Source organism: Nesoenas mayeri, assembly GCF_963082525.1.
Source record: "Nesoenas mayeri genome assembly, chromosome: 9".
Taxonomy (NCBI): Eukaryota; Metazoa; Chordata; class Aves; order Columbiformes; family Columbidae; genus Nesoenas; species Nesoenas mayeri.
Window position 1 is genome coordinate 5,842,742 of NC_137557.1, and position 140,732 is coordinate 5,983,473.

General features: G+C 50.7%; 6 protein-coding genes across 8 annotated transcripts; 3 read left to right on the forward strand and 3 right to left on the reverse strand.

Moving 5' to 3' along the window:
* Positions 1 to 2,781: 2,781 nt before the first annotated feature.
* On the forward strand, positions 2,782 to 5,527 carry SLC51A (solute carrier family 51 member A; the record flags this gene model as incomplete). Its single annotated transcript, XM_080349475.1, has 9 exons — positions 2,782 to 2,949; positions 3,141 to 3,235; positions 3,620 to 3,774; positions 3,883 to 3,956; positions 4,044 to 4,202; positions 4,335 to 4,446; positions 4,565 to 4,711; positions 4,912 to 5,017; positions 5,391 to 5,527. The coding sequence occupies exons 1-9, from the start codon at positions 2,915 to 2,917 to the stop codon at positions 5,525 to 5,527; spliced, it is 1,020 nt and encodes a 339-aa protein (XP_080205601.1). The 5' UTR covers positions 2,782 to 2,914.
* Positions 5,528 to 9,025: 3,498 nt separating this feature from the next.
* PCYT1A (phosphate cytidylyltransferase 1A, choline) lies at positions 9,026 to 28,049 on the reverse strand (the record flags this gene model as incomplete). Of its 3 annotated transcripts, none has more annotated exons than XM_080349740.1 (9): positions 9,026 to 9,871; positions 10,435 to 10,623; positions 11,670 to 11,812; positions 12,548 to 12,626; positions 13,448 to 13,599; positions 15,033 to 15,149; positions 17,312 to 17,411; positions 20,185 to 20,325; positions 27,997 to 28,049. In XM_080349740.1, the coding sequence occupies 8 exons, from the start codon at positions 20,299 to 20,301 to the stop codon at positions 9,665 to 9,667; spliced, it is 1,104 nt and encodes a 367-aa protein (XP_080205866.1). In that variant the 3' UTR covers positions 9,026 to 9,664. The 3 variants fall into 3 exon arrangements, with proteins under 3 accessions (XP_080205866.1, XP_080205867.1, XP_080205865.1); XM_080349741.1 differs by lacking the exon at positions 27,997 to 28,049 and adding an exon at positions 23,853 to 23,972; XM_080349739.1 differs by lacking the exons at positions 17,312 to 17,411; positions 20,185 to 20,325; positions 27,997 to 28,049 and having other exon boundaries at positions 15,033 to 15,372.
* Positions 28,050 to 29,743: 1,694 nt separating this feature from the next.
* DYNLT2B (dynein light chain Tctex-type 2B) lies at positions 29,744 to 34,988 on the reverse strand. The gene is made up of 5 exons (XM_080349742.1): positions 34,873 to 34,988; positions 34,250 to 34,383; positions 32,584 to 32,653; positions 30,747 to 30,810; positions 29,744 to 30,113 (listed from the first exon to the last, which is right to left on the reverse strand). Exons 1-5 carry the CDS (start codon positions 34,938 to 34,940, stop codon positions 30,066 to 30,068), a joined length of 384 nt encoding a protein of 127 aa, XP_080205868.1. The 5' UTR covers positions 34,941 to 34,988; the 3' UTR covers positions 29,744 to 30,065.
* Positions 34,989 to 39,142: 4,154 nt separating this feature from the next.
* PDCD1 (programmed cell death 1) lies at positions 39,143 to 44,557 on the forward strand (the record flags this gene model as incomplete). The annotated part of the gene is made up of 5 exons (XM_080349771.1): positions 39,143 to 39,251; positions 41,515 to 41,847; positions 42,837 to 42,992; positions 43,504 to 43,538; positions 44,339 to 44,557. The coding sequence occupies 5 exons, from the start codon at positions 39,143 to 39,145 to the stop codon at positions 44,555 to 44,557; spliced, it is 852 nt and encodes a 283-aa protein (XP_080205897.1).
* A 9,116-nt stretch (positions 44,558 to 53,673) lies between these two features.
* Positions 53,674 to 55,834, forward strand: LOC308043539 (receptor-transporting protein 3-like; the record flags this gene model as incomplete). The annotated part of the gene is made up of 3 exons (XM_080349696.1): positions 53,674 to 53,819; positions 54,918 to 55,291; positions 55,815 to 55,834. 3 exons carry the CDS (start codon positions 53,674 to 53,676, stop codon positions 55,832 to 55,834), a joined length of 540 nt encoding a protein of 179 aa, XP_080205822.1.
* A 4,840-nt stretch (positions 55,835 to 60,674) lies between these two features.
* MASP1 (MBL associated serine protease 1) lies at positions 60,675 to 83,426 on the reverse strand (the record flags this gene model as incomplete). Its single annotated transcript, XM_080349848.1, has 11 exons — positions 82,926 to 83,426; positions 80,725 to 80,950; positions 73,350 to 73,527; positions 72,963 to 73,094; positions 72,274 to 72,470; positions 71,838 to 71,985; positions 71,211 to 71,329; positions 70,283 to 70,361; positions 65,622 to 65,759; positions 64,540 to 64,614; positions 60,675 to 61,570 (listed from the first exon to the last, which is right to left on the reverse strand). Exons 1-11 carry the CDS (start codon positions 83,270 to 83,272, stop codon positions 60,675 to 60,677), a joined length of 2,535 nt encoding a protein of 844 aa, XP_080205974.1. The 5' UTR covers positions 83,273 to 83,426.
* Positions 83,427 to 140,732: the final 57,306 nt, after the last annotated feature.

Sequence of the window (140,732 nt, forward strand, 5' to 3'; positions counted from 1 at the left end):
TGTGTGTGTTTGTGTGGCAGGACCAACTCATGCAGAGCATTGATATGTGGGGCTGGTCTCCTGCTTTGCGCTTGGGGACCAGCCATGTCCTGCATCCCCCTCCCGGGTGGTGGGATGCTCCATGCCCCACAGACGTACCTGGCATCTCAGGGTGTGCTGTGCTTGAAAGATGCAGGGGACCCAGGGTTTAATCAGGTTCAGGCAGACAGTCGCGAGAAGGATCATCATGATGCTGGAGCAGCGAGTCAGGGACAAATGGAGACAGGTGTGCTGGGCAAGGGGATCCCTGCGTGCCCCTATGTAGTGATCACCCATGGGTGGTGCTGGCCCCGGGGCTATGTGCAGGCAGGGGAGAAGAGGCCCCTGCACATGGCAGTCTGGGCAGTGCAGCACAGGTGTGCGTGCAAGCCGGGGCAGGACTCTGCCTCTGTAGGCAAAGGATACGTGCAGATCGTCGCTGTGTTGATGGACCACAGGGGGATGGGCACCAAGTAGATAAAGCAGGACAGTAGAACCGCCATGACATAGCCCGTGGTGACCATCACGAAGAGGCAGACGCAGCACATGTTGTTGGAGCTGGTGTGTTTCTTCGGCCGTAGGCAATACTGGTGAAACTGGTGCAGCACAGGGGTGCTGTGTGGGTGGTGGCCCATAGGACCCATGCACCTCGTGGGGCCAGGAGCACCCGGGGCTGTGGTCACCCTCTGTGTGGTGCTGCATGTGCATGGGGGGCTGTGCTTGTGCAAGGTGGGGTGAGCGTGTTTGTGTGTGCAAGGGGTTTCTGAGTGCCCAGGGCTGGGTGTGCAGGGTGCAGGATGTGTGGACAGGCATATAGGGTGCAATGCAGAGAGCTGTGCCTGTGGGGCACAATGTATAGGGCTAGGGTATGGTGTGTAGCGGCTGCAGGGAGCAGGGCTGTCTTTGCAAGGTGTATTGTATAGGGATGAGTGTATGTGTGGTGCAGTGTGCAGGGCTACAGATGGGGTTTATGGGGTGCAGTGAGCCAGGTTAGGTGTGGGGACACAGTATGTGGGGCAAGATGGGGGAGGTATACAGTGTGTAGGGACAAGGGTACAGGGCTTGGTTAATGGGGCTGAGGGGTGGGCTGGGTGTGCATGGTACCTTGGACATGCACAGAGCCCCGGTGTGCCCCGCATCCCTCACCTCCATGGAGCGCTTGCAGTGGGGGCAGCAGAGGACCTGTGACTGGCCCTGATGGTGGCACCCGCACCGGCAGCGCTGTCTCGCTGTGCTGATGAGCACCTTCTTCACCTTGTCCTGCCTGGCCACTGCTGCAGGAGACACGCGGGGAGACTAGGACCCCCAGCTCCAGGGGCCACCCCACCATGAAGCAGCCCCTGCCCCCCCCATCATCCCACCTATCTGGAGAAGCCCCAGGCCAGCTATGCTGAGCAGGACCAAGGTGACCAGAGCCAGGAGGAAGAGGATGGAGGTGGAGCTGAGGAACAGCAGCGCGATGTGCAGAGCCAGCCAGCCGCACCTGCAAGGGGGGAGCAGGGAGGATGGGGTGGGTGTCAGGCCCTGGGGCTGCTGTGGGAGAGGGGGAGGGTGGGCAGAGAGCCTTGGGGTGCTCGGCCCAGGGGCTGCTGGAGATGGGGGATGGCAGGGAAAGAGGATGCAGGTCCAGGCTGCTTGAGCTGGTGCCTGACACTAACATCTGGGGGACGCTGGTGTGAAACAGCAGCTCTGCTGCCCTGTGCCCATGAGATGGGGCTTGGCCCATGGCTACGGCACAACTTACAGGAAGGAGACAAGCGAGCTGAGGTAGATGATGGTGCTGAAATGAAAGGGGATGAGAAGCTCCATGGTGGGCTGGGCAGCTGCAGGGCCCTGGCTCTGGCCAGGGAAACAAATCCCCCCATTCCATTCCCATGACAACCACAGCTTGCCCCTCCTTCCCACATCCCATTTCCACAGCAACAGCAGCATGTCCCCCCTCTGCCCCCACCTGCCGTCCCACATCCAATTCCAATGGCAACAGCAGCGTCCTGCTCCCTAGCAGGGTGCAGGGGACCCAGTGACACTCTGGTTTCAGCAGGAGCCCACTGCCAGTGGGACAAAGGGTGGGGGCTCAAAAGTCCCTGGTCACCCAGTAAAAACCAGTCCTCATTTTTCTTGGGATGCTGGAAGGACACCAGGAGCCGTGGGCACCCCTGGGACCCATGAGGATGCTGAGGTCCATCTAGGACAAGGACACACTGCTCCTCACATCTAATGTCCCAGCTCCTCACCCATTGTGTCTCCTCCAGCCCACTGTCCCCCTCCCCAGGCTTGGGCTCTGATTCTTCCCCAAGAGGCTGGGGTGCTGAGCTGGGGTGCTGAGCGTCGGGCCAGCCCTGCCCTCTAGTGTCATGGGAGCTGCTCTCAGCAACGCTCAGTCCCGGGCTGCTAGGAGCTGAGTCCTTGCAGACTCTTCACGCAGCCCACAGAGCCATGCAGGGGCTGGCAGGCTTCCCATGGCCTCGCAGCATCGCCTCCCACCCGGCCACCGCTGCCAAAGACGCATCACGGACCTTGAATGGCACCACGGGCATCCCTGGCAACACAAACCCATCTCCGGGCTGCCCCAGAGGGTGTGTAGGCAGCGCCACCCCAGCACAGGTGTCCTGCTCCCCAAGCTTTGGGGATGCGCAGGCGTGCCGGCGCGGGTGACAACTGCCTCCCCCAGCACGCCGGGTCAATAACCGGGTGGCTGTGGGGCTGGGACAGCATGGGGGCACGCCAATGGGAGAGGGAGGGGAGCGCCCGAGGCTGCTGGTTAAACTGGAACGAGGTGCTGCGGCCTCCCCGCGGTCCCTGCCCTGGGGACTCTGACCCCACGTCGGGAGCCAAGGCAGGGAGCGCTGAGCAGCCGAGCAGCCGCTGGGACGGAGCCAGGGAGAAGCAGAGCAGTATGGACCCCACCATGGAGCTGGCAGATGACCCCAGGTGGGTGCTAGAGCCCCCCGTGCTGCTTTGCAGCCAGGCAAACCCCTTTTTGGAGCAGGATTTTGGGTTATTCCCTCTGTTAAGGGAAAGGAGGTGCCTGGGTGTGAGTTGAGCTGGACAGGGGACTCTGCGGGGCTGAGTGTCCCTGTGTCCCTGCCTGCCCACTGCAGCAGCCCCCTTCTTCTCCGCAGGTTCCCCCGCCCGCTGGTGGAGATGCTGATCAGGAACTTCAGCGTGCCGGCAGCCTGCTTCTCCCTGCCACCCACCTCCCGGCAGCTGCTGCGGCGTAGGTGGGGGGACAGGGCGGGGGGACCCTCTTGCCACTGGTGGGAGCAGGACAGCGATGAAGGAGGGAGGGTGGCTGTGGTGGGTGCAGGCAGGGAACAGCCCTGAGGAATGGGGAGGCAGCAGGGGGCTGCTGGGGTCTCAGCCGCCACCCCCATAGCCCTGCCTGTGTGGATGGGCAGTCCCAGGGGGACCCAGCACCAGGACAGGTGACATGGGAGCAGGTGGGGCAGAAGCACCAGCTCCGGCATGGCTAGATATGCTGAAGATGCAGCAAGGGGCTTCCCAAACCTGTGGAGTGGTGGGTCATGTGGCAGATCCTTGCTGTGGTGGCCCCAGGGGGGACAGGATGGGATGGAGCCAGCTCCTCACCCCTCTGCTGCAGAGCTGGATGTGGCTCAACTCACCATCATGGGCCTCGCCACCGTCATGACGCTGCTGTCGGTCGCAATCTTCGTGGAAGAGGCTTTCTACCTCACTCGCAAGATCCGCTGCCCCATCAAGATGAAGACCCTCCGCTGGAGCAGCTCAGCCCCCACGGTGAGCTGGGGCGCAGGGGCATCACCCCGGGGGGACAGCGCCACCCGAGGGGGGCCAGCGCCTGTGAGGGGGGAACAGCAGCGTGCCAAGCTTGTGTCTCCTCCCCAGGTTGTGTCCGTGGTCAGCTGCTTCGGGCTGTGGATCCCACGTGCCATGATGGTGGTGGAGATGGCTACCACGACGTGAGTATCACCTAACCCAGGACAGGGGCACCGGGGAGCCCACAGGGCCTGAAGTGCCTTCTTCCTCCTCCTCCTCCTCTTCTCTAGGTACTTTGCCATCTGCTTCTGCCTCATGATGCTGGTCATGGTGGAGGGCTTCGGGGGGAAAGAGGCAGTGCTCAGCACCCTGAAGGATGTGCCTATGGTGGTCAGCACCGGGCCCTGCTGCTGCTGCTGCCCCTGCCTGCCCCGAATCACCATGAGCAAGTGAGGGAGAGCTGGGGTAACCCCTGCCCCTGGGGAGGGATTTCACCCCCTGCTTCTGCTGGGGTGGAAGAGAAGTCCCCAGGCAGGGGCTCGGGGACCTCAGGATGCTACCGGTCTCTCTTGCTGTGCCAGGAGAAAGCTCAAACTGATGATGCTGGGGACTTTCCAGTACGCCTTCTGCAGGGTGGTCGCCGTCTTCCTGGGGCTGGTCCTGGCTGCTGACGGGAACTACAACCCTGCTGACGTGAGTCCCAGGGTGTGGGGACAAGCAGGGTGACATCCTGGACAGGATGCCTCCACCAGCCCCCACCTTGCCCAGTAGCTTTGTCAGCCCAGGTGCATTTTTTGTGTTGCCACCCCAGATCTCTGCGGAGAGCGTGTCCCTCTGGATCAACACCGTGGTTGGCGCCTCCACCCTCTTCGCGCTGTGGGCTCTGGGCATCCTCTTCCGGCAGGCTCGGCTGCACCTGGCCGAGCAGAACATGCAGGCCAAGTTCTCCTGCTTCCAGGTGAGCCCCCATCTTGCCTGGTCACCTCCCAGGTGAGTGGCTCCTCGGCATGAAGAGGATGAGGGGGTGCGGGTGGAGATGGTGGGGCAGGAGCTGCTGGCAGGTGAGAGCTTGGTCTGGCTGTGGGAGAGCAGGGAATGCGAAGGGCAGGAGTCTGGCAGCAGCACAGTGCCCACCACCTCAGCTGTTGGCGCTTGCAGGTCCTCCTCATCCTGACAGCACTGCAGCCCGCGATCTTCAGCATCCTGGCCAACAATGGCAACATCGCCTGCTCGCCACCCTTCTCCTCCAAGGCCAGGTCACAGCGTAAGTCAGATCGTAGAATGTCCCAAGTTGAAAGTGACCTACAAGGATAAGCGAGTCCAACTCCTGTCCCTGCACAGGACAACCACAAAATTCATACCATGTGTCTGATGGTGTTGTCCAAATGACTCTTGGACACTGTCAGGCTTGGGGCCATGACTGCCCCTCTGGGGACCCTGTTCCAGTGCTCCACCACCCTCTGGGTGAAGAATCCCTTCCTAATATCCAAACCTTCCCTGGCACATCTTCCTGCCATTCCCTCAGACAATGGGAAAGTGTTGCCTGCTCCAGGCCAAGCCCCCCAATCACAAGGTGGGGCATGGGGAACAGGCATGGTGGATGAAGGCAGCTTCAAATGACCCTCCTCCTCTTCCAGAGATGAACATGCAGCTGTTGATCCCGCAAACCTTCATCCTGGCAGTGGTGACGCGGATGTACTACCGCAAGCAGGATGACAAACCGGGCTACCAGCCCGTCAGCTTCGCGCCTGCAGGCAGCAATGTCCAGGCGTGAGCAGCAGGGAGTGAGGCCAAGGCTGCTCTGTCCTGTGCAACCATCTCCTCCTTCTCCTCTGGCCCCAGGGAGCTGCTGGCAGCAGAGGAGGCAGAGAGGGGAAAAGGTTTCTTGCAGCGGGGTGAAAGGTTCTGAAACCTGAGAGCCACAAGCCAAAGGGATCCGTGAAGCTGCCTCTGCCTTGGTGGCTCCTGTCTGGCACTGAATAAAGATAAATTTGTACCCGAGTCTTGCGTTGGTGACCAGGCTTGGATCCTCTCCTACCCAGGCTGGGTGGGAGATGACTCCGCACTGCGGGGGAAGACAGAGCCCGGAGCAGCACAGCCATGGTGTGGGGCTGTCAGGGGGTGTCCAACACCCATCCATGGCACTGACCTTTGGGTGCTACTGGGTGGAGTCCGATGGCCAAAGCAATGCCAGGCCAGCGCTGTTTTCTCTGGAGACCTCAGGATGGGTCTGGCCCATCGCCTTGGCAGCTTCTCCTCAGCAGGGGCATCCGCACCTGCCAGCCTGGGGTCAGGCACAGGAAGGAACCTTGAAACACCTTCATAACAGGTGATTAGTTAATTCTGCCTTAGCTGCCGTTGCCTTGGATCTGCTCTCCACCTACAACAGACAACTTGCGGAAACCACTGGGTCATCTTTTGATGCCCACTGAAGCATCTTCTCAGTCAAACCTCTGCTAAGATGGCAGCTGAGACCACGACAGGAGCCGGCTGTGCTAGGACTGCAGAAAGGATCTGGCACACACGGAGTAAAATGACTTTGCATTTATTTGGCTGAAAATAAAAGCCAAAAACCCAGCTCCAGGACAAGCCAGTAGACACACAGATTTCCACACAGGCCCATACAGAGAAAGTAGCACAGCAAATACAGACCGGGAAGAGCCAGCTTGAAGTGGCAGCTGCTGGGGGACTGGAGGTGACAGCAGGACCGGGTGACGCTGTGGCCAGAGATGGGTGGCAGATGACAGATCATCAGCAGCAAGACCAGAGCCTGCTGCTGGGCACCACCAGAGCTTCCCTGGACCTGGACCCTGCTGCTCTCACACCATAACACCTCTGGCCGGTGTGACACGTTGGGGAAGCAAAGAGTCAGAAAACCAAAGCTCCCAACTTTATTGATTTATTTTGGGGAAAAAGCAAGTTTTCCATCCCATAAGGAGGGAAAAGTGACTCACAGCTTTTTGCAGGTGGCTGTGATCAAACAAAACCGCTCAGCTGGAAGATGCAGTGGTGATTTTTGTTATGAGATTGCCAAATTTGGCAGACTCCTGGCAACAGCACACGGTGCTTCCCAACACAGCTTTCTAGGCACCAGCAGCAGCGCTGGGACCCAGCGATCTCATGGTTTTGACAAGATGCAACACCCAGGCAAGGGGTAACATTTGGGACTCGTCCCCTCTCCCTGTCAGAAAGACAGACCCAGTTCCTTACCTGCAGCAGGTAGGAAACTCACACCTTTACACCAGGGAGCCTAGGCAGTGAACCCCCCCTGAAGACAGGGGAAAGACACAGGGTCTGTCCCACCAAAGTCACCGCTACTGCCAAGTGTTTTCGCTTTTTCAGCACCTGCCTCCGGTTACAAGAACCAGACACCACAATGAAGTCTCAGCTCCCAGTAAAATGCACAAAATCATGTCAGGGCAGGTGTGTTCTGTGATTCCTGACAGGACAGGGCAGTGCTGGAGATGAGGCTGGTCCAGCAATGCAGGAGGAAACAAAAAATAAAAGTAGAAACAAAAAAAGGAAAAAGAAATAAAAAAGACTAGTTTGGAATTCAAGTGTCCACTTTAATTTAAGTGCAAGGAGGAAGCAGGGATTATTTGTTACAAGGAACAGCTCTGTGATTCCAAGCTACATGTAAAACCATGGCTGACTTCTCATCAAACACCCAAGTTTTGCAGAGGGACCAAAAAATACGTTAAGGTCTCTGCAGAACGAAGCACCATCCAACACACCATTGTTATCCAAAATTACAGAACACTGTTGCATAACTTGTGTTTAAAACAGTAGTAAGGCTCTAAAGCAGCCTGGCCTGTGACCCAGCTCAGGAAAGGAAAGCAACACCCATACTGATGGAAGGGTAAGGAAGGGAAGGTGGGGAGGATGAGGGAAGAGAGAATGTGGGTGATCCAATGTAAGTGCTCTACCATTCATAAACCAGGGGATTGACTGGCTTCTACCAAGTGACCGTTATTTGCTCTTTACAGCTTAAAGTCCATAGCAGCCAGCCATGCTCCCAGAGCCGTCCACATCCCCGCTGAGCGAGGTCCAAGTGGCAGATGAAGAATCCCCAAAATACCCTTTCCCATACTGGTTCTGGACTCAACAGAAGCACAGAGGCCCTGTCAAGTCCTCTGGGCAGCATGACAAAGAATCAGCAAGATAAAAGCTGTGAAGAAGCAGCAGCAGGCTGCTCCTACCATAGGGCCTGAGTCCCCTGGAAGCATCGCACCCTGCAGAGCCTGTGCCGGTACTTGATGATTTGCCTCCTTGCAGCCACTGCCCCCTGAAGCCCACATCCTGCTCTGAAAGCCTCCCTGCAGCACCACTGACGGGGCTCTGAGCTGTCCCCTGCTCCCAGCGTCGCAGGAGGATACAGGCAACTCAGCCCAGCAGCTCTACCTGGAGACAGCAGGTATCACAGGCAAACCCGAAAAGCAAGGGGGAGCTTCGCAGCTACGGGACAGCAAGTCCAGTCCCTCCAGCGCTGGCTGCTGGGACAGGGCACGGAGCTGCTCTGTGCACAGGCACGTGGCATGGGGAGGGCAACGGCCCACAGGCCACGGAGCTCAGCGCTTATTACAGACACGACAACAGGCATGACCCGGACCATGATTTCAAAAGAGTAGATTACACGTTTAAAATCTTAAAAAGCTGCAGCGCTCTCTGACGCTCTTTGTGGCCCACCTCAAGGAGCGGAGCAAGCAGGCACAGGTTTGTGCCTTTATTGCGCAAGCTGGGTAACTGTCACACAGGGCTGGGGCTCTTCACTGGGGTAAAACATGCCCTTCATCTGTCCAGCTGCACACCCCAACACGGCTGGTACAGCAAAGCGGCTGTACGAATTCACGTTTTGTCCTTACAGCAGCGACTTCATGGCACCAGTGTGAAGGACTGCTCCAGCCCTCAGAGCACAGCAACTGAAACACAGACAAACATGCACAGAGCACAGTGTTGACGGGCTGTTTGGACAGACATTAAAACCTATTACACACCAGAGACGGGGACAAGGAACTTCACAAAGGAGTACAGACAATAATTTCCTAACTGGGCTCTCATGCACCCATGGAAACGCATAGACAGCAAGTGCCCTGAAGCAAAGATTCATCCTCTTCTCTCCAACAGCAACTGAGGCCCGAATTTTTACTCAAGATTTAGCAGTCTTAGCTTGGAAAGGCCTTTCCCCTGCAGCCCCCATACAATTTGGGGCTGTGAATGCCACACGCTTACAGGGTGCGTGACTCCATGGTGCTGTGACTACTTCCAGGGTGCAACTCCTGCATCCCAGGACATCCTCACTGCGACATGCTGGGAAGCTCAGCTAAGAGGTGCACAAGCACTACAGCGTCTGCTGGACAGATTCCTATTGTCTCCAGCGCAGCAGAGATGTCTCTGTTTCCTAGAAGCCTCTCTACACCACTGCTCCTTGCGTGCTCTTGAGGTCACGCTGGTTGAGGAACCAAGGGGCCTTCTGTTTGGCAGCAGCATGGATACTGCCTGGGGTTGGGGAGGAATAAGACGGAGGAGGTGAAGGAAAGAAGGGACAGATGGATCTTCCCACTCTCCCTCTTGCCTGGAGGTTTAACAGGGGAAAAGAAACCAAAACAAAAGTGACACTTGAGTGCTATTCTTTGCGCTTTAAAAGAGTATTTTCTTAAAATAGAAAAACCATCTTCCCCCTGGAAACCATTAGAATGTAAACAAAAAAAAAAGGGATTTGGAGAGGGGAAGGGAGAGGAGGTTTGAATGTGCTTCCAGGCAGCAGCCCTTGCTAAGAGCAACGGGTGCCTCCAAGGCCCTGTGCTCACCATCAGCCCTGTTCCTATGGCTCTCTTGCTCATTTAGAGTTCCCCAGTGGGTCCAGACTTAGGATTTGGCGACTAGCGGCTCGCAGCAAATCCCAGCTGGTAGCTTAATCCTCTTCATCCTCACTGATGTCGTAAGTGACTGCAGACTCGTTCCTGGAGCGGTTGGCCGGTGAAGAAGGAGGAGTCTTGGTGGAAAATGGCCAGCGGAAGGAGGGAGATGGTGAGCGGTCGTGAGTGGGGCTACTGCTGGGGCTCTGCTTCGGGCTGATGGCCTGCAGCATCCGGCCCTTGCCCTCCTTCAGCATGTGTTTCTAGTGATGGAAGCAGGAAAACAGTTAGCATGGCTCAAACAGCGATGGAAACAGACACTCCTTACAGCTTGTGCAGCACTCGATGCGTCCCTTCAAAGCTTCATGCAACGTAAGAGCAGAAAAAACCCAAGCATCACTGTAGCCTTTGGGAACTGTGTACAGTGGAATCATCACTCATTTTCAGGCACCTCTAATGTGAAGTGCCTGTGATATTTTCCCAGCAGCACAGGAGAGCCTGGCAAAACCAAGGAGCTTCAGACTCATCCCAGTCTGGTGACACAGTGACTGTCAATCTCCCGGCTGCTTGGTGGCCTGCAGGACACAAGCTGGAGTTTACAGGCCAGCTTGTGGGACTTGGGGACTTTTCATGCTACAGCTGTAACTGGCTTCATCCAGCCAGCAAGGCTGAGGGCTACCTGAGCCTGGGACAGCTCGTCTAGAGATTGGCAGCACATTAGAGCACTGCAACAAACCATAAACCTTTTCTCTGCAGAGCATGGGCTCCAGAAGCCCTACAAGTGCCGAGCTCTCCAAAGCCCCCTTTCCCCAGAGCAGCTCCTTACCAACGCGCCTTCTGGGCCAAACATCTCCAGGAAATTGCCGATGAACTCCCGGGACTTCTCTTCCCACTTCTGAATGAGATCGATACTCTTCTCCTCCACTTTTTGGACAAATTCCTTTGACTTCTCCTCTACATCCTTCACCCTCTTTTTCACCTTATCCACACGTTCCTGGAGGTGATATTTCTTCTCCTGCACAGAAAGTGGTGGGTCAGAATACAGCTCAGCAGATCTGAGTGACGACCACCTCTGCTCTGTGTCACTGCACTGAACTGCTGCTTAAGCCCCAGCGTCTCCATTAATTTGGTGACACCTCTCCTTCACTTCAGTGACACTTCTTCTCTAGACTAAATGACAGACACCCAGTGGGGCTGCGAGATGTTTTGTGGCAGGCACAAGCACAGCACATGAAGCGAGACTAAACCCAGAGATAAGCACTATCTCACAGCAGTGTATGGAAGAGGGAAATATTTATACAGTATAAAGATTAGATTTGAATGACCTGCTGTAGGTCTCTTTGCATATCACAAAAGCACAAGTCTTTTTGCTGGGTGTTTTTAAACAGAGTTGAATGCCAAAGAGAGGCCAAGCAGACATTATCTCTCCTGTTTCGTTTTTGTATTTAATTGTATTTTAAAAAACAGGCATAGTATCTGAGTGATTAAAACAAAAAGTTTACTACTTTACTTCCAACATCAAAAATGCCTCCTGCCATGTATTCTGCTTGTGGGTTAGAGCTGTTCAGCACAGGATCTGTGCACACCCTTCTTTCCTACTCAAGCACTGCTGCTCCTGCAGCTCCAGGAAGGGAACAGTACAGCGAGAACAGGATCAGATCTTATCCTAACAAATAACTCTACCTTAGGAAGGTGGCTGATGGAAGAGGAAAGAGATGAGACACAGCAGCTGCTGCCAAGAACAACCCACACTTCATTCAGTTCAAGAAAACAAACATTTCGCCATCATCTCCAGTTCTGTCAACAGGTAAAATGTCACCAAGACATTTGTGACAATGGAGCAGTATTAGCAGAATCCAGGTTCCTCTGGGTGGGTCCCAGGGACAGAACCAGTGTAATTTCTGCTCCAAGGACACTGTTTTGGTGCAACAGTTCAGCTCTGCAGATTGGCCTTTTACTGGCATATGGCAGGACTGTGCTACCACTAGACAAGATTCTACAGCTCCACACTCTTTAAGATTCTGCTTCATGCAGCTCGTGATGAGACACACTTCAACTCACGTTTATGAAGCTGACGTTGAGCTCTTTAGCTGTGTAACCCCGCTGCAGGTTCCGTCTGGCATAAACATCGTAGTCCCGCACGATCCGGGTGATGATATCTGACGTTGAGATCCCCTCAGTCCTCTGAGTTGGTGCAAACATGCCTACAGTTGGGGAAGAGGACCCAGGACAGCTGTAGCAAGACACGTGTCAAAAAGCTGCTGCCACCTCTATTAGAAAACAACCTTTCCTGCCAAGAGCTCATTTTCTAACTGTCCTCACACCACCACATCTTTGTCCTTGAATGTAAAAGTATCATGGTCCTCCTTTCTGGGACTATGAGGAAGGCTTAAGTAAGAACAAACCACGTCAAAATACCGTGTCTTCTAATGAAAAGCTCTTCCCTATAGCTGGTTTAAAGACTATTGACTATAACCCACCGCACATATTACTGTGTGGTGACAAGGACAGGACAAGGGGTTTTACAATTTAGTGGCTGGAAATACAACAAACTCTGACGGCTGGGTTTGGATAGATTTAAGTAAACTGCATCCTCATTGAGTTTTACAGCAAATACCTAAAGGAGCCGCTCTGCTGAATTCACGAGATTTTCAATTTGTGAGCCAAACCGCCGTATTTTTTCAAAAGGTGGCTGTTAATTCAATCACAATAACTAGTCTGGAAGTAGGAATTTATGCTGGGCAACGCCTTGCCTGGGACATGGAACAGTCCCAGTCTTATGAAGCAGGGTCCAAAGCTGAGCTTCTCCCTGCCCTCAGAGCCTCCTGGGCTTGCTCCCAAGAGGGCAACTGCCACTTCTCCAGATATAATCCTGCCATACAGGAGAAACTACAGCACATCTTTGACAAGAAGCCCTGGAGAACGTGACCCAGACCCACCTGCTTCTTTTATATGCTTATAAACATCATCGCTGCCAGCCGAAGAATAAGGGATGTCGTCGTGTGCAACAAAGTCAATCTGAAAATTAAGAATGCAGCGTGAGTCAACATTTTATCTTGAACATGCAGGTCTCCTGCTTTGTCAAAGGATGTAACTTCTTGCTCAACACCTCCACACAGGGGAATGACAGAGAACAGCAAGACACACTTTGTTGAAAAGCAACACGGAGCAGCCCCAAGTTCTCACTGGCAATTGCATTTCAATGTTGTAAGCACATGTCAGAGAGGAAAGGCTGGGACTAAGGACACAGCTGTTTAAAGTTTTTCACAGAGAAATGGCTTGTTAATGGCAACAAGGGGAAACTAAGCAAACTTCCCAGAGACTCCTTCACTTCCCAAAGCAGTTCAACAGATGTCAGAGACTCCTTTCACTTTACCTTACCAGACGACAAAAGACTCTCAAGACAGCTTGCCTGGTCTCCTGCTCCAGGGAAGCTGATGTATTAATAGATCTAAAGCTGCTCCCGCTGTGAGCAGGGAGTTGAACCAGATGCCCTCAGAAATCCCCTCCAGCCCATGTTAACTTCTCCCTATTGCGTGTTTCACACCAATCTGTAGCCGGCATTAACTTCCCAGGGAGCAGTGAGAACCCTCTTGGGTTTTTTCACCATGTCACAATCTTTACCTTACTTTAACAGTACCTGCCAGCTCAGCAAATGCTTCTGGTTTCCCAAGAAACCCACTCGATTCCCATAACCCAGCTCATTCTATATTTAAGGAGTTTCAACAGAAACGGGTTGCTTAAGCAGAGGTCACCCCCATGGATGAATTCTTGCTGTAAATAGCAAGCACAGGCAGAAGCTAATCAAAATTCAGAAGGGATCAGGTGTCACAAATTACCCTGTGCTCTGCCAGGAACTCGGGGGTGAGCGTCCACGGCGCATTTCTCACCACTTCATCCACATAGCGACAGTGCTGCACAGCGTCATACCGCTCGTTTTCATTCATTACTGTGAAGCCCTTGAAGTTATGGGTTAGCTCATCACTGCAGACTGAAGAAAGAGGCACAGAGAAGAGTGAGCATGAGCTTCTTACCCCAACACTTTATAGCAAAAGGGCTTGAACACTCCCCTGCTAAGCCAGGCGGATTCAGCTGCTGTTGGAGGCTGGTGCCGGCACTTTCAAACCCAGCTCTTCCAGCCACAAAGCACCAGAGTGTGGTGCACGACAATAACCCCCTGAACAATTCTAGACAGGCTGTTTGGGGGATTTCTGCCCAAGCTGGGGACCTACACTCCAAGCTCTCAAAGTCTCTAGAGCCTACAATGCTGACCAAGAAAACAGAAGATAATTCTCCTGTACGAAATGGAACCTGGGGCTCTATTGGGCAGAAACCTGCTTATTAACCTATGAATGTCTCAGGCTTGGAAAGTGAAGCCCATGAAAAAACAAAACAAAACAACAAACAACCCAACATGCCCTATGCTCCTTATTTCATAAACTGCCATACCACAATCTAGTTCTTAGAATGTTGTATTAGAACAACGGGTGAGTTCACAGCAAATCAAGTTAGCTTAATTTTGATGTTCTATGGGAAAGTAAATGAACAACTGTTCATAATCTGCAATGTAAGACATTGAGAAGGAAGGAGTTTTATCTGGTTATCAGACTCAAAAGTAAACAAGCCATTACCAGTCTCACTGGTATTGGACTTATTTACAAAACAGATGATAAAGAGCGGGTTAGATTGCTTCCAGCTTGGAGCTTATGTTCACTTGGGCTGTGGCCTCTTGTCTCATGTCCTGGTGCAAGGGGAGCAGTTCATCGCCCTCCACCTCCTCAGCAGTCTGCCAGAGGCAGAGAGTGTGGCTACACACACTGCTACAATAACACATTAACGGTTTGACCTGAAGTTATTTTCCTGTTCAATGTACAACATTTCTGTACATGGGGATGTCTTTCTGCGTGCAAGACTTCTAAGCTCAGAGCATTTTGTAGGCTGGAACAACTGTTTCAGTTCTCCTCCCTCCCTTCCCGACACGCACAAAAAATGCAGAAGCACCACTACAAAAATCCCCTCGGCAGCGAGTGAAACTGTGATAAGGAAACAAACCCCACAAAGACGTTACAATCGCCCTGTTGCAGGATCAGTTTCATTTTGCTTCAAGAAGCTAATGGTAGCTGAGAAAACTAGTTAAAGGTATTCTCAGCTCTGATACTTTAACATCATTATGCAGCCTGACCAGAGGTCACCTCTGGACAGACAACATGCACAGCCTGACGTGTCTAAGGTGGGTGACGGTGTGAGCATAGGGGCACTGCCTGGCCAGAAAAAAAGGGTTTCTTTTTCCGCTGTTATATTCTTGAAGGAGGCTTGGCTGAAGCCATAAATACAAAAACCCCGCTATGCCATCTGTATGCACAACCACAGACGGAGGTGAACTGTACTCCTATGACAGCCAAAGTCAACAGGGTCATTTCTTACCTCCAACAATGAGGTATGTGTTTGGGAAGAGGTTCTTTGCTTGCATCAAGGCCCGGGCATGTCCAGAGTGAAACAAGTCAAATATTCCATCAGCATAAACTCTGACAGGGCGGTCCACTGTGCCAAAGAGACAGAGAGACATTTGTGAAGATGCCTTCCTGGAGAAACAGCTGCTGCTCATGCCCGCATTTGGGGACCTTCTGAAATTCATGAGGGCGTTGCAGAAAACCGGCAGAATGCAGATCTGCAGCCAGGAAAGATTTGTGAAGAGTAGCAGCCGGCTCTCTGCCTTCCCACATGGAAACAAATGCTGCTGAGCACAGAAATTAAATATAACCATGTACGAAGACAGGCTCAGAACCTACCACATATCCATCGAAATGAGGTGAAGGGAGACCAAGTGGAAAGCAAACCCTGAATGTCTCCCTTCTATGGAAATCCAAATGCAGCATTAACTTTTTGCACAGCAGTGAGCTACCAGAGAGGAACCGGCCAAAATGTTTCATAAGTGCCAAATTTCCCTGACAGCCAGGATGGCATCTCAAGACCTTTTCAGCATCCTCCTCTGCAGCCCGCTGCCACAGCCACCAGTCTGGCTGAGGGACCAGACCGTCCTGATTTCCCACCAGCATCATTGGCCCCCCCAGGCCCATAAAGTGTGTGAGTGTATCCAAAACCCCAGCTGGACTACTGAAAGAAATTCTGCTCAACTGCTGGCACTATCAGCTAAATCCAGAGATAAATAAAGAGGAACAAAGTTTTGCTTGGGCCACCTATGTCAGGAGAAAATGAAGCTCTTCTCGTTGAGGTCAGCACAGAGGTGAAGTGCCATAGTCTAACACTGTCACATAATAGCTTGAGGCTCCTTGACTCCTGGGATCACAGAGGACTCCAGCTCTCTTGCTGTTGGTAACAGAAAGCCACACATCCTCATTATCCAACAAGAGCCTGCTGCTCTCTGGCCCAATTCAGGCAAAAGAGACACACCAGAGCTGCAGTGAGGAAGGAGCAGAGAAGACCAAATAGGAGAATTGAAACCCCATGGGTCTTGGGAGGGCCCTGAAGATACCTAGAGACCAGAGCTTGGAGGCAACAAGGGGAAGTATTGATGCAAAGGTAGGGTTGTTAAATTCAAGCCAAGCAGAGAAGATGGTTTGAGGACAGTCTCTTTTAACCACTTTTCAGCAAATCCACCTCAATCTGAAGATGCCAGGAGGCTCTGGAGCGCCAAGGATCTGGACAGCTGAGATTGCAAAAGCTATCTGTGTGCCAGAAGAGGGCTGGTCCTGGCAGGCCTTGTAGTAAACAGCAATCACATTCCAGAAATTGGCTGGGACATCCTTCCTTTTTCCTCCACACCTGCAGCAGCTACAGTTCCTGAGCACAGGCACAAACAGCAACAAGGACACACACAGTGTATTTCAGCCTCAGCAGGCAGGAGAGCCAACGCTTCAAATCACAGACCTTTGTGCAAGCTCTGGAGACTTTCGGCTGGGAAACTAAAGCAGACTGTAAAAAGCACTGATATCTAGAACATCCTGCGGGAAATCACAACCAGGTCTCGATCTGAGTTGGCTCATGTCTCAGCAGCAGGCAGGTAGGTAGAAGTCAGCATTTTTATTGTCTTGGTTTCCACAACAGAGAGGCCAAGTAAAACAGCACCATTTGCACACTCTGGCACAAGAGGGCAGCCATCCCTTCAGGAGTCAGTCCTGCCTCTGCCTCTCCTTTGGACTTGCAAACGGAACAGTGTTTCTCTCAGCCTTGTTTAGAGAATAAAAGGACATGTTCTTGTCGTGAGGCTGGCTTACTGTGTTTAATGATACTGACTTTAATTCAAATCCAGGCTAGAATGGGACACTATGGACAGAGATGTATGTTGGTTTTACTTGCTCTTTTGAAGTTTCAGAGGAGATTACTTTTAAAGTGCTTAACTTTAAGCTGCCTCAGACAAAGTAGTACAGAAAAATGTTCAACTCTGATACTACTCTATAATGGTCAGCAGCACTGGAAGAGCCAAAACACAAATATCTATTTGCTTCAAATAGTCTTACTGGTGAAGGTACAGATCCTTACACACATAGGCTCCGATTTCAGTTGTACTGGCAGGCCTAACTTCACATGGGAACAGTTATCTAATCATCAAAGCATTAACTAAGTCACTGTTTGCAAACCTGGTCTGACACACAAGGGTGGTTTGGTCTCAGAGATATCAAAATCATACCCGTCCCTTCCCAACCCAACATTTATACAACCTTTCCAGTCTGGTTTTTACTTACAAGGGGTCCCTCTCATCGCTTCTTCATATGTTACTCTGACGTACGGCTTGCTGTAATCGATTTCCACTTCATCTGAAAATGGAGCCGGTTCCCTCAGTCCCTAAACAGCCAGAGAATTTTGGATGTGAGAAGGCAAAGGTGAGGGCGCTACGTAGGGGCAGCACAGTGACCGCAGCATCCTAGTCACTGCATGACTCACTGTGTCTTTGCACGATTCAAACACATGTACTCAAAGACTAATTAGTGTCAAACCTCAAAAAAGCCCTGCAGGGTGATGAGCTTGAGTTTAGAGAGGGAGAGAAAGAGAAGTCAGGTTAAGGAGGTGGTAGTCATACTAGACCCAAGGAAAACTGGAGGCTCAGCTCTGCAGCTGGTAAAACCAGACTTGTGATAAACACCATTTCACAGCAGCACAAGCCGAGCTTCATCAAACGTCACTGTCACGACTCCAGCTATGTTCACCTGGACAAGACCATCACTTTGCTGTGATGTGCAAACTGTAACAGCTCCTCAATTTGCATATATGAACCAGCAGAAGAGTGACACCAACAACAGCACAAATTTCCAGAGAATGTGTGTATCATCACACATTTCTGAGTCATATGTAGTGAGAAACCGACCTTGATTTGTGGCAGAATATTTCCAACTGCTACAGAAAACGCCCTCTAATCTGCTAGCTTGACCACAGCAGTACGTTTAACCAGCAGCTGAAATCCAGGTATTGTTTCTGGTCTCATCTGAATGGAAGCAAAACATCTGGCGTTCCCATAACAGAACAAACAGCTCCATCAGACCATCTTCAAGGTCCCTTTCAACACAAACCATTCTATGATTCTATGGATTTCCTTTTAGCTAGAAAGCATGAGGCAGCAATGGATGTCTCTTTTCTGAGCCAGAACACTAGGAAACAAGCTTGCAATAAAACCTTTAAGCTGCAAAAAGCTAATCAGCAGTTTCCTCTCTGAGTTCCTGGCCCATTGCAGCATCCTGCCATGGTGCCCAGCACCACTGCGACCAGATACACCACGGCTATTAGTGCTAATACCATTTGTTACTAGAGTGCTCAGAGTGAAGTGCACGGGAAAGCAACCACTGGCCAATACATTCAAGCAAACTGATACTGCTGAAAATCCTCCTTAACTGACTGAGGCTGTAGTCCCCACGATTCACACAGCACCTCCTTTACCACGATCCCTACTGTTAGGGACGGCCAGCAGGTCTCTCATTTCATCACTGCCATTCTATCTGTAGCTTGTGAAGAAAATCAGACTCCTTGTGCTCTGGTTGGCACATACCTGATAGGAAGATGGGAATAAAAGCAAAAAAATGATCAGAGGATTGCAGAAAAATGTCCCTGAAAGCTCCTGCCAGAATTCTGCCCTTCCGCTGCAGCACCTGTGAGGGTCAGGACTCAACCTGATGTGCACAGTACAACAGGTTTATGTGTCAGCAGGTTTGTTACTACCATCTGCTGCTGAGCCCCACCGCTTTAGGGGAACGCTGCTGGCCAGCTGGTTAGTTGGGAACGCTAAAGGCTTCCAGGGAATGTCACAGGCAACACTATTACTCGTGCTATTAATAAACAAATCTTTCACAAAAGGAAGAAAAAGGAAATTTTTCATCAAGAGGTCTGCATTAGCCCCGTGGCTAAAAAACAGCCACGAAGTTTAGAAAAAGTCTAGATATTACTTTTCTTGTGCTGTTCATAAATAGATGCTTTATTTCTAACGCAGGACAGATGCCAATTTGAAGAGCAAGTGATTCTCTCTCCTTAGTGAAACGTGTGGGGTCTCTAAGAGTGACAGGGTGTGATAGTGAAAGACATTCAGCCTCTCTGGAATAAGTCACACAACAGCTCAAGCTTCCATCCCCAGTTCCTGCCTCCCCAATTCTCACTGCTGGTGCTGCCCTTTGTTACCATCTGTCAAATGCCCTGGGACAGGACTCATGTTCTTCTGAAGAGCAAAACGTTGTTATCAAAGAGGAAAGCTGCAGCACGTCACTGTATTTTGCCAAGGACTATGACCCCAGTGCAACGTGGCAGGGATGGTAGCTGGCTTCTGACAGAGATAAGGGAAAAGCAACTAAAGCACACGATATGTGGGACAGCTCCAGGAAGAGGGTAGAGAAGAGCTGCAAAAAGCCCATCGTTGCAACCGTGGCAAGCAGTACTTAAAGTCAGCCCTTTACACCAGCGCCATCACAAAGTCCCTTTGAAGAGACCGCACAAGTCAAAGCCATCCCAAGGTTGATCTAGAAGGAGAAATCCTTTTGTCTTTTTGTTTATTTATTTGAACGCTCCCAAAGTACCAGCAGCATAAACGCAGTCTCCTGCCATACCAAGAGAATCAAACAGTCGTCTTCCCAGCATTTCAGAGCATGGATTCAATAGATTGTTCTATGGGTGAATCAAACAGTCTGTTCTATGGGTGCTTACAGACTTCAGACTCCCCTGACTTGCACAGAACTGCTTTCCACGAGGTGCATGAGTTGTTACACACTTGTCTGGTTATTTCCCACTCCTGTTGGAAACCCACCTGTGCAAAATGAATGCTTATTTCTCAATGGATGTCTACCCGCATGCCTGTTTGGGTTCAGCTTAAGTTACTACAAACAAGTCAGACACTCCACAAAAGCAGCTTAGCGATGCTTGCCTCAGACCTAATTTAAGCGCATGTTGCAAGTATGTTATTAGTATGAACAAAGGAAGATTTTAAACTGGCTTTGCAAGGAGGACAGCTGCTGCCACTTGGTTATCCCCGCCCCCCTTGTTTTCTGTGTCCACACAAAAAACATCATATTTATCTTTCTGCTGTTACGGCTCAAAGTCCTAATCTCACAGGCACCTAAAGCTCCTATCTCTGCTTACTTACAAATGAGCGCCGGGACATTTTTGGAGGGATTCCATCCAGCTCTGCCGCCCCATTGGGGCCAGATCCATCTTTTCTTCTCTTTCGGGAATTCAGCCTGGACGAGGTCGGTGGCTCCATCTTGCCAAGCACGTCCACTAAGAACTGGAACAAAATGAAGGAGGCAGGGTGGGGAAAAAAGAAAGGAGGTATTTCTCAGCTCTTGCAAAGCAGAATCAGCCAACAGCAGTCACAGCATACAGAAGGTCAGCGCAAAGACACAGCCACCTAACAAGGGGCTTAGCCAGTTGTATTTGGCATCAGCTGCCAAGGCTTGACAAACAGTGCCTGGTGGGAATACTGAATCATTTAATGCGACTCGAAGCTGTTGTGCAGAGAGAAGCGTGCAGCAGTCAGCTGGCTGGAGAGATACTCAAACCAGAGTTGCGAGGCAAGTTATAGATAGCTACTAAAAGGCTAATTATGCTATTTTAGTACCTGAAAAGCAACCTAAGGATTAAGGCATGCCTAGTTTGCATTCAGTCCTCCCCCAGCTCTCATTTTGATGAATGCAAACACTCTTCTACCCTTCTGTGCCCACCCCCACCACAAGAGAACTGGTGGGTGTGCAGCATCCCTGTACAATCCTGAAAGAGGAAGGAGCAGGTTTAAGCAGAAGGATAAGGATGAGGGAAGAGATGCAACTCATGGCTATAACTTAAATACCTAGCAGCGGTTTGCTTTGCTGTTTGTGTAAGACCAAGCTGCAGCTCCCTGGTGGGGACAGCTCACCTTGGGATAGCGGCCACCACGCTCCCCTCCTGTCCCCTGTCCCCGCTGCAGTGGTGACTCAGCCGATGGAGAAGCAGCTGCTGACACCACGTTTGGGCACACTTAGTTCTGGCACTTTACCTACCAGGCTGTAAATAGTGGTGCTTCAGCTGAACTGCTGCTGTGATGAATAGATAAGACGACCCATTTGGGACAGAAATCGTGACAGCTATCTGGAAATAAGCGATCTGCGCTTTTGAGGTGGAGTCATTGTATCTCTCCATAAGAGCCCTGGAGCATCAGGAGGCCCAGCACTTCACACAGCTGAAGCAAATCCAGGGGTTCATAGAAAGGCATGGCAGCAAACATTCCCTTCTCAGCTGCTGCAGGAGTTAGAAACGGGTGCTAGATTTGCAAAGTTTATAACTAAAGAGCACCATTCTCTCTCGCTCACTTGAAGGGTGCAGCTCTCCAGCGCAGCAAATGGCACTCCTGACCTGCTGCTCCCGAGAGCGGCGTGACCCCTCTGCCCAGGAATGCTGCTTACATGCCTGCCTCAGCACCCTCATCAGAAAAAACGTGTGGGATTTAAAACTTCTCCCCACCCACATACAGTGGGTGTGCTGGAATGTGTTAGGTGGGGCATGAGGTAGAGAAAGAGATGTCCCTCTGAACACCACCCCTTCCTCGGCAGGGCGTCCTGGCAAGAGTTCCGACCCAGGATGAGCTGGACCGTCCCCAGTAAAGGCTGCTGGGTGAAGCTCTGCTGTTGGGCAACCAAGAAGCGTGGGCTTTGTGAAAAAGAGCTGTTAAGAAGCACATTTAGTGATTGGACTCACTGAAACAAAAAGGACTCCAAGTTGAGGAATGTTCCGAAGTAAGGAGTCAAACACAGTTTAATGACACACGAATGTACCGCTCTCCCCACCTTGTATCAACAAGATGATCCCTTATGAACAGCATCAGGGCTAAACACAGCTGAACTGGTTTTGGGCTACACGCATATGGGTACCCCAAACTGCTCTGCTAGACCTAGAACAACGCACTAAGAACAAGAAAAAAAGAAGCTCAGGTGCGTGGGTAGCCAAAAAAATATTGGGGGGGGAGACAAAAGTGACAGTGAAAAGCAGCCACAAGGACATTTCAGAACCACATGAGTCATCCAGCACTCACTCCATAATGCCTGCGAGTCAAGTTTGCTGAGTTTTCCCCCCTCCAGTAATTAATTTACTATTTCCTAACAAGAGACAAACATATGGGAGAGGGCAAAAGCAATCTCAGGCAAAAAGAGTTTGCAGCCCTGAGCTTCTAGTATTCAAACAGCTAAACATGCATTTAACTTTCAGGCAAGATCTGTGCTGTAAGTGCAGCAGCTTCCAGAGTGCATCTGGGAAAACACATGGCATGACAAGGAATTATCAGGTTTTGCAAGGTGCCATCTCGTAAGCACTCTGTGTCAGCTATTTACTTCACCACCACGGTCCTAGCAGAAACCATTCAGTTGATAAAAAGCAGCAGACCTCTGATCACATAACCCCAGTTTTCACAGAAACAGTGCGGGAAGCAGCAGCAGATTTTCTTGTTATTTGGTCAAAATAATTTCGCTGTGCTTCAAGTTACCTGTTGGTCTCTGACCACTTGCTTGCCTTCACTTCGGAGAGAATTAAAAGTTCTGTTAATGTGCTGAACGCAGTTATTCTGACCCAGTGCCCAGCAGAACATTAAAACCCACTGGCAGAGACACTGGTGCTGAAGCACAGACGCAGCTCCCTCCACACACAAACTGGGGAAGCTCTTGCCATGTTAGCTTGGCCCATTGGAGCAACCAGACTTCTCCGCACACGAGTACGCTCTCTGCTGAGTTATCGGCAGCATCTTGCTGCTGGGTGCAGAGCTCGGGGCAGCCAAAAACCTGTGCTTTATGCTGATGTACAGCAGCACTGTCCGAGCCCCAGAGAAATCTTCAACAGCTTCTTCCAACCCCACTATCTGCCTTTCTCCACCCTAACTCACTTTTACACTTCTCAGGGTATACATAGTCAAATGATGGCAAACAACAGCTTAAGCAAATAGATTTGCTCTGTATTAGATAAGCAGCAGCAGCTCCACCTGACGTACTAAGGGCGAAACCTGCTTGGAGGATGGTGTAAATATGCTCTACCTGCTCTGACCTTACAGGATAGGTATTGCTGAAGGAACCTCCTCAGTGTCTGGTGAGCTGGACACCTCATGAGTGATGCAGCGCTGCTAATTACTCAAATTAATGCAGAAATTAAACAATAATTTTACTACTCTTCAGAGCTTTAAAACCTCTATCCTGCAGCCAGCGTGCTTCTGGGAAGCCCTCCCAGCACCAAACTTGCCTTCATCAAAAACTGGGAAGGTTTTTAAAAACAAACCACACCTTATTGTGATAAAGCTACTAATCTTAGAATGCTTCATTTTGACCCAAATGACTAAAATAGCATCCCAAACAATTACTTACTGACAATGGGATCCAGCATCTGTAGCTGAGCTTAACACATGAGCACACAGCTTTGCTTCCCCAAATGCATAAAACAATGACTGTTCCAAAATTAATTACATTTGCAGCAGATGGGGAAAGGGAAAGAGAAGATAGCTCTCAATGTTCATTCTGAAAAACTCCAAGATAACAACCAGGCATAACCAGAAGAGTAAGCCCTACTGTAAAATACTAACATTATTCTGTTTTGTCTAAGGCAATTACTGAGTCCGTGCTGAGTATGAGAAACCACTCGCAAGAAGCAAAGTTAGAAGAGACCCATTTGGCAAAGCCACGCGCAAATCAGAGTCCCGGTGCCACTTGACAAAACACTAGGGGGTTTTGCTTCTGAAACTTCTTTCTTTAGCGCACATCCTGCATGGAAGAAGCGCTGTGCATCACCTGCCAGCGAGCTCACCTCGAGAGAGAGTGTTGTACGGGCTCTGCGAGAAGCAGCCAACTGCCAGACAGGAGAGCTGCTCTCCCAGTCAGGGAATCACTCCTCAGTCCCCAAATGCAGATACTGAATGAAGGAGGGGAAGCAGCTGAACAGGAGTTTTCTTTAAACTGTTGCAATAACAGCCTTCAGAAATCACCCAGCACTTTGCTGAGAGTAATACTTGCAAAGCTCAAGTCATTTCCCACCGAAACACAGCCACTTCTGGAAGGGAAAAAGGACAAGCATGGATTACCACAAAGGAAAAAGACACATAGGCAGGGAAGGAATTTAAAACTTCTCCCTTATCGTGCGTGAACTACACCATCCTCTGAGCCGGATTTTAACCACAACACTGAAGTTAACACCTTTTCCAGAAGGAGAAGGTCAGAATAAGTGCAGCAAATCTTCTTGCTTCACCAAAGCCTTATCTCACTGGATAGTACTGATTTTTTATTTATCCTTGAGGGTGCCAGAGAACTGACTGCCTCACACTACACTGGAGAACCAGATGAGATACTTCTGCACCATAAGCACCCTGATGGTGTGAGGACCTGGCCCACCTGCATTCTTTGTGTTTTGATGTCCCGAGGAATTTCTTGAAGAATATTATCTGCAAATCTACATGCAGCTGCAGGATTTCTTCTGCCACTTCTCCTGCTTTTCACTTGCAGAGGCAAAATAAATCCTGCTACTTAAACTTGAAGCCTGTGCAAAACAAGAGCTCACTGCAACAACTCACTTAACGCTTCAGCCCAAAGCTGCTGCATTTCCCAGCAGGGCTCCGAGTCAGCACAAGATGGACCAGCGGGGCCCCTCAGACACCCACGGCTCGCAGGCTGCCCTGTCATCCCTCTGAACTTGGGAGGTGTTGGCACAGTCAGATGTGACTGTCATGTGCTGCTCTGCCTACAACATCAGTCCACTTTACGAGAGCAAGATATTTCTCTTCTGCTGACTCATCTGCAGGCAAATACTACTAAACTTTGCACTCTGCCAGCTGTCTGCAGAGAGGAAATGCCTTGACACATGGATTGCATGTAAGCGAGAGCCTCAGGGAAAAGGAAGAAGTCCTGTCACTTCACAGAATCATAGAATTCTAGGGATTGGAAGGGACCTGGAAAGCTCATCCAGTCCAATCCCCCCATGGAGCAGGAACACTTAGATGAGGTTACACAGGAAGGTGTCCAGGTGGGTTTGAATGTCTCCAGAGTAGGAGACTCCACAACCCCCCTGGGCAGCCTGGTCCAGTGTTCTGATACCCTTACTGAGAAGAAGTTTCTTCTCAAATTTAAGTGGAACCTCTTGTGTTCCAGTTTGAACCCATTACCCCTTGTTCAGATCATTCCCCTGCCAGGCTGTAAAGTACCCAAACCACCCTGCATTCCTCAGTCATGGGGAGAAGATCTTTTTCCCCCTGTTCTCTCCCACCTCCAGCCCCCAGTTTATGATTGACCTTACTGGTGTGTATCACTGTAGAGATCTGTTGTAGTCACAGAGACTTAGAAAAGGTTAATGACAGAAGACTCATCACAGACTCCTTGAGAAACTGATTAAAGCCTGTTTACCAGATGAGGATTAACCTGCACATAATAACTGGGAGAGATCAGGATCTCTCTTCAATCCACACTTAAGAATCTTGCCCAATCTCCAAGGCAACTTCATTCCCAGCCCAGGCTTGCAATGCCCAAATTCACTCCAATCTCCAGACTGAAAGCATCTGCTTAAAAGCTGAGTGCTAACGGCTGCGACCCAGCCTGCGACTCTCCCCAGCATGGCTGCTCTCCCTATAGTCAGCAGCTGCTCTATCTAGATGGTCTAAGCCCTCAAGCCCCTTATAAAGGTTCCTGGAGGAGCTGGCAGGCAGAATCCTGTCTATACTTAACACGCAGGCTGCTTCAGCTCCTCTGGTTGAGCAAAAGGAGTCATCCTGCAGCATATTAATAGCCACATGGACCTATAAAAAGAGAATCCAGTTCAGCCAGTGCCACAACCTGGTCCAACAGCATCCAGATCTTTGCTATGCTGGCTAAAAAAAAAACCCAAGCCTTGCATCCCCTAACATTTGCTCAAGCAGAGCCTAAGCATGCAGAAGATCTGGTACCCACATCCTGCAATTGATGAAAAGATGCTGCTTTTCACCAACAAAGTCCCAAATGGCTCAAGATAATTCTCCCTAAGGCCACCACAACAGAAAACAGCGCAGCGTGATCACCTGAGCAGCGCTGCTATGAAATCCACGCACACAAAAAAAGAGAAGCTGTTGGCAAGATCTTCTCCATGAATTCAGGGCCCTTCTGTGTGCACCACAACCCCGAGGCACCGAGTGTCCTGGCATGCAACAAAGTCTCTGCTGCTGCGGTTAGTGAAGCTGCACGAGAAGGGTTTATGCAGAACATTAAGGCTGATTAGGAGCCTGTCCACGGACAATAAAGTACAAGGATGGGTGGTCATTCTGTCCTGACTTTTGTGTTCAGTTGCGTTTTCATTTCTAGGGCTTAACCACAGCCTTTTGAGAATTCGGGAGGCAACCTCCTTTAGTAAGTTCACACATCAATGCCAAATCCTTGCTCCAACATCTATTGTTTGTGGCTCATTCTACATTCATTTCAAGAGAATTACAATCCAGATCTTGGACCAAGAAACTTCCAAGTCATGAGTTTTAATAATTCTGTATATACAGCAAATTCCTTCACGAAATAAAGCACTGGCATTTGTTATTTGTTTTTCAAAAGCTAATACCATGGCTGTCCTCAGACCCAGGAGACCTACAGATGGAAACCCACCAGTACCTGCTTCTGACCACGCCAGACCCGTCCCCGCAGGCTGGGGGACTTGGTGCTGCAATGGCACAGGGTGGGGACAGAGGAGGGAAGGCCACCTGCAGTGTCCTGCACCTCCCTCCACAGTGAGCGAGGGCTGCCAAGGAGCATCACAACTCTTGGAATTCCTGCAGACTCTAATTACAAAACGGTTAATCAGTGTGGCCAGTACTTTGGTGGACACAAAAAGCAGGTTAGAGAGAACGTGTGCTTGCGCAGCAGCTGGGTCACACCTTCCTTCTCTGCAGTCAGGGCCACCTCGTTGTTCTGCTCCTCCCTGCCCTTGGTCAGGGATGCTCCCAAAGCCCCCATGCTCCAAGCCTTGGGGGTGTCCTCCATAAGTTTCCCAAACCATCTGCTGCATCTCTCAGCCTGCTCCCACCGCAGCCAGTCCTGCCATCCCTCAGCACCGTGCCTGAGCCACAGCCTGTCCCCAAGCCCCTGCCACAGGGAAGCAGCTTACCATACCCCTCCCCAGCAGACACTGCCCCCTTCCCAAAGCCAAGCACCCCATGTCCCCAGCAGCCAGCACCTCCCCGAGCTCCCCTGTGCCGTGGCCACCCCGCTGTGACAGCAGCCCTGGGAGGGACCCCTGACTGCACCCCTGGACAGGGGCAGGTTCCCTCATATGCCTCCAACCAAGCCCCCACACCTGCCTCTGGGCACCCCCCTGCGCCCAGAGAGCGCCCTGTGCCTGCACCCCAGGGACAGCTCCCACGTCCCCCCAGTTGTAAGGAACGTTTAACAAACAAATGTCATTTTTACAAAACTGGGGACCCGGTGCCTGACCCCAGCGTGGGGGGGAAAGACTGAGAGACATCAGACTATGAATCCTTAACGTAAAACAAACTCTCTTTGAGCTAATCCTGGAATACAAATACATACTGATATTTGTATTTTAAAAGTCCATCTAGGGGGAAGTTTAGCCAAAGAGCCAGGAATCCATATTTTAAATACACTGATAAGGGGAAGAGGGTTGTTAGAATTAGATGAATGAGACAGGTAAACTGAGGTAGGGTCGGTTAGTCTGTAAACCCTTAAGTACCAACCAGTAGGGAGCAGGGGAGGGAATTTGCGGCCGGGATTTGGGGGGGATATAAGCAGGGGCTTTTTGCCCTATTCCGTGCGCCTGCCTTCAGGTAGAACACCCGGTCTTGCAAAGTCTTTCATAAATTAAGCTTTGCTGAGAGATCCCGCCTAGGCCTATTCTATCGGCAAGGTAATCGTTTCCTACAGCAGTGTCAGCCCCCGCAGCCACCCCAGGACCCGCCACAGCCCCCAACGCCCCCCCCGTTCCCCCCTACCAGCGCCGCCAGCCGCCCGCACCGCCGCTGCCGCCGGAGCCGCTCCCGGCGCCGGCCCCGCCCCGCTCCCGCCAACGCCAACGGGGCGGCGGGCGGAGCCGCTGCGTGTCGGGCCGGGGCGGCAGGAAGGGACCGGCCGCGCCCCGGGAAACCGAGCCCGGAACCTTCGTTCCGGCTCCCGCCCTGCCCGGGGCCGGTCTCCTGGGGTCGATAGTGCCCCGGGGCCCGGCAGGAGTTTGCTGCTGCGGCCACAGCCCTGCCCTGCGGCCCTTCACGTGTCAAATGTAAACTGCGGGCACTATGGAAGCGGGGAGCCAAGCACCCCCAGAGCTGCTCCGCGCCACGGCAGCTTTGCCTCAGCCCTTCGCATTGCACAGCTGGTGTTGTCCTATTGCTTCAGCACCTGTTACCCAGGTCATGGCCAAGGGCGGCTGGAGCTGAACAATCACAGGCTCGAACCTGCTCCGTACAACGAAAGACTCCAGAGTGAGCACAAGGTGAAAAATCGTGATTTAATCACCACGACTTTTAAATAAAAGCCTCGAAATTAGTCTGTGGGTGTATATGATCTTCTGGCAAGTGTCTTTATGTGGAGGGTTTACTGTTGCCCAAAACTTGCACCCCCAGGTTCACACACAAACCAAACAGCACCATCGCCTCCCCTCCGCAGCTCCATTAACAAGTGACAGCCACAGGCAGGGACAAGGCAATCGGGTAAGTCACCCTCTATTCCCCATCTGAGGAAAAGGAGAGGAAGCCGCTTTCAAACAAATAGAGAAGCAGGAGAGTGTTGCCTCCAGGATTGTAGCCGAATGAGTGATTCTAGAAGATGCGTCATAATTTGGTACTTCCCTGCTTTGGAGGAGCTGCATGGACAGAGCAAGTTCTGCTCAAACAGTCGGTGAGGATTCAGGATTCACCTCACCAAACTTCAGCACTTCAAAGCCATTCATACCACTGGAATTGTTCAGCTGCGTTTGTGCCTTGGTCAGCACAGAGACAAGAGGCATCACCAGACAGCAACTCATCCCACCTTCCGATGGACACCTGAGATGCACTTGGGTGGCACTCAGTCTCTCAGGAACCAATCCAGTCCTCTAACTTTTGGGGAGGTGTCAGACTTTAGTACTCCTTTTCTGATCTACAGCAGCCTTTTCTGCTGCTCCTTTCTGAGGCTAGAGTCCTAACAGATTTGGGCTCCAAACATCCACTCTTGTATCCCAAAACAATTACAGAAAGACAAAGACTGGGAAAGCACTGCAGTATCTGCTGAAGAGGGCAATGAGCAGCGATTACTCAAAGCATCCATGGGTGCCAAACCACACCAAACCAATGAGGAGTTAGAGCAGGGAGGAGTTTTGGCAGTCAGTGGGGTGAGCAGGCTGCTGGCCTGATCTAATGCCCTAAATACCTTGTCTTCCTATCAGGTAATATCATCTCATGTGACACTGCGCTGGGATTCACAGCCCAAATCTTATGAGAGTTATAGGAACAAATCTAGATAACCAGAATATGAGGTTGGCTTTATGGGTTAATTTACAAAGAATCCTCAGAAAACGATCATCTGAGAAGCACAGACAAGCACTCAAGGCTACTGCATCTTGTAGAGCGGAGGAAGAGGACAAGCTGTGGAAATAGCAAGAGTCAACCCACAGGAGAGGAAATATTAAATACATAAATTTATTGTGTTACATTTCTTATAAATATCTCATTAATTTCTGAAAATTAACAAAAATAGAAGCAACAGAACCCTTTCAAGACAAAAGTTGGGTTTGCCTTAGAAACAATGGCAATTGGCAAAACACTTTTTTAGGACAAAACCAACACACTATATAAAAACAAAGGGTGATTTAAATAAAGGACATAATACTATCGTGCTTAAAGCTCTGTCAATATCCACAAGAAAGAAGGAATGTTGTAGTGTGCAGGACAGGTGTAGGATGTGCTTTGTAGAGCTGTTATTTTGTTAGGTACTAAAGGAAGAACATGATGTTTTTGTGCACTTTAACAAAAAAACACCCGAAAGCGTTCTCCTCCACCTCTGTCCTTCTGTGCAATATTTACCATCTTCAATAGTAGAAGCAGCCAAATGCAGCTACCACACAAAACAGGCTGTCCTGGGGAGAACAGAGAAAGGCTCAGTGTTTGTTAGTAAAGTCGAGCTTTTTGCTAGCCTAAATGAAAAGGCTAACCTAAGGAAACATTTAGACCAGAGCACAACCTTATATTGTAATAGATTGTGATTTTCTATCTTTTAGTTAGTTTCTTATTCACCTCAGTTGTGGTGTAACCCAGGCCAGTGTGTCCAAATACTAGAAGTGCCTCAATTTACTCCATCCAACCACCCACAGATGTTTAGGTGTCAGTTTAATACAAAAACAAGCTAATAATGAAATAAAACCTTGACTTTTGCTCAGTCCTGGATTCCAGCTATACTCCATAACAGAAGTTCAGCAAAGCATATAAGACTTTATCTCTTGTGCTTCCTCTCCCCACCTGTAAAATGTTGTGACTGTAATGACTTTTGTACAGTACTGTATGACCTACTTGGGAAATAAGTTTTACTATGGTAGATATTAAATCTAAGTATGTTTTGTGAATGAGGACATAAATCATACTGTTTCAGTGGACTCTTGGTTCCTTCCTTCTAGTGGTTGTTTTTTTCCTGCTCCATTATTTAAGGTCACTTGGCCTCTCACACAAAAGCAAGTAGCTTTATACTTTCTCATGGTAAAACAGCCAATGCTTACATTCATGAACACATCGTGAGCGTAGCTGTCAGTGTCAGCATCCCAGAAACATCGCGCAGCCATACTAGACAAAGGAGACAGAGTGGAGCCATTACCCACAGAGTTCATGTGCAAGGATGGAAGTGATGGCAGATACTTTCCTTGAAAAGCAAACTAGACTTCCTTTAAAGATAAAGGAAATGGGAAGCATTTTCATGAATCCTGAGCTTAGATCCCCACTGCTCAATTGCACCACATGCCCTTTGTATGCGGATCAAGTGCCATCTTCAAACTCATCAGCTGTCAGCCCTCCCACCTCCACTGGGCAGTAGGGCTTGAAACCTCATTGCTGTGGTGCTTAAGAATCTTTGACTTCTGGCCTATGCGTACCAGTGGTTAATTTAGCTTATTTGTTCTTGTCCTTCACCTCCTGCACCCTCGTGGTACATATTCCCAACTTATTTATAGGGAGCTATTGTATTCCTTGGCAAACGTTGTGTTCCTAGACCATGAGCTGAGCTCTTCTAGTCCTTTCTTATCTATACTCTCTGTTCCCTGACCAGCCTGCTGGCCTTTTTCTACACCTGCTTCAGTCCAAGCCTTACCTTGAAGACAAGCAACCGGACCATAATAGGATATTACAGACAAGACCTTGCTGCTGCCTTGTCTAATGTCACTGACACTCCCTTTGCTCTGCAAATGTCCATCCCCTGCCGCCCCAGTCAGTCTCAGCTGGCAGAATCCCCGTTTGTGGCACAGTGTGTTGTTCCTAGTGCCTATATGTATGGCTTATTGTTACAAGATTGTTGAATTTAATCCTTTTTTTCTATTACTTTAACCCCTCAGGGTTATTCTGATCCTTTTTTTCAGTCCAGTATTCCACTCTGCCTCTGGAATACCCTGGCTATTCTGTATATTGCTTTAAGCATGTTAGTGGTCACACTTCAGTCTTTCCTCCTGCCTATTTCAAAACAGAGTATTTCTCCAATTGGTGCTGTCAGCCTGTGTTGCTAGGCTTCACATTTCAAATCAGACCACCTAATTAAACCGCTCACCCTGGTACGGTGCTTCTGGAGCAGCGTGCCTGCAGACAGACATTCCTGACAAAAGCCGGAGCAGCAGGTACGGATATTCCTCCCTGACCTCCAGAACACTGAGGCACCAGATCTGATTACAGCTCTGCTGCACTGATCTTCTGCTGGAGTACCAGGCACAATAATAAAGATAAGCCCAGCAGATAAAGAACATAAACCCTGTGGGCTGTTCTCTTCTGTCTTCTCCCTGCTCACTTGTAATGGAAAACTACAGCCCACTATTGCAGCCAAAAGGAATTCTTTTGTCTGATTGCAGGCATCTGGAGCTGGACTGCAAGTGCTCAGCACCCACAGTCTAGGCTCGATTCCCATGACAGTATTGCATGAGGATTATAGAAATCTAAACTTCTGAAAACTGCCTACCTGGTGGATTAAATGCAAATGAAGTATTTATGGAAATTTGGCTTTAGACAGAAGTGAGTTACTATGGTTCCTGTGCTCCAGCAGGACCTTGAGAATGGACTGGATGTGTGCTGGTATTCATCATGGATACAACATGAAATGCCTTTCTGCAACACTCCTCACAAATGCTTTTCAGCATTTCAGCTTGCTACGAATGACCATACACACAATTATCACTGGGTAATTCAGTCAGCCACAATCCAAGCCCTCACTTGTTAATTAAAGAGAAAGTGCTTTACACACTTTATCATCTGCAGAGAGATCTTTGTACCTAGGAAAGTTGGAAGAAGCGTCCAAGGGAAAAAAATACATGCATACCCAACAAAAATGACAGAAATACAATTAGAAGATGCAAAACTTACTTCACTCCTTCTCCTCTCTGCTCTCCAATCACAACCTGAACCACCATTTTGTACCTGTCAAATCCTTCCTCTGGAGAGAGAAAAAAATAATAGTGAGAAGAACAGCTTGAGCCCAAACCAGGACCCAGGAAGCAAAAGATTTCTGTGTACAAAGCAAGTGTCCTGTACAAGTCCATGCGATTGGCAAAGTGAACAAAATGCCATGTGGCTTCATTTTCCCAGGTATAGAGAACAATGGTCTTATTTGAGTTAAAAGTGAACAGGGTATTTGGCATCTGTCAAAAGATGCATCTAAGGCAGTAGACACCCCTAAGCAGCCGCACTATATGTCAGCATTCTACTTGGACAGCTTTCAAGAACTAAACACATGGAAAGAATGTAAATAAGGCCGCTGGTGGACAAAACCCTCCTTGAAAAAAATTGGCTTATTTTTAGAATGTTCCGATGCGAAAGTATTGAAGAGATTCTTCTGTCACACAGGTGTTTCCTTTGCTTCAGAACTGGGATAAAACACCACATAAAAGCATATGCGGGTCTATGTTATGTGTCTGCAAAGATACGCAATTGTTTTACAGCAGTAAAGAAATACCTTCAGGGCACAGGCCAAATCCAATCAGGCCATGGCAGTATTCCAGGAGCCAAATCAGAACAAGCATGTTTAAAATGAAATATAGATCCTAATGCTTGTCTTCAACAAAACAGTGTCCTAGGAAGGCTCTGGTGCACTATTTCCACTGGAGGATTAAGCTCAAGATGCTGGGGCTGGTAACATTCACCATGTCAGGATCTGTCAGAGATAGCAGCTGATACAATGGCCACACCGGGCCAGTCTCGCTTCAGGCTACTGCGAGTGTGTTTACAGATTATTGAAGCCAAGCCCTGTGTGTATTAGCTCGGCATCAACACGTGCTGGGACTACAGCTGCTGCTTGTCTTAAAGCAGATGCATAATTCTGGGAGAAGAATAAACCCACAGTTCCTGCTGAGAGTGACGGTATGTCTGTGTCACCGTGTCAGGCCAACCCAGCAGATGGAGCACCAGCCTGTCCTCAGGGAGAAGGCAAAAAAAGTGACAGTGCCAACACGTATCTATGTACTTGTTCCAGCACTGAATGCAGGAAACGCCTGCTGGAGCCTGAAATTTAGTTCTCGAACTCAGAAAAGTTGGAAGGCATCCTGCACAGCACCACCGCGACCTTTTTCCAGTGCTGTAAGGCTGTAGTCACACCCCTCCTTGGCTGACTGTGCCCCTAACTCTCTCCCCTTTTGCTGCTCCCACTGGGTCTTGTTCTGATCTCCCTGCTATTCCACTCTGACCCAACTCTGATTTAACTGGCAGCAGTTTTTTTCTGCTACACTGAGGCAAGAAGCAATGAAGCATTTCTTCTTTCTTCCCTCTAATGCAGCTTCTTTCCCTGCCATGCAGCCCTCCAAGGCTGATATTCCAGACCAGCCGGTCTACAAAAACAATTCTTGTCTGCTTGAATTAGGTTTCTAGTTCCACAGGCAAGGACATATGTATATAGGCCAGAATGTTTCATAACCATCAACTCGAGTCAGTCAACAGCGAAGAAATAGATTTCAAGAATAAAGGAGGAAAGAGGGATTTTGTCAAAGGGAGAGGACACAGTAAGAAAAGAGACGACTTCCCCAACAAGCCTCCTTACCTTTCAGTCTGTCTTTTATTATCTCTGACAAAGACTTTGTAAGCTGAGGCATTTCTTCGGGGACGTACTGTACGTTGGCCAGCTTCTCCTTCAGTATTGCGTGGATGCATTCTTTTACTGTGGATGATTTAAATCTATCGGGGGAAAAAAAAAATAAAAGAAAAACCAAAACAGCAAAAGAAGGCCAAGAAAGTTAACATGATGTGTAAAAACATACATAACCTCGCGTGGGAAAATGTAACTTTCACATAATAAAGAATAATGACAAATGAAAACCACGGGGAAACAAAGCCCAGCTGACACAGCGATACTTACCCAGCCCTGCCAAAAGCCAGACACCCACAAGCAGAGGTGTGAAACCAGCCCCATTCAACGTTGCCCCTTCAGCGGTATCCCCACCTCTGCTCCCCCCACCACATCTCATGTCAAAGTTGATCCAGTGCCCTTCCCAGACACCAGACCCCGGGGGCCCCCTCATTCCCAACCCCCCCACTCAGCCCCCACAGCCTCATGCGAGCCCCCCATGCCCAGGGACGCCCTCCCCACCGCAGCTCCCACACCCCCTCAGACCCAAAGCCCCAAGAGCATCCCCCCTCCGTCCCCGGCGCCCCCAGGTCCCTCACCGGCGCTGCAGGCCGGGCCGCAGGCTGTACGTATTCCCGGCCCCATCGTCCGCCCCCAGCTCGCCCATGGCCGCTGCACCCGCAGGCCGCCCGGCGTTGGTTACCTCGGCAACCGCCGCCACTGCCGCCACTTCCGCCTCCTTGCGTCATGGCGCGCCACGCTACGTCACGGCGCCGCGGTCCGCCCCGCGTCTTGCGTAGTGGCGGCTCGCACGTGGCCGTGGGGCGCGGACGCGGCGCGGGGGGGTGCGGACCCACGGAGCGGGGTGCGGACCCACGGAGCGGGGTGCGGGAAGCGTGGAGGGGTGTCATAAATTGGTCAGAAATTTTTTATCTTGACTTTTTTTACAAATAAATATATCTAATGAGATAATCGGTAAATAAATGCTAAATAATTGCAATAACAGTAGTAAATGAAGGGTGTGACGAGCCTGGTGCTCGGGAAGGGCGCTGACGCGCTCAGCTGGGAAGGCGGCCTCAGCGCAGGGTGCGTCTCCATGCCCTCCTACCGCCCCAAACCCTCCTCCCACCCCAAAAACCCGGCGGCAGCCCCACACCGACCGCTGCCCGCTCTCTAGCCCGGAGCTCGATGGGCTGGAGCGGCTGCGGATGGGGTGCCTGCGTGGTCCAGGTGGCAGCAGAGCAGAGGGGGATTGCAGCCTTGCGCCTTGCCTCCAGGACCTTAAAACTTCCAGAAAAGCCTAAAAATGTTGCTCCCCTATGTCCTCCTCCAGTCACAACCTTGTGCACTTCGCCCTCTCGGCAGCTGCTGTCTGTCCTGAGGAAGGCTAGCGAAGGATGGCTTGGTATGACAGCCCCTCCTGAAGAGATGACATCCTGCTTCCTCCGCTCTTTATCTTGATGTGGCAATCTCCACGATCGCGCTTCCCGCATGCAGCGGGTGACATCACTGAGAAAGGTCCCCAAACGCTTCACCCAGCTTCAAATGGAGGCAGCGTGCAGGTGCAGCTGGGGCCGAACGTGCTGCTGCTGGTGGTGAGGGGCTGGAGAGCACCAGGACGTGCAGCAGGGCTTAGGGGTGCCTGGGATTGCGGCTCTGTGGGCAGGGTGCTGCCTGGAGGTGTCCCTGGGTGCCAGGCGGGTGTGAGTTTGCACCAGGAGGTGTGTTTGCTGGAGTTTTACTTGGGATGCATGGATGCATTCCAACTGGCGCCAGGTCCTGCACTGAGTGTGGGCAGGTTGCTGAGAACCTGAGCAGCAGTAGCAGCTCCAGGTTTCCACGGGTTTTAGCGGCACTGCTGTCCAGAGATGATCCATCGGAGCCCTTGGTAATGCTGGGCTGGGCATCAGCTCTGCCAACTGGCTGGAGCAGCACCCCGCTATCCTGCTGAAGGTGGCAGTGACCCCATGCCATACCCCTGTGGCACCTTTGCATCACAGTTACCATTGCCCTGCCCAGGCCCTGCAGATTTCCGCTTGCTAAAGGAACAGTTTTGTGCCTCCGCTCCATCCCTCCGCTTACTCACTGCTTACTCACCCCCCACCCCCTCCCCAGGGCTGCTGCCTTTCCCCACAGGGTCAGGCGTTGATGTTGTTGTTGTTCATGCAAATCGTTTGCAGGGGCCTTCCTAATTTCTGAGAAGTATCTGACAGACCTCAATGCTTTCCGTGTTTATTTGCAAACACTATTACCCATTTCCTCTTCTTGCCCCAGCTGTTGCCTCCTGCCTGGGTCAGACCCACAGATGTGAATTCAGATCATAATCTCTTCCTCAGCACCTTTTCATGTTAACTTGTATTCCCCATCTTATTTGGGAAGCTTTGCCTTCCATGCGCTTCAGTGAGCTACATCCAAGGTGTTTGGTCATTGCTTACTTGCACATCTTTCAAATTTTCAGTGCTACTTAAACACCCAAAATGCTTCTAAGCCCTTTTGGGACTGATCCTCTATCCTTTGAGGTGACTGCTCAGGGTGATACCTGTGTGCCCTGACAGTAATGGCTGCAGGAGACCACAGCCTTATCTGGGTCTCAGCTGCATTGGTGAGACCCTTGTTGACTCATTGGGCCACCTTCGTGTTGTAGAAAAAAAGGACATTTGTATTTCAGTGAAGTGGTGTGATGTGCTCGCTGAAGTTCCCATTTCTTAGTTTTGAAGAACAAACTGCTTTCTCACGCATTTCTCCTTCCTTTTTTGCCCTCCTTTTGCTCTTTCAGTGGCCAGATAGAAGAGGACTACCCCATGCAAAAAGCCCCCTGTTCTCTCTCTTGTGGAAGAGCAAGCTTTCCATCAGCGTGATGCCAGAGGGCTTGCGCTGAGCATCCGAAAACATTGCTGTACGGTCTAACTCTACCAACCACTAGTTTCTAGTGGACACAACAGGTTCTCTCCACCTCAGGTATCAACTTACACCCCGTTTTGAGCGTGTGTTGGAAAGTTTGAGCAGTTCATGCTATGATTTTAATCAGAGCCCTCAGCTGCCGTGCGGGGCGGAGAGGATGAGCCAGTTTTTCCTGCCGACCATGGCTTGGTGAGTCGAGATCTCAGCAGTGAGATCTCCCATCACATCTTCCGCCTCTAGAAACCAAAACATGTTGCAAGTGCCAAACGAACCACCCCACACCCGGTCCAGATGCCTGGTGTCGCCAGTTGGGGACACAAAGCCTCGAGGTGGAAAAGCCTCCTTGCTGTAAGCTTCCATAGTTTCTGGAATTCAATTTCGTTTAATTAGGTTTTGGTTTTGTTTTTTTTTTTTTAATGGGGAGGTAGGAAATTGTGAAGGAAGAGGTGACGTCCACCTCTGAGCCCACCAGCACCATTGAACATGGTGGAGAGCGCTCCCCTTACCACCCTGCCAAGCAGGAGGCTCCAGCCAGGTGGCACGGAAAGGTGACAAGGAGGGGACAGCCCTTCCATCTTGCTCTGTGGCCCATGCAGGGCCAAAAGTTCATGAGATGCAGGGCCAAAAGTTCATGAGATGCAGTGCCAGGAGGAAACTCGGAAAGAGGATCCAGGACAAGCTAGATCAAGCCCCTGGCCCAAGGTGAGCCCTGCCTGTCCTGGCTCAGAACCCCCCTCCTTGGCCATCCTGAATTAAGGGTGGCTCCCCCACACTGCTCACCTGCTGGGGCTGTGTCTGCAAGTGAGAGGTGAGCAAGCTCCAGCCCCGCAGCTCATTTCTGAAAGCCCGGAAAATAATGAAATCATCATGAGAACCACATGTTTCACCCCGATTAATAATTTTCCCCTGATGCTATCCAAAATTGCCAGGGCACTGACGCTGTGTTTGAGAGAAGCAGAGGAACCAGCCACCGCACGCTTTCACCTTTGGTTATTTCCTATGCGAATATTAGTCAGCAGGTGAGCGGGGAATATCATCGGTGGAGAAATTAAATAAGTCTGATGTAAAGGTCACCCTAATAACAGCACCCTAGCCGCAGGCACCTGCCCCTGCTCTCTGCAAATCTGTCTGTGGACAAAAACACCTAAGGAGGCAAAACTTCTCTATCTTCTTCTCCACCTTCTCCATCTTCTCCTTCACCTCCTTCACCTCCTTCATCTCCTTCATCTCCTTCATCTCCTTCGTCTCCTTCATCTCCTTCATGTCCTTCTCCTTCTCCTTCTCCTTCTCCTTCTCCTTCTCCTTCTCCTTCTCCTTCTCCTTCTCCTTCTCCTTCTCCTTCTCCTTCTCCTTCTCCTTCTTCTTTCTCCTTCATCTTCTCTTTCTCCTCCTTTTCCTTCTTGCTTCTCCATTCTCCATTCTTCTTCTTCCTCTCCCTCCTCTCCCATCCCTTCCCAGTGGGAGCAGCCTTCCAACAGGTGCCCCATGGCTGCTCAGATCCTGCCCAGTGCTACACATCCCCCAACACCCCACTGCCATGGACACCCAATGGGAGCACACATAGGTGCCTGGGAACCCAAGACAGCTCTTTTACTTATGGCCCAGACTTGCAGTTGAGGACACGTCCCCTATTGTCCCTGCCTGCTCCATCCCTGGGAGCTTTCCCCAAAAAGGGTGTGGGCTCAGAGGTGCCCATCCTTTCTGCTCAGTAGCCGAGTGCCTCGCGTGGGAATGCGTGGGGAGGGGAAGGGGCCAGGCTGAGCTCAGCTGGTCTCTGCCTCCGTGGGGAGGAAGCCGGGGGTGGGAGGCAGCCCGGGTTTCCCTCTGGGGCAGAGATAGGCACGTTTCATTTCCACCCCAGCTGCCGCGCATGCCAGAGAACAAGCTACCGCTGTGGGGAAGGAAACACAGAGAGAGCCGGGGGTGGTACAGCACCGTACAGCACCACACACCTCTGACCAGCTCGCCATGGCTTCAGCTGCCTCGAAGACAATGTGGGGCAGCGTGGAGATGGCCCTGACCAGCCTCTGTGCCATCCTACTCTGCTGCGGCCCCATGCTGGCCGGCTGCCGCCCAGGTAGGTACCAGAGCGCGGTGCCCATGTCGTTCTCAGCTGGTGGAAAATGTCTAAGGGCTGGAAGCTTTGTAGTTAAAAATAGCTCTGGCATCAAGAAAGCAAGAAAACCCAAAGCTTTTGGGTACGTGCTGCTGAAGCAAGGGAAATGGGGATGCTTGGGGCAGAAATGGGGTTAAAGGATGGAGAATGAGACAAGTCCCCAGCCCGCGGTACCCGCGCTGGAGCTGTGTTGTGGGCACATTGGCTGTATTTGGAGTTCGGTGTTGAGACTCTGGTTGAAAGCCTCAGTTTGCCAGTGCTATGCAGGGTCTGGGGGTTTTCTGCTCTGGCTCTCACAGCTTCGGGCTGCACCCTCGGGCTGCGCCTCCCGGTTTGGGCTTGACCCTGAGGCAGCCAGGGTACTGTGTGCAGTTTTGTTCAAGGTGAAATTTGGGGAAGAAGGGGAGATGGAGGGGAAGGGGTGAGTCCAGACAGAGCAAGCAAGAGCCCTGATGAAGCTCTGACATCCCTTCCTCACAGCCCAGCTCTTTCCTTGGTGGCTTCAGGTGTTTTCTGCCCCAAGGGTGGTCGCAGGGCTGGGCATCCCTTGGAGCAGATGTTACCTCTGGTGCTGAGACGATACAGGGAAGCATGTAAACTCAACCTCTGCTTTCAGAATTCCTCTGAGCGCTTCATTCATTGCTGGCAGTGGCATTGGGTAGGAAGCAAAGCCCCAAGCCTGCTGAATGTTTCCTGTTAAACACAAATAACCCAGAACACTGCAAAAATTACGTCTCTCGATTTGGGCACTGCTGCGGCCAGCGCTGCCTGTGGGAGCTGAGGCACTTGCCTCCCTCCCTTCTCCTGTTTGGTTTCATCTGCCATTTCTCAGCCCAGTTTTCCATCTAATCCTGTATCTATTAGAAGAATTGTTTCAGATCCTTTTCTGGCTCGTGATGCTGAGGTCATGGTCCTACGGTCTCAGGCCAGTGCTGAAGAGATGGGAGGGACTTTCTGACTCTGTCCGCAAGCCCTAGGGCTGCCATCGGTGGTGATTTCTAAAAAAGGAAGATAAATTTCTTAACGACAGGCATGTTTCGAAGCATTGGCAGTTTGAAATGCTTGCTCAGATAACTCGTGTGAGAAATGCTTCTTCCTGCTTTTTATTGCTCCAAACGAAAGTTAATGTGGTAGCCGCCTTCTGGATGGGGCTGGCTGAGCTGAGACGTTGGGAGCCTGGCCCAAATATGCAGCATGCCTGCTGCCAAAGGGGATGAACCTATGGGGATCACGGGCAGGGAAGTGTGGTGAAGCAACAGGGCTAGTGCTAAGGGCTGGGGGCCTGCGGCCATGGCCAACTGTCCTCTGTGCTGGGAACAGCACGGCAAGCCTGGCCAAGATCCCTAGGGTGGGTGCCAGGCTGCCCACATACATGCAAGGAGGGGACAAGCAGCTGGAAAAGGGTGGCATCATAAGCTCCAGGTCGCTCTGCCCTGATCTCAAGCTGGAGGTGGCAAATACAGTGCTCTGGGCAGCACCTGCCTGCTCTGTGCTGCCAGCATGGAGCAGGGGGCAGAGCCGGAGCCCCCCGGCAGGATGGGCTGCACCGCGGGGCACTGCCCTGGCCCAGGGCTCGGTCCCTCTGCTCACTCCCAGAGGCAACATCAGCTGGAGGAAAGATGACTCAGACACTAAAATACAGCATAGATTTAAAAATAGTACAACCTCCTAAGTTTGTTTTGCCCGCTACAGGTGTTCTGGGTTAATTTTAGGTAGCCCAGAGCACAATTTACTCTACTGAAACCACTTAACTTAACCAGTTACTACCCCTGGGGACACTCAGGAGGGGAGAGACCTCCTGAGTACCTCCTGAGGTCTGGGGTACCTCCCCGTGATCCAGGGTGATGCTGTGGACTGGCCAAGCATCCAGCTGCCTGTGTTGCTGGCAAGCCCCAGAACCTGGCTGCGGTGAGCTGGGTGCTGGTGATGGCACGGGGCTGGGCTCGCAAGCAGCTGCTGGCACATTTTTGTAAATCCCCTTAGGATTTAGGGGATTTACCTTCTCCCTTCAGGAGCTGAGAGTGAAACAGCTGAGGGAAGCACGGAGCCTATGGGTTTGGAATGGAGGAGCCCATCACCTCTCCATGGGATGGGGTGCTGGTGAGGGTGATAACGGGTTCTCGCACTCTTTGCATTCCTGGTTCTTGCGTGGGGGATACGGCTGTGTCTGAGACCTGTGCGCACTGTAACCATGTGTTTTCCTTGTTTCCTCTCTCCCCAACAGTGACCCTCTTCCCAGCCATGCTAACTCTCCCTGCAGGCAGCTCAGCCACCTTCTTCTGCAACATCTCCATGGAGAACAACTCTGGCTCGGAGTACAGCCTCAATTGGTACAAGGAGACCAACCACAGCCAAGCTCAAAAAATTGCAGAAATCAGCCGGAACAGCCCCCCGACGATAACAGAGAAGTACCTGACCACCAACCACACTCCTGCCTTCAAGATGGAGATCCTGAACCTTCACCAGAATGACTCAGGCTCCTACTACTGTGGGCTGATCGCCTTCTTTGAATCCAATAAAGTGATGGAAAGCAACCGATCCCATCTGGTGGTCACAGGTCAGCCTGGGGGCTGTCCTGATGGGGACAGGTTGTTGGTGTTGTCCTGTGGTGCTGTGGCTCCTCTAGGCACACTGCAGCCCCAGGGCACAAGGCAGGTGGTACCCTGCGGGGTGGGGTCCTGGTGTGGGTCAGGAGAGCACAGCCCTGCCCTTTCCCCTTTCCTTTGCGTGCCTGGTTGACGCCCAGGGACACAGGCTGTCCTCACACATCTGCACTGTGCTAGATCTGGCCCTGAGGCAGGAGGTCTCCATCCTGCTGGGGCTGCATCCCCAGTGATGCTGTGGGGAGGAGTGAGTCCTTGCCCATGGATAGAGGCAGGAGACCAGCACAGGGAGCTGCCTGCACACCTGAACAGCCCCTTTATCAGGGAACAGGGCTTGTGTTTGAGGTGACAACCAGGGCTCAGAGCCCTTGAACAGCTGGTGTTGGTGTAGATACTGTTCTTGTAAATCATGCGCTGGGAGGGTCTGGTAGCCCCATGGTGTGGGAGACTGAGATCTCACAGGAAGAGATGCCATGCACTTGCTTGGCAGGCGGGAGGCTTTGATGGGCTGAAGATGGCCTTTTACAAAAAGGAAAAACACTGCGAAAGTTAACTGTCTTTCACAACATCTCCTCCCAACGTGAGCTGAATCTGCGCTGGCCCCAGGACGCAGAAGCAGCTAGGAAGGTTGGGGAGGCCGTGTCCTCCATAGGGCTCTTCTGGGCATGGGGTCATGCGGTTCCCTGGCCCCCTGCACCCCAGCTCTCAGCAGCGTGGCATCATCCCCTCCACCTGCAATGGGAAGGAATGGGACACGGCCAAAACGTTGCCCAAGTCAGCCCAAATTCAGGGCCTCTGGAGGGATGTGACAGCCTGCCAGGGACTGAGCCCTTTCCGGGGACAGCCCCTGTGCTCACATGGTGACTTTCTCAGGGACTGCAGAAGCCATTTTACAGACCTGATCTACTGATTTTGTTCCCTCTTTTTTGGACGGCTATTACAGCACCCCCTGAGAAGACAAACGCCACCAATGAGCCCGAGATGGAGGAAGGCAATCCCCCAGATCACTTCAAGGCCCTGCTCCTGGGCATTCTGCTGCTAGCTGGGGCAGTTGTGCTGCTGATTTTTGGCTACCTCACCGTCACATACAGGAGAGGAGGTATGATCCCCCATGGGCTGATGCTTATCCAACAAATCCAGCTTGAACACAGGGGCAGCCATGTGCCTGCAGCTCCCTGGGGTACATGGGCAGGTTTAACCTGCTAAACTTAGCTGTGACGTGTCCCCATGGGACAGGTATCTCTATGCCTAAAGGAGAAGGATGCTTGGGGCCATGCTTGCCCTTTGCAGACCTCCCAGGCCACATGCTGTGGCTCTGAACCACTTATTAGCATGGTATCTTAACATCATGGGCAACCAAGGGGCTCTCCCAGAGGGGACCCCCCAAGAAGTTGAACCCCACTAATCCCGATTAAGCCCTAGACTTTGTATGTCACTTGTCCTTGTAATGCTCATGGTGTTAGATCCTGAGTGGAGAAGGACGAAGCGTGGTGCAATGTTTGTGGTGTCTAGGGCTCTCCTAGAATGTGCAGGCTTGGTCAGCCCCAGCCCCAGATGCTTGTGCTGTCTTGGAACACAAGTATCTTCTAACCAAATGTGTTACTTTGCAGATGTGCAGAAACCGCCAAGTGAAAACGTGCTAGCGGTGAGTTTTCCGTCTCTGATGCTCTGCCCTGCTGCAAGGGAGCATTGCAGCATCGCTGGGGTGTGGAGCCTCCCTTTATCAGCTCTCACAGGCTTCTCGCTTCTCCTGTCTTCTCTGATGCTGCTCAATCTTTTCTGCACAGCTACAACTGCTTTTTTGCACCTGTATCAAAGCCCCATCACAATCAAAAAACTGCCTGAGATAGGATGAGACCCCTGTAGTCCAACCCTTACTCAAAGTGGGGTTATCTTTGACAGTGGATTGTGTTGCTGTAGAAAATGGGACAAAATGTTCCCCCCTTCATTATACTAAGCTAAAATTTCTCTTGCTCTCTTCCTTTTGCTGGTCGCTGCCAGGAGTCTGGCTATGACTTCTCCAACACCATTAGGTAGCTGAAAGTTAGTGAGGAGGTTGGCCCCTTGCTCTCCCCTCTCCACACTGAGCAAACTCAATCCTGGGCTCTTGTCATGCATTCTGTGCCAGCTCAGAGCCTGATGGAGATGTGGGAAAAGGTGTCCTATCATGACCCTGCCTTTAATAGCCAGGCAGGCAGCAAGCCCCCCTGCCTGCAGAGGCAGAGAGCTGAGACCCCCATGACCTCAGTAGTGACTCCAAGGCTCATGGTCTGGTTTCTCTGAGCAAATGCTATCCCAGGTCTGTGCGTCTTTCTGCCTTGTATCACCTTCACTCTCCTGGGATGCTTCAGAGCTGGTTTTGGCACTTGCTGTAAAAAGCGGGCTTGTGCTGGGGATGGTGGATACCTCTGGATGATGAATCATTCGGACATGGTTTCCTTGCAGAAGGAAGAGAAGCCCCCCGTGGTGCCTGTGTCCACTGTGGACTATGGCGTTCTGGAGTTTCAGCGGGATCAGTGCACTCAGGTGCTGCCTGAGACTCGGCTGGTCGACCAGACTGAATACGCCACCATCATCTTCCCAGAGGAGAAACCCATCACACCAGAGCGAGGGAAGAAGCACAAGAATGACAGGACTCGGCAGCTGCAGTCACAGCCCTGCTGAGGGCCGGGGTCCCTCCTCGCTGGGGTTCGGTAGGGACAGGCTGCCCCGGCCCCTCACTCCCACCCCAGTTTGCAGTTTGGAAAAATCCAGCCTGCAAGGACCAGAGCAGTGGAGGCACCGCTGCTGGAGCTGGTAGCGGACAGTCCTGGCCACGGCAGGATCGTGGCCGTGGGGTGGGTACCACGGAATGAGGAAGGTTCCTGCTGCTCCACATGTTGGGCTAGGGCAGAGCAGTGATGCTGATGGGACTGTGCCGAAGGCGATTTACATAATGTCTTGATTTTCTACCTTCACCCGGGGCTCCCTGGAGTGGCCACGCTGCTTCCCTCGCCTGGGTCTGACTCAAACAGCAAAGCACAACTGCAAGAGGAAAAGCTGGAGGACAGAGATGGAGTAGATACCCAGGGATGTTGCTTGTGGGGGAGCCTGGGACTCAGGGCTTCTCCTTCCCCTGGGCAGAGACTGTCTTCTGTACCGCTATTTAAAGAAACCCCTGGGAAGCAGGCGGCTACTTTTCTTCCTCTCTCCAGGCACTTTCCTTTTCTACAAGAGGGGAAATCTACCCCCGCACCCCTCCCTCCACAGGTGGGAGATGGATCTAGCCCTGGGGGTGAATAAAGGGTTTCATGCCTGTGGAGTTTGTTGACTCGTGATGGCGAACGCGTGGGCAGGCAAATAACGGCTCTTGGCAGCGCAGGCGAGAGCCGGGAGGCGGCACCTTCTGTTGTGGTTCCTGGGCCGCTCTGTGCGATATGCAAGCCGCTCTTCCACAAAGCTGCTCTTAATAATTTAGAGAAGCCACCGCTCTTTTTCCTCTTTCCCCTCTCTAGGCTGGCCCCCAGGTGCAGCTGCGAACCAAGCCCCCCTTACCAGGCTGATCTTGGGGTGCTCACCCAGCCGGGGATGAGCATCCCTGCCTTGCCGGGGACCTGGCTGCCATCAGCCAGAGAGCACAGGTCACGGCATGGTGCTCAGTACAGCTTTCTGGCTCCAAACTTCCATTTTCCCTCTTGAAAGTGGTGCTGAGGCCATGCCACTTGCCAGAAACTAAAACAGAAAGATGCAACAACTGCTTGAGAGGGGAGAAATCCCAGTAAGGAGTGGCTTTGGAGTCAGCAGAGACCTGGCAGGAGACCACGAAACCCAGCGGAAACCGAGAACAGTCACTTGCATATCACACTTTGGTGGTACTGTCAGCAGGTTTCTTTTTCTCTTACCCCCAGTAAAACCAGTGCAGCCTTGTGGGAGCCAGCCCAGTTGCTGGAAGAAGGGGTGAGGCATGTGAGGCACTGCAGTTTGTTCCCTGTGGGGGCTGGAAAATCCCTGAGAAGCCTCCAGAGGGGACCAGATAGGATGCGTATCCACCTGGGATGGCTTTCACCCTCTCTCAGAGCAGGACAGTGGACGCTGTGGCCCCTTCAGTCCCCAGTAGCCACCACGGGCAGTGCTGTAACTCCCACAACATCCACTTTCGCGAGCAGCAGCCCTGCTCCTTGCCCTGCAGAGCCCTGCAGTGGCCGGCTGGGCTCAGCTCCGCGGAAAGCCAAGGCAGGAGGCAGCCGCAGCGGGCGAGAACTGGAAGCTCAGTCAGCAGTTTTGTTTTTGGCTTTCCCGTCAGATGCGATATCAGTGAGAAGGTAAGCCCCACTTCATATTTTCCGTCCTGCCTTTCGGGCAGCAGAGGTATTGGGTCTTCAGCCCTTCCTGCACCCCCCTGGCTGCATCCGTGGCTCCTCCAGGAACAGCTTCCCCTCTCAGTGGATGGTGGTCTGCAGCTGGCTGGAGCCTCTCAAGCCATCCAGTGAGTTCGGAGGTGTAGCAAAAGTATCTCCTTCTGCCATTTGCGATGGGAGAACACCCAACCCACAGCAGCATCTGTGCCACTCTGGCCCCCCAGCAGCCAGGCTGCAATCCTGCCCCTGCAGGGAGCAAGACTGGGACCTGGGGATGTGTGGGAGGAGTGGTAGGGATACTCCAAACTGCCAGACATCATCTCCCATCCCTGTTTGGAGGACAGGGTGCCCAGCACTGGCAGAAATCCAAGCTACACTCCCCTGTGCTGGACACAGCACTGGCTGTGCTGGCCAGAGCAGGATCAAGGCTGGGATGAGCTCAGGATGGGATGCTGGTTTCAAGCTTCCCAGCTGAGCATCCCCAAACCAAGCAGTGCCCTGAGATGGGTGTCAGCCCCCACGTTCCAGCATCCTCCTCAGGGATGGGGGGGCCAGGAGCATTCATGTGCAGGAGCTGCTCTTGTCTTTCTGTGCAAGCTAGAAGAGAAGCCACCCACGGTTTTGACTTTCCCTCCAGTGTGCTGATAGTAGTTCAGTCTTCCTGGGGTCACTGCGCAGGATCTGGAGGAAGCTGTTTTACCTCCCCTGCTGAGAAGTCCCCAGTTCTGGCTTTCCCAGCTCCACCATCCCACATCCTTCCTTCCCATGCCTGTCACTCCATTATCAGAGTCCACCACTGCACTCATACCAGCTGCCAGGCTTATGTCCCTTTTCTCCACTCTGAATTCAGCAAGAACTCAAATTCATTTCCACTTATGACACTAAGGTTTGCATCAGGCTTTCTGGAGGGTTGACCTGACATCCTCAAGTCTTTTGGCTTTCCTTGTCTTCACAGAGGAGAGGCTGGGTTGAGATGGGCTTGGTACGGTTTGGGGGTACATCCTTCCTGCCGCAGCTGCTTTGCTGGCTCTGTAGGGATGTGGGTGGAAGGGTTTTAGTGGTCGTTGGTTTAGGCTGCGGAGAGGACGTGTGTTGCAGAGCGGTTAGGCAGACCCTGCCACCTGGCTCTGGTTTTAAACCTCACTACCTGCAGCATCACAGCCACTGGGGCTAATCCCTGTGCCTCAGAGCCACTGGCAGCACAAAAGCAGGACCTCAGCCTGGTCCACAGCATCCCATTTTGGGAAAACTGAGGCTCACAGCAGTGCAAGTGGGAGAAGAACAAGACCCTGTAAAACTGAATAACACCTAGACCCAACTCTTCTGTGTTCTCAGGATATACCATCACCGGGAACAACTCCTGAAAGGCCAAAGGAGATAGGGTATAGATTTGGACCTGCCCATCTCATTCCTACCAGCATTGTTGATGCAAATACAGGAGAATTCTCCTGACAGCCCCTTCCCCTGTGGTTTGTGCTCACAAGTGCACAGTAGCCAAACCGGGAAGGTTCCCATTTCCCCCCCTACCCTGTATCATGCCAGAGCAAGCATGCCCAGGTGGCTGTGCACACTGATGTGCAAGCCCACGCAAATGCTCATGAACATGCAAACGTGCACACAACTCCCCATGCAAATTTATGTGCATATCCTCAGATTTGCACAGCTACTGTGTGCCAAATACGTGAACACCCCTGCAGACACACAGCCCCCCAGATCCTCCATCCACATGGTGCAGCTCCTCCCACACCAGGTCCTGGGTGCAGCTGAGGGGGTGGCTGTGGTCACCAAAGCTGCTGCATTTCCTGCACACTCTGGTCTGGCAGCTGCAGCAATTGCTTCCAACCACAGACCGATACCTGGTGGTCCCCCAAGGAGTGGCTGCCACAACTGATGGTGCCAAAATGCTATGTCAGCTCTTCAGGACTGCATGCAGCTGGGAGCTCTGGAAAGCAGAGCTCCTCTCCAGACCCATGCTGGTGTGTTACTGATGGAGGATGGCCAGAACCCTCTGGAAGACCTCAGAGAGCTGGGACTGATTCCTGTCAGCATCTGCGGGAAGTTGGATATATGCCTTTGACAAGAAAACCCACCCTATACAGGTGCTTAAGAGCTAGCCTGGCTCCTTATATACTCCAGCCTTGATTAAAGGTGATTGAAAGACTGCGTGAGCAAGCACCCCTTAAAGAAACCTGAGACTTAAAATGCGTCTCAAGAAAACTGGGCAGGCAGATGAATATAGAGATGAAGTCCTCTCCTGCTGCTGGTGGCACTGTCTTTAAGGTGAGCCATGTCATGGAGCAGCAAAGCACCACTCCTGCAGAATGGGACATTGCAGATGCTGGGGAGGAGAAGGGGTGGCCGGGTCGTGTGGCAGTAAGGTCTGCTACAAGTAAGAACTGTCTTGGTCACTGGGAGGTCTCAGAGCCATGTTTTGGTTTGAGAGAGGTTGGGCTGCAGGTGCTGCGGCAAATCTGTGGGTTATTTGGCCACCAAGTTAATGGAATGATCTGCGGGTGGAACTGATCTTGTGTGGGAGCATTGCCTTGGCCTTGACTTGCTGGGAAAGTGACTGTTGGTTGTGGAGGATCTGGGTGTTGGGATGAGCTGGTGGATGCCATGGGTGATTGGTGGGAGGGACCCCTAACCACGGCCAGCTTGCACAGCCCTGGTGTGTCCTGAGGGGTACAGGCCCACAGCATCTCCTTCATCCTGTCCCACCGAAAGCCTCACCCTGCCTGTTGCTGAACCCGCCATAGGTTTGCAGAACATTTGCGTTTCCTCCCGCCGCCCTCATGTTGCTTTCTCTGGTTTTGCTTTGAGTTGGCTCCAGGGTTTCTCCCTCTCTCTCCTCCTCACTTTGGCAGGTTGTGCTACTCAAGGAGGATGCTGGCAGGCTGGATCCTGGGGCACCGGGGCAAGCAAGACAACCTCTGCCCCCCAGCCAGGTGTGAGCTCCCAAGAGCAAACCCACCACCCATGGCACCAGGACAGAGGGGACTGAGCTCTCTTCTTACCCCTGGAGGGACCATCACAAGGCCCACCAGATGAACAGGAGCCCAAACCCATGTGGGGTGGTACGTGCTCACATCTTCACAGCCACCTCCTTCTTTCAATTTCTCCCCATTGCTCAGCATCCCTCTCCATCCCCAAAGTCCAGAGGACACTGGGGCAATGTCCCCTCTCTACAGTCCAGCCTGGGCATATGTCGATTTCCAGAAGGCCCCATTTACCTCAAATCCACCCTGGGACAGGTGGACCCTCTAAGGGCTTGATTATGAAGACAGTCCAGCCTGGAAGGGATCCTACAATCACAGAATGTTAGTTGTCACTTGTCTCTAGAGGTGGAGGGTTTCACCATGTACCAGGAGGATACAGATGCCCAATTCACCATCTGCTTCAAGGAAGGGGGAAATAGAGGATCCAGGAAACTGTAGATGAGTCAGCTTGCCTCCGTACCCAGAAAACTGCTGGAACAAATTAGTAAGGCCACCAAGCAGTAAACACCGAGAGGGCAGCACTGAGTCTGAGAACACAGATTTACCAGGAACACATTATGTCAAACCACCTAATTTTCTTTTCATTAGGGTGACGGACTGGGTACTGCAGAGAAAGCAGGAGCGATGCTATCTTTGTCCTGCCTTACGTGACATTCTCATAAGCAATGGAAATTGGAAACGGGAAATTCTGCCACTATGGGTGAATGGCTGCCCAAGAAGCTATGTCCTATCAGCAGTTGTCAACAGCTCATGATGGCATTGAACAGGGGTTTTCTGGGGGAGCATGGCTCAAATGAAGGCAACATGCTATTGAGGAAGGGTGTAGGGGCTGTCTGGAGGAGGGTTAGAAGTCAAATTCATCCTGATAACCTGGAGAAAAGAGTAAAAATTCCCTGAAAGGATTACTGATGGAAAAGACTTAGTCATGTTTAATGCAGGAAAAGATGAGAGAAATCTTCGTGGTGGGGGAAAAGAGCCCTGGTATGAAGAAGCGGTGAAAGACAAAGAAGTGTTTAGGGTTATGCCCTGTTGCTCAGATGGCAGTCCATCTGTCTTGCAAGCCTTACTGTGCCCACAGACACGGCATTCCAGCTGCTGAGGGGATGTCCTGCCCTGCAGTCCTTCCTGGGGACCAGGGTTGGATGTCCCTTTCTGCCCCTCCTGGGGACTGCTGGCAGGATGGAGCCACCTGGATGGGGTGACCCCAAAGGGAAGGTATGGATGTCCCAGCAGGGATGGGAGGCACATGGGCCAAGCAGGACAGTGTGGGTGCTTTCTCCCTGTGCTGGAGGGGTATGTGACGGAGAAGCTGACACACAGTGAGAAACGGAGAGGAGGATAAGAAACCTTGGGAAACCTTCCTCCTCTTGCCTGGGTGGCTCACCTGGGGGTGGGAGATGAAGTAAAAATTAATTTCAGGCTGTGCTAAAGCAGCAGGGAAATTACCGCCCGGGCTGCACCTTGTGTTCGCCTCCTTCACGCATCCCATGGAGGAGCCATGACCAGTGTGGCAGCATGGAGACGATTGACAGGGTCTGTCCCTGTCAGGTCTGGCCAACCCACCAGGGTTGTGCCGAGACTAGGACAGGGCTCGTCCCCAGTCCCTGCCAAGGCTGGGCTGTGCAGGGACCTGTAGGAGCAGCTTTTGCTTCCAGCTGGGTGCCGAAAAGCAGCAAGGTGCTGGGGCATAGCCGGGAGGTGTGCACGAAGTGGAACAGGACGTCAAAGCAATTTCAGTTCTGTGGGTGGTTGTGGGAAAGTCCCTTTAGTAAAAGCAAGTCAAAGGCTTTAATAGAGGGACCAGCGCTGGGCTCCTTCTCAGAGATGACTCCGAGGGCTCGGCGCATCGTGAGTCATGATTTGAGTTGTGTTGCCATGACGTAATGGGAGGCTGGTTTCCATCAGAGCCGGGTGTTGGAGGCAGGGGCCTTTTCCCATGCCAGAGGTACCACCAGACCCCCAGCGAGCCACGTGTCCCCCAGGACAGGCAGCGTGGGGAGCAGTGTCTGCCCTGGCAGGGAGCATCCCTCTGCCCTGCAGCAGCAGCCTCGGGGAGGAAGGGCTGGGCTGAAACCACAGATCCCCCAGATGAAGTGATCGGTTTGTTTGGGTGAATATGAGAGTGCCAGGAGAGAGGGCTGCCTCCCCGGGGGGCTCCTCCTCCTCCCCAAAATAGCTCAAGGTGCCACAGGCACTACTGCCCTCAAAATAAAGGGGAGATTTCAAAACCTTTAGGTTTTTCCTATATTCAGTCACCCCCAGGCAAATCTCAGCTCCTAACACAGAGGGGCCCACGGGGATGTCACCCTGCTGTGGATGGCTCATCACACCATGCTGTGGCACAGCGACGTCAAGCACTGCACTGTTCCAGCTTTCTGCATGAGATTTGCTGCTCTGAAGACCTCTCTGTGGTGAGGTGCATGAGGGGATCTTCTATAGCGAACCTATAGAAATGGGGGCCCTGTGCTCTGGCAAAGGAGTTGGGGGGGTAAGGGAGATCTGCTGCTCCACCTCTTCTTCCCCATGCACTGGTGCAGAGCCAGGGTTGTCCCCTTGTCTGCACCTGTGAGCACTGGAAACACTGTTGGGATGACCTCTCCTTCACCATCCTGGTTGTAGGGCGCTGCCCCAGTCCAGGTGGGACCCCATGTCCCCATGGTAAGGCTGTTGGGCAGACAGTGACTCACGTCCTCTCCACAGGTTAGGGCTTTGCTAGCTCTCCATAAGGATCCTGTAGACCTTTGATTGGCTTCTGTGTTTCCAGGAAATCACCTTTCCTTCCTTCTAGTCCTGCTTCAGATTGCAGCCTTAAGATTTAATTAAGGGTGAAAGGACCTCAAAGCAGGGAAGAACCTCGAAGCTGATGATGGGGTCTGCCCAGACCTCATCACATCCCTCTGCTCTCACAGGAGGGGCAGCATATGTTGTGAAGGTCCTGGAGGGCTCTTGATACTAATGATTTGCTGACTTTTCCCTTCCAGCAGCGAAGATCAGACGCTCCCTGCCAGCCTGTGGTTACTGGGACTTATCTATGTTGTCTGTCTTCCTCTTGGGATCTGGAGGATGAGCCTGATGGGCTGGTGACTCTTCAGACCTCACAGCTGCTGCCACCTGCTGCTGGCAGCTGCCGTGCCCCTCTTGTGATGCCACAAGTGCCATCACCTGTATCCTCAGCAATCCTGATGTTCCAGCTGCCTCTGGGGCAGGGCCAGCTGCTGAAGCTGCTGTCTGGGGCACCTGGGCTTTTGGGGTGTCAAGCCAGAAGAGGACATACTTCATTTGAAACCAATGTGAAGTGCTTTAAGCCCAATGCTTAGATCCTTTTGCTATTTTTTTTCCTTCCAAACGGAGGTCTGTCCTACTGCAGGCTTTAATATCCTACAGTCTTTGGATCAAACCCGCCTGCTTCTGGGAGCCTGAGTGGAGCTCTGGGCACTCAACACAAGGAGCTGCTATAACTTTCCATGGTGGGTTCATCCTCAGCAGCCACCAAGCACATTTCCTCCAAGGTATTCTGGGGCATTTTGTGCCCTCTCTGTATGTGGGACAGTCTCCTCCGAAAGTTTCATGCTAAATGAGATGGTTTTACTTCCATGGCAAGCTGAGCTTGTTTTGTCAAGCTGCAGATCTTCCTCTAACTTAAGACCAGTTATCATTTGGCATCTTAACTAACCTGCTTGCTGTCCTCCATTGCTCTCCATGGGGTGTCCTAGGGAACCCGCCCCTGCAGAGGGGTGAGCTGGGGGGCAGAGGGCTGCAGGCAGCTCCGGCTCTGCTGTTTATACCTTCCCTGGGTGCTTTCAGCACAGAGCACACCTTGGCTCTTTCGGTTTTACGTGTGGTGCCGTCGTCCTCAACTTTCCACCCTGAAGTTTCACATCAGGCCTTTTTCTGCTCGAGTTGGCTGAAAGTTGCTAAAAACAGCCCGTGCTTGGTGGCAGCTATCGAGAGAGAGATAAGGCTACCTGCAGCTTTATCAGCTGCTGAGTCCTGTGTTTTTGGTGGGTTTCGCTTCCGTCATATCTACACTGGTTGCAATCTCTGCTGGTTCACCCCCACTGCTGTGACAATGATGGGCACAGACGTCCTGGCAGGGGGTTTGGTTGCTTTTCCAACCTCTCTGCCTATGGATAGAGCAGCATCATGAGAGCATGGCTTCAGCAGGCTTGGGGGTACATGTGTGGGGCTTGGGGATACCCACCTTGTTCTTGCTTTGGGGGACTTTTCACCTGGCCGGTCTCTGGTGCAGCGTCAGCAGAGCCTGTTGACACAGGGATAAGGATGGGGAGGTGCTGCTCACGCGGGAGCAAAGGTTCCCCTCCCCAAGCACAAAGACATTGTGCGAAGAGGAAAAGTTTGGGAAAAGTAAGTTGCACACACATACTGGCACCCAGAAGCTGCAAGTTTGACCACGGTGACTACCTATTCTCCAGCTCCAGGTGGGACCATGAAGACTTGGCAGGACATTTTTGCAAAGAACATTGCTGACATGGGCTTAATAGAGCCGTGGACGCTTCAGGAGGATGATACCCTGCAGGTGCATGTCCTCAAGCCTGGATGGAAGGAGTTTGTGCAGCGCCGTGCACTTGGGAGGTAGGGGACTGCAGGACGGGTCCCTGTGGGAGCAGGGCTGGGGCTGATGGGTTGCCATGCAGACCTTTGCCTTTCTCAGAGTTTGCTTGCAGGAAACAGCTTTTGACAAGAAAGGGGCAGTTTGGAAGCAGGTGAGGCTGGGAGTGGTTTTCCCATTTTGTTCCAAGCTTGGTGGGTTATTGCCAGACTAGAAAAAAGTCATGGCAATTGGAGGAGAGAGGAGTGCGACAGCTCCACAGGGCTGAAGGGCTGCTGGTGTTTGCCCAGAGTTTCTCCCTGTGGGTGTCAAAGAGCTCCCCCAGTGAGGAGGGGTAGTTGCACCATGCTAGAGGCAAATCTGCTGGGTTTGCACCCAGGGGATGAGGAGAAGGAGAGCCACTGTCTGCTAGGACACAGGGCGATGCCTGAGCAGTCCCTGCATCTGCACCAGGCTACGGGGTCCTGGAGCAGAGAGAAGCTGTGGCTCTGCATTGCTGGTGAGAGGCCCCATCCCAACTGCTTCCACCCTGAGTAGGATCCCGGGCATTGACCAGAGACCTTGCCCAGGTGGCAGCAAATGTAGACCTTAGCTCCTTGCAGATTGTGCAAGATGAACAGCTGCTGGTTACACACCTTTCGACTCTTCAAAACATCTCACCTGCCCTGCAGCCTCCACCCACACCTTCCTTCTATTTTTCTTGGGTTTTTTTTTGACTTCCCCGGACCTAGGCTTGACGTTGGCTTCCGCTGAGCTGTAATGAGGCAGCATGGATGAGGGAATGGAGCCCCAAATAGACCTGGTGCCTGATGCTTCTCTCCCCAAAGACCCCTGCTCCTGGCAGCGGGGCTGGGATAGACTAGGAGAGGAGACCGGGGAGGGTTCCAGCAAGCAGCCTGGCTCCTAAAATCTTTAATGCTGGTGCCAGCCCTTAGCTCACATCTGTGTTGAACTACTCAGACTAGCATCGTGCTGTTACAAGGAGGACCGTTTGGTGTAACGCTTGCATGAGGGAAGTTAATCCACCAGCCCTGTCTGCCCTGGTCCCCACTGACTCCACGACAAGCTGCTGGCTCATTGCAGGGAGCCCGGGATGAGCTGGTCCCCTCTTGCCCTGGCAGGTTTCAGTGCTCCCAGTGCTTTTACGAGTGGTCTTCAGCCAAAGCACACGTCCTGTTCCACATGCGCCGGCACCGGGGCTGGGGCATGGTGTGCATGCGAGCCTTTCGCCAGGCGTGCAGGCGCTGCCCCAACCCACAACTGGAGGAGCCCGAATTCAGCCTGGAGACCACAGAGAGGCTCCTGCACAACCTGGTGCTAAAGATCCTTGAGTACTGCTATGGTGTGCACATCCAGCCCTCCAAACTCCTGGAAGTTGTGGTGGACGCACTGGTGGCGGGGCCGCACGACAGTGCCCGCTGCGAGGGGTGCCAGCTCGGCGTTTGCAGCAAGGCAAAGCTGGCCACGGTGTCAGATGCCTGGAAGCCCTTGGAAGGTATGGACAAGACCAGCACCCATCGCACCCCAGAACACCAGAACACAAGGCCTTGTGCAACTCCAACCCACCACTCCTCAACCGTCAGCAACAACTTCCCCTGGAAACGCTGCTGCTGGATCAGCATCTCTTTTATCTGTATTTTTGCAGTAGTACTCTTTTCCCTGCTTTATTTCACCATACTGTAGTGGGAGCTGTGGCTCACAAAGAGGAACAGGGGTGATGGGGCCAGGGGTGGATGATGCAGTGCCTGGAAAATTGGGTGCCCAAGGTCAGCCCTTGCTCATGTCACGGCAAGCCTTCCCCAGCTCGAGAGGGGACGGGGACACACTGGGGTGCCTCAGCCAAGCACCTTGTCCCAGAGCCTTGGGGAGCCTGGTGGGTCTGACAGCTTCTTACGGGACATATTCTGCATGAGGATGACCCTCAGCTGCCCCATGCAATGACTGGACTGTACTTGCAAGAATAAAACCAGCCCTTTCTCCTCACCCCCCTGCATTTGTGCTTTTTAATTTCTCCAAAGCCTCTTCTAAGTACGTGTGAGCAGCTCAGAGGGAAGCGGGGCGCTGCCTTCATCCACCAGCTGGGCTCAGCTTTTGGGGAAACACCCCGATGCTCTCCTGCCTTTGGCCTTGGTGGAGCTGGGCACCCAAGGCAGCTGAAGGGCACCTAGAGCTGGAGGTTTGCAGCAAAATTACAGAGAGCAGATGCCAGTGGACACTGGCACCACACACTGTGAGCTGGTGCAGCTCGCACAGCATCAAGCCCCGGCTGCAGAGCCGCTCAGGTGCTTCCTCCCTGCTGTGTCCTCCAGGGCCTTTTACACTCCTCACTGTGGGTTTGCTTTTTTTTGGCTGGTGTAAGATTCTCTTTCATATATGCAACCTGAAGGCTGTTGGTTAAAAAAACCCAAAGTAACAAGAAAACCCTGTGTGATCCAGGGGCCATGTGGGTTTTGTTTTTTAAGCTGTCTGTCCAGCTTATCTCACCAACTCTCCCTCTTCCCCAGCACCTTCCCTCTGCAGCCTCTGCAGCCCTGGCCGCGGAGCCAGCAGATGGAGCTGTGAGATCTTCGGTACTGCACTGGGAGGCACTGGAACCAGTGACCCGACAGCACTGGGAAGAGCGAGCCCTCCCCAGATGGGGAATGCCCTCCCCCTGAATCCCTGTACACAGCTTTTTCCCTGTAGCGTGGTCCCCCAAACCATACACTATGTGGATATGGTTCTGGTCTGTGGATGAGCTGATCTCTTACTGTGATTTCCCCATCTTGGAGCACTGGAGATGCACACAATGCAGATTGTGAGTTCTCAAACCCCGCCTGGCCCCCATCTCTGCCTGGGGGACAGTGATGTCACAGCAGCAGGACTGGGGACCAGCTTGGTGCCACCAGCAGGGACTTCCCCAGGAAGGAGAGCCAGCATGACTGGTCCCCCTCGAAGTGAGTATCAGTGATGTGCCAAGTGTTTTTGGCTGGCAAAGCGTGGCTGAGGGAGTGCTTGGGACCCAAAGGGTCCTGTGCCTGAATGGACCTGTCCTTCTGGAGGAGGATTCTCTTTGCTCAGCTGCCAGAGCTGAGGTTCTGCTGGGGAGGAGGTGGCTGACCCTTCAGCCTGGACCGACTCCATCATTCCCTCCTGCACAGCTCTCCCCACTCTGGGAGCAGCTCGCCCTCTCCCTGCTGGCGTTATGTCATAAAACAGAGACATGGCCAAGTTTCTTACTACCATTGCCCATAGCCCTCTTCTTTCCATGCTGAGGTTTTCCCAGCCGCAGTCATCATATCTGGCTGTCTGCAGCCTCCCCAACCACCCAGCTGCTGAGAGGGAACTCCCTTGCCTCTGCCTGGGAAGCCAGTCACGGTGAAGACCACATCCCTGACAGGAGTCCATATTTTTGTGCTTGTGTCTCTGCTCTTTTACAAGGGCAGAGCCACCCCTTGCTCCCCTGCAATGCCCTCTGCACACACCTCGCGCTTCCCTACCCACGGCCCCATGTGCATACACTGCTTTTTCCATGGTTCTCTCCCTGATGTCGCCTGCTTAGCTGCCTGTCTCCTGTGCATGCATGTCTGAAGCTCCTCTGCCCTCTTTATCACACAGCCCCTTCATCCCTTACCTATTACTTGGAGACATCTGCCCTCTTTATCACACAGCCCCTTCATTCCTTACCTATTACTTGGAGACATCCATGCATATGGGGGTTTCTCAGCCACAGCCTCATTTTTGGGCTCCTTCCAGGGTGACCCGCTCTGATGTGCAGTTGTGTCCATCTCCCACTTGTTTCTTAGCAAACTGCCCTCCAAGTGCTGCTCTTCATGGCTTTTGGTAATTTTGGAGCCCGGAGTAAGCCTCCATGGCTCAGCTCAGCTCTCAGTGATGGTGAGGGGTGGTATGGGGACAGTAAGCCCAACCTGGGTAAGGCAGCTGAGGGATGAAGGATAGTCTCTCTCCCCATGGGTCCTGGCCAGGTCCCAGCTGTCCCCCTGGCCTGTCCAGGGCTGGACGCTCCCACAGCTGACTCACAACTCATGCCTGCCCCTAACATGCAGCCAAGGATGGGCAAACCTCACCCAGAGACATTTTGCTGGCCTTTCGCCACAGCCAGACTGATAAATTGCTGTCTTTGCGCTTGTCTCCCTGGAGAGAAGCTCTCACCACTCTGGCAGGTTGTGAGGTGCCAGCAAATGCAAAGCCCATTGTTGTTGCTCTCACTTCTCTCCTCCCCTGCCCATTCCCAGCCCTGCCTGCAGCAGCCGCAGCGGCCGCGGGCAGGAGAGGTTGGCACTCAGCAGCACAGCAGCATGGTGAGCAGGGGACGAGAGCTGGGTTGTGCTGGGGATTTCCCAGCAGAGCTATTGATGGGAGGAGGAGTATTTATAACTGGTCTATTACAAAGCAGCAACATTTTTTAACCTTCCCTGGAGCTGTCTAGGCTCAGATCCTACAGATGATGGTTTAATGCTCAGGGGACCATGCCTCAGTTTTGCTTTTTATCTCTCAACCCCATCATCCCTCTGATGTCTCTGGAAATGTCAGCAGACTCGTGAATGGGTGAGCTAGACCTGCCGCCCTTCTCCCCGCTGTCAACCCAGAGGAGGCTGGTGCTGTTATGTCAGTTCTGTGCCATAGAAAAATAGGGATCAATAACCCAGCTCTCAGCCCTGGATCCAGGCACATGGTAGGAAACAGAGCCCATGATTTTTAGCTGTCTCCGAAGGCTGAGTTCTCACAGCCTATGATGCAGAGCAGAGATGCCCGGCAGAGCTGCGTGCCTGCCTCAGCTCCCGTCTGTGCTTGCTGCACAGCCTCTGCTGTGAAGACGTGTTCCCTCAGTACAACAACTAATGGGGAGGGGCTGGTTTATCACCCTTTTTAAAGCAAAAGTCACATACCTGTTATTTTTTCAGCATGTCAGTTGAACCCACATTTGCTTGCTATTCTCAGTGTACAGGTTGCTGCACTCTCCTCCTGCCACCACCCCTATTTTCAGCGATGTGCTAAGGCTATAAAAAATTAAAGGGCAGGATCTGATCTGTTGCCGTTCTTTGCAATTTGTATTCATGGCTGGTGGGGGGTCTGTCTCAGTCCATGAAACTGCACAGGTCATGGATGAGAAACAATCAGGGTGAGGGACAGTGTGAGAATCCCCATGGGAGCATGTGTGGCAGAGACTGGCAAACAGCCTTGACCATGTTCTTCTTGGAATAAAAGCCTCAGGGCACAAATTCAGTACATATCAAAGTTTTACTTTGTTCTCAGGAGGAATATAACACAGGACCATCCTTATGTGATATTGGATATTTTACAGAATACCGTATCAAAACAGAAGAAAAAAAAAAATATATATATATATATAAAAATACCTTGTAGTTACATGACATGACAAGAGTACAGTTCTTAGCGTGTCTGCAAGTTCAGCCTTCCTTAAGCCTTTTGCTCCTCTACATGCAAATGGCTTTTTGGACAATAGCAAAATGGCAGAGTGGCTCATTCACTGCTGACTCCTTCCTTGCATGGCAAGACCAGAGGAGGAGGAGGACAGGCCCAGAGGAGGCTACAGGCATGCAGAGAGGACAGCAGGCAATTTGTACATGTTGTTTACAGCTACAGGAGGGCTTTGCTAGCAAGTGGAGGAGATGAAGTCCCTGCTGAAGGAAGGTAAGCTCACCCAACCTTGCTCCTTGGTGGGGCTAACTTGTCTGCAAAGGCCATGGAGGGAGGCTGGGGAGATATAAATACTTCTGGTGTGTTGGCGTCAGTCTAGAGTGACTTGGACACCTGCAACAGGCCAGCAGAGCCATGAACAAACACTGGACACCATCAGTAACCTCTAAATCAACCAATCTATGACCTTTAAAGCAGTTAAAAGGGACTAGGTTCTTGCAAGAATGAATGCACTGCCATACAGGACTACGCAACCCCTAAAGAAGAGGTGAAATACCAAGGAAGGGCATTTTATCTGATTGTGCTGAAAATAAGTATCACTTAGGTACAGCAGATGTCATGCTGTCTCATGTGTTGGAAAACTTTACTTGGGAGGTCTGCTGTGGCTGGAAACCATTCCAAGAGCTAGTCTGAGGGGAGGACTGCAGAGCGCTTGAAGTGATGGAGGGTCAGAGAAGTTTTGGTGGCTGGAATTGAGTGTGACAGTGAGTCCAAATCCCTCTCCCTGTCCTTGTGTCCTCTGTGGGGCACCCATCCCACATGGTGGGGTAAGGATAGCCCATTTGAGTTGGTGCCATCTTGGCAGCCATTAGCTTTCCAGACATGGCTGAAGTTTAAGGCTAATATGGATGCATCCTCACATCCCTGGGGCCAGGTGGACGTCACCTGAGATGCCATCAAGCAGGGACATTTGTTTGCAAATAAAAATAACAGCAAACCCCCAAGGATCTCTCACTACTCCTTCCACAAAAGAGAAGTTCCACAGCATGGAGGACCTGACCAGCTGGGTTTCCTGCATTGTCTGTAGCCCCTGCAGTTGTGTTGTCCAACGGGAAGATCTGGCCAGAGATCCCCAGGTGTGGGGACAATTCTCTGTGCATTACCCAAAGCTTTGGTGGCAGGGAAGTGCTGCCTCCATCGCTGTGCCTTTGTCCCAGCTTTTGGGGAGGCTGGGTGAGGTTTGGAGACGGGCAGCACAAGCTGAGGACACCAGCTGAGATCTTGCCCTTGGCTCCCTTCTCTCAGCTCCCCAGCAAGCATTTCCTAAGTGCGCAAGTGAAGGGATGTGGGACCGAGCGAAACAAATGACGTGGAAGGCTGGCAAAGGCCTGGCATGCGCTGAGCATCGTGGCTACTGCTTGCGAAAGACCAGAGTCTGGAGCACATTAAACAACAATAAGAAGAAAGGGATCTGCGGCAGCTGGCTGCTTAGTCACTCATCTCGGCAGCTCCGGGTCCGGAAATGTCCACCTCTCAGAGGAGCCTGTTTTCTTCTCCACCCAGTCCACATAGTTAGAGACTTTGGTGTACACACCATACACCTGCTTGCTGCCACATTCCTCCGGGCCACCCCATGAGACCAGCCCTTGGGCCACCCACCTCCGGGTTCCCGGGTCCTGGATGACGAAGGCTCCCCCACTGTCTCCCAGGCAAGTGTCCTTCCCACCTTCATAGTAGCCAGCACAGAACATGTTCTCGGTCACGCTGTAGTTCCCTGACCGCGACTCGTAGCTGGTCTTGCACTCCGCGTGCAGCACCACCGGCAGTTTGACGTACTGTAGGATGTCAGACAGCGTCCTCATGCCCGAGCTGATGATCTCATCCACCGTGATGTTGGGGTTGGAGATACCCCAGCCAGCCACCAGCCCCAGCGTGTTGGGGTGAGGCCCCTCCAGCTCATGCTCGAACTGGGGCAGGCAGACAGGCATGACGTAGTTCCCCATGGTCACCTTCTCCTTCAGCTTGACCAGAGCGATGTCATGGTTGTAATTCTGGATGTCAAACTCCTCGTGGAGGATGATCCTCTCCACTGTACGGTTGACAGCCTCCATCTTGTTCCTCACATCATGAAGGGCCAGGTAGACGGTGACATGCTCCTTGGAGACAGGGATGACAGTCTTGTCTCGCCGCTGGGAGCGGAGCACATGGGCGGCTGTCAACACCCAAGAGTCCGAGAGCAGGGCTCCGCTGCCAAACCATTTGTCGTTGGGCACCCGGGACATGTCCTCCACCACAATCAGGGCCTGCCAGGGGAAGAAGCCAGGCTCTGCGTTTCGCCCACCGATGATGCGCTTGATGATCCCAGGGAGAGGACGAGCCGGTCGGCCACACACTGGGGACAAAAAGGACAGGACAGTGACTCCCAGCACTTATCTAGCAGACAAATGAAAAGGGACATCCCTGTAGGTTATGCCACATTGCTGGTTATCTTCAAATGAAACACTCACTGTGTCTGAGAATTGTGTATAGCATGGTATGGGGCTGTGGGGGCTTTCATCTAGGGTCAGCTACCCCAAAGGTGTACCAGATCTCCTGACACTGAAACAAGGCATGGATTCAGCAAAACATGTGATCCAAGGTGGGATTTCAAGTACTCTAAGTAGTATCAGAGCTTAGTGTTGGTTTACATCTATGTGATCTGTGCTCCAGATGGGGACCATGATGCTACCAGATTCCTTAGGGAAGGGCAACTGGAGGGATCTTTCTGCTATCTCGAAGACCCGGCAGATGCTATGGTTTCTGTCAAACCTGGATTGCAGTAAAACAGGCATGTGACTTAAAGGGTTGTTGTACAGTTGAGCTGATAGGTGGGAAAAGGAGATGGTTTGAGGGCCAGCCTGCACTTAGCAATTTCTCACTTTGCAGTTCAGTGTCTGGGGTGATTTGGCTGGCCCCACACCACTCCAGAAGCAGAAAGGCCAAATGAGTAATCCTACAGCCTCACCATGTCCCGTGAGCTTGTTCAGCCCTTCCCAGACCATCCAAACACTTGCCTGGCTTCTGTTCAGTGTGCTGAGAAACTCAATGGAACACCAGTGGGAGGACTGGAGCCTGACATCAGCCCAGCCTCACCCCTCGCTCTGAGACCTGTCACGAGGTCTGTGGTCTCACAGTCATGGCATTTGCTCTCCTGGAGGAGCTGTGGCTGGAGAAGTCTCAGCTGTGGGATGTTGTCTAGCACCATGGGCTTTACTCGTGCATCTCAAGTCCTCATCACAATTCTGGCAGCCAAACCAGCATCTGTCTGCTCAGCTTCCCAACAGGCCCAGAATTAATGTTTGAAGAGCCCGGATGGGCTGCTTGGTTTGCCTCCAGGAGCTTTATCAAGGCTCTGTAACATACCGTGAGGAAGAGGAGAGACTCAACATGCTCAAGGTGGCCCTGAGAGGGTTGGACAGAGTGGGCAGGGACAATCCTGTTCCCGTGGAATGTAATTCCTTGGGACACAGCTGTTGGTGGTGGGGCTGGTTCATGCCTGTGGCAGCACTGTGGAGGGGCACCCCCAGGTTCCTTGGGGGTGCTGATGTTGCTGGGAGGTGGTGGCAATTTATTTGGGCTTGTACTTCAACAGCTGTAAGAGTCTCAGATCGCAGCAGCTCACACACTGGTCTGATCTCTCCAAGTTTGCAAGGGGAGCCCACATCCCCCATGGAAAGTGCCAGGACTCTGCTCTGATGCCCCCTGTGCTGCGAGTGGAAGATTCAAAGCCTCACAGAAAGAGGGTCTCGCTCCCCAGGGGGATGGGATGGGGGCTGAGTCAGCCTTGAACCAGAGCAGGAGCACCAGGAGCTGCTCACGTGGATTTCTTGTGGCTGAGATCTGCTGCCAGGAAAACTGCGACTCCAGCAGGGAGGGAGCATGGTGAGTGTCTGCCTGTGCTCCGCTCCCCTGCCTTTCCCACTGCTGCAAGGAATAGAAAATGTGCTCAGGCAAATAATTCCTGCGTCCCAGCCCAGCTGGTCTGCTGCACCAAAGCTGACGGCTGTTCCAGGGAGATGGTTTTAGAGGAAGCGCATCCAGTCAAATATTTATTCTATTAAATTACATATCAAAAATGCTGACCAGGCTGCAAATGCTCCCACTAATGGCAGAGGCAGGCACGGAGTGGCCTGGAAGAGGAGTTTCTATTGATAGGGAGGTGGCGTGAGACACAGGGGAAGGATCTGAAGAGCAGCTGGCCAGCTGCTGCCTGCAGATCCCGATCTCAGGAGAGCGTCACCCTCTCTCTGGGATTTTCCATTTTCCTGAAGAACTTTCTGACTTCTGTCACTAATCAGGAGGCCTGGAAATGGCCCATGAAAGCAGCTATGGCCCCAAAAGATGTCCCCATATGCTCCCAGCTCAAATTAGTTCAGGATGAAACATCAAGGAGAGATGCAGGGAGCAGACACTGCAACAAGAGCAGCCATAGCCCTGCTCTCAGAGCTCCGTGGGATGCAGGGGATCTCAGGGGGTGCCTCCTCTGGTCTTGCAGTCGTTCAGCATGGATGAAGAGCAGATACCCACGGGGCTGAGCCAGCTCCTGCACTCTGGGGTGGCTGCAGCTGCAGCTGCTGCATGGCAGCTGGATCCCCGTGGCTCTCCGGAGAGCTGTCCCTGCACATCCGACCACAACTCGCACCAGGGCTGCCTCCAGCCCCTCCGCCTGGCAACCAGACCTGGCTCCAGGCTTGTCTGTGGTCAGCCAACATCTCGTGGACTTTTGTTTAATCCCAAATGGGCGCCTGGCCTGGAAACTTGCTGGCTGCAAACATTTCTGCCACTGCTCCAAGGCTTGGGACTTTTCCTTCCCTGTGAAGTGGATGGGTTTTTCTGCAGGGCTTGAAGAGGTGCTAATTGCTCCTGCATGTGGAAGCCTGCTAATGGGAGCTGACAGCCAGCAGCCCTGGGCAGGTATTGCTCTGCCTTTGGCTGGAGCCACCTCTGATGATGCTGGAGGCTGAACAGCGCCAGTGGGCTCTGCCCTGGGGCTGCTGGTTTCCTTGTCTGTGAGAGCAGGGAGCTCAGGGAACCCTGACACCTGGGGTGACAGCCCTATACCGCTAGGAAGACATGCCCTCATCACTGCTGCTCAGTGCCACCGCTGCACCGTGACTGTCTGGGCCACCTGGGATAGCAGGAGGTCTCTGTCCCCATCACCCTCCCAGCCAGTTGGATATGTGTAGCCAAAGCATATGGCATTGTCACCAGGGAACAGGTCCCTGCCTAGGGTAGTGGCAGGTCAGGCATGGAGGCATCTCCTCCTGGACTTTCCTGCTCCGCACCCCTTCCTGCGGGAACCAGCCACCCCAGCACTAGTACCTGGTCGGCAGGATGGCAGCTTGGTCCCCAGCTCCTCGCTCCTCCAGACCCCCGATGCGTCACATGTGTAGGTGGCTGGAAGAGAGCAAAGTATTAGCTGGGCTGTGACCTGGGCATGAGGGGGTGTCTTTTGCAGTGAGAAGATGTTGTCCAGCTGTCACGACTCTTCGAACCCTTTTCCAGAGCAGGAAGTGACCTGTGCTCCATCCCCTGTGGCGTCCTCCAACCCTGCCTCCATGCAGGGGACGTGCCACCATTCTTGGTGTCATTACCCTGAGTTGTCTGGAGGGCTGTGCTGTGCCCTCAGCCTCAGCTGGCAGCTGCTGTCCCATTAATGCTGCCAGTGCTCATTCCACTAATGCATGTGGGATGCTGGGAACAGATGCACGGGGCCAGCGGGTGTCCAGGGGGATATGAGCTGGGAGACAGGAATGTGAGGAAATCCTTTGGCTTTTCTTGCTGAGGGAGGAGGAGGGAGAAGGGCTGGGATGTATGCACACCCCTTCTGCTGCCCAGAGCTGGGTCCAAAGGGTGCAGAGACCTGTGGTGCTTGGCAAAGCGCCTTGTGGTGTCTCTGGTTATGGACCAGGGTGATAAGGGGAAACTCAGTCTGCCATGATCCCACTGCTATCGCTTCAGCTACACGGGACTTTTGTGTGCTGGGATGGGGAGCCTTGTGGAGCCCCTTCTGTGGCTGCTGGACCTGGTGCTCCCTCCAGCAGCAGCTCCTTCCACAGACACACAGAAAAATTCATATGCTACAGGAAGGAGGTGGCAGAGTGGGAAGGCAGAGCACAGAAGAGCCACCACACTGCTCTGCCAAGGCTGTGAAACACACAGGCAAAGCACTGGGCAGTGCTAACTCCATCCTACCTCATTGCGGAGCAGGATGTGGCCAGTCTGACAATTCGGGCAGCACCGACATGGGGTATGATGTGTGTAGGCTACATCCACAGCCTGTTGCTTGCAATGCATCCCAGAGTGACCATCCCAAGCTCCCCCCCACTTGTGAATGCACACATGCATGACCAGACTCCCACCCGCACCGTGCTGTGGGGATGGGGCCCAGCCCCACTGCTCACCAGTGCTGTTGGGGGCCATGTGGTAGTAGGGGTGCTGGCAGTGGTACTGGATGGCTGCTTGGTAGGTGGTGAGGTTGTTCCTGGAGGAGAAGGTGACAAAGCCATGCTCCAGTTCCGGTGGCTCTTTGCAGTCAGCAACTGAAAGCCAACACAGAAGTGTGGGTTGAGCTCTGTTTCTTGGGGTATCCAGCCAGCCAGCACTCAAGTAATGCTGAACTTTGGCATGTGATGATGGTCTCATAGGCTAGAGCGAGGGCCCATATACTCCTGTATCCGTTTTCTGCAGAACAGTGCAGGGGGAACAGCCTGGCATGGCCTCCTATGGCAGCAGGAGGCTGTCCCCAGGCAGGGCAGCCTGGCCCTGTGAAAACCCACCATGGACACCCTGCAAAGACATGGCTCACGTCCAACACTGCTGAACACCAGTGGCACGGTGCACCCACAGGCTGTATGGCCAACACTACTCATGCTGCTGGAGAGCCCCATGCTGGGAGCCCCTCCTGAGCCCTTCACGGGTGCAAGATCTCTCTGCTATACTTTTGAGAGGGGAAGAAACCTGTCCTGGCAGGTGAGAGCTATTGGGAGATGCTCCTAGAGTGTGTCTCTTCATCCCTTAGGAAAAAACAGGCAGGGATTCATTAACCGAACCCGTGCATTGTGGGAGGTCCTCTGTGCACAAGGCTTTGCTGGGAGCATGGCCCCATCCCTTCTGCTTTGGGTCTTGCTCACCAAACAGTTCTGGTAAGTGTTTACAGTTCAGGCTGAGCAAACCTAGAACCTGGCTGCCCTGCGTCAGAGGAAGGACTTTGAGAATGGGACTTGGCTGGTCTGCAAGCAGGGGTAAGGCCAGCAGATGTGGCTGAGACCCCACCAGCTCCCCAGGACATGGGCAGGTTTGGCTTTTGGCTTCACCCACCCCTGGTGTGGGCTCACGATGTAGTGGAAGGAGGATTTCCAGGGTGCCACTGCCCTTCCCCATGGCCTGTCCATGGTCACTTTTCTCCCCCAGATCCCTCACAGTGCCCTGCCCAGCCTCTTCTCCCCAGCTTACCCCCTGGATTGTGCCACCCGCCGCAGGAAGGACCCCAGGCTGCAAGGTGCTTCATCTGCCAAAGCCAGGAGTCACCTATGGGAGCTGCAGCTCCCTGACATGTGGGCAGTCCACGGCACACTCGGGTGATGCTGTGCAACCTCCCCCTGCCCCATCCTGGAGGACCTGCCCCAGGGGAGGGCAGTAACTGTGTCTGATCCTGTCTGGGACATGCAGTGCTGTGGAAATGGGCTCTGCCACATTTAAGATGAGGAACTGAGTAGGGTATATGTGACTTCACAGAAAGCAGGTCCTGTGATCAGGGATGACATGGCTCTTCATGTGCTCCAGGATGGGTGAGAACAGGAGCTCCAACTCCTCATGCAGTGATCCAGGCTAATGAACAGAGAATTCACTAGAAGTAGCTGGCACCAGGGATGTGTACGATGCTCAGGGCTGCTCAACTGCTTGGGTGAAAAAAGCCTGTTTTACAGCAAAATGCTGCAGCTCTGTGTTCACCATGGCCCCCTCCATCCCCCTGTAGGGACAGCAGGTGATGGGATGGATGTGCTGGTGTAGCCAGGCTGGGTGTGGGCTCTGGGTAGCTGTGCCTTGCAGAGGGACAGAGAAGGGGACACAGATCCCTCTCACCAGCCCCAGGGTCTCCCTGGCTGGCCTGAGCTTTCCTGGTCTCTTCCCATGATGCTTGGGCACACAGTGCTTCTGTGCACCGTGTCAGCAACCATGGGACCTTCATAAGGCACTGGGGGATGGTGGGGCTTGCAGGAAGGAGGGAATGGATATTGGGGGACCAGTCTGGCTTGCACAGCTGCTCTGGGTTGTTTATGGCTGAAGGGCAGCACCCACAGGTCCGCACAGCCTGTCCCCTCCTTGTATGTCCCCCAGGCTTAGGGCAGGCTTGACGCCTGGAGAACGGGCTTTCGCACAGAGGCGTTGCCCCACCAGTGTCCTGGGTCCTGCTGAAAGGGTGAGGGGACAGAGTCTGTGCCACTAGCCTTTCCAGACTTTTCGCTCAGGAAAGAGGCCATTTAGCATCTCCATCTTTGTAGGAGCAGAGCTGGATCAACCTCCCCAACACAGACCTCCTCCTCCTTTCCCAGCCTTTGATCCACATCCCAGCATCCTCCCAGTGAAGTACCCAATGCCTCAGGAAGCCCGGGGTGTATACCTGGGGTTCTTGGGAACATGAACGGGGCGAGACACTGGGCTCTGACCTCCTTCAGCTGCAACCAGCCTGAGACCAGCCTGACCTCAGCTGTACTGGACCAACAGTGAGGAGCGGAGGGGAGGCAGAGGAGCATCCATCCCCCTGTGCTGGTGCCAGGGCTTGGTGCCTGCAGGAAAGGGCGGGTGATGCTAACCCATCCTCCAGGCCTCCTCGCCTGGAGGATCTGAAAGGTGCCAAGATGCTCAGAGAGAGGAGAGGAATGAGTGTTTCTTATTTGTGATGCTGGGCCAGGGAGGAAGGGCAGCGGGAGGCTGAATCCAAACAAACAAACAAAGAACCAGGCAGCCATGCGCCCCTTGCGCAACCTCTGCCGGTCGGGGGGAGCTGAGCTGGGCTGAGGCATCTGAGCGGAGAGGGAGGGATGCGGAGGACGTGCTGGGAGCTGGCGGCAGCACACGGTCCCCGGGCAGTGGTGTCAGGACCAGAGAGGCACCTTCCCCCTGGGGTGGCACGGCAGCAGGATAACGGGGCTTGACTCCAAATTTCCTTCCCCCTTCTCAAGACGGAGTTAAGAAAGCACCAGGCGTGGAGGGGTTAAGAGTGCCATGCCAGTTAGACAAGCCACGGAGATGGATTTGGCAGCCGGGCCAGGGGCAAAGGGGACCTGCCCTGGGTGCCGGACAGATCAGAGAGGGGAACTGAGACAGGCTGCCCGTCGGGCGGTGCGGCCGGCGCCAGCCTCATGCGGCCACTCGCTCCGAGCCGGCTCTTCCCTCTGTCTCGTTGTCGGCTCTATCTGCAGCTGCACCGAAAGCAGAATGGAAGGAGGAAAGCAGAGAGAGAAAGCTCAATTAGTAGATGAGCAGAGAGAGGCATGCAGGAAACCCAACCCCCAAAACACCAGAAATCGTTAATGAGCACCCGGTGAGCCATGCCAGGGTGCCGCAGATGCTGGCGGAGCCACAGCCAAGCTGGGGACCCACTCGCTCTGCTCAGCCGGGGCAACCCGGGGACAGCGGCTGGGAGAAGCTGTCACAGGGTTGTGTTTAGCCTCGCCAGGCCACGGATCTGGATTTTATCCACCTTGGCTGAGAAGTTTTCTATTTTCTGCATTGCTTTCTAAAACTGTTTTTGCTCGTGCCCTGCCTCTCCCAGACAGCCCGGGGAGGTGGGAGGCATTGCAGTTTGCAGGCCTGAGTTGCCCATTTAGGGGCTTCTTGGCTTTCCAAAAACAGTCTTAGAAATTTAGTGTAGTGAGTCATATCACGCAAGAAGGGACTAGTTCCAGTCTGGCTGGAATAATGCAGGTAATCGTTTCAATTTTCTCCAAAAAATAATACTTTTTGAGGTTAGAAATGTTTACCTAGATTTTTGTTCTTTTTTTATTAGGCAACACTGATTTTTATCTGATCTCTGCTCAAGCTGGATAAAGTCAATGGGAGACTGTGGTAGTGAGAGCGGTAGGAGTGGGGAGTTCCTTGGTAGGGCAGAGGCATCACTGACTCCAAACCTTCTAAGGAGCCTTTTCAGCTATGAATCTATTTAGCAGGCCTGAGAGCCTCCTGTTTTCCCTGTTGAGTGAGAAAACATGAACTAAAACTCCAGAAATACTCTCCTAGGGTAAGATGCACGGTATCATTAAAAGAAAAAGGATCTGCCCAAATGGGGAGAGCCTGCATCCCAACATCCCTTGAGAGTATCTTGTGCTTCCTCTTCTGGAAGATCTTGGGACCTTCTTGGAGCATGTTTGCTGCTTTTCTCCTCTCTGGGCAGCCTTACAGGGGAGTGAGCAGCAGTGAGAGTCTCCCCGAGGGTTGAGGGTGTTTGGGGGAAAAGTGAAAAGGTGTTAACAGGTACACCTCCCAAACGTGAACTGAGAGAGGAGATGGGTTAGATGAAAGAAGAGATGATGAAAATCGTCACCCATCCTTCCAAATGTCATCTCCTTTCTTCTCCCCTTTTCTCCTGTTTTGAGGTTTGTAAATATTTGAGCAACTTTTCTCTCCCCTTTCACTTAGTTGAGCAGTGCTCAGTTTAGGCTAGTACCTGGGACTTCTCTAATCCCCTATGACTTAGTAGCCTCCACTAGGAAGGAAATTTGGACTAGGAACCGGATTGTCCCAAATTGTCCCAGATTTATCCAGCAGAGCCAGCTCTCAAGAGCCAGGGTTGCTCTTTGACAGGGAGACAGCAAAGCGGCTCGCAAATCAAGTTATATGAGTAATCTAAATAAAAGCACCAACATCCTGCTTGTGGCATTTGGAGCAAGCCCCGTTATGTTATCCAAGAACGAGCCAAAAGAGCTTTACAGAGTTACGTAGCCTCTCTGGCTGGGTTTGTGTCTCTGAGTAAAGAACTCCGCTCTGGCAGAGCAGCTCCCCTTAGCATGAAATGATTTCAGAAGGAAAAGGACATTGGCAGGGTGGGGAAGGGCGTCCTTACTTTTGCAGATAGGGATCTTGTTACTCCATGTCCCATCCTTTAGACACTCAATCTGGAAGGAGTCACTTTCCAGGTTATCCTGTGCAGAAGATGTCAGCAAAAAAAAGGACCATCAATGTACAAAGCAAGCAAATTCATCCCACCACAGGAAGTCAATTTCTTGGTGCTTTAGTAAGAAATAGCCAGACCCTCCTGGAAGAGGACTTCTCTAGTTAAAACATGCAATAAAATCATAATGAAAAAATGGAAGGGTTTTCTTGTTGCCAGAAACTCAGTGACATACTGAATGCCAAACAAATGGAGAAGTTTATTCCTGTTCTAAGTGCTGGGTAAGGAGGCAGCTCTGCATGAAGTATGAGCCTGAAGAGACACTGGAGAAATATCCAGCTTCCATGTCAGAAGTCCAAGCGGGCTACTGCTTTGGAGGGACAACAGCCACCATGTGAGTCACCCACAATCCCTGTGTTTCTCAGCTGCTTCCCGGAGAGTGCCTGCCAAAATCCCGGCCCCCTTGACTCTCCAAAGCCGTCCCAAAGTCCTGGGGGACCTCCTGGTCTGTGGAGGGTGGGCTCTGCCTGGGGAGCTGAGCCAGCACCGTCGAGGTGAGGAGCAGGCAGAGCGCTGGCAGCTCTCCCGAGGCTTTTGCTGACTTTTTCTCTGGCAGAGGTGCCGAACCTGGCATCCTCTGAGCTCAGCGGCTGCAGAGGGAGGCTGAGAGGGTGGTTTGGGAAAGTGCCATCTCCTCTCTTCCTCTGCACGTTTGGGAAAGAAAGCTGGTGGCTCTCATAGGAAGCTTTGTCCTTGCCCTTGAAGAGGGGGCAAGGATGGTGTGTGGGCTGTGTTCACACTCCCAGAGATATGGTAGTCCTGGGAGGGAGGATTCCCTATTTCCTACCCAGCTGCCCAGCTCCACGCTGTCACCCCATACCTTCAGTACTTTGTATCCAGTGTTGCAGCTGATGACAACCTGGTCTTTGAAGGTGTACTTGGCTTGGGAAGGCTCAATTTTCCCATTGATTGGTGGCTGCACCAGTGGACACGGGTTTCCTTTGAATAAAGAGCAAACAAAGAAAAACAAAACTGATCTGAATAAATGGAGAAAATGGAGAGTCCCAGCTCTGCCACCCAGCCCCTGTAGCAGGGTCTGAGCATCCCTGCCCTGCTCTTGCTATTAACCTACACTAATATGTCTCAGCCAGGCTCTTCTCCTAGAAGAAAAGGAGGATCCAGGTCTTTTCCCCAGTCCTGGGCTGCTCCTGGCTTTGGGCATTACAAGACTGGGAGCTAATAACTGGAGGTTTTGCAATTATCCTGCCCAAAACTGCGCTGCTTTGCAATGTGGTCTTGTTTCAGGGCCCATCTGGCACAGGAAAAAAGAAGCACCCTTTGAAGGGAAGGCTCCATGTTATTTTATTCCTCTCTTGTGATTTCTGTGACAGACACTTTCTGGAGACAGGGTCATAGACCACCAAAATCATGGTCTCCACCTGCAGAGTTTATTAAAGCCCTTCCCATTGCCCAAGACCAGCAAACAGAGGAAAGCAGCAGGAGTTACCAATTGCTGTGTACGACAGCTTCCAGCCTCTGTTCTCTCCAGAGTTGTCGCTGTGGAAGAGGATCTGCACGCTGTTGGTTTGGGTTTCAATGCGCCCTGGGGACTTCTCTCCACAGAATGGGCCAAACTCCCTGTGGCCGGCTTTGATCTGCAAAGGGAAAGAACAGTGGATCTTTGATCCCTGAGGCAGATGGATGGGGACACTTCACTGCAGTGGGGATTAAACACCATGTGTTGGGGGGATATGAACTGAAAGAGGGTCACCGTTGGCTGAGAGGGTCAAAATCAGGTGTGGTAAGAGATGTGGGTTCAGTAGAGCAACAGGACTCCTGCTGGCTTCATCGCCCCCATTTACACCCAAGAATTTTGGTCCCACCAGGGTGCCAGGGAAATAACAGGAGAGTGGGACAGGAGGAGTGTGCAGAGCCCAGCTCACCTTGATGTAGTCATAAGGACAGGTCACTTCAGGGTGGTCTTCCACGTCAAAGCTGTCCTCAAAGCTCAGGGTGATGAAGAAACCCTCCTCCAGCTCAATGCGGTACAGGCAGTCCGAGCTCTTGGGGTAGGGGCTGGGGAAGTCGGCGCTGGTGACCACCCCACTCCTCTGGGTGTAGAGGTTGTCGCTGCACTCCACTGCAACACAGCCAGGGCTCGCTCAGCGCCCCGCCAGCTGCATCCCAGCCTCACCATGCTCAGGGGCCCTCCCAGTGGAGTGAGGTCTGCTGGGTGGGTCCGTGGACCCCAAATATGGGTCCCTGCAAGGAGAACCTCACACAGCCAACCTCCTGTGGCATAGAGGTCCTGGGCTGGGAGCTAATCCCAGCTAATCTACAAGATGCAGATTCAGAGTAGAGGCTAAACCTTTTAATTTCTCTGACTTGAGGAGAGCTGTAGGGCTCAGCTTTGGAGCACAGCCCATGGAGAAACCACATCTCCTTCCCGTGCAAGAGGACTGCAGGCCTTGGGCACTCTCCAGTCCCAGGCTATTGGTTTGTAGGGAAAGAAGGACCTCATCCCTCCTGGCAGCAAGAAAGAGCAGTTTTGCCTGTGTTTGGTAGGTCTGTTGCCTGCCCAGGGACCCCTGTGTATGACTGTCCCCATGTCTGAGCTGTGCCTGGGTGGTACCTTTGCAGGTCCTGTTGTCGGAGTGGAGGATGTAGCCAAACCTGCAGGAGCAGTAGTACCCGCCGATGTAGTTGTGGCAGTAGTGGTCACACGCCAGCTCCTCATCGCTTTTCTCCAGGCACTCGTCCACATCTAGGATGGAGATAACAAGGAAGGGAGGTCACCCTGGAGCCCTCCACACCTCACTCGTGGAGACTTCTGCCACAGCACTGAGAAACTAATTGTCCCATGTGGTAGGTCACACAAGCACCCAACGAGTCTCACACAGCCCACGGGCTGCACACAAGGACTTTTGCTATGTTCCCCAAGGCTGGTCTGGAATATCGTCCTCTCAAATTTCTTATGCTGCCCTAGAAACTCGGTCCTGCAGGCTTAACCACTGCTTACCCACGGCGGTGTAATGGGCATCGAAGCCGGTGAAGCGTTCCTCATTGGAGAAGTCAGACCTGAACGTGAGCCCCATGTAGGGCCCCGGGGACAGGATCACTTGCTGGCCAGGTGCCTGCTCTGTGTCCGTTGTCTCTCTGCCACAGAAGGTTGCCAGCTCCTGATCCTCAGCTTCAATCTGTGAGCAGAAAGAAAGGGTGGGCACTTGGCAGAGCTTGGATATCTGCAAGCCTAGAGAGCCCATGGTACTTTCCTGGAGGATACCAGGCTGGGTTTGAAATCTTGATCTGTACCTGAGAGCTCACATCTCTGCCGCTGCTTGCCCAGCCCGTCCCTGCCAGGGCTCAGAAATGTCACCATGGGACATGCTGCTCATCCAGCAGCCATAGATGGCCACAGCCTAACGATGGAGCTTTGCCTCTCTGGATGCCCCATCCTGTTTGGCCCTGCACTGCCTCGGCCCTTTCCAGGACATCTTTGAAACAGCAACTTGCAGCCACTCCTGCTGCATTCACATCACCTCCTGCAGCCAAGAGTGACCCCAGAGATGCTCAGAGCTTGGCAGGTCTGACTCCTGCCGCTCCAGCTCTCTGAGATGCTGTTAATGCAGTAAAGCAATTAAACGGTTTCTCCAAAATGAACACAGGTGCTCTGGTCTGCCCGCTCTGTTCGGGGTCACCCTCGAAGCAGATGCTGAGAGAGCAGGCAGCATCCTGGGTGTCAAGGGCAGCTGGCAGGTGTAAGGAAAGGATGCAGGGAGAAAGCCTGTTTGGGAGCTGGGGTGAGGATGTGGGCAGGTGGCATGCAGATGACAGGACGTGAAAATCAGCCCCAGGTCGTGTCATTTCCACTCAGAGCTGTCGGCATCCGAGATTCTCCCACTCACCTCCTCCCTCAGCCCGAACACTGAGCTGGGCAGCAGCATCTGTGTGAGTGCTGTGCTGCTGGAAGGGCACTGGGACCCCAAAGAAGTCCCTGGCCATCGGTTTTACACCAGTAAAGCAGTAGCTGTAATTTGGGTGCTGTTTCTGTCCCCTAGCTTGGACAAGCTTGGTCCTGTCCGTGCCATCCAGAGTCCCTGTCTGGCTCCAGGTCTGCAGTGCCAGGCATGGTTTGGATTCAGAACCCTGAACCCAGAGGGCTACAGGAGGGGACCAACAGGCCAGCGTGCCCTGACATAATTTCAGTGTGCTCACCAGGCTTTACATACATCCCTGTAAAGCACGGCTGTGCCTGTGCCTTCAAGCACTGTAACACCTGTGGAAAATCCCTGGAAACTCCCTCCCTTCCTTTTTCTTCACTGTTTTCCCCAGGACTATTTCAGCATTGACCCCATCTTCTCCTGCATATCCCATCCCCAGCCCGTGTCTCTACCACAACCTCTCCCAGCTCATTCCCAGCACCCTGCCTGTTTTCCCCCAGGAAATTTGAATATGAATAACTCCTCAGCTGAGGCATGCGATGATGAACACCACTATGCCAGCCTGTCGCTGCTCATGCCAAGCCAACACTACTGAGGCCGTGATGAAGTGTGCGGCCCCCCCACCTTGTGCTTGGGGAAAACAGCCGCCTGCTTGGGGACCCACAGAGTCCCAGAGGTGTTGCAATGCTGTCCCCAGCTTGAGTGGCCTTGGCGAGGTGGGATCATCCTCCGGCTGCATCCCTGTCTCCTGCAGACCCCCAGGATGTGCCCGCTGGGGAGGGTCTGTGGCTGAAAGGGAAATTTCCCAGGGCTGAACAAGCAGGCGGAAACTCGCTCACACCAGGGAAAGCCAACGTGGAAATGGCAACTCAGCATGCCTTGACATTGCCTCCAGATATTTTCCATCCTCTCATACCAGCTGGAGCTGGCCAGAAAATAGAGAGACTTTCCGATGATAAATTTTGAGAATTTGGAGAAAAAACACGCGCCCTGCATTGAGACAACAACTCAATTGAATTTCGTTTTTTCTTTTTTTGTGAAACAGCATTCTGAAAAAAAAAAAAAAAGGAAAACAAGTAATTTGGGATCCATCTGGTTTCAATCCCTTTGAAATATACTGCGGTGCTTTAGAATCTCTTTTAAATCTGAGAGAAGATTGTTTTGAGATGAAATAGCGTTTCAGACTGAAAAACGGGAGCGCCATCACCAAAAGGAAAGGACAATGGCATTTCAGACCTGACACAGTCTTGGCTGCGCAAGCGTGCTGCACACAGCCTTTTCTGCAGAAACTGCTTTTTCTGAAGGAAAACTGTGGGAATGAGCAATTTCCAGCCAGCTCCTTTGTGCGGGACTGGTGGCTGTCACATCTGCAAGGACACACGAGCCACCGTCTGAGCTCCCATCCCTCCTTTCCAGCCCCAGCCGGCGCGGGACCTGCAGCACAGCATCACCCATGCACAATAAAACCTCACTGGTGCCTTGTGTCTTGTCCTGAGGATGCTCCCACCTTGGGGCCAGCCCCAACATCACCCCCAGCATCCCAGGATACAGCCCCGGAGTGGCAGGATGAGGCCCAAGAGACCCTCGCTCTCCTCACCCAAGGTATCCACAGCCCCTTATCTGTGACGGGTCCCATGCCCTGAGCCACAGGGAGCAGAGACAGCCCTCCAGCTGTAAACTAAACAGAGAGGTCATCATCCTTGGTTAATATTTGCTGCTTCTGCTGAGGACTGTATACTTTTTCATAGATCATTTACATCCAGTGAGCAGGCTGGTAATTAAATCCTGGTTGTTTGTTTGGAGTTTCTCCCTCTCGGGTCACGATGTCGACGTTTTCACTAGAGAAGATGTGTCCCTGAGGGAAATATCAATTGCCGCAGAGAAATTCCCTATAAAAATACGCTGAAAGAATCCTCCTTTGCAAAATAAAATATAGTGACACTCTTATGTCTTAAATTTACCCTTGCCACCGCCTCCCACCGTCTCCCCTGTTTCTGCTTGCCTTCTCACTCCCTTGTCAACGTTTCTGCCTCTCTAGATGGGGGCAGATGAGGTCTCTCTGTGGCTATGGCTCTGTTCCCCCTGCATTTTGGACCGCGGCTAAGAGAAGGGGTGACCCAAGCCGTGCCACCCCCCTGTGCCCCATATTGACTTCCCCCTTTGGGACAGGAGGCAGGAGCTTGGGTGCCCTGGCTTGGCAGCAAAGAAATGCTGCACCAGGGCATGGGTTGCTGGGAATGCTGGAGCAGCGATGCTCCAGAGATGCCTCCTGCAGCAGATGGGTTAATCAAACACCACAAACACCACAGAGAATTTGGCCCGACAGTTCAGTGTCTGCTGCTGGAGGGGGGCAGGCAGCCGGCGATACGGAAACACAGCCGCCAGTCCCCCTCTCCAGCCCTCCAGGAATGCACTAATTGGACTGATGAAGGCCAAACACACTCCTTGTAATATATATAAATGGCTCATTAGGCAGAGAAATCGAAGCGCTGGGCTGAAGACACTGGGAACATGACATGGGGAGGAGATGCTCAGAGACAGGGAAAGGCTTCAAACAGCCCCTGACCTTGAAGTTAGTGTGCACACAAGAAGGCAACACCTAGATGAACAGGAGTTCTGCAAAACGACTGATGCTGCTGACTGTTGGAAACAAGGCAGGGATGGGACAGTCCCAGATGGGAGCAGGATCTAAGTGTCCTGGAGATCCTCTCCCCAACACGCACACATCCTCTCCTTCATATATGTTAATAGCCCTTTCCTGTGCAAACGTGCACCTGAATTTCTACGGGAACATACATGGCAACCGTGCCGTAGGTGAAAGGGGACGATGGTTGCTTTCCCCTCCTGTGGACTTGGCTTGGTGTCTGGAGATTGTCCCCTCCCACAGGTTGCTGTGCCCTATTTCTGAGCACTCACACATGAGGTTAGCAGGAGTCCTGCCTGGGTGCATGACCACTCCATAGCACAGAGCCTCCCTGGGGACACAGGTGTGAACAGCAGCTGCAGGAATGTGTCCCAAGTGCCACACATGGGCAGGAGTCTGAACACAACATAAAGAGATGCATCCAAGGGAGACTTGGCTTGTGTCAGGGAAGATGGGACCTACCAGACCCACAAAGTGTCATGGACCTCTCTGCCCTCCTGTACAGCTGGAGACACCCATCACAAACAGCCCCTGGGCTTTGAAGGAGGAAAGGCAAAATCCTGTGGCATATGCTGAAACCTGCCAGATCTCAAGCATGTGCCATTCTGAACCAGGACTCAGTGGTAGGGCTTGAGCTGAAGACATGTAACCCCACAAGGACTGTGAGCCCACAAGGACTTGCCATGAGTGGATGAAAGGAAAACTCACTGCAATCAAGAAGCTGGTCCCAAGTTGGCTGCCATGCCCTCAGGGCTTGATTTCATTTCAGGGCTTGACCGAGTTATGTGCAAAATCTCACAGGCTGGAGCCCAGACTCAGATCTGCCTAATAAGCTTGGGGACTTACTCATGAAGGCCCCTTGAAGTTGGGATTTCATCTCCTATCTCTGGGCCTCCACTGGGATTTCATCTCCCATTTCCCTGTCTCTGCCACAGCACAACCCAGTGACACTAGGCAAGTCACTTAACCCAATTTCTCGGTCATGCCCACGGCCTTCAGGATGTCCCAGGCCAGTGCTGGAGACGTGTGTGCAAAAGCGTTTGGTGCTGGGTGACACCAGAAAGCAGCTGGACAAACCATGGTGAGGCCCCCCACAAATGAGGAAACCGCAAAACAGCTCCCTGGGGACAGAACTTGCCGAGAAGCAGAGTGGAGGGCAGGAGCTGAAAACCCAATGTGGATGGCTGCTCCTTTCTCATGCACCTGGACCTGACCTAGGTGGCCATCCAAAACCCGGGAGAGGTTGTCTCCGATGTGCTGAGGTCCAAGCGGCTGGTGTTCCCTACCTGTGTGGGGCTGATGTTCTTTGGGTTGGTATTTTGAGGGTGGCTGTTCCTCCTGGCTCACTTCCTTACCAAAGTACCACTCCTTGTCTCTGCCATCCCCGTTCGCACAAACAATCCTCTTGGCCTCTGAGCATTGTGTTAGAAGCCATGTTCTTTTTATATATATACACACATGCACGCATATATGTGTTTATATATATAAATAAACAGCTATTGTTTTAATTAGCCATTGTTTCAGAGCTCTGGAAACTGTTCCCTTCTGAAGACCACCCCGAAGGCAGAGATCCGCGCGGGTTTACAGCTCGGCTCGCCCTGAGCTTGGCACGCAGGATGACTTTCTATGCTGCTTGAGATCTCGGGCACATGGGCAGCCAAAGTGGTAAGGAAAGCAAAGGCCAGGGCACGGTGGCTTTCTGCCTGTCCTGAGCTGGGTCCCCACCTTGCACTGGGGCTGTTCAGCCCTCCTTTTGACCTCCTTCTTATTGCAGTCAAGACAATGAAGACCCTGATGGAGAGCCATGGTCAAACCCCTGGTCAGAACAAACAAGAAGGTGTTTCTTCACATACACATGTAATTATATATTTAACCTGTGCAACTCTCTGCTACAGGACGCTGCAGACATTAAAGTCACTCATGAGTTCAGAAAGCAATGATACAAGTTTATGGAGGGGGAAAAGTTCATGGAGGGGGAATCTATCGAGTGCCATTGAATGCAGAGATACCACCTGTGGCTTTCTGAGCATCTTCACTGGCGCTGGCAGAGTATTGCAGAGAAGCACCTGTAAGCATTTGGTCTATAATTATATTCTGTTAGCCAGGCACTGTTGGCCTCTGTCAAAGAGCAGGCTGATGCTGTTTTTACATCTTGAGCTCATACAGACAGGGGCTGGACACACAGACCCAAGAAGGCAAACAGCCATGGAGTCATTTGTTGCTCTCCTTAATGTCTGTTAAGCTGGTGGTTTAGCAGCATTAAAGATTGCACCCCCTACCCAGTGGAGCAGCCTACGAATCGGCCATAATCCATCCATTTTCAGCACTTTAAAACTGTAATTCTGTGGTGGAGGCTCTGCAAGCTGAGTTACAGCCCCAAGCAAATTTATACAGCTGAGATCTAAATCCCTGTGAAAAATACCACCTTCTTATGGAAATCCAGCAGCAGGGAGAGCTGCGATGCCAAGTTGGCACCATGGCCAAATAACAGGGAGCCTTATGAAAAAGGCAAAAAAAAAAGAGCAGGGGGTGAAGGGTGGGAGGAGGGGTAAAGCTTGGAATGGGGAAAGTTTCCAGGAAATCTGCCCCTTGAGCTTATTGGGTTTTTAAAGCAATATATCTCTATATATGTCCCTGGCCCTTGTGCTTGGAGAAGATCCAGCAGAAGCAGAAAGAACTAATCAAATCTCAATGAGAGCTGTTAGTAGCGGAATGAGTGCCAGCACAAAGGGGAAATTAAAGCAGCGAACAGATCCTAGAGGAGAAAAACACAAATGTTTCCTTTGTTTTCTTAGGGCAAGAATAAAATAATAATTTCAATTAGCTGACAACTAGAAGCAGAGCTGAGCTCTGCACTTCAAAACCTGGGTGCAACCCCCACCTACCCCTGTGGAAGTTGCACCGGGTGATGGGATACGGCATGTTCAGCCAGGCAAAAGCAGAAAGCACCTGCTTGCTACTGCTGGTCTGCTAGAAAGCACCAAACCTGACCAAGTTCAAAGATACAGAGAACCCAGCTTGTCCTGGACATAAGGAGAGTCCTGCTTGGAGAAAGCTGTGGTGCAAGGGGTGAGGATGCTCTGTGGTGTTGCTGTGTGTGGCCCACCCTGGTTTCTGATGGGTTACTGCCCAGCAATGAAGCAGGCTGGAATCTTTTGTGGTTTTGTCCATGACAGCTCCCTGGAAACCACCATAGTTTGTGCTGCAAAGATTTGCCAGCAATGGCCCTGAAATTTGGATCTGAGCTGTGACATGGGTTTGCATGGAACCTATGAGAGCCTTTGGGTCTGTCCCCTGCAGCTTGTGGGGAGTTCTGCCTGCAGACCCCAGCTTGCAGCCTCAAGCTTGGGTCTAACCTTTCCCTTCTGCTTCCCCTGAGGCTGGACGGGATGTCTCCAGATCCTGCAAAGCCACGGCCAGGGATCCAGGCTGGCTGTAAGATGCACTCATGGCCGTGGCTCAGGGGTCTTCCTTGCCTGTGGCTAGCATCAGTGTGCCACAGGCTAGGGGCTTTGCCACAGGGGTTTCATCAGCCCATGAGCATGTAAATCCCATTGAGTTCAACGAGAAATAGGTGCCTAAATACTTTCAGAAATCTGATCCTCTGAATCTGGTGTCCACTCACTGTTAGTCCAATGGATGTCGTCAGCCTGCCTATGCTCTCCCAGTTGTGCACTGGATTGACAACTCTTGTGCCAAATAAATGGGGAAAACCAGTTTGTTTCCACCTTTTCCAGCATTACCCTCTCTTTGCTGGCCAAACAGGTCTCCTGTCTACCCCACCATCTGCCCCTGATTCCACAGCTCACCTTCACGTAGTCGTATTCACAGAGGTAGGATGACTCCAAGTCAAAATGCATGAAGTACAGCTTGATTTTAAATCCATCAGGCACAGAGATGTTCCACGTCACTTCTGAGTCGCTGGGATACGAATCAGGGAAGTTGGGAGACTGGATCTCCCCAAACATGTCTGTCAGCTCAATGGCATCTGCCACGCAGAGCAGCAAGGCACAAATGGACCAGGTCAGGGGGTACCTGGAAAACACACATGGGGAGATGAAATGAAATTCTGACAACGCCAAAACCTATTGAGCGCTCAGTCTGTTTTCCCAAGTGGGTTGTATCATGTAAGGTCAGACACTTGAAATGTCTGGGAGCTGATACATCACCACGTCACCATAAGTAAACCCTCCGTCAAGCCACAGAGAGATGAAGGTGATGGCAGGAGCTGCACATGTTTCCCAGAAGGGGAAAGTCCCTTTGGAAGGTGGGTGATGCAGGTGCCACGTGCGATGCAAAGCCACCTCCACAGCTCCCAGACAGCTCTGGGCTCCATCAGGATCTCAGTGTTTCTCAAGCTTCTGGGAGCAGCAGTCGCTGGCAACGTGTCCTTTAGCTAATGGGGCTCTGATGGGCAAATCTTCATTTAATGGAAGAATAAGCATAAGGATGCTTAATAAAATAATAACGCTTTCTAAACTGGTTTAATGAAAGCATCATGGCAATAACTGCTAAGTATCATTATTATTATTGCTGCTTAGCCTCATCCTGCCAAATTGGGATTGTTGACTCTCAATAGACAGCACACATCTTTGCAGCTGGGCAAGGACTGACTGGCGCCCCAGCAGTGTAACTCAGCATGTTACTCCCCACTATTTTCTGTTTCTCTTCTCCTTTTCCTTTCTTCTTCTTCTCTTCAGTTCTTAGGGTACCACTCACCCCAGATGGAGAAGCACAAAGTTTGAGATCATTAGAGATCTTTTGTCATCCAAGTCAGCTTTTAAAAATCCTCAGCCTAAAGAGTTGGTCCCAACTTGTTAGGAACTTTTGTGTCCCAGAGAAGGGCGGAGGACAGGTAAATCAGTGGCAGTCCAGCTGACCTCGCACAAGCCTTGAGCTCCATTTGAGCACGAAAAGGAGCGTAAACCAAGTATTTCTTTTGTGCAAGGGGAGAGCACTACCTGTGCTGGAGGTGCAAACTCAAAACCCTGTGCCATTGCATGGAACCCAGAAAGAAGAGCAGACATCAGGCTCTTTACACCCAGTGCAGTGCACAAAGTAAAAGAAACATGCAGGAAATTAGAACCATTAGCAAATAAAATTTCCACTTTCTAAAATAGGTACTAAGGCCTGGCAAAGGCTTGTAGGTGTGTATTACAGGAGCTGGAATTACTCACATGTACACGTACACTTGGTTTCAAAATCAGGGCTTGATTTAGGTATGCTAGTGAGGAAATTGAAGCTATATAAGTGGATTATTTTTAACCTGTCTGTGTTCTTTCAAAACCAGGGCAGTAGATTTCTGAGACTCATTTGTGTAGTGCCATCACTTTTCCCAGCGCTTCATTACAAAACAAAGTTAATGGGAGCTGAGAAATTTGGATTGATTTTTCTTTCAAGCAGCATGAGGTTGAACATGCCTTTTTCTGACAGCTTGTCTGAAACCACAAACATGTGTGAAGGGAAAATCTGTTTCTCCTCTGGTCAGGGTACATGCATGGGGGGCTGGATGCTCAGCTGGGGTAAATGGGCATCACCTTCTCGACTTGAACTGGGCCATTTGCCGGTGCAACTCTCTGCTTTCTCTTTAAACAGGGGAGGCAAAACAACATCAAACTTCTTTCCCATGCCAGGAAAGTCTTAACCTCACGTAAAAGTGATAAACGACCGCGGCGTGCACAGAAACCTGAAGCCCGTGCAGCACATCCAGCCGCTGTTGCACCTTTTCACCCATGGGCCATGGCAGAGCGGTACCTCCCGCTGTGTGCCCCATCACCGCTGCGTGCCCGTCACCCCAAGCTCCCTTTGGCTCTGCCGGGATGCCAGCACACAAGCTGGGCTGCAGCACGAAGCCCAGGCATGAGCAACCTCTTGCTTGCTCGCAGATGGGGAAACCGAAGCCACGGTCATCAGAGGGAAACCTCCCCAGCGGGACGGCCCCCCTGCCCGGCCGTGCCCCCCGCCCACGGCATGTGGAACCCTGGGGTCACCCTGTCGCGGGGGTACTCACCTCATTTTGCAGCCGGGAGGGTTTGCCGGTGGCTTTAGTGGGGAGGATCGCCGGTTGCTTTGCGGGGGAGGGCTTTGCCTCCTTCCAAACGCTCCGCCGTCCGCCTTATCTCCGTCCGGAGATTTGTGAGCGTGTGCGCGCCTATGTGTGTGTGCGTCTGGAGTTGTCTGGCATTTTCCATGCAGGTCACGCCTTCCCCTGCCTGCAGCCGTTCCCCACATCCCCACAGGCAGGCGGGCAGGCAGGCAGACCTGCCTGCATTGGAACCGTCCTCCCCGCCGCCCGCCCGCCGCTCCCGCCTCTCCCGCCGCGGGGCTGCCCGTGCGCCCCAGCAAAACCCGCGCCATTCAGCCAAGTTTTTGTCTTCCCTAATCTCCAGAGTTTTGTGTGTGTGTGAGTGCGTGCGCGTGTGTGCCCATGCACATTGTGTTTTTTTCTTTCTCTCTCCTTCTTTTTTTTCTTCCTTTCCCTACAGCCTGCTTTGCCAGATGGCTAAAATTTGCCTCTCAATAGGGTCGGAGGCTCCAGCAAAAACAGAAGGCATGAACGTGTGAAAAAAGAAAACGGTGCGGGGATAAATAGCTTTAGTGGGGGTGTGGCAGCTGGGATGGGTGTTCAGGACTTGCTTTTGGCTTCTCCGCTCGGTGCCGTGCAGCGTTTCGGACCGGAATCTGGTTTCCAGGAAACTTCAGAGTTGTGACAGTGTGGATAAAATCGGAACCTAGTTTGCACCCTCCTACAAAGGTGAGAAGTTGCTGGGTTCAGCAGCTTGTCCCAGGACACGGACAGCTGTAGATTTGGACTCTGCTTAGGAGTGAGAACTTTAAACACTGAAGTTACAGGTTTTGAGCCTGGCTCCCTCCTGTCGAGGAAAAAGGTATAAATATGAACACTCCCAACTAAGCCACAGGAAATTCATTTCCCCTCCCTGTGCCAGGCACAGACCAACCCGAACCCCTGTTGTCTGCATATCTAAATGGGAAAATCCATTCGAGCCTACAAACAAGGGAATAGCCTGTAGGAAATTAAAGGATGCAAGTGATTCCCTTGTCCAGAACTGACACCCTTGGAGACAGGAAGAGCAAAACTTTAATAGCTGTTTACCAACCTCAGCTTGAGCTGGTTAATGTAAACCCTGCAGACATCCACTGGCAGGCACGGATACATATGTGGCACGTTAAAAGGCACACAAACAAGAGCGGGGAAGAAGCAGGGAAACAGGGATGTGTTGGCATCACTCCTGGAGCAGCAGCTCCCAGCCCTCCTCAGTTGGCTGAAGTCAGGCTGCGGCGCTGCTGTTAAAGGGGCGATGTTAATTCCAGCCTCTGCAGTGGCTGCTGCCCCTCCAGCCATCCTGGAGAAGCTGGGAAAGAAGGGGATTTAGTGAAGAAAATAGAGTTTTCCTCCTTTTCCATTTATTGTCTTTGTGCTCTGGGGGGTGACAGTTCTTTGGCTTCCTGTGCAGAAGCTGCTTCTCTTGCTCCTGTGGACCTCTGGTTCTGCACTTGGGGAGAAATAGTACCTGGGAGACACAGTGAAGTAAAATAGAAAAATGAGTGGAAAAGCACTAGAAGAACAGCAGAAAGGCTGTGGGCAAAGGGAAGATCTCAGTCTGCCATTATTTGTAGCTCTATTGTGGAGGTTTTAACAGCTCATCACTGTACAGGCACAAGCTCTCACTCATGCTAACACACCCAGGCAAGCTGATCAAACTAATTAATATGTAAGCAATGTGTCAAATGCAAGGCTTTATTTTTTGCAAGCAAGTGTGGTCTTGTCTGAGCCCTGAATACATTGTGATCTATTTTTTCTCTACCTGTTCTGCAGGGTAGGTCCTTCATACCCTCATTTTTCCATCGCAACAGCCTTCCATAGCTTTTTGGAACAGTTCCTCTAATTCAGGGGCAACTTTAATTCTGAAGTGTCATTTTCTTTGCTTGCTGCTGCTTCTTTCAAGCCAGATTACTGGGGGTCAAAGTCTCTGTTTACACTGTGAGGCTGGACTGGGACACATGAAGTGGCAGCAGAAGCTCAGCATGGTTTTGGACCATGTTGTCGGGTGTAGCATGGGCTTAAAGTGTCCACGCTGACCCTGTGGGCTCTGGAAGGCGGCAGAGGATGCCCAAGAGGCATGTAACTGCATATCCCATCGGGAGCCCTCTTCTGAGCTGATTTTCCTGCCAGACTGCCAGATCCTGGGGAATTTCCTTGCCCCAGTGCTTGTCCCCATCCACTAGCCTCCCAAACCAGAATGGTACCTCTCTGCAGGCTCACACTGATCAGGCCAGGGATCAGGGGTTTTTTTCTGTCCAAATCTGACCTCAGACAGTGTAGGCTCCTGAAGAAAGCTGAGAGGCAGTGGCTGAATGGCCACAACCTCACTTCTGCTGTTCCCAAGTGTCTAAAGCTAACTTCAGCCTCATGCATCTCCATTCCTTCCTGCCCCAAACCCCAGCCCCAACACCTGCATTGTTCCAGCCCCCTCCTAGGTGGCTCAGGTCTCCAGTCCTATTGGAGCCCTAATTAGCTGGCCTGGGTAATTGCTCTGGCTACAATGCCTTCTCCAGAGTTATTCCCACCTGTCTGAGAGGAGGGCCCACCATGGTCAGGCCTGGCCACCTGTCTGTGTGAAGTGTCCACCATGAGGAAAGGGAAAAATAGGTCACTGAGAGGAGGTTCTGGTGCCGGCCAGCCAGGGTGCCAGGCAAGGGTCACCTTGTCTCACGTACACTGTTATCTGCTCTTTACCTAAAACATTCAGCTAACAGATAGCTACCTCAGTGATGCCAGCAATGTTGGGTCTTGTCCCCACCTTACTGGGGCACTTGCAAAAATGTTATCTGAGGTCTCACCACGCAGTAAGAGTGGGCATGGTGAGTCCTTAATGAGGAGTGTTTTCTTTCCCAAGTGCTGATGGGACAGTGGAGTTAGACTGTGACAGACCAGCTGACAGACTTGGACCTGCTTTCTCACCAATGTCTCCCATATTTGAAGAGGTCATCCCTGGAGTTACTTCTGCACATCCCTGATGCTCACCGAGGAGTGAGTTCAGCAGTGTTACCCCTATGCTCGGTGGAGTTAGACAGGGATAAAACAACTGTGAGGGATAAATGTGGATCTGCAGGAATAAGACTGTGGGATGAACCCACAGCTGGTGTAAATGATCAAACACTTAACACCAGAATTCTGCAAGAGCTTGTGGCCCTGCTGCCCCTGGGTCAGGCCACAACAGCTCACGCCTCAGCCCCTCGCAGGCTCCGTATTGGGTACATTGCGACACGTGCGCTGCTCCTTGTCATGATGTATGTGACAGGAACCAAAGTACTGGCAGATGCCACTCCTCAACAGAGCTGTGACATCTCTCCTGCTCTCCTCCACTCTGGATGTTGGAGGAATCCTCCGGGAAATGTGAGCTCTGCTCCTAGCATCTCTCCTCCATCCTCCAGGAGATACAAGCTCTGCTCCTGGCATCTCCCCTCTAGCTCAGATGAGTTCCTAGAGCCCCCTCGTGGCTCTTACCACTGACAAGGCTGTACCAAAACTGTCCTTGGGGAGCTGATGGTGAGGCCCACAGCACCCTGCTGTTGGTTCTCTTTGCAGCCCCAGTGCTTTGGAGGCAGCAAGACCCACCTTGGGGATGTAACTGGGGGACAGAGCACAGAGGTGACAACAGAGACACTCAGGAGTCTGAACAGGGCAGGCAGTCCCTTTGCAAAGCCATCTCCATGCTTTGTGAGCTTGGGGTGAGACAAGTCCATCTGAGGGTTTGCTCTCCCCTCTCCTTGGTGGCTGCTGCATGGTGCTGTGTGACAGTCCCAGGCGGAGGTGGCCCCACATGGAGGGACAGAGAGGGAGGCTGTACAGGCACGGGAAAAGGAGGATATATGGCAATGGTAAAAAGGAGACCCATGGAGAAAGGAGGCTACACAGAGGTGTGAAAAGGAGTGTGATGGCAGAGGGAGGCTCTGTGGAGAAGAGGGAATTACAGCGTGGAGGCAGCGATCCCAGAGGTGAAAGGCTGCCCGGGGGGTGGCCGTGTGTCCCACGGGGCCCGCCTGCCACTAGGTGGCACTTGAATCTCTGCTTGGGGAGGGTGGCGGGGACAGCGGCCGGAGGCGCTGGGACACGGGGTCCTGGGACGCCGGGGCAGCTCGGGGAGCGCTGGGCTCCGGGAGCTTTGAAAACTGCTCCTTGCAGGCAGTTCCCGGGGGGAATTCTGCCCTGTGGGCTGGATAAGGAGAGGTGGGATGGCTTTTTGGGATAGCTGAGTTGCACCAAGCTTTGCCTCCCTGTCCCTGGACCATGTTGTCCCTCCTCCGGCAGTTGTCCTGAGTAAGGTTCACGCCACAGCCCTTTGCAGAGGTGACTTGCTGAGGTAGCACACAGCATCCACTAGAAGGTACGTAAAAAAAAATCTGGTGTACTATCAGCACAGCCCAGTGGCTATTTGCAATAAATCAATGCTTCATTTGGCTGCAAGAGAAAATCAAATCTATAGAGCTGTGAATGGAAACATTGAGCCCTCTTTTCCTCCTTTTCAGCCCCATTCTCTGCTCCCATGCACACCGTGAGACAGGTCATGGGATGCACCCTGACCATTAGAGCATGTTCACAACTGATATGAGATGATCGGGATTGTTTCAGCAACCTGGCATTTCCTCCTGTATTGATACAGGTGGATGCTCAGGGCAGCCCAAAAGGGTGCACAGAGAAAGAGTTGCATATAACACTGAAACAAAACTAGAGAAATCAAAAAGTTGTGTCATATATTGGCTTGGTCAAATATATCTTCTACTGCTGGGTCCCATCACTGGCTCCTGGCAGCTTTCAGAGCTGTGATTTCGTGCTGGTGTTTAACCATGTGTGCTGGCCTTGACTTTGATGGGTATTTTGGTACTGCTCCCCTTTGTATTTCACTGGGAGGGAAGTGCCTAAATGCTTTTGAGGTACCGAAGCATTATCCATCATCATGGGATACAGGCTTGACTGTGTCTATGCTGCTGTTGAAGGACAGGCACAAGACTTGTGAAGATTGTAGGCACTTGGTACCCACAGAGGCAGGCAGCAGAGCATCCTTTCCACACCTTTGAGAGAAAAAGACCTCTGAACCTTTTTTTAGGAAGGCCAGAGGAAAGCTGGAGCAGGGCCAGGCTTTGAAGGCTACGGTTCTGCCTCACAGGTCCATGCTTTCCCCAGTCCAGGGAAGGTCCTGATACGAGAAGGTGTCTGGTTTATATCCCCAAGTGCCCAGACCCAGCACCCTTTGCTTGTCCAAGCCACTTTCTCAGTGCAAAGCAGGTCACCAGGGAGCTCTGGACCCTGCGAGGGTCTTACTGTGGCCAATCCTTCTCCATGCAAACCAGTGTCCTTTTAAAAGGCAGCGCAGGGTTGTAATGCTTTCAGACAAGCCCAAACCTTTGTGATTTCTCCCCGACCGAGAGGCTATGAAATTGCAGCGGGGGCAGAGCGTGGCGTGACTGAAGTGATTATGCGGGTGGTAGGGGATGATAGCAAATCCGTGGCGTTGGAGGGGACTGCACGCTGTGCTGTGCTCCCGAGCACAGATAACGTGAGCCGGCTGAGCTCAATCAACAGTTTGTTTGCAGGACCCTGCTTGCCTGGGAAAAAAAAAAAAAAAAAATGAAGAAAAAACCAAGAAAGACCCAGAAAAATCTCAGAGAATTGTTTGCTTCTCTTTTTTCCTTTCCAAAAGCTTGACCTGGCTGAAGCTGGTGGGTGTCGAACCATGACATGAGTCATTGATGTGAGGACCAGCCCCTGCTCACATGGCCAGGGTTCACTGTGATTCCTGTAGCTCCTAGCATTTGTGTCTGCAGCCCCTGTTCTGCCTGCGCAATTTTCTGCTCTAAACACACCTTCTTTCTCCTCTTGGGAAGCCTGAAAAGCAATGGCCTGGGGAACCCAAAACTTCCTGCCACCAGAGGAGCGGGAGGCCCATTTTCCCTTGGGGCCAGTAGACCCCCCAGGCCCCTGCAGCCACAGCTGGATGTGTGCTATGCCTGAAAAGCCACACTTCACACACAGTGTGGCACTGGCCCCGTGTCCCCTACCTCAGTTTCCCTTAGTATCACTTTCTCATGGTGAGGATGACTGGCAAGGCGAGATGCTCTGGCGTTGGAAGCGCCGAGCCATTAGTCATCATGGCAATACAAATATTGAAGTCGTTGACCTGCTAACTGATAAATATGCTTCCTAGAGCTGCTGCCTTTAATGTGGCCAGCTGAAGGAACTCTGAGCTTCCCTTCTGCTGACCATCCCTTGGAGTGGCAATACGAGGACTGAAAATTTGTGGGAATGCACCGTGTAGGAGAGGATTCGGTGGAGGGAACGGGGGACAGGACTGCAGGCTCTTTGCCTCTGTGTGTTACTCCAAACCAGCCTGGCAGCAGTCATTCTTCATGTGGGCTGCGTGGGTCTCGCTGTGGAGTACTATCGACAAACACCAGCTTTGCTCTCATTAGCAACCTGTTAATCATCCTCCGCCTGTCGTTAGGAGGTGTGCAGAGACCCCGCGAATGGCAGGCAATGCATAACATGTTCTGTAGGCTGGAGGGGGAACATAGCTTATAGATCACATACCTGGAGACAGGAGTGCATTTATGAGGCCCAGCAATGGGCCATTAGTTATCTTCAAAATCTGCTGTGGCTTGTGCTTTTATGCACAACCACATTTACAATGTCATTCAAGTCACGTTTTGTCTCTTACTCATGCCCCAACCAACCCCTCCAAGACACAGAAACTCAGCTGATGAGTAGCTGTAGGTTTGGAAGAAGCAGAAGATTGTTAGTCCTGAGGGGGGAAGCAGGCAGAGAGAGATAGTGCCCTGGGCTGTATTTGAGGAGAGCAATTTCTGCATTATTCATTCATGAGTGAGCTCTTTGGGGGTGTATTTGGGCATAAAAATTGATACTGAATGCTTCTAGCATCACAAAACGATTTGCACACAGGTGATTTCACTCTCTGTCAGGATGTGTCCACTTCTGGGGCAGAGTACAGGTGCCAGTGCAGAAACAAAGCACAATGATGAAGGGAGAAATCTGAAGCCAGCACCTGTCTGAGATACCATCAGGCAGTGCCCCAGACATGCTGGTGTGCTTGCTTACAGATAGAAGAAATTTAAACATTAGTTTTGTAGCTCAGACAAAGCTCTGCAGCCTTAGGCAAGGCTCAGGACTGCATTCTCATTGTAGAGCCTAGTGCTGAGGGTGGCTGAACCCGGGGGTTAATACTGCTCGCTGGTCTGACTCAGGTGCACTGGGTTTGCCTGGGGACCAGTTAGAGGGAGCCTGGAAATTGCATAAATAGCTGCAGAGCAGCTGGGGGTTGTGTTGTTATACTGAGCCTTGGGAGGACTTTTTCTTCCATGATCCTTCTGCTCTTCCTCTGCTGCTTTTATTGGCTCAGGGCACACAAGAGCATCAGTAGCTGCTCAGAAAGCTGAGGGATGCAGTCTGGGTGAGGTGTGCTGTGCCTGGTCCTTAGGAAAGCCTGGTGGTGTGGGTGGGGACACCTGAGACCTCCTGCAGGAGAAGGTTGTAGGCTTCTCACGCCATAGGGGTCTTTCTTACAAGCCAGCTATGTCCATTTTCTCCTTAATGGTATCTTTGTAGTGCTTGTGGGGGCTGAGCTGGGACACACAAACCTTTGCTCAGGTCTTAGTCTGGGCTCCCTGGGGAAAGCTGGTCTGTGGTGGCTGAAGACTGGAGGGTGTGATGTGCAAGGGATGAGCTGTATCTATAGCTAGTGTAGGTGAGTAAAGATGCTGTGAGCTCTGATGCTATAAACAGTGATAAAGATACCAAACCCACACAAACAGGTCCCTGATGAAACTCCAGCAGCCTCAACAAGAGACTGAAGAACCATCCAGCCCTATTGCTTGCAGCATCTGCTGGTGGTGAGCGATGCTTCATGTCTCACCAATGCTCGGGGAGTGCTGGAAAAGAGAATTAAAAGGTGAAACTGGGGATGGAGGGGGAGAAGATAGACAGGAAATGTGACTTAGATCAATTTCCAAGTAAGAAATTGTTAAACACATTACAGGACTGTAAGGGTTGGCTCACTGAGCAGGCTTGTGGTTGCCCCATAGTAACACTGGAGCACAGTGGACTATCTGTGTTATCAATAAGATCATCCAGTTTGAATTGTACCTCTGTGGAGTGACTTCACCAACACTTGTGCATCAGTGCTGCGAGCAAAGGTGAGCTGACTCCCAGCTGCTGGGCCGCTTGTTGCTGGAACTGCCAAACTGGGGATGTCCTGTACTGTCCTCTGAAGCAACTAACTTTGAAGACAAAGTAATGAGGAAGGACATGGCAAGTGGTGGTTGCTGATTCCAGCCTGTCCCAGCTGCTTTGTGCCAAGGTCATTATTGCTTTGTGGCTTCCTCCTGCTCCCCCACCCCGTCTGCGTAATTTCATTTATAAAATGCTGAAATGCCAGCCAGGATCAAGTCCTGCTTTTCATTTTCTGTTTCTGCTTAAATGAATATTGATGTAGTGTTTATCTTTCTTTAATATTCATGATGATAAAGGACTTGGAGCCATTCACTTTTAATTACACCCTTCTACGGGAAACAGTCTAGTGCAATTAGAGAGCTTCCAGTATATTAAAGAAAAACAAACTTTTTACCTCCCCTTCCAGAAGTGCCAAGGTGGGGGATCCCAGGAGCAGCCCCTTTCCCTCTCCTGTCGTGGCATAAAAGCAGGGACTTCTGTGCAGGACAGCCCTGGGCTGAGCTACCTCTTTGCTGTGCTGTTAGGGAATTCGAGTCCATAAAATCTGATAACTGTTTGCAGCCCTCCAACATGGGGCAGTGGCCTCGAGGGGTGGAAAGGAGGCAGATGCACAGCTCCAGGGAATGGGGGTAGGTGGCTTGGAAAGGAAGGTGAAGAAGTTGGGTTTCCTAGGTTGGGGGTTGTGAGATGGGATTTCTGTTGCTACCTGTGCAGCAGCCCCCCTCTGTGACCATAACCAAGTCACTGTTTCTCTGTGCCTCAGTTTCCCCAGCAATGAGGAGAAATGTGACCACTTGCACTGTCTATCTTCCCTTTTGATGGGACATGATCTTCCTGCCCTTGTGCAGCTCTGAGAGTCTGTTCTTCTGCAGCAGTAATCAGCCTTTTAAACCAAATCTGGCAAAATGATCATGGAGTGATGCCTTGATGGCAAGGCAGGGACCAGCTCTCCTTTTTAGTACTCAGACAGCGTTGCTTCTCCTCTCCCCTAACATTATCCATGAAGAAATTTTTATATTGAGCTGTGCAAATTGCCTAGGAGCTCCTGCTGGGAGCCTGAACTTTCTCTGACACATAAAACTGATCTCTCTGAGCATGCCGGATGATCAAACCCCATCTGGTGAGGAGATGAGCTCTTCCCTATCAGGATCTCTTGTGGTAGCTGGAGCAGCAGTGGCTTCTGCAGTTGGTGTGGTTGGTGACAGGAGGCAGCAAGCCGGGGGCGTCCTGTGGACTGTAATGACTCTCCTTCTGTCTCAGACCTGGCTTTTCATAAGTCTTTGAAAACTGAATGCTTTAAGAGTTAGATGTCACCACCCTACATGGGAACATCCCATGTTAAAACTCTGTTCGGAGATTCCTTTGCCAAACGACTTTCTGTTCTTGAGCTACCTTTTGATGAGCGATCAGACATTTTTGGTCACGTTGTTCTCAAAAACAGCTGAGTGCCACATGGGGCTTTCTCATGTTTAGTGGTTGTTCTTTGGCTGAGACAACACCTTAATGATGCTCTTTTAATGTCTCTGTTCTCCTGTGTATAAGTGGCGCAACAAGCGGATCATTTACATCTTGTAAAAAATACATAGTTCTATTTTACATAGGGGATAATCATTGCTGAACTGACTCTTTCTTCATCCTTTTCCTGCTGTAATTACTATCCTCCTGCTGATGCCTGTGCCCATGTCTGTGCGTGATGAAATGTGTGAAAATTTAAACTGCCTTGGGTGTTGGGACATAGACCTTGCTGAAAAATTTAGATGTCTCCTATCTGAGGAGGCTGGTCCATAAATAAAGGATGAAGTCCCCGCTGCAGGATGGGGAGAGCTAGTGCAATTCCAGACTTAACACCTTCCTGCCCACCTCCAACCGTGCCTGGAGCTGTGGTTGTTCTTGCTGGAGTCTGGGAGCATGTGGGAGGCCCAGGGTTAGGAGACTTGTCTGAGTCACTGTGTCAGAAGTAGGAAGCCTTGAAGTTAGGAATAAATTGAAAGCAACTGCCTTGAGTTTCAATGGGCATGGTGATCCATTTAGTGTAAGAGCTAAAGCCATTGGTACCTGTGGAGCAGAGGGGCTTAGCCAGAGCAGAAGTGCTAGTCCTGTTGTCTCCATTGGAAAATGAAGGATACAAGTAATTAATTTCCTTGCAACATGGAGGGGATGCTGTGGGGAAAGAGATTATAACATGCTATGACCACTAATGTGGATAAACCACTATCCCTGAAAGATCAGTGATTTTTAGTTTTGCAGTGGAGGTCTGTGTTTCTATTCCCACATCTCTTTGGAGGTATTTTAGTCTTTTGCAGATCAGCCTAGACAGTCACAGATGAAATGACAGTTTGGTGAAAAATCTCTCCCAGTAGTAAGTTGCTATTTCTGTCCATTACTGACTGGGCAGCCGAGTTCACTGTGGAGCACAGGGGTTAGAGACCTACAGCATCATCAGCTCTGACTCCATTCTGTCACATGCACAGCATCATATAAGCTTCAGGGATCCCTTCTCCACCTTCTGCTGCTGGCAAGACCTCATCTAGCATGCAAACACCATGCTCAGTCTCCCCCAGACGTTTGCGTTTAGTCTACACTGGTTTAAGCAGCTGCACAGAAGAGGAAATTGTGTAGAATGGACCAGTGTTTTGGGAGGAGGCAGTGCCACTTCTTGTTTCCTGGATGGTAATTTGTTTTGGATGTGAAATATCTCATTTTCCAGCTTCATGTCCCAGGAATGAGAAGAAGAGCTTGGCTCCCCATCTCTCACCCCAGGTACCTTGAACCGATCGCTCTATTTCAGCCAAACCTGTCATACGGGGCAGAGTCTCAAATATGTTAAATTCCTCTTCAGTTCAATGAAAGAGGGAGCAAAAAGACCCAAATTGGTGTCTCCAAGAAGAGGGCTCACCAGCATCAGACATATGAGAATCCACTTGGGAAGGTCCCTGAAAAGCCACCTTGGTGGACGCTGCCTGTAGAAGAACAAACATGAAGCAGTGGGATGTAGATGCAGGCAGGTCACAAGCTGTGCTTAGATGGCACTGTAGCATCCTCAGCTACTGGCCCTCAGGGGTGGAGATGGAGTATTTGCTTCCATTAATGTGGGTAATTGCTTTGTAATTCCTTTTTCAGAGCTTGGTGCAGTGAGCTGTGCAGAGTGGATGGAAATTGCATTGGCACAATTTGGAGTGATGTAGAAATTAGCTAAGCTGCCAGGGCATCCTTTGCTGGGGTCCCACGGGTGCTTTGCAGGTGCTCCCCACTGTAGTGGGTGTGCAGCAAAAGCTAACAAACCCTCTGGGGGTTGCAGAGTGTGGGATGGGGCAGCAGGGGTGTGTGTGTGGGGGGCACATTCTTGGGACTTGCTCCTTAGGGAGGTCTGTGTGAGTTCTTCCAATTAACCCACTGTGCTTAATTAGCAGAAACTCCTTGTGGAGGCAGGTAACTAGGTAACAACCTCAAGGGTTGATCCTCATTAACTCTGGGTTAGGATATTGGATGGGGAAGTGCAGGGTGCTCTGGGATCTGCTGTCTGAGCCCTGCAGAAACTCAGCTCCCATCTCCTGAGTGTCCCTGGCCCCCAGGCAGACAGTGTCATGCAATCCCTGTGAGCACTGTGGTTTTTTGCAATGTGTTTCCACGAGGTGGCCCATCCATCCACTTCCCAGGACCCCTGTGGCTCTGGGTTTTGCAGGATCACCTCATGGACCACAGACACTTGTTTGCAGGGTGTCTTTAGAGGGAAGCTCCCAGAGACAGTGCGTGGCCCTTGGGGTGCAACCAGCAAAGATCATGTTGGTGGCTTGGGGTCCCTGATGAGGAGACCTGTGGTAACAGCCTGGTGCAGATGACCAGAGACCTCTGCCTGTCCCATCTTCCAGCATTGCAGATACTGCCTGCGCTGGAGATTTTGGAGAAAGGTTTGCAAAAGGCCAGAGCTGTCTGTCCAGCTCTGTTCTGGCTGTATCCTGCCTTTAGCAAGTAGTTTGTGATAGCCATTACCTCTAACAGCATCTTGCCTTTTAATGTCTGCTGCCACCTCCCTCAGGTGGCCCATCCTCCCCCATGCACAGTGAGGCTGTCCTTTCATTTTGCAGCTGCACCATGGAGAAACAAGGAGCTCTGGGTTTTTATTAATTTTGAAGAAACAGATATTTTGATTGTCAAGTCAATCCTGGATTATTTTGGGCGAATGCAGTTTGACAGACCATTATTTTGAAGGGACATGGATCATTTAACCAAGCCTAATTGCTTCTGTGTCACAATTAGTCACTCGAGTTGAGGAGGAATTGGTGTCACCATCATTTTGTATTGGGAGCCAGTGACTAAATCTAATGAAAGTGTTTGAATCAGAACTTTTATGTACGTACATTCATTATACTGCTAAATTGGCCATATCTCCTCGCAAGACTGGAGAAGACGATGTGAGAGCATGGTAGCTGCTGCATGGGTGAGATGAAGTGCTGAGGGTTTAGGAGAAGCTGGTGGGCAGACAGAGATTTTCAAGTGCCTCCTTGGCTGGAGTGATGCAGGGCTGCTCCTATAGATACGGAGAGTGATGCTGAGTAGAAGTTTTGGAGATGCTCTCTGAGATATGATTAACCTCCTGGCAATGGTGAATGGCCTCCTGTCTGCAGGACAGACCTGGGGGATGGAGAGAAATACCCAAAAGTCTGGGGAAGGGAAATGTTCAGCAACCCCTGGACTGCTCCATCACCTGGTGGAGTCACACTGGAAAGCATGTCAAGGGGCTTGCCTTCAAGGATGCAAGGTTATTGCTCAGGATGGGGTGAAAGGGTCTGTCCTCCTTCATTTTGAGGGTTAAATAACACTCTGTGGTTGTGTCCTGGCACCATAGTGCCACTGTGAAACTGGAGGGTGGCAGGAGGGTGCTGAGAACTTGCCCTCCCCACCCACAAAGTCCAAAGATTCAAAAGTCTTTCAGTTTTTCAGAAGACATGCAGATTGTTAGGAAAATGTTGTGAGCGAGCAATGGAGCCAGGAAATGAACTTCTCCTTGAAACAAAAATCAAACTGACTCATTTGTTTCCAAGGCTCTCTACCCCACTGAAATGAAAGACATAATCATACAGGGGAAATAGGAAGATAAATTGGGTGTTATTTCAAGTATTGCTGGCTCACATAATTTTATTGTGATGTTTGCAAGAATGGGTGTTTGTTCTAAAGCTTTGGATTCTGGATTCAGACGGATTCTTGCGACTGTATGCTTTTAGTAAAGAAAAGAATGTTTTATGCTTCATAATAATGGAAAACAGCTTGAAAATTGTGGCCTGAGATTGACTCCAGTAAGTTCAGCAACCAGAAAGCCAGCAAGGAAGATTCAGAAGGCACATTCATCTGATATGGGGCAGGAAGTCTTGTCTTTGAATGCCTTTGCCCACAATGCATCACTGATAATGAACACAGAGCCAAATATGCTCTGTCTCGATGTCTGGAGACATGTAGGTGCTGGATATGTGAGCTGATCATAACAGAACCAGTGTTCTGGGAAGCTCATTTATCTGCAGCATCTCTGCAGGCTGAGCTTACTGGGAAGTGGGGAATGGGGTACACAGGTGATTTGTCTGAGTTGGCACTGATGGCAGGGGAATATGTTGTGGGAGCTGGCAAACCCTATGACCACCAGTTTTCTGATTTTATTCTGCCCCATGCTGTTGTCAGACGAACGGGGTGAGCTGGATGCATCTTCTGCTTCTCCTCTGAATAGCTTTGACAGCCTCTCTGGTGAAAACAAAACTGCATCGGCCCCTTTTCCTGTTTTGATCAAGAGAAGTTCTTCTGTACTTTCAAACAGCTGAACACACAGCCTCAGCAGGAGGTTGAATTTTGGGGGTGGACCAGGTAATCTGTGTGTGACTTGGACAAAGCTGTGCAACATCAGGGGGGATGTGGGTCCAACACAAAACCTTTTCATGCTCCTGAGAAACCAAACACTGGACCTGCCATGGCTCGGGGAAAAGGAGCGAACGGGAGACATCAGTTTGGTACAACTAAAGTAAGATTGGCCCAGACTCTCTTGCTTCTCCATCCCACTCCAGATAGATGGGTCCCCATCAGAAGAGGACCCTTGTGTTACATGCACAATTTTGTCATCATCTGTGGTGAATGAAACCCTGAATGACTGCTAATGTGCCTTGCGGAGCTGTGTCCCCTCTTCATTATTAACATTTAAATCCCTTTCAGAAGCACAGCCATTAATTTTGTCATTGCTTCTGTGTTGAAGAGCCAGCACAGGCAATGTTGAGCCTGCCCAGTGGCAGAACATGGAGGTCTGGCTAAAAACAGCCTCCTGCTCTGCTGAGCTGCCTTTCTAGTCAACACCATCCAGGGGAGGTGGGTTCAGGTCATTTGGTCCAGATGCTGCTGGTCAGAGAAGGTCTGCTTTGGTGAAGAAGGGATAAATGTCTCAGTGAATGCAGAGGATAAAAGTGGTATCTTGTCCCTGTCCTCCTCTTATCTCCTCCCCTATAACCTTGTCAGCTTGTTCAGTGGCTTGTTTGGCCATTGTCCTGAGTTATCTTGCCTATGATGCTTTTTCCGAGGAGGGTGGCTGTAATCTGTCACTCTGAAGTGTCATACCTTTGAGACTATAAACGATTTCAGAAAATAGAATATATAGAGTAGCAAAGAGAAGGATCTGGAGTTTTAAGAATTAATTCCACAAAGTTTTCGGGACACTTCCAGCTTCTGTTTTGCCTAGACAAGAGGGAGAAACAGTCAAAATGAACAAGGTGGTAGTCAGCAGGAAGAAGCAAATGTTTCTCTGCTTTGCCTGTGTTCCCTGACTGTTTTTGACTGATTCAGATGCAGACCAGCCTGTCTGGACTCTAAGCCTTTAACAGAAGATGCTCTCAGCCTCATAACAATCCAATCCCAACTGATAATCACCTTCACCCTCTTCTCAGTATTTCAAACCTGACCTTGACTGACTTCTGTACATAACTAGGATACTGTGTGCTTTCCCCCTCTGCAAGATCAGAATCTCCCCTGTTGTTAGGGAATGACAGTATGCATAAAAATGTGTAGGCTGGGAACCGTTCATCCCATAGCCTAAATATTTAGTGTCTGGGAGCTGCACAGCCTGGTCCTGCTGCAGCTGAGGACTTTGTATGTGATGTTCAGAGCAGCAGGAAAGTCTCTGATGTTCTGCATGGCCGCCTGTAGGCCAGTGCCGCTTAGCTGGGAGACTGCCTCTCCTAGTGAAATGATCAAAGCCAAAGGTGGGGAAGCCTTCTTCCATTCATGAGCAGGATTTATCTGCCATATTTCCAGTCCTCGAGCATTTCCTTTTTTCTACTTTTGGATGTACCCTTGACCTATCCCTGAATCTTACACCACAGCTTGAGCTCTCCAACAAAAATGTAGTGGGGCAGGTTGATGTATGTTCTAAAAGTAAATCTGCTGCCTGAATTATTGACATAAATAGTGTGTCTAAATTGCTTGCATAACTGATGAATCAGCAGCCAGTGGTTAGCCAACCTGTTGTGCCGATGCCATGGTGTGTTACTCGTCATGGCCCTGAAACGTGGTGCAGGACAACATTCCTTCCAACTCGTGGCAAGTGGCCATCCCATGGTGGTGTGTAAAGAGCTCCTCTTGTGCTTTATTCACTACCCAGTTGACTTATGGATCTGTCTTCTGATATGTCCCATGAACAGCCCCGTCTCTGGTTGCCTTTCTTATCTCATCCCCACCCTGATGCTCAACCATTAGCTGGAGAGCTCTGACTCACCAGTAAAACTGGGATGAGGCAGGGAGCTGGGGATGTGCTGAGGTGAAGCCAAATGGTTCTTGGAGGAAGCCAGGAGGATTTTTGTCTCACTTGGGTTATTCTACTCTTTTTTATGTCCTGTGGGAGGGGAAGATGAAGGCCTGCAATGGAGCTGTGGGATGGTTGCAGAGCACAAGTCTTCAACCTGGAAAACAAGGTTTTGTTGGCAGAGAGGGGGTCAAGACAGCAAAGGAGGTGTTGATGTTGGTGGTTCTGGCATAGATGCAATGTTGAGAGCAGGGCTGGTGTTTCCATTCCTGACCATCCCTTCCCAGGATAGGCCTGGGGAACGTTTTTCCCCGTGCAGCGGAGGCCACTGTGCATCCCCCAGGGCCAGGGCAGCGTGCAGCAGAAAGGGCATTCTCCAGATGGAGCATGAGTGAATTTGGATGGATTGGCTGTCAACAGTCAGCTCCAGCGATTAGAGACTGTACTGCAGATCTAGATTGCTGACCACAATCACCTGCATGGTCAAACCTGCTCTGAGACTGAAGCTGCTTCCAGTGATGCTAAGGAGCATGGACATGTCCTATGGCACACTCATGAGATGAGTGACACGTGTCTCTTGGTACCTGTGGCTGCAGGGTCAGAGGCTTTTGGAGGAGCAAATGGAAGCAGCGTGCAAGAGATGGTGAGACAGCTGGAAGACAAAGATGTAAACCAGGGAAAGGGAGTCCAAGGACTAGTATTTACGGGCTGTGGGGCATTGTAGCAGCACAGGCTTTGGCTTATTCAGACTGGCTACTTTGGAGAGCGAACATCGCCTGAACACGGGTTTGGGGACCGGTATTTCCTGGCTTGCAGCCACTAGAGGCTGCCCTGCTCCAGCTCCTGAGTCCTGGCTTGTTAGGGCTAGCAGCAGCTTTGCTGCATATGTTCTAGGCATTAGGAGAAGGTGGTAGAAAAAGCCTCGATTTTTTTAATCATTTTTTCCCCCCCTTTCTTCTGTGAATAGATTGAGCAGGTGCTGCAGCAAGCCTGGGCCCCCAGGGGTGTAGCTTCTGTGGCTGCTCATAGTCAGAGAAACTGAGGCACGAGGAGCTGCCTGGAAAGGGCTGGCCTGGCCGATGGGAAGGTGTTCTGCAGCTCAGGGCGAGGGGGACGTTAACACAGGCAGAGCTCAGCACCTCAGTCTGGCTGCTGCCACATGAGGGCACAGGAGCAAACCTTGTGTGTGTGTGTGGAATATCTGCAAAGCCCACACACCTGCTGGAAAAAACTTGCAGGGACCTGATTCTGGTACAGCTAGGCAGACCTGGTAGCTGATAACTGGCCTGAAGAAGCAGAGTTTCTTTGGGAGAACACTATTGTCTCTTGGTGCACATGCACCCTCGGTCCTGCTCTCACATACCTCTGTGAGCCCACCACCCATGCTGGCATTTGTTGAGCCCCCTGTGCTGGGGGAGCTTGGCCTCTTCTTAACTCCTTGCTGGGCATCCACAGTCAGTGCGCCAGCTGCAATGTCCTGTTCAATGGGAATCATGGCTGTATGGTACCCAGCATTTGTTCCCTACAGGGTGGCAGATGTTGAGATGTAGATGTAGAAAGGTAAGACCTGAGCAGGTTGAATACATTCCTGAGACTGTCCTGCTGCCCTGAAAGTCGTGGTAATGGAGATGTAAGTTGCAGGCAGGATGCATGAGCTGATCCCATGGGAATGCTGGATGCCAGAACAGATTATTCTGATGGTCCCTCACAGCCTTCAGATGGGTCAAATACTTCTGGGCTGATATCACCAAATGCTCAGCACCAAACCTTCCTGTCTTCTTCCTTCCTATTGGGGTACGTGGGGGTCCCAGCTCTGCTTGCCAAACCTGCTTTGTGTGATGCTACTTGAGATGCTAGGTTGGGCTCATGAGCCAGGTTTGGTCTTGTTGGATTTGGCCCCTTTCTTTGCTGTCCCGGCCAGCCCCAGCAGGAGCTATTTGCAGACAAGGACCTGTGTGCTCCATTGCAGGCAAGGCAGTGCTGGGAATGGGGTGGTACCCAGGGGGTCAGGCAGGTTTGGTGGTGCTCACGGGTCAGAGCCCCCATTTCTCCTCTATTTCTCCTTTGATCCCACTCACTGTTTCTCTTTCCTTTTCTCTCTATCCTACAGAGGTTGGCATAAATGTCCGCTTCTGCCCTTCTGCTAATAGGCTGCTTTGTCCAGGGTGAGCAGGATCCTTGGGTGATGGGAACTGACATAGCTGCCCTGTGATTTGGGCTCTGGCACTGAATTAGCCCAGGAGAGGAGCTGCTCCATCATCTCTGTTTCATTGTTATCAAAGTCCAAGCATTGCTTCTAGTGCCTGAAAATCGCTGCCTTCTATCACACTTGGTCTTTGGCAGACCGATGTGTTGACAAAGATGTCTTCCTTTATCTTCTCAATGCATCTGTTACAGCCGAATGCTTCTCTGACCCTCACGTTTTCAATAATCTTTTCCCTTCTTCGCTCCAGCATTACAGAGCCTCTTATTCATTTGAGAGATAAGTATTTACGCATGTGTTGGTGAGGAAATCTTAATCAATAATGCTCATGAATAGCATTGCTTTTTGTTTTAGATGCACCAAATCTCCCCCCCCTCCTTTGTTTTGTTGGCTTTTTGTTAGGAATTGGGATTTTTTTACCTTTCCAGGGAGGATTCACATTCTGCTCTGTCTCTCTTTTGCAAAGTTCAATTGTCAGAGAGAGAAAGCAAACTCCAAGAAAAAGCTGTCGTTTTGGAGAGACATCGGTCTTATCAGTCCCCTCCACCCACACCATGTCTGTCTGGAGGGGCTGCCTGTCCTGCTGCCCCAGCCCCTCTGTGAGGGACAGGATAGTCTCTCCCTGCAAATTCAGGGTTGCAGCTTCTGGGTGCAGCCTTTGCTGTTGGGAAGCGACTTCTCAGTTCTGCAAGTTTCAGAACTGACCAGTGTAATTCAGCGCCAAAATGCTCATGTGCAGATTTCCGTCCCACTCTCAGGTTATTTAAAAATAAGGGACAGACTGCACCTTCATTGCAGGGGTCTCATAGGAGGCTTCAGCTGCTGTCTTTGCAATGGCAGGATGCTGCAGGCACTGGGACTGTCTGCTCGGGGTGAGCTGCTGTGAGCTGGGGCAGCCCAGAGGTTGCTGTGCCTGGGGAGTGCGATGGGATGGATGCTCCAGCTGTAACTGCAGGGCTGGCTGGTGGGGAAACCCCCTCTGCTTCGCTCTCCCCTCTGTATTTTCTCTGCAGTGGCTCTGCCAGATGGGTGTGATGCAAACTGCGCTGTGCTGGGGAATTGGAAATTTGGGTCAGTCCTCACCCACCGGTTCAGCTCAGCACTTGCATGCCTGCATTTAGTGTGTGCCAACTGTTGCGTACATCAGCATCCCTGGGGATCCTGCTCTGCACTGTCCTGGACACGGGTGAGCTGCTTTTCCCGCACACTCCAGAGCGACTGTGACTGCTATATGCGTAGCCTGCCTGGCGCTTGTGCTGGTGGGAGGGAAGCTCATAGACCCTGGCAATGTATGTATGTGTGTGAGTGTGTGTGTGTATGTGTGTAGGGAGCAGCTACAGGAAACTAATGGACCGTGAAATTATCCAAGGAAAGAAAAAAGACTGTTAGAGCAAACTGCACTGCGTTCACAACCCTGCTCCCTTCTCAGCCAGCTTAATGTGGTAGCAAATAAGATACAGTAATTTTATGTTGAAGATAGGAGGGACTGGCAAATGGCTCTTTCCAAGTTATCTGGGTGACCTAGTGTGAAACTACACTGGAAGGAGCAGTTACCTGAGGAAAACTACGAAGAAGCGTTATGGCATTGAAAAAAAGAGGCTTTGGAAGTTGCTACCTTGGCTTTCAGGGGAGAATAGGACAATCGTTAGCAGACTTGTAATAGTAAAGTGCTCTGATCCAGCAGGCTTTGTCACAGGGGATCCCGAAATGTCTTGCCAAACTATGTACACAGCAATTCCTTCCTGTTTTTCCACCTCCAGCGGGGCAAGCACACACAGGGCAAAACGCGCTTGAAAACTCAGGCTGCAGGAAAAAATTGACATGGTGCAATCACTTAGAGCAGAATTTAACAAGGGGGCAGCATCCCCGGGTGAGAGGGAAGGAGGTCGCTAATGGCCCCGAGTGGGCGCAGAGAAAGTGGCAGCAGCTTTTCATTACCAGGCTCCCTCTCTAACCTAATCTGGTCTAATCAATCCTGCTTTTTAAGTTTCTGTCATGGCAGTGTCTGAGATGGGAAATGAAGTCGTCTGCAGTAACCAGAGCTGTTGGGGAAATGTGTTATTTCTTTTGGGGAAATGTGTTATTTCTTTCCGTCGAGAAAAGTCCAATGAGAATATATGTTTTTGTTGAAGCAAGGGAACACCCCTCTAATTTTTATTTATTTTTGTCTGTTCAAAGTCTGAAGCTCAGAGTTTCAAGTTTCTGGAGAGTCTATTGAGATTAGTGGATTTCTCAACTCACAAAGAGGAATTGTCTGGGGAAACGTATTAGTAAACGTCCATTTGATCAAAAAGCTATGTCATTTCTGTGTTGCTCTGGGAGTGCAGCATAGCTGGTCTGACTACCAAAGAAACATTCTGAGATCATTCATCCATCCTGCTGCAAGCTCCTTGTCTGATGATGGCCCGTTACAGCTGCACCTTTCTTGTCATCTTCATAGAATCATAGAATTCCAGGTTGGAAGGGACCTCAAGGATCATCTGGTCTGACCTTTCTTAGCGAAAGCACAGTCTAGACAAGATGGCTCAGCACCATGTCCAGCTGAATTTTAAAAGTGTCCAATGTTGGGGAATCCACCACTTCCCTGGAGAGATTATTCCAATGGCTGATAGTTCTCACTGTGAAAAAAACTCCTCTTGTGTCAAATAATCTTATTTCTCCCCAGATTTTGCATCCTCAAAACAGAGCCTGAGGCAGGGACCCAGCCCAGGGCTCAGGATCAAACCCCAGCGTGGCTGCAACTCCCTATTGCCAGGTCTGAAGGGAACTTCAGAGTCCAGCTACTCTGGAGCTTCTTTTTATCCTAATAGAAATAACTGGAGAGGGAATTTTGACTGATAAGAGAGAGAGGAGAGATCAAGAGGAACCTCTGGGGCTGTTTTGTGCTGCTTGAATCTGTGTGGTAATTTGATTTCTCCAGTGCAATGTTGGTTTTACACTGGCTGAGGATCTGAAATGTGTTTGCTGAATTAATTTGCTTGCAAACAAGAGATAATTGAAACCAGTGCTGCAGCTTAAATGCTACGTGGGAGAATGTAAGCACATGCGTAAAGGCAAAAACTCCCCAAAATATAGGATGGTGACCATGTGCTCTGCTGAATACAGCCCTGGCTGGGATGCAGAAAGGGGCATCCCAGCCACAAGGGATGTCCTTGGCCACCACCTCCACCCTGTCCACATCCCAGCCCAAAACAGGTGGCACCAGCTGATCAGTCTGAAGGCAGCAATGCCTTCTAGCTATCTGCTGTGGCCATGTCCCTCAGGTACAGATGAGGTCTCTTCCCCTTGTATGTCTGCCTAATATTAGTCCTCTTAAATTTGAATAACAATTGGGTCCTGCTGTGCCACCATGCTGGAAGCAGCCAGAGCAATGCTGGGTTATATCAGCCTGGCACCGCTCAGCCGAGTGCAGAGCCCTGCTCTCTGCTTATGAAAAGAAAGTTACATTAGAAAGGCCTTTTACCCAGATACTTAATTAAAATAATATTAAAACAAGCAAGACACACTGTGTGCTAAGCGCACGGTCACAGCTTCCCACAGCTCATTTGCAAGAGTGCTCAATAATGGCTGCGGGTAATTATTTTTTAATCAGCCAGTGTAAAGAACGATTGGCATGTTAATAAATGGTACTTATTTTCTCTTGCTCCAGCGGGGCGAGATCACAGGCGATGCGGTGCCAGCCAACGAGTATCCCCTGGCACAGCAAAATCCTCCAGCTCACTGTGGCTGGAGGTTGTGTTTGGAGATGCAAAGAAGTGGCTGGCGTTAGGGATAGCTCGGAGCAGGCAGGAGGAGGCTGTGGGGCAGCCCTGAAGCACCAAGATGCTGGGGAATGAGGCTGTTTGTGCGAAGACAGCTAGACAGAGATGCCTTTGCAGCTATTGGGCTTATATCCCCTCTCCTTTGTTAGCCAGGAGATAATTCATGATAGTTTTGGGATACTGGTTTATGTCTGACCAGAAGTAATACTTCAATCTGGGAGATTTAGGCCGGTTTTCTCATTAATTAGCTGAGATGTCATCAAAGCTCAAATGTGATTTCAAGGGCAAGAGCAGTGGTGCCAGCCAATGGTGAGCTCTACCCATGGCGAATATTTAGCCCTTCCTAATTGCCTGCTGTCCCACTCCTTGGAAGCCCAGGGTGGCTCAGAAGCAGGGCACACCCAAACTAGTGTAATTAGACCATTTTCTCCCCTTTGAAAAGCTAAATGTCTGTGCTTCTTTTTTTTGCTTATGAACAGCTTACAGAACCATCAAGGGGACACAGGATCTTTTCTCCAAGGTTTCTCCTTTTCTCCTTCTGCTTGTATCCAAGGCTGAGCCCTGAAGGATGCACCCGCTCAATTCTGGCTTCTTCTTCCCCAATTTGTCAGCCCCACTTTGAGTCTCTGAGGGCCTAGTGTTCCCGACAGTGCTTGGGTAACTTTGAACATTAATAATTCTGCTTGTTCTAAAACCACAATGTGAGTGCCATGAAAGTTAATGAGGGAGCCTCTGGAAATCAATTTTCTGCTGTAAAACCTCCTCTCTAAAGAGCCGGGTGCTGTGGGCCTTTGGGGGCTGTTTTAGGCCGTCAGCGTTACATGTCCTTGACCAAAGGATGTGTCGTCTTGGGCTTCTACTGTGGGAAGATGCTCCTTGTTTAGCTACCACACATTTTCTGCCTCCTTTACATGACAAGGGAGCAGCACCAGTTTTGCCAAACCTTGCTCCAACTCTTCTGCTCCAGGTTTACTCAGTCTACTTGGACTCAGGTGAGTGCCAGAAGTGTCTCCTCATCTGCAGGGTTAAGCCGTGACGTTTCTTCCAGCCTTTCTGCATGGCTCTGACCCTTCTTTCTGACACTTTCTGTTCATCCTGCAGATATCAGCCTCCTAGGTTTTAAGATTTTGCTTGTTGTGTCCTCTTAAGAGACACAAGAACATTTGAGCAGGTCAGGAGGAGCAGGACTCCATCCAGAGTTCCCCAAGATTGCTGCTCAACTGATCAAGAAGTTGCCTTCTTGTAGTTCAGTGGCCATGGGTTCCAGAAATCACAGCCCCAGAGGCCGGAGAAAGTTCAAAGACACTTCCTCACTTGGGGAATCTGTTGTCATCACCCCAAGAGTGGCTCCCAAGTCTTCCAGACAAGATGTCAGCTTCCTGGCAGCTGGCTTCACGTGGCCTTTGTGTTCCCACGGGACTGCGTGGGCTCATCTTCATCTCTTCTTTCCATCTGGTTGATTTACTTCATTAAGTTACAAAATAGCAACTGACACATTCCTCCCACAATTGAGTTGTTTTTCGGGGTGCAAGAAAATTACTTGTCATACTACACAGGCGCGGTGACTCTAATTTTCCCATCTGTGCAGATGTTTTGGTGTTTCTGGAGTTTCAATATTCACATTGTGACATAGTTTTACATCAGTGTCCCACTCCAACGTCTTCACTGCTGAGTGTTGTCCAGAAGGCAGAGATTTCCTGTTCTCTTTGTGCATGTTTAATTTATTTTCAATGATATTGTTGCTAGTTTTTTTGTCTGGCTTCTCAGGTGCAGTGAGTTCTCATGTTCTTCCTTCCCTGCAGAGCCTCCAACACAAATGAACCCAAGCACAGAGTATGATCACAGCAGGGCTGAGGTGATGCTGAGGTCCAACTGAAAGCTGCTTCCACTGGGCTTGACTTATGGTTCCCATTTGCAGCCATTATGCCTTGAGATGGGTTGGAATCCAGCTCCACCAGCCAGGACATGATATCTCTTGTCTTTCCTCCTTTACTTTCCACTCCTCAAATGAAACTCAGTCTGTTTCCACCCCCTTTTCTTTCCTCTGAACCAGCAGATCATACAGTTTGCACCCTCATCTTTGAGATGCCCAAGGGTCAGACTTCTCAGAAAGCTTTTCCCTTTCTGCTTTTTAAGAGCAATTTGATTAAAACAGGTCTCTAAACTGTGCCCCTGCCCGGGCCCAGGGGACCCAGCCAGAGCTCTTCTTCTTGCAAGTCAATTTTCCCCCCTGTTCAGTTCATTAAAACCCTTTCCCCTGCTCACCTGTTCCGGGTGAGTGCACTTTCCTTTATTAACATGGGCATGTTTGCTTGGAAATTGGAAAAGAGGGATTTCTAAGTGAATTTTATCCTTTGAAATGGTTCAGTGGTTCTGGCTGTATGTGGTTTATGTTCCCAGAGCGGACTTGAGATGGCTTTGCTTGGGAACTGACCCCTTAGGACTCTGTTCAGGCTCAGGGTTAAGGCTTGGAGAAGTAAAACACCAGCAGTTGGTGTTTAGAGGCTGCTGTGTGTCCCTGGTTCCTGCCATACCCACTCCAAACCACATGGAAAGGTGTCCAGGCTGCCTCCTTCCAGAAACAGGTTCACTTATGTGTCCCTTAGCAAATCTGTGTTGCAGGGAAAGGGTAAAGTGCATCTTGGCAGACTGAAGGTGCAGGCAGAGACAGGTTGAGGGATCCTCTGTGCTCACCTGGCTCATGGGGAAGTTGCTAAAGGGGAGGTTCTCTGACTGCACAACACATAGCACACGCTGGTCAGTGTTTGCATATGTCAACTAGACAAAATTCTTTCTCTGAGATTAGAGATAAATTGCCATTCAAATCCCAGAATCATCTCCGTGTAAATTACAGTTCCTATTTAGACTCAGCCTTAGCTGAAAAAACAGTACATATCTCTGACAGAGAAGACATTCAAGATGCACTCACATTGATATTTGGAGTTAATCTTGCAGTCACCCTCAGCCGGCTCCAGTAAAATGAGCTTCATCAGATCTGAGATGGAAGGTGGGATTAAGATGTGAGATTAAGGTTGCCCAGCAAAGGTCTTTCCAAGATAGCCACCAAATATACAGTCCAAACACAACCACACGCTCCTGGGCACATACAGCGATGTGTATGTGCATGCACACATCCCATCCTTGCTTTAAAGAGAAGACATTGATGGGCAGAATCAGCCCCGGCTCCTCATCTGGCACTCAGGCTCCCAGGAATATCTGATCTCTTCCCGTTTTTAGTGGATATTGCTGTAAATACTCACCACATGAATGTGATTTCATCCAGGCAGTTAAATTCTGGGTTTTTTTCCCCTGATTTAAATCCTACCAACCTTGACTGTGTTAAAAAGAGTAATTGCTCTGCCTTTTGCCACCACCCTCTGCTCTTCTCTGTAAGGAGATTATGAGCTGGGTGTCACTGTTAGTTTGGCTGGGGGGGGCGGGGTCGAGTGCATCCGCCACACTGGGGGAAAGTAAATGCCTTATTTGAAGTAAAAAAAGAAAGATAACATTGAAAGAAAGATAACGTCAGGGGAAGATACATTTTTCAAACGTGTCCTCTCTGCTCAGCGTGAGGCGGCGGCTGCCTGTGTGTCAGAGCATTATGGTACATTAGCCTCCGCACGCAGTGTTGCTTGCTTTGTTTATTATTTTAATTTCCAAGTCCCTAGCAGGGGTAGATGGTGCCGAGGTGACAGCATGGGAGGAATGAAATCCTCTCCCTTGCTGTGCTGCGGGGACAGGGACAGGGGAGGCATCACTCCCTGGGCAGCCAGCTCAGCGGGGATGGCGAGGGGTAGGGCACTGCCACCCCAGCAACAAAATGGCAATTCCTCCTCTTTTCCTGAAAATCTGATGGTCCAGAGCCTCCGAACTTGGTTGTATGGACACCCAGGGTTTCAGCAATAGGAATCTTCGATAGGGCACTGTCCCAACTGCTCTATCATATCTACTCCAGGAGAGGAGCTGACTCACTAATGGGGTGATAAGGTCAGTGTCTGGCTGTGGAGAACTATTTGGGTGAGCTAAAAAAGGAGGATTTTTTCTTCTTTGTGAGAGCAGTCCTCTCTCCCTGAGCCCTCTGTGCTCCCCAGGTGAAAACAAAGATAGGAAAATGTGGTTTCCAGTCAGCCCCCATCTTCCACGCAATCTTATGCAGATGAGTTTGTTTATCTCTGTTTTGTGTTAGTGACTCCAGAAAATTAGGGCAATTTTTGAAGAAAAAAAAAAACCACAAAACTTTGTAACGAGGAAAAGAGAGAAAATGTTTTGACATTCTCTCTGAAAACGCCCTCCTGTTGTCTCCACCAAGACTCCTTGCTGCATTTGACCTGAATTCTCAAATAGCTTCAGCCCTCCTAAAAATCTGATTTTCAGCAGAAACACCTCTCTCGAGTCACTGAAAAAACTTTGCCCAGCTCGTAGATGGGAAGCTCAGGAGATATCTTTCTCCTCTGAGAAGCTATTTGCAAATATTAACATAAAGCCTACTTGTATGCATCCAAGGCCGAGAGTTGTTAAGCTCAGTTCCTCTTATCTGATGCATTAGGAGCATCTCCCAAGCCCTGGTGAGCTCAAGAGGGAGCACACAGCATCAGACAGTGGGTGGATAGAGATAAAATGGGTGGATAGATATAAAATGCTGGATTCATTAATGGCACTTTTTGCTTTCCGCCCTGGCTCTGGTTCCAGCAGAGATTTACAAGGGAATGCAAGCAGTGGGTAGCAGAGATTCTTGGAAACCAGCTCCGTTCACCTTTGCAAACACAAAAAGGAACTATCAATCAAAATAAAGCAGTCTTAACAGCTGTAGAAATGGACTTGACTTCTGGTAGCAAAATGAAACTTGACGAAAAATATTCTCTTCAAAGCCAGATGGTTTGATGGGAAAAGGGCTGAGCAGCTCTGGGTAAGCAGCTGCTGGCACATTGACCACTGCCTTGTGCTGAGTGACAGATGGCCTTGGTGACCTGCTGGGGTCATTCTCTGCGAGCACCAGCTGCCTGGGGACAATGGCTGTGGTCACTTAGCCTGACCCCCTGTGTCACAGCCAGTGGGGCTTTCCAGTATTCAGCATGGTTGCACTGGGCTGTGCCTGATGAGAACCCAGCGGATCCTGGCTGGGACGAGTCCCTTGACAGTGAGGAGACTGATCTGAGCTGGTTCTGCAGGAGATGGCAGGAGGAAGTGGCCTCCTGATACACCCATTGTCCCACCTGCCTTAAGACCCCTTCCAGGAGTGGAGCAGAGCATCCTCTGGAAAAGTCCCTCTGAGCGCAAGGAGGACAGAACAGCTCACACAAACTACGTGTGCAATTCCAAGGCAGTCAAATTTCAGGGAGCGGAGTCTCTCCCTCTATTCAGTAGTTTTTGTGTATCCCAAGAGAATGGCTGGGAAAGGGATCTAGGGATCCTAATGTGAGAGGTGCAGGATCCATCCCGCAGCACAGGGCTGAGGGATTTCTGCACACCAGCACTGCTGGTCCAGAGCAACCACTGCAGGTGAAGAGATAAAGGAGCAAAACGATCATTGTGAATATACAGCATGTGGAGAAACACTTGCTGACAAACAGTGCTATTGATCTCATTTACTGCCTGCTCCCATCAGCTGGAACGAGGAAAGCAACTGCTCTGATTATTAGTTTCAGCTCATCCAAAAGAGCCTGACACTAGAGATAAATCACAATCAGAGAGGGGTGAAACAATACGTGTGTATCGGTCCTTGCTGTGGTGTTATTATACATCCCAAACCTGGGACTTTGGAGTGAAATGCTTCAAGTTCAGACACAAAACTTATAGTCTAACCTCACCATTCTGCTTCTGAAGGAAGCTGGCAGAAGGGACAGCTCTGTCCAGTCTTTATTTTTGGTAGGACAGAAATTTGGAAGGATGAAATCAAATCACATGGCCTTGCCAGACAGCTGACACTCAAAAATAAAATTTGTGTTTCCATGGGGAAATGGGAGAATTTTTAGCAAATGTATTAAGGTTTGCAAATCTCAATCCTCTGTTTCACTTTCTTTACAAAGCTGTGTAATTGCAGAGAGGATCTGGAGGAATTGCAGCTACTTTAGATGAGTGATTTGTAAGTAGAAACTAGTTTGAATTTCACTTTTTGGAACTGATGGTGACGTGGCAGGGTTTGCTGGTTTCTAATGCAATGTTTTCCAGGTGTGTTGTATAACTTTCTTCTTCCAGATTTCTTGAGGTGGTCCATAATGGGCAATTATAAAAGGCTAATCTCATTAAAAGGAAAATCTCCTCATTCATTTAATTCCTAAATCTCTTTCAGCTGGGAGGGGAATATTTAAATGAGCTTCCTCCCATTATAAAGTTACCTTGTGGTCTGTTTTTCATTACAGTTAAATCAGAACAGGAGCATGAGGTGCTTTTACTTTAATCTGTTTTTAATCTAATTGTCTTTAAATGAAGTTGGATCATTTCTGGTGCAGAGTCCTCAAAACCAGGGAGACAATGACTAACAAGAGGTCAATTATTCTGCTCCGCAGTCCCAACAGGGACCCTAAAGTTTCATTAATGATCGTTGCAGTCATAAAGAAATGCATCCACTTTACCCATTGGCCAATTATTGCTTTACAGTATTTAATGGGACTCTTCTTTTTTTAGAGATGAGAGGACTGAGAGCCCTTTGTAGAAGCAGGATCCCAGAGCTGGCATGGGGAGGACTGTTGGCAGGGAGAAATGTCTGCACATCACAGGGGGAGGCTGGAGAAAGGGACCCAGAACTGCAGCAGTTTTGGCATTCTCCTGAAGCCATGATTGGGAATGGGGATGCTGGGACACGATGGAGGGGACAGCAGCATCCTGAGGCTGCGTGGGAGGTGGCCGTGGGCTGTGCATGCCTGCCATGCATCGTTATCTGGGCTGTGCAGTCCCACGGCTGCCAGCCTGCGTGCCCGGATAGCGCTTCATTGTCTGGGCCAGGTTCGTCATCAGGCCTTTCTTCTGCTCCCCTCCTGTCCCTTATCAGCCAGCCTCGCACCTCCTTCATCACCGGTGCTTTTGGAAGACAAGGTTGTGCCTCCACAGCCGCCCCCTCCTCTCCCCAGGTTAAGGACTTTGCCTCTCTGGCCGCCCGGTAGGGGAAGGCAGAGCTCAACAGGACAAAAATCAATCCTAATAATAAAGTAGCAAACTGCTTTAGGACAAGGAGAGTACCTGCAATTGCTTTTAATTCAGAAGTCAGCCCGAGATAAGGCGCCAGCCCAAATGCCAATATGCTAATGCGGCTCCTTTAGCAACGTGCACTGCCAGTATATCTACCCTGCTTGTTCCACATCTGTGACAACCTGTCTCTCCTCAGTACCAGAGATACATATTTTGCTTAGAAATTAGGGCAAAACATGCCAATGTTTCAATGTGAATGATTAAAAAAAGGCCAACCTCCTTATGACATCCTCTTACATGTCCTTCTCCCCTCTTCCCACCCACACCCTCCCACTAAGCTTGCATCACATCGTCTTTGGAGGTGACTCCACACTTTTGGATTTGGTCCCTGCCTTCCACCCTGTTCACTCTACAACTTTCCAAGGGGAAATTTCCAGAGTTTGACCTGGAGGGACAGAAAACATTTTGTTAAGGAGAGGAAAAAGACAATGGAGGGTTTGTTCAAAATGAGAAACTTCAGCGTGATGGGGACATCACTTAAAATGTCAAGTTGCTGCTAGAGTTTTTTGCATACTATAGCATTGAGATCAGCTGTACCCATGCCAAAACCTGTCTACACACAACCCATCACAAGAGACTCCCCATCTCTTGGCTCCATCCCCAGCAGAGAAGAGGCTGCCCAGGTTAGAAAGCTTGTGCCTCCTGCAGATCACCCCAGGTTTCAAGGGGAGAAAGGTTGAGTTTCCAGTGCACTGGGTCCAAAGCAAAACCTGAGGTCGGGACATCACGAGAAAATGGCCAGCATCAAAGCTGGGACCTGGGCCGAAGTGTCACAAGTGGTTTCTGTGGCGATGAGCTGGGGTTTGGTGGGGAGCAGGGTGCAGGGTAGAGCCATCCTTCCTTCATGAGGGACCCAGGTGATGGGCATGCGTGTTCCCCCACAGTGCACCAAGCCTTGGCCCCACCAGTTAGGGGTGGTTTATTCAAAGCTTAAGCCCCAGTTCTTTCCAAGAACAGGTTTTCAGCTGGACTGCCAGCCCTGTCTTTTCTCTGTGTTATTTAATGTCTTAGGCTACTTTTCCTTTCTGCAGAGAGACAGTCCATGGATGCTCTGCCCTTGTCCCTGTAGGAAGAGAGGAGAGTTGTGGAGAGGCCACGTTCAATCGTTATCTTATCTAAAAGCATTTGCAGGCAGTCAATCCTGCCTCTCAATAAATGAAATATTTCCTCTCCAGTTTATCTCCCTGGACTCCAGCAGCCCAGATTGCTAATTGGCAGCAACCTTTTCCCTCAGCAGAACAATCCTTTCTCATTTATGGATTGTTCTCCTTAAATTCAGTCATTACAGAAGTGGAAATCCATTTTAACACCTCTTGCTTTTATTCTAGAAGAAACCCCTTTCCTGTTGTTGAAATGGTTCCTGTTTTCAAACCTGAAGACAGATCTCTTTATCTCTCTGGGCTTGACTGATTTTAACTTAAATTTTAGGTGAGTACTACTTGATAGCAGATAAAAGCTGGCTGTGGAGTTTTTATTTCTAAGAACTATCACACCAAGCATAATAAATAAGCACAAAACTAATTAAACTTAAGGAAATATTATGAAACAGTGTATTCTTATTAGGAGATCCTCCAGTGATATTTTCATCTTTTTAGCAACAGGGAGCCATTAGTATTGAAATAGTAACCTTAATAAAAAAATTACTGTAGTAAAATAGACCTTTTCCTTCCACAGATCAACTCCCGGTATATAATTTGGAGTCCAAATGCTAATTTTAGTTAAAGAAAAAAAACCTTGGAAAATGGCTTTGTTTCTTTTCCTCTGAAGATGCTGACTTTAATGGAAAAAAAAAGGAACACACACAAAGAAAAATTCCATTGAAAAGTGCAGGAAACATTTGGAGAGAAAATGACCCAATGCTATAGAAGGTCTGATTGAACCCGCAAATGTCACTTCCATTTCTGAATGGAAAGATGTGATTTATTTGTGAGGAATCCTGCAACTTTCTAAAAGAGTCTACCAGTACTTAAGCTGTTTGACTCCCAGCAAGGCATTCTTGCTGGAAAACTTCTGCCTTGCTTGAAAAAGCCAAAGTTCTTCAGGCTTGAGCAGCCTAAATCCCACCAGCACAAACAGCAGTGAATGGACCTTGGGCAAACCCTTTTCCAGCTGTCCATATCAAGAAAGGGTATTGTGTGGTCTAACCTGTCCCTGAAACCCTCAGGGACGGAGGGATGGATGGATGGATGGATGGATGGATGGATGGACGTGAGTGGACATGGATGAATGGATGGACAGATGCTCGGTCTCCCTGATCAGTAGCTCTTTTACCTGCCTGGCCAGTGATGTTCCAGCTGTACGTTGGCACAACATCTGTGAGGCAGCTCCTCATTTTCGGTCACCAAGAATGCTCAGCAGCCAGAGGGAAAAACAAGTGCAGTCTTGCCCTGAGATCAGATCCTAAGTTAAAACCCAGCCCAAGAATCTCCAGTGGGATAAGGGCTACATTTAAGGAGAAACCTTTGTTCCTCTGCCGCTTAGGGCCCCAGGTAAACCTGAGTGGATGTAGGAGGTATGTTGGTGAGACAACGTTGGAGCATCCAGACCAGGATGGAGATCTAATCCTGCCTGTCAGTTCCCCCTAATCCTGAAGCTGCAGGAACATCTGGGGCTGCTATTTACACTAATTTATTCTGAGAGTAAGAGTGTTCACAAAGATGTATATTTTTTCCAAGTGCACAGCTTTCTGGCTGCTATTTTTGCTGCACTGTCTGATCTGCTCCCGTGGTATGATGAATACTCCCCTTCTTTCCTTTATAGCATCCTCACTGAAAGGGTGCACAGCGCCTTGCAAACATCCGTAGCTACGAGCTTGCCTTCTCCCTTTGGTAGGGAGGGAAACTGAGGCACAGGAAGAGCTGTCACTCAGCTGTGGTTACACAGGGAAAGTAGGACATCTCAGAGCTTAGCTTTGGGTTCAGTGCTTTAGCAGCAAGGCTGTCCTTCCACTCTGAGCTGGGCCACTTTGAGTTGCCTCCGCGGTTTATTATGTACAGGATTTTCGTCAGACGTGCAAAGTAAATTAGCACCGTATTCACAGCCATAATCACCTACCAATGATCTCATACATGTGGCACAAAGGGGAAGGATCTGCATGGGATTCTGTTCTGCAAGTATAATCCGCCCATAGCCTCCTTGTTAATTAGCTCCTCTCAAGCATCCAATCTGTGGCAATTATAGCAATCAAAAATGCATTCAGCCCCTCACCCCTCCTGCTCCCCATCAGCACCTGACAAGCCGGCAGGCGCATTACCCCAAACCATGGCAAGCACACGCTGATAGGACACAAACCTCCCCGCTGCCTGACTCAGGATTCGTCACCCACAATACCAGCCCCAGTGCACGGCCTTGCATACCAGGAATTATTAAAAAAAAAGAAAAAAAAGAAAAGGAGACAGAAAGAGACAGATTTCAATTTTCTCCCATAGTTTTGGGAGCCTATAGAAAACTGAGTGAAAGGCGCTATTTAGTCCCTTGGGCTCAATTGGCATCTTCTTCTTCTTCCTTTTTTGCTGATGCCAATAGAAAAGTGAATCTCTCTTATTTTTAATGTTGCCTGATTGAAAGCGCTGCTCCCCACTTTGTGCTGAGAGGCCCAGGTGGGCTGAATGCCCGGGGTGATTGATGCTTTGTGCCATCCTCCTCGCTCTCAGAGGATCGCTTTGTGAGCCAGATTGCACTGGGGGATTTTGCAGCCTTGAGTGCAGCCCCGATACAAAGATCTACCAGATAAACGCAGCTCTATCCCCCTCCTGCTGCTTCCCGATGCTCCTTACTCCAAGATCTCTGTAGTGTGTGTGCAAGAGCAGCTGCTGGTGGGGACCCCAATTTTAGCATAGCCCTATGGGTACTCCCCGCTCCCCTTGAAATCAATACTTACTTCTTGGGGAAAACCCTCTGATTTGCATCAGAGATCAGTAACCTTAGAGGTGGATTTGCTCCTTAGCTTCTTGAATGGATTTTTAGTTTGCTGCCCAAGCCTGCTGATAAAATGGCATCCTAAGGCTGTGTAAAGGATGCTCTTAGACTTGACATCCATCCTGTCTTCCTTGGGGCCTGGGCTGGGCTTTGCTGTGAAAGCTGTGACAGCAGTGGTACGGGGTGCTCTACAACCTCGTCATGCATCTGGCTGCAAACCCTCTACAGGGGTACTCGGCATCTCCTGCCTGCGATTGCTGCTCTTCCATCATGCTGGTGCAGGTGTTTGGGGGCATTTCCACTAAACCAGCCTCAGAAAATTATTTAGATTGAGCTAAAAGCCCTCTGAAAAAAGGTATCTTTTTTGGTCTATATTCTGTCACTGACCAGCATGCAAACAGTCCCAGTAGCTGTCTATGGGCACCCATTGCTGTGTCTCAGTGCTGGGCACACGGGATGGTCCATTTGAGTTCTTCTAGACCACTCTCATGCTAAGTCAGCTGGCTGAGCTTAAGCCAGGAGCGTTCAAAAGTTCTCCAGCCCAGCTTGTCTGTGGGCACATCATCCTTCAGATGGACTGACCCTGTGGGAAAGTTCAGCTCTCACCCTGATGCTCCAGCCTGCTGGTGTGAGAGGTCACAAGCCCAAATAGTTATGCCATTCTGGGTCCTGTAGGCTGTATGATGCTGCCAGGCTTTTAGCTCTGAAGTGTTAAGTCAGCCAGGGTGAGAGATGACCCAATAAACCATGGGCTGAGCCCAGCAGTGTCCTCAGATAGCTACCACATCCAGAATTACTTCACCTTTAGTCTCCTCCAAGGTCCTTGCAGGGAGGGAGTTATTGCTGTTATTGGCAGACACAACATGCCACTCAGATTCTCTTGAACTTCTCTATGGTGCGCTTCTCCTTGGAGCACAAAACCTGTTTGTTCCTTCCCCTCTTCCCACACATTCGTGATGGGGGAGAGAACAGACGTGCATCCCGGGATGTCAGCCCCTGGGGGTGAGGGTTGGCGGGCTGGGAACCCCCCTGCCTGCATCCCCCCGAGACGGATGCTGAGCTGGGGTCAGGGGGTGCCACTGCACAGAGGTGTAGGCACCTCTGCAGAGGATTCCAGCCTGTGCATCGGTATGGAAATGGCTGGAGAATTGAAACTAATTAGTATATATGGAAATAATGGGAGTATTAGCTGAATTAGCTAAGCCGTTATTCAGCTTCCCTTTTTCCTTCCTGCTTTCTTTCCTTTCCAAACCAGAAAAGCTGGTTTACATTCTAATGGCTTTAACTGCTTCATGAAAATGTGAGCGGATGGGGAAGCGCTGCCACCAACAACGCTTTAATGATCGACTGAACGCAATTTGAATTAATTTGTTTGAGATGGCTATTAGCGCTAATACTCCAGGGTCTGTCTTGCTGGTGTTGCTGCAACTTCCCGTGCCCCTGATGGAGCGGAGGCTTCCAGGCACTCGCTGGGATGCCCACCTGCCAAGGCACCTCAAGGAGAGTCAGGGAATTGCCCCGTCTCCTCATCATCTCCCTCAATCCTGACTTTATTTCACATGGTTACTTGAATCCTGGTTTTGGAAGTGGCTTAGAGCTGTCTCTGAACCTGTACCAAGCTGCAGAGCCATCTTTCCTGTGCTTCTGTCTCTCGCAGTAACGCTGTCTAGCATCCAGGAAAGTGTGAAATCTGCTCAAGGTGCTTCCTTCCGAACTTGGCTCTTTGTCTATGTGCATATGTGTGTGTATTCTCTGTTGTCTACCAAAGGGCTGAACTCCAGATACTGCTTCCCTGTGAAGAAAATAACAGGGTCCCCTTCCTCTGTTTAGTCATCCAGCTCACAACATTTGTGGGGACTTCATCTCCCTAGGATCTCTGTCCCTCTGAAAATCATGGCCTGGAAATGGTCTGTGGGTTTAAAAGCTTCAGGCATGGGGGCTGGCAGCCCCTTGGGCAGTATGGTACTCCTACGTTTGGTGGGTCCCTATGAACCATGTCTGTTTAGAAAGCCAAAGGAGAAGCAGGAGCTCTGGCAGCATCACGGCAGAAGGTCCACACCTGAGAGCTGAAACTCGTTGGTCTTTTCTGTACCACGAGATCCCCTTTGCTCCAGCCCCAGGATGGAGTTAAGCCCCAGTACCAGACCCAGGTGCTGTAGGCTTTATCTTCTCTCCTTGCTTGTCCCAGTAAGGATCAGGCCAAAAGTGCCACCTTGCAGGCAAGTGGCTGCTTTACTGGCATGGCTGTGTTGGCAGTGGGTGATGTGCAGACCCGAGCAGGTGTGGATTGACCAGGACATTGTGGCTTCTCCTATTAGCACCTCTCAGGGTTGTGCTTGCAGCGAGTCACCTGGGTCAGTCAGAAGAAGCAGGAGCTGTCACCGTTCCTCTATTCCCTCCCCATCTTCAGCATGTCCTCTCGAGCCCTGCTCTGCTCTCAGGGCTGTGGTGGAAGATGTGGGATGTATAGATGCCTTAGTGTCACTTGCCTCTGATTTGCACCCACCTGCCATCACATTTAGCCTGGCCCCTAACACCGCTGTAGCAGCCAGGGAAAGGATCTGGCAGGATGTTAATAAAGAGCCTGAAGGAGGAGGAAATTAAAATCATCTTCTGCTTTGTGTCCTTTCCTCTACCCCCACTGTGCTCCCTCCTCCTTGTCTCACACACGGACTCCGTTTCTCATTGTAGACGCTCTCTCCTGGGATGGATTTTCTTTGATCCATCTGCAACCAAATCCTCTCAAATGCCATCAGCTTCACTGACTTACAAATCTGTCCTGCTGGAATGAGCTGGGAAGCCTGACACTGCTTTGGATTTCATGTCACTTTCATGAACTTCAGGTGGAAAGAGCCAGCACTGGGACCATCTGAGCCTTGGTTGGAGACCGGTGTTGCACACCCTCCCCTGTGCTGTCTGAAGTGGCTGATGCCTGATTTGCACTGGGTTGGAGGTGGGACCAGCAGTGCTGAGGCTGCAGATGCTGGTGAGACCTGCCCCGATGGGTGCCAAGGGGGATTTGGGTTACTCCTTCGGGAGATTCTGTTGGGTATTTTCGAGGTTGAGGTGTCACCCTCAATGCTTGGTCGTAATTATCTTCAGGCAATGCTTCCCCAGACTCTTTTGCTGCCTGGCCCAGCCTGTCATCTCCATCTGGCTCCACTCTCTTCTCCTGAAGCAGCCAGGCCATTAGCAGTGACTGCAGCTGCTCCATATGCACAGACCTGTCCCACCCAGCACCTGCAGGCTGCTGACCCCATCACCTTTTGCCCTGCTCAGGAAAATTTGATCTGAGCCCATGAGTGTTCAATTGAGGCACCTTTCTGCCTCAACAGTGCTGGGATGCGAGAGGGCAGCACTGGTTCTCTTAACTAGCACGAGCTCCCTTGCATGAAGAAATGCCCCAAAGCTTTTGTCGCCTCTGTATCTTCCCACCAGATTAAAGCTGTTGCTTCCACCTGGCCCTCAAACTACTCTGGAACAGCTGGAGAAGGACAGGTGTCCTTGAATGGCTACACAGCCCTAGTCAGCTCCAGCATCCCTAGCAAGGGATGAGCTCCCTGGAGCAAGATGAATTGACACAGTGTCTTTGCAGCACTGTGGAGCAGTGGATTAAAAATTGGATACACCCTAGTGTTGAGGAGGGCAGCAGCTCCACATGAAGACCTTTGGATGCCCCAGCGCTTGGTGTGAGGCACCTTCCAGGGTTCCAGCCTAAACCTAAGGCTGGGCAGGTTGCAGACTGTGGGGAAAATCGGTTTGGTTCCAGCCCCGCAACTGGACGTGCTGGAACAGAAAGAGAACAATCAAACATTAATATTCATCCTTGAGCGCTGGTGATGGACTGATTACAGTCTGCAAGGAAGATATCAGACTGCTCACGGCAGGGACGGCTTTCTGAGGTATAAAAGAGATTATTGTATGTCTAAAATACAGACTTTGAGAAATGTTTTCTTGGCTCCAAGAAGAAAAGCTTCTTTATTTGTGGAGTTAATTTGCATTTACTGTAGCTTGCATTAAAGTTACCCGTTTCCTTTCATTCAGGGGACTTCTCTTTTGTTCACATGAAAGCAGGCAGATTAACCATCTGCAATGCACGTGTTCCTCCTGCTAATTGCTTACGGGATGTTCCACTTTCCACTCCCCAGAACAACTTCCCAAAGACTAAACCAAAGTCATGGCAACTTGCCAGCAAGATTACCTAGGAGGAGAGGCTCTGCCACGGTAACATGAAAATACTGAGTTATACAGGCATAGACGGGCACTGAGGGATGGATCCGGTGCCCAATTCTGCCAATATTCTCCGTGATACAATAGCAATCAAAGGCTGTGTCTGTCAGACATTGCTTTCCTGCTGGCCCTGTCAGCATCCTGCAAGGAGATCACAGGGGAACCTCAGGTGGCTATGAAAGAAGCTTGTGACTTCTTGGGTGCATACACAGCATGTCACCAAGTGTGGCAGTTCCTCTGGCATCCCTGCCTGGCTTGCTAATGAGAACTTCTTTGATTCAGCATCCACCTTTGCCCTTGGTGGTATGCAGCAGGGCTTTTAATAACATTATCAAATGGGCTCTGTGGTACTAGGTGCTGTACATAATAAAAGAGACTTCTTGCTCTAAAACATTTACAGTCTGAAAAGACCATACAAAAGACAGAGGCTGGAAACCCAGGGAAATGAAGACACAACTTCACCAAGGTATTTAAATACTTCAGGCACTCACCAATGCTAAGAAACCTCCCCAAGGCCACAGCAGAACTGGAGCGGCTCCCAGGCGGGTATCCCACCAACAAAAGGGGCATTTTTTCCTCTTCTGAGCAATGCTTGGGAAAAACTGAGCAAGGAAGTGACTCACCACAGTACCTGCTCTGCTTTAGGCTTTGCTCCTGGGTCTGAGTGTTGCTCTGGAGATGTCCTGCTCACCTAATCCACACCTGCAATTGCTGTAGTTGACACTTTTGCAGGTACAAATCCTTTTCTTTCACTACGTCCTGAAGTTGTACACATGAACCCTGTAAGACCCAGGGACTAAGCATGGCCAAATATACTTCAGACCTCCCGCAGATGTTGATCCTAGGGGACACCTGGTGCACCCCTTCCCCAGGGGTGTTTAGCTTGCAGGGATTTACCACTAAGATTTATGCATGTTTTAGCTAAGTCATGTCAATTGCCAGTCATTAAAACAAGCTAAAATAAGAATGAGTGGTGCGGGTAAACAAAAGATTTCAGAGGCACCAAAGTTTGTAAGCAGTTAAAGGGAACTCTTCCTATCCTCCATTTCAAGTGAAAGTTTGTATATTTTTATGCTTCTAACACCAAAAATTAGGATTTCTGCCTCCTGCAGGGCTGAAGAGCCACAGATTCTTAGGCTTAAAGGAAGAAAAGCAGCACTCATGACCACTAGAGCACCATAGATCCCTCAAACAAGCTGACATGGTTTTTCAACACCCGATGTCATGAAATCCTTTGTGAGAACTGACTGCATCTCTCATTTGAGAAGGCTGGGATGAAGATTTCATCTAAAGCGCCACCTTGCTTTACGCAAGGGGATTTGTAAAGAACAAAAGCTTCAAACAATCCTCCTCATCTTAATAAAAGGATACGGCAAAGTTACAAGCAATCTGGAGAAAATCTAGTTAGGCTTCAAATTTGGATGGGCACCTTAAGCCAGGGAGATGAAACACTGTGACAGACGTAAGTATTTGTGCCTTTCGGAATCGTTTTGTGCGCAGCCGACACCAATGCGGGTTCTTAGATGCTCCTGGCGCTCCACTGGGAAGAGCTGCTCAAATTCCTCGATTTCCTTCCTGTGAGCAAATCCTGGTTCAGCCCCTTGGCTGGCACAGACTGGCTTTTCCCCTCTGATGGTGGGGAACCCAGCCAATTCGAGCCTGCTGAGCACCTGGCTCGCTTTCTGAGCACCAGTGTCGAGGATAAGTGTGTCGGGAGAGTCTTCAGTGAATGAGCCTGTGTGCTCAAGAGAGACCATCTGGTTTTACTGGAAACACTGCAGATTAAAGGTCTCCTAATGGTATTTAATTTAGATTCCATGAGACCTCCGGCGGATAGCTAACAAAGGATCAAAAATGTATTTTTAAAAACATCTCCACTGAGAGGTAGCAAAGCTGCTGAAGCTTATTGGATGTAAGTGTGTAAACACTGCTCAGCAAGCTCCTAAAAGCCAGCAAAAAGCTCTTAAGCTTTTTGTCTCATCTCAGGTTTTTCCAGAGGGTTATGATGATGAGATGGGTACTGGAGCTTGGTACGAGGACTGCAGGCTGCTGGCAGGGTTTGTCCTTTGCCTGAAGCACAGTGACAGTGTAAGCATATTCTTGACTTAATCTCCGTGAATTTAGACCAGACAGAGAAGAAATCTGAATGTGTTTCTAGGAAGGAAACTGGGTACCTCTTTGCGGATGCTCAGCATCTTGCAGATCCAGCCGTAGACTGCTGATAGGTGGCTTTGGGATACATCCTTTGGGGTCATTTCTTCTTTTAGAGATGGTGCCTGTGGGTATTTGGCCCTGCTAGGTCTTTGCTACGTTGATCAGAAGATCACAACTGCTTGTTTTGTGCAGTGTTTGCCTCACTTCTCACTGTCTTTCTGAGTGAAGTCCTCACTTTTTCTGTGTGCTGCAACCCAGAAGCTGTTGGTGGGATGCCATGAGTGATGCTGGACCACCAGGCTGTGTAAGCCGGGATTTCAGAACAGCAAAACATTCTGGCAGGACACTGCCCTGCAGAACATACCGAGGCTTCACCGCTGTTACTCCCCCGCCGCCAGCAGTAAGATTTCCCACTGTAATGTACAGTGCTGTGCAACCCACACTGAGTTCTCTACCACAATGGTACCATAAATCCTCATCTTGCTGCTCCAATTATCCCTCCCAGTGCACATCTGAGTTCAGAATCCCATCAGACAACTTCACTTAAATTCTACTAGCGACAGAGTCATTAAGTGCAGTCTGGTCAGCCTAATTCACTTAATAATTTGACATGTGCATTTTTTCACCTTTTTTATGACCATACGGGGAGGTGATTATAATCAGGGAAGTGACTTGGTTCAAATGACATAATTGGTTTTCATATTTATTCCTCCTCACTGATCTCAGTTCAAATGTGCTCAGCTCACAAGTCAGAAAGATGATTTCTTCTAATTATCAGTTCTGCAGAGCTCGTCTTGGGCTCTGCAAATCCAGCTGTATCCTTTGTGCCTCTACCATGCTGTCACCAAGAATAAAATGTTTGCAATCAGGACGCAGTCAATCATGTTTTGTTGCTAATGTGCAAGGCAGAATGGGAGCTCATTTGCCCCCTCCACACTGCTACTGGCTCTGTAGAGTCAAGAGTAGAAAAACGCATGTTTCCAGCTGGGGCACGACTGCAGGAAAGAAATGCAGGGGGCTGTGTAGGGGGAACAGCTCAAGAGGGATGTTCCAGGCTGCAGGAACAGCAGATGAGGTGAGGCTGATGAAAGGCATGGTGGATGAGATCACTCATGAGTCAGGCTCCTTGCACAAAGACTGAGTGGAAGGGCCACGTTCCCTTGATGAAACCTCCCAGCTCTGTGGGCTGGGGGTTTTACAGCAGGTTCCTGCAGCCTTCGCTGACTCTTCCTGTAATCAGGAGTTTGGGTCACACAGTCATATTTATAGGTCCATGACACAGTTCCAGAGCTGAGGCCGTGCTATTATAGGAGGGATTGACATTCAAGCAATCCTTGTCATTGATGCCATGGATCTTCATCATTGAAGCTGTGGTGTCTAATAATTGAGTTCCTTCTGAACTTTCAGACCTTGCTTTTGTAGGCTGAGACCAAATCATGGCTCTTGATGAGAACCTGGAGTTGGGCTACTCTTGCTGTTGAAGTGGGAAGGGACATATGAAGGAAAGAGCTAGGAGAGAGAGCCAGGAGACCTGGCAGCTGCAGGCTGAAGCCCCTTCTTCCCTATGGATGGAGCCACCACGGGCCATACTCTGACCCATCTCCTGGCAGCTATTGTAGTCTGTCTGACTCTGTAAATTGCTGCCCTTGCCAAAGGAAGCGATGGGTCCACAGCTCTTATGCCACTCTCATCAGCATGTTGGCTTAGCAACGACTTAATTTGCTTGTGGCCCTGCTAATGGGTTTGATCGACAGCTCATCAAAATCCAGGGCACAAAAGGGTCTTTGCTCAGGACCTGTATTTAGTGTGTCCATCTGTCGTGTGGATGACACAGATGGCAAAAGCCATATTTCAGCAAGACCTCTGCACATCTCATTGCCTGGCAGCCTGAGGGGTGAGCTGATGGCAGGGCAAAGGGGAGAAGAACTAAGTGCTGAGAGGCTTTGGAGAAAAGCAACTGAGGATCAAACAGCTGAGGAATGAAGGCAGATCATTCAATAAATCACATTTAAACGAACTGGCTTCTACCTGCGACAGGCAGTTGAGGAGCACGGCACCCTCTCCAGCTCCCAGCACTGTCTGACCCAGCTGCAGGTCCTGCTCCAGTGCAACTCCAGTCAAATACCAGTGGGCTCAGCACAGAGCAGATGAGTGACATCCTGTGGGCTGTGATACCTCTGAGTTTCCACAAGCAAACCCACTATGATTTCAGAAATTTGATGACATATTTGTTACCTCTTTTCCCCTCTCCCTGTGCCATCGGGTATGTTTTTGGTTTTTTTTTGGACACAGCTCCCATATCACAGGAAATGTTGGGATGTTGTATCGGGGTGTGTACAAGATGCTCTGGGGTCTCTGCTTCATCATGTGGCTGCCCTGGGGCTACGATTGCTGGGGATGTGGCTTGAAGACCCTTTTCTTCCTTTCCAGTCTTGCGTGCCTGATTCCTCTGAAATAATCCCACAAGGGCAGTCAAACATTTCCATAATAAGAAGCATTCTGAATAAGCAGTTTCTGTCCCTGCCTCATCTGTAGGCTTTTCTTAAGGCAGCAAGTAGTTACTTTTGAAAGCAAGAACAAAACCCCAAAGAAACCAAACTGAATTTATTTCCTTTAAACTGTTGTTAATTACGATGATGAGGTTGTCATGCTTTGTGTTTCTTTCAGTGCTTCTACTTGGAGGGAATAAATAAATTCTACCTACACTTTCAGTATGGACAATTTTATACACTTACACATTTATACATATACCTCATACAGTTAAGCTTTTCTGATCTTGCCTACAGCACTTTTGGAGAAAGCTTCTGTTAGTCTTGCAGATGTGGATGGGGATCACACCACTAAGCTTGGTGCATCATGCAGTAGCTCTGTACCTGAAATAAAGATAAGGGTAACAATTCGCCCAGGTCTATTAATAATTTTCCCAGCAGGAAAAAAAATATTCATCCTCCCCTTCAGATTGCTCACTTTCTGCAGTGTTATAAAATATCAGTCACATATCAAAAATCCTCCCAAAATGAAAGACTGCTTTTCTCTGAGTTGAAACAAAAAGGATTAACACAGAACACAAATGCAAAGCTGACAGATAATGGCATTTCTTTCTAAAGCTCACATTGCTTTCAGATTTCCAATTACCTGATGGACAAGTTCACCCCAAGTTAGAGGAACAGGTGATCCCATTTGTTTACCCCTTTGGCATGATGAAGGAGATTTGTAAAAGCTTTTCCTATTTCTCTGAATTTGAGACCAACAAAGCAGACAATCACAGTGAGTTCAGAGCAGACATTATCAAGAGTTTTCAAATACCTTGTTTCTGAGGATTTGGCTTACTTTACTTTCCGGTGAATCCATTCATCCATCCATCCGTCCATCCATCCATCCATCCATCCATCCATCCATCTGCACTGAACCCCTCAGCTATCTGTGCATTGATTTACAAACACTATGTTTGCACAAACACATCAACCCACCCATTCGCTCTCATATTTCTCTCTGCCCTTCTGGATCTGCATTGGGTGGGTTTTGTGCACACAAGCACCAGCACTCGAACATGCCCACTACCATAACCTCTACAAAAAAGCACATCTTTGTCCCATCCTAGGTCTGAATCATGTCATCAGGTGCTGAGTGAGCAACTGCTGTGCAGTGATTTGAGCTGGTCCTTTGGCCCAGGCAGTAGAGATTTGTGCTTTTCTTTCCTGAGCCGATACACAGCTCACACTGCCATGAAGCTCTCATTAAATGCACATTAATCAAAAACCTTTTACAGTCTATTTTTTCCCCTAGTTTTTGTTACCACTTCTCCTCGCAGTACTTCAGGCTCTGCAACTCAGACTCAGTGGCTGCCAAAGGGACCCAAGGGAATGTGTGCAGGGCTTGGTACTTCTACAAGGTTCTTTCTAGGAGAACTTGGGCAGGAGGCTGGGCTTGTCCAAACCTGCAGTGACATATGGATGTGGCCTCTCTGGGAACTCTACATCATGCCTGTGATGTCCTTGCAGGGGAATGAGGGTCTCTCAGGCTCCAAAACCCAGAGCGTACGTGTGCTGAGGTTGGTGATGCAGTGAGAGCTCCCAGAGTGGGACCTCATGGTGCTTGTCAAGACAACATCTTTTCTTCATCAAATTTTGCATTGCTCCTCCCAAGGTCTCCTTTCTGATAAAGCAAACACAAAAGAGTTACCTTGGATTATATCTAGCAGCCTCTGAGCAGGCTATCATGTCTGGCGTTTATCCTCTACCTCTGTACATCTCACATGTCTTGCCCCTCTTGCACCCTGTCACATCTTACCCCTCCTCTTGTCTCCCAGGACAGCTTGGTGGCAGGCAGACAGACACCTTGCTGGTCCCTTCCCTGGATGGTGAATGATGCTGTCCCTGTCCCCATGGGCTCTTGAGTGGGATGAAGGGGATGGGAGAAAGGTGCTGGGACGGCTGATTTGTGGCTCATAGCCTAGGAGGAGGATGGGAATCTACACTCTTTGAAGGCACCAGCCCAGGGCGAAAGGTGCTGAGTGTGCATCCTTCCCCTGAAGAAAGTGCCAGGGGGGCTTTTGCAGGTGCCTGTGAGAGAGACCTCTCCTCTGTGTCACTACCATAGTGTCACTTCTGCAAAGCCCCCCTTCTCCTTCTCAAGGGATTAGAGAGCTCCTGGGGCAGCCGCAGCCTTGTGTGATCAAGGCTTTGCTCCATCACCTGCATCTTGGACCTCAGCCCGGCCTCTGCTAGTGTGCAGCTCTCAGCAGCTCTCACCAGTGACACAAGCTGGAAGGAGTCTGCAGGATAAATCACTGGATTTTCCCTTCTACAAGTGGCAGCAGCTCAAGCTGCCCAGGCTGTCCTGGCAGGTTGCCTGGGAGCAAGCATGCTGAGAGGACTCTGAAGAGCAAGTCTCCATTGTTGATGTGCGCTCAGCTTCGATGCTTTGCCACATGGGAGAACGGAGACCACCAGTCCTCAGTGCGATGGAGATCCCAGCTCACAGCCAGCCTCATCTGACAGTCCTGGCAATGTGGCTGGGCATGCTGCTACAAACCGCTCTGTGTCCTCATTGATGTCACCCCATGTCCGTCCCAGCTGTGGCAGCAGTCGATGTGCAAAGCCTCCTGCCTGCCCTCGCTACTGAAACAGGAGCAGGACCCCAGAGAGCCTCCCCTGGCTGGTGTGCACCTCTGGTAGCCCTCAGCCTCCTAGGCCAATTAAAATCCTCTTCAAGTGATGTGTCTCATCTCCAGACCCCTCTGGGGAACTTGTGAACTTCATTAGAGTAATTGGAAGATGTTTCCACTGTGGCAAAGCCCACCCAGTTACTGAACTACCATGGCTGTTGTGAGAGAAAGTCCTGTAGCTTGAGACACGGCAGGGTGAAGGGGCCCATCAGTTCTGACATCTCATGGGGACCTTCTGTAATCTCTCCTTGCAGGGTTCAGAAAACAATGCAGCTGCAGGTTTTTAATAGCATCTGTTGTTTCTGTGATGCCCGTGTTGAAACACCTCTGCCCCTGGAGCTGCACTCACTTCATAAATGCCTGCCACAGTGTCTAGGTACCCAGTGGGTGTCTAGAGCTTTGAAAACCTCCCAATTTGTCCTCAGGGACCAGCAGGTAAGTATCCAACCTCCATGCCACAGGTGGGGAAACTGAGGCAGAAGGCTGTGAGTTAGAGCGTGAATAGTGTGGTCTCCTCTCTGCCCCGGGGTGGTGTGTGGTTAGCAATAGCAGACGTGAAGAGTCTTTCCTCAAAAAAAGCCCCTCCAAAGCTGTTTCCAGAGAGCCAGAGACAGGAAGCAGTGGTTTCTTGGTGTGTATTTCCTAAGGTGGTCACTTTCTACAGGAGTCTCTGCCCCATCAGCTATATTGTGGGGCAAGAGGCTTCCTGCTCACAGTGAGGTCGAAATTGGTTTAAATGGGGCTGGTGCTGGAGGGAAGAGCCAGGGCCAAGATGGGAGATTAGCAAAGCAGCCTGTGCTCTACCCTTCTTGTGAGCAGTGAATGAAACACACCAAACACAGATGTTACATTGAATGACAGTTTACAAATGAGCCTGAAATAAATGAGATGGCACGGGAGGTGTGAGAGCAAGGCTGTGGAGTGCAGAGGGGCAGGTGTGCCATCTTCTGCCCTCTGCCCTGACACACACCAGTGCTGGGGGAACCGAGCCCCATTTTCCAGAGAGATGCTGTGCTCCTGGGAACTGATGCCCTGCCGCTGCCTCACCAGCACAGACACAGGTAGCACCATTGCCAGCCCCCTCCCAGCTGATTTCTATCAAGCCAAATCAAACACCTTACTTAAAAAGGGGCAGCAGTACTAGGAGTCCCTGTGCTCAGTGCAGCAGTAAGTCCTCCTTGCTTTCCTCCTTGCTTTTCACCTTGGTGGGGCAGCTGTAACCATATAGTATTATTATTTTTGCTGCCTGCAAGGACCAGGTCTGTGGCCTGATGCTTTCGGCATAGACAAAGTAAATTCAGTGACAATGTAAGGACAGAAGGTTTTGATAGACTCTTGTTCGATGAAAGATAAATTTGCATGGCATTTAAGAGGTTTTCTGCCTCCTCTAAGTATTGACTCCAAACTGATATAGAACAGGACTTGTATGGCAGGATTGTCCTCTTCCTGTCTTAAAAGTATTATGAAAGATTAGTGCCTGCTGTCATCATGGTTTGCAGGCATGTTATTGTTATTAATTATGGCTATTACTGTAGCGCAGCTCTACGCAGCATCTGGCAGACAGGCTGCCTGCAGCACCAGGGCTGCCAGCCACAGAGGCAGCTCCTGCTGTCTGGCCAGCTTGGTAGCCAAAAAAACGGCAGCTGCCTGAGCAGCATGAGCTTACCCGCGTCACGGCCAGCTGGCTTGGTGGCCACTATGCCATGCCAGCAAGTCCTGAGGCACGCGAGAGCTTGGCTGCCTGCAAATGCTGCTTGCCAGCAAAGGTGGGAGACTAGAGAGACGATGGGAAAGGGGGGAAGCCATTTGAAGGAGAGCAGCCACACTGGGGTGTCTGGCATAAAGCAGGAAAGGGTTTTTGAGCAATGGATTTAGCTCTGGAAGTTTTGCAAAGAGCTGCCCTTCCATCAGCTTGCAATGCTTGAGAATGCTGGAAGGTTTATATGTGGCATTTTTGGAGGTGGGGGAGGACTTTGGTATTTTTAGAGGCTCTCCTTCATCTCTCCTCTGTTGTCTCTTTGCGTTCTGTGAAGGAAAGTGGAGAGAAGAAAGAGAAAAAAGAAACACTCCACGCTGAAATAGGACGATTCGGAGCTTTGCTGGAAAGCAAAGAAGAAGAAACCTCCCCTGGTGACCCTTCCCTGGGGGAAGAATGAAAGGAAATGTGGTGAAATCAAAGTATTTGTGGAAATGTAAATTCCAAGTAAATACCACAGGGGAAGGAAACTGTGAATATTTAAGGAATTCTACTTAGTTGTATCAATGGCAGCTCGACCCCATTGGAGAGGCTTCCACCTCTCAGAGCTCTGTGATGTGGGACCCGCGGGTGCCCCATGGCATGCTGCTCATCCCAGGGAACTAATCAGTGCTGCTGCAGAGAGATGCTCCCTGCTCCATGGGACTTTCTATTTTTGCTTTGACTTACAGTCATGGCTGCTCTGATGGGAATGGCCAGGTGTTAATGAGCATCCCCAGATGGGATGTCTTGGCTTGCTGTGTGTGACAGCAGGATGCACGAGCCCCAGCCAGCCTTGTCACCCCGGGAGGTGGCTGATGGGCCTCAGGGGGACGTTGCATGTGACTCAGATAGGAGAATTAACAAAGACAATCACTTCATCCAGAAGGGGAGAAAATTATTTTCTGAGAAAACTGCTGCGAGAGAGCAGGCCGTGATGCTACCTGCCTTTTGTAGGAAGAGTCCGTGCAGATTCTTTCCCAAAAATCTGGAGTCCTGGGAGAGAGGGCTTAGCAGATCCAATGCTTTTGGCAGCACGTAACTCCACCAGGCAATTACACAGTTAGTGGCTTGTTTGTATTACGCAGCAGCTGGAAAAACTTCCTTTCCTGTCTCTTGGTAGTGAACATCACAGGTCCACATGTTTGGGGGACAGTCCTGTCCCAGACGTCCGAATAACTCCAAAGGGTGAGCAGGCTGTGCCCTGAGACTGATGCACTGGCAGCTATTTACTGGCACAGACACAGAGCCTGCAAGACTAAGGGTTCACCCTTTGTTATCTCCCCAAGGTGATTCCCAGCCACTTCAGGGATATCTGTTGCTTCTTGAACCCAGAGCAGGTGAAGCCCTTGGTTTGGTGTTACACCTCTGTGCCCAGAGTTCCCCTTCCCATTGAGTCTTTGTGCAGGAAAATGAGAGAAGGCCAAATCATGGGATAAAAAAAAACAGGACAGAGCCTTTGGATGATTCATTTTAACCATCCTGATGACTTCTTTCCCTAGGTTCTGACTTTGCTATGACCATGGGAGTTTGAAGCATGGGCAGAGCTCTGATTTGGTAGAAAAACATGGGAAGTGTTACCCAGACCCAGGAGGTGCCAAAGGTGCACAAGATGCTCCATGAGACTTTTCCCGGCAGCCAGCACGTAAGCTCCTTGCTGGACTGGGAACACTGGTCCCATGTCCCCTCCAAAGGCAGCAATGGGGAGCTGTGAATGGGGAGGAAAAAGTAATTAGGAACCCCTCAAATTTGTCACATTTGTGTGGAACTGGTTGGTAGCAGAGGCAGGAGAGAACAGACTATGTTGCTGAGTCCTCAGCAGCATGGAAATGCGGCTGCAGTTCAAGAGCCTATTAAAGAGCCAAGACATACACAGACTTTATTAGCCACATGTCAGAAAGCACTTTCTACAGTAAATCCTACTTAATAGCCATATGCTAGGAGAGAATTAAATGCTTTTTAGCTCTCAGACAGTTATGTAAACTTGAGAGAGGAGAAAAAAAGATAACAAATATCAGCAGAGGACCCTTCAGTACATACCAGTTATTAATGTATTTATCTAGGCCATTTATTTATTGAAGATATATTATTTTTTTCTGGGACAGGCATATTAAGTCTGACAGCTTAATCAACACCCAATGGGAAAAATGCCATTTTATAAAGTAGTTAAAGTCCCATTGATTTTGATATAAGCTCCATTTTTTATTTTGTATTCTTTCCCCAGCCATCACAATCTGTTTGACAGACTCGTTAACAAGATATTAAACTGCCCCACTTCTTTTTTGAGGGCAATAAATTATTATGGAGAAAGATGTTGTTGTCTTAACAGATGCCTTTCACAATGTAAACATCCCTTGACTGATAAGCAGAGAGGGAGGAAGCGTGTAAACTACCCTTTTCATGCTAAATAAATAACAGGACTGGAAAACTGGCACTGAAATCAACGCTGTTTTGCTCTGTGAAGAATGCTATGTTGGAGGACAGGATGGTTTAGGAGATGGATAATGGGATACAGAGGTTTTTTGCTTGGCTGTGGTTTGCTATGTTAATCCATCCTGGTTGTGGGGGAGAGGAGTTTTGCGGCTGCCTGGGAGACTCAGACGGGGATGTGGCTGATGAGGGCTGTGGTGTGGGGCTGGATGGCCCCATCTTGTGATGGCATGGATGTTGGGGAGAGCTGATCCTTCCCCCACCAGGTCCCTTCATCGGGGTGAGGAGCACAGCGTGGCTTGCAGCAGGAGCTGGCTGACCCACAGCTCAGAGGGGTGAAGGGATTAGTCCAAGGTGACACTGGCTAAGTGGCCCCTGGGTCAAAGTGAGCCCATGGTGCCACATCATTTGGCACAGGGGAATCCTTGCCAGCCACAGCACCATCTGGATGTGGGTGTTTGTAAGAGTGTGCAGGGTTAGGTGATGGCAGGACTCTGCTAGCGGCTGGGTGACAAACCCACCCCTCTCCACAGAGGAGGAGGAGAGTGTAGGCTGCAGAGTTCATTAGCAAGGGCTAGAGCTAACATGCCAGCACTGAGCAGGACTTTCTGGACATCCATTCCAGGAGGACAGACCCACAGATGTCTCTGCATAGGTACCAGCTCCACCTGGCTGGGGAGATAGGGGGATGGCCAAGCATGTTGGCTGCAGGGGTGGCTCAGCATCACCTGGACCCTTTCAGCTCTTCTCAGATCTCTCCATGACAGACATTTTAGGCTCGGTTCCTCCTCTGAAAGTGGCAGTTCTCCACCTAACCTGGTGTCATTAGACATCATTCCCCGGGAGGGCAGCACCTTCTTTCCTAAGGAACAAAGAGATGTCTGCAGCCAGTCGCTGGCAGGAGTTATCTCTCAGGGGATGGGGCTGGCCCAAACCACCTGCAAGTCCATGGACAAGGCTCCCAGTGCACCCTCACCTTTACACTGAGTGCTGCTGAGCTGCACTGGTGACTTCTGCTTTGCAACCAGAAATGAAGGGGCTGAGTTTTTGTTTTAAAGCTGAGATTCTGCCAGGCAAGACAGCAGCTCTGAGAGTGATTCTGGGTCTGGTTGCAGAGTATGGGCAAACTGCTCAGGGCAGCCTCATTCCTGGACTAAAAAGATGGTCTTGGCTGTTGTTGCCCACAGTGTTTGATGCTGGAGTAGCAGCAAAACATCACAGCTCCTGCTGTCCCCCAGTGCCCCGTGCACGCCATACTTTTTTTTTCAGGGACAAACACTGGGCATGCTCAAAGCAGGAAGAAATGACAGAGTTAAGATTTTGTGCGTTAACCTTAATGCTTGTATTTGACCCTGCTCAGGGTCCTTTTCTTATAACCACCACATTCAGGTCTTTTCCTCTGAGTGCTTTCCCAACATCCGTACGAACTGCTGCATTTAGTCAAAAGGTTCCTGGCTTTCCTGGCATCCCCATTCTCCCTCCCCTGCAAACCAGCCATCCCCATCCAACGCGTTCCCAGCTCCGAGCGCTGCGTTAACGCTCCGTTTTATTGCGTGCTCTTAATGACGCATCTGCAGATATTTCCCCTCTCTAACTGAGCAAATTCTTGCTGTGATGGAAATTTTAAAATGAGAGTCAGATTGTTTCCACATCGCAGGGCACAGCCAGGCTCTAAATACAACAAAATTCCTGAAATCCGTTATCCTGTCACCTAAACATTTAAATAATTAACTACAGAAACATCCCACGGGCCTGACTAGGAAGACGAGAGTGTTTGCATTCTAATTGATCACTAAATGCAAAGCAAACAGTTCACAGATCTGTCAATAATTACTTTTGAAGAGGCAGCCGTGGTCACTAAGGTGAACTTAATCTACTCAATGGCTCGGCAGCACTTACAGGTGTAAGCACCGTCTCTGGCTGTTCACTCTAATGACTTTATTATTTCAATGTCATTAGTCCCGTTCCCCTGTAAGTTTTGCTAATGGGCACTCACATAACCAGCCTTTGGTACTGAATCATTCTCCCACTCCTTTATTTATTCCTTTCACTCTGTGGGGGCTGCAATTGCTTTCTATATCTATGCACGTACACATAAGGATCTTTTCCTTTTTTTTTCTTTTAATTGGGACTGAAAGGACAACTTTCTTGCTGAAGGTGGCAATCAGAGGAGAACACGGTTCATTTCCGAGGGGCTCCCACCCCCAGATCCCCAGCACATGCTGTGCATCCCGCGCTCCCTAACATAAAGACACATTAGAGTGAGGAAATGAGCCCAGCTGCTGTTTAACTGTTGGGACGCTATGGGAGCTCTTCTCTAGGAGCCTGGGATGCTGAAGCAAAGCCGGGGCATCCTCTAAGTGTGTGGCCTCCCAAATCATGATGCTGCCCTGACTGTACTAAAGCCCTTGGGTTTGCTAGAGGAAGGCAGCTCCCCCCGCTCGGCTCCCTCCCAGAGCCTGCCGCTACGTCAGGGACTTGGTGGAGCCTCCGTTAATGAGGAGCGATGCAGGGGACTCTGAAACTCCCTTAGTAAAAATCTCCCTGGGACTGACCCAAATCCATCTCAGAACTCCAGACATGGTTGTTTTTCAGGATTTTCTGTGAAATGACACAGCAGCAGCCGCATTCTCACCGGTCCCAGGCGGGCGATGGCTTTGGGGGGCAGTGACTGCAGGGAGACTGATCATTTTGTGATTTTCAGATGGTTCTTGAGTAAAAGGAGGGTGGAGGTGAATAAAAGGAGGTTTTGGGGGACAGGGAGCTTTGCAGACTCAATGAAATCTGCTGGGCACCAGTAGTGCCACTCACCATACACCCTGCAGCTGCATCTGGAGCAGCACTGATTAAGCCTTATTTCACAGGCCATCATCATCATCAAGAGCGCGAAGCGCAGCTCTGCCTCTCTTCAGGCACCGCTTCCATTCTCTCCTTCCCTTTCCTAGGGTGAGCCAGCCTGCCAGCTTGTCCCTGTCTGCAGTGCCAGCCCTTAGGAAAGCTCTTCCAGAGGATTTTGGCTTGGGGAGGAGCAATCACTGCCCATTCCAAGGTACGTTTGCACTGTTAAGCTTCCCCAGCCCTGACTCTCTGCAAACTACCACCCTCCAGCAGGATGGGTGCACATAAATGCCGCTGCACAACCCAAGCAGCCAGTTTCAAGAGGAGAAGCTCTGGCTCCAGTGCACAAACACCCCAGAGGAGACACAAACTGAAGGCACAAGAGGTGCTGGTGACAATGCCCAGGCTTGGGCTTTGGTGCTCCCCTCTGCCTTGGGCTTTCTGTGGCATCTGAGGCAAGACACCATGGCTCAAGGAATGATAATTTCCCACAGATTTGACCAGAAATGGCCTTAGATGCTCTAAGACTTGGTCTTCCTCAGTTTCTTATGAGGGTAGTATGGATGGACAGGCATCCTCTTTCTCTTGGGTACTCTTTGGGTATATGGCAGGGTGAGGAGTATAGGGACGTCCCTGCCACTTCTAGCCCAGGTCACCCTACATGCTGTGGCCCCTCTGTCACCTCTCCTCTTTTTCTGCTGGAACAGGAACTCTTTTGAGCAGTCACCACTGCATTTATACAGCACATAACACTCCCCAGGCTGTGCAGGGCAGAGAGGGAAAGTCTGTTACATGGCCCCTCTATAAAAGTGTTAGTATTTCTTCATTTAGCAATGGGACAAAACTGCATGCTTTCAGCTCAAAATCCTTGTTTACTCCAAACTCTAGCAGGACAGAGGCCCAGACTCACCCTTTTCAAAGCTGGTGAGCTAGAAGATGGGAGGAAAGTTTCCCTGCAGGCATCCCAACATTGTATGGAGGTGGTAGTGGTGTTTCTTTGGAGCATGTGAAGTCACTCAGCTTTGGGCACAGGACACACACGGCATCCAGCTCTGACTCTGCCATACCCAGCCTTCCTGAAGATGAAGCAGTGATGGAGGCTGCTGCTTTTAACCCGGAGCACAAAGCTTCTCACCGGGAGTGTGAAAAAGTGCCTCGTAGGTGGATTATTTGCCTTGGCATTAAGCTTGAATAAACAGGCAGAGGACACTGGGTGAGGGATGGAGAGCACTGAGCATAGAAACACGCTAATGAATGTAGCATCTTTGAGTTTGCAAAGGAAGGGAAGGCAGACAGAGCTGTCTGTGTGGGAGGCCTCAGCACTGACAATACACTAATCAGTACAGCTTCTGCCTCAGCCCTGCTATTGCTCATGCATTAGTTGAGCTGTTACCGTAAAGCTTTCCCTTAACCCACCCCTTAGGTAGTTTTGGCTCGCAACAAAAAAAGCAACCTTTGGTCCTTTCCAGAGCATCCTAGTTACGAGATCTCCTGTGACCAACAAGGGGCTGGGGCTGCCTCCTTCATCCCGCTCTCCAAATTGCAGCCTGGCGGAGCCAGTCTCCTTTGGCAAGTCGTGTGGTGCAAATATTTATCCAGCCACCCTGCTCAGGGCATCTTCCTTTGTAAGAGATGGAAGCAATTTAAAAAATCAGATCCCTTGTCTTTATTTTACAGGGTGGAGATGTGGTGCTAGGATGATGCTTGTGCTGCTGTCATGAGCTCCACTGTTGTCCACGATCAGCAATGTCCCAGCCCCACTGTCCCATCGCTTGTGCCCACGAGGTGCCCTGTGCTGTGTGTACTGGGTTGCAACCTTTTTTCCTCTTTCATCACATTAATCAGTGAGGTAGGAACAAGCCTGGGCTCTGTGGCTGTGTCTTCCCTGGAGTAACACAGAATAAATAACTCCCTTGGGCAGTCTTTGGGAGAGCTCCCTGGAAAATGGAAAAGGCTGAAAACAGCTTTTTTAACAATCCCCACAACGGCTCCACTACCAGCCTCTTTGATTTTGTGATTTATTTCTTTTCAGGAGTGAGCTAGACCATGAAATCACTTTGAAGTTTTGCTCCTGAGACGAAACATCAGGAAAGTATTAATACAACTTTTATTTATTTATTTATTTGGGTTTTTTTATGATAGCGGAAAGGAAGAAAACCAAGGCAGAAATAAGAAGAGCTCCTGCAGAGTTGTTTACTCTAGATTAAACTGTCCCAGACTCTCTGAATCTTAACAGCTTTAGCTGAGGAACAGCCTGAAAGTGATTAATTTATAAGGTGACAAATATCACTTGCAGGCAAGAGGCAATTCAACAGGTTGGCTAAGAGCGAGGAGACTGTAAACAGGCTGTTTCACCATGTGAACAATATATTCGCTTTTAAGTTGGGGGTAAAACTCAGAGCTCCAGATACCTTGGGTTGTCAGACCCAGAGCCTTTCGGCTGTAGCTTTGCCAGTCTCGCTGATGGTCTTTTACCAGCTGATGGTCACTCACAGCTGTGCATTACCTGAAGGTCACATAATGCCCCTGAGAGCTGTCACAATGAGGGACTCAACCAAAGCTCTGCCGAGTGGCTCTGGTCGGGCACGGAGGGATTTTCAGAGGGAAGGCACAGCCGTGCTGCTTGTCCAGGGGGACATGACGATGTCTGTGCAAGAACCTGCAAATGCTGGGGGCTGAGTCGGGGCTGGAGCCCCTTTCCCGGGTGCAGGCAGAGTTACCTGTCTCTGAGTTATCCCCAGAAAGCTAGATCATCTCTCAGGACTAACCATGTTAATTGTGCCTGGATGAAAACAGACACACTCTGCTTAATTTATTCTTCCTGTATTGCGGTTGATTGCTTGTTATTCTATTACCCCCCCACTGGATAGATCTTGTACTCAATTATTACACTGCTGACCTGCCTTTGCTGCTAATGTGACACTCTTGTTTCCTCTTCACTAAAACAACCTCTGAAATGACATAATGCATCCGTTCTGTGCAGTGGCACATGGGGCTGGGCGCTGTGCAGCTCCCGTGAGAGGTTGCCGAGGGATTCTGGCAGCATGAGACACGATCCTTCTGCCATATCTGTTTAATGAAACATCTTGTGAGCTGGAGTCATCTCTGCTGCTGTCCTCAGGCCCCATGCTTCAACCAGGCACTGGAGCCTTAAAAATTATAAGTTGGATAAGTTGGGGAGTTGTGAACAAGATTGTTCCCTCCGATGGAAGGAGTGATCTTGCAGGAGATATAGGATACTGTATCTACTGCAGACTTCCCATACATCCTCAAGGTAAAACACGTTCTGGCTCAACTGAGATAAAAAATTGAGGAAGGCTGAGGGCTGTAGGAAACACAAACATTTGGCAACCCACAGCCAGGATGTGGGACACATTTGTAGCCTAGCAGATCAAACAACGTGGTGCAATATAGACCAAGACTTGAGCTGCCTTCTTCCAAATCGTGTTGTCTTGGACGATCACTCCTTCCCCCCCCATGGCTGTGAAATGAGACCTTTTGTGCAGCAAGACGGGAGTAACACTCTCCCACCCAGAGCCCAGGTTTAACGTTCTGCATGGTGTGGCCAAGCCCAGCAGGGAAGTGGGTCACAGCCGTGCAGCCTGAATGAGACCTGGAGGGGGCACTTCTGCAGAGCAAACGATGCTCATCCCACCACAGTGATCTGCTTTCAGAGGACTCCTGTCCAGAGCTGTCCACCAAGCAGCATGCTCTCCAACGAGGTTTGTCTCCAACATCTGCAGTGTTTGGCAGCACCCTTTGTGTTTCTCTGTTCATGATGCAGAAGGAACATGCTGGGTATTGCTTAGTTCCCCCTAAACTGTGCCTGGGACTGTTTGGGACACACAGGTATGGAAGAGTGAAAAGCTGGTCCTTTTCAGAAGGGTGCTGGGTCACTTCGGTTGTGCTCCAAGCAGACCCACACTCCTTCCCAGGCTGAATGAAGCCCTGTTGCTCCCTGACACATTGCATGAGGGTGGTTTTCTCTTTCTCACTGCCTCCTTCAGCAGTGAGGTGTTTCAAAACAAGACTTTTGCCATTTTCTTCTGCCAGTTATGGACAAAGTCCCCTCCCCATGATTCTCTGACTCAACTGCTTTGGTTATATCTCTTGCTGTAAACAGGCTTTCAGAAGCCAGGCTTCAACTTGTCTCCTTCTAATAATGTCTCAAAAAAGACTGGCTTGAAGGAGGTTCCTGAAGGATACTACATCTCCAGGTCTCGGCAATGTTCTTTTGTGCTTTGCTTAAGGCCGTGCTTGGCTTGATTTGAGGGAACTGTGACCATAGCGGGGATATTGGACAGAACCTGTGCAGGGATGAGGAATGTCTTCTCCCCTCTGCTGGAAAACATAAAAGCAAATTAACCTCGAAACTCAGACATTGAGTGGCAGTTACAAAGTGTGCTGGTGTGGTCCTTCCAGATCATGGCCAAAACCCATTAACTGAGTCTTCTGCCACTGGTGGTGTTTTATCTGCTCCATGAATTCACGACTGAGAGCTCTATTTTGGCCTTCAGCGATGACCATCTGTCTGGCTGCTCAACCCCTGGGGGCATCCCTGCTGCTCTTCCAAACTTTCTCCTATGGACCAGCCGATAAAACATCCCTGGCCCTAACAACTGATATCAGAGTTGTTTTATTCTCCCCTCACATAATGTCCTCATTTCTCATAAATGCGGGAAGATGCATCCTCCAGTTCTGCGTGGTACAGAAGTGCCATTAGGGCAGTCGGTGTAAGCGCTGAGCAGCAGGCAATTTAGGATGATAGCGTGCTAAAACAGTCGAGCAACCCACTGTCAATTCAAAAGCTTTCTGGCAGCTTTCTCTTCATTTTGGAGATTTCTATCTTAACAGACCTATAAAGGAACGGATTAGTTGAGATATATTGCATAGCAACTTGGCCTAATGTGTCAGCAAGGCTAAATTATGGCTCTCTGATGCTATGTAATGCTTGATAATGCTGTCAGAGGTTTCTCCCAGGGCTCAAAAGAAGCTTTTGTGGGGCTCTGCCCAGAGCACAGGGGCCAGAAAGGAGCAGGTAGTGCCCTGTGCTGAGCTTTGAGGCTGCTCTGCACCCAGGTGCCCTGTCCCTGGCCAGCTGTGCTGGCTGCCTGGACCCCAATCCTGTCCATGGGCACTGGAAAGAGAAAGGGGGTCTGTCAGAGCACAGGGGGGACTTCAGGCTTGTTGCCATCTCCAGCTTGCTCCCTGCAGGTGTCATTCCTCCCCCCTCTCCCCTGGCTGATTGCAAAGCTGAAGGAGGACCCCCTGTGAATTTATCCAGTTTGAAGTCCAGCATGGGTGAACCTGCCTTGGTGCTTCTGTGGTTCACTGTGATCCTTACTCCTCTCTGATCTTGTCCAGATGCCACCACTGCTTGTTAAATACAGCAGATTTTGCATCTTTGCATCCAGCTGCTTTGCATCATCTAGCTTTGGTACGAAGAGCTTCACGGTGGAGGATATCTGAGCACATTATTTTCTGCCCATAAATACAGATCTTTTCCATTTTAGACCCTGACTATATGAACTCCATTATATTTACTCCATTACCCACAGGAAAATTGTAAAATTATAGCCCTATACATTGGTTGGGAGGCTGTGTTTTAAGGAGCTGCTGCAGCTCAGAAACTCCTATTAATGCTGCACTGTGAAGGGGAGGGTTGGGGACCAGGGAGCCTCTGATTACTCAAGATAAAAATGATAGCAAATACTCCAAGAGGAACATACTGAAAAGGCTCCCCAGTCTATTAACCACCGAGACTGGGGTGTGTACTGAATCTACTCAATTTAAACCTCTGCCAGCCTAGAGGATTTTGCTCACTTTCCTCATTTAATCGACTTACTTTTGTAGGCAGACAGACAGATGGACAGGGACTGATCCCTCTCTGACTCCTCACTGCAGTATCTGCTGAGTCCCCTCTGCCTGACACCATAATTTAGTGGCCTCTGCCTGCGTTTCTTTAAGGTGTTCAAAGTTGTTCTTTGATAGATAAATCCTCCTGCAGCTTAAACTGCCAAATCTGAAATAGTCCTGGCTGGAGCAGGGATTAAGCAGCAAAACCTTATTTATTTTCTTCTTGGTGCTCAAAACAGACTGTTCCTGCTGCTCTGATGAGGCACTGCCTGTCCTGCCCCTGCAGGAGAGAACTGAGAGAGAATT

What these genes read in the sequence shown, in the direction of transcription:
- DYNLT2B (XM_080349742.1), bottom strand. Translation starts at nt 34,940, where the DNA reads ATGGGCGAGCTGGGGGCGGACGATGGGGCCGGGAATACGTACAGCCTG. An exon ending in CGGCCCGGCCTGCAGCGCCG is followed by an intron (nt 34,384 to 34,872) that starts GTGAGGGACCTG and finishes TTCCCCCGATAG; the next exon opens with ATTTAAATCATCCACAGTAA. An exon ending in CTCACGATGTGTTCATGAAT is followed by an intron (nt 30,114 to 30,746) that starts GTAAGCATTGGC and finishes TGTTCTCCCCAG; the next exon opens with GACAGCCTGTTTTGTGTGGT.